The 144,179-nt window shown below is 41.2% G+C and overlaps 1 protein-coding gene across 1 annotated transcript; it reads right to left on the bottom strand.

The window, feature by feature from the left end:
• Positions 1-35,444: 35,444 nt before the first annotated feature.
• SLC13A1 (solute carrier family 13 member 1) lies at positions 35,445-114,602 on the bottom strand. The gene is made up of 16 exons (XM_075208939.1): positions 114,501-114,602; positions 105,801-105,929; positions 100,885-101,021; positions 98,788-98,975; positions 98,325-98,376; positions 98,186-98,231; positions 91,254-91,310; positions 65,613-65,767; positions 60,732-60,851; positions 55,486-55,584; positions 55,287-55,388; positions 52,888-52,991; positions 41,657-41,766; positions 40,908-41,069; positions 39,184-39,321; positions 35,445-36,982 (listed from the first exon to the last, which is right to left on the bottom strand). Exons 1-16 carry the CDS (start codon positions 114,600-114,602, stop codon positions 36,812-36,814), a joined length of 1,872 nt encoding a protein of 623 aa, XP_075065040.1. The 3' UTR covers positions 35,445-36,811.
• Between the last annotated feature and the right edge of the window lie 29,577 nt (positions 114,603-144,179).

Below are 144,179 nucleotides of genomic sequence, written 5' to 3'. Positions count from 1 at the left end.
GTGAAATGCCGGCAGAGCTTCCTCTCAATCTGGGAAAGTGCTAGAGACACATATTCATGGAGATCCTAAGTATCTCTTGAGGAGAAAGTAGTCAGCAACATTTTTGAAACTTCCCCTTCCCTTCTTCGATTGAACAAGATCACCTGTGCCAGGGTGATGTTAGCAAGTAGTGCCCAGTGGTTAGCCGTAGGCTCGGTGAATAGCCCACTTCGGTAGGCTTGCTGCTTCTCACCGAGATACAAATGCGTCTTTTTCACATGTTCCGTGAAAGAGCTGAGACATGTTTCACTTGGACTCCTTAAGAGTTTTCAAGGCAGCCGATGAGATTAACTCGTTCCATCTTGCCTCATATAGCTTCCTGAAATTTAATGAGTTTTCAACCGCAGCAGTGTAGCCCTCCATCATGGCTCGTTACTCCAAAATTCTCGCTATTTTTTGCAGTCCGTGACCGACCTTGAGTGCCAGCAAGGGCATCTTAAATGTACCTGTCTCCTCGTCATAGGTAGCTACCAGCTTCACAGCATCTACTACATGCAGAAAGTTTGATTGGGCGGTAAAGTCTTCCATCCTCTCCAAAGGGGTAACTCTTCTAGCTTGTATCATTAGCCTGCCCATTTCTCTAAGCTTCTGATGGATGTACTCGTGCCTCCCAACATCTGATCTGACCCGATTGAACAGATGTTGACCCATCTGCATGATGCATCGGTTATTTTTGACTGCTAGTAAGACTTCATCCTGGGCCATGTTACTCAAGAGCTTCCAAAAGCCACCACTGATGTCAGGTGGAACAGACTGAGTAAAGGCGCACAGTGACTGAACTCTGTTCTTGCCAAATGTGAGCTTGTTGCCTCTTCAGTTTAGCTTACATCTCTTCATGTGTCGCCACAGGTATTTCCTTGCAAACAAGCCCTGGCAGGCTACACAGTGCATGAAGCCTTCAGCATCCATTTCTTTGTCTGGAAAATTGCATGGGACCAGAACGCCATGGCCTGCCTTCATTGCCTTAGCGTTGTGTGCAAAGTTGCCCCTATTGCGAAGATGTGCCATTTGCATGGACCTTTCTTTTAAGCGCTTGGGGAATTTCAGAGCCCAGACTATTTCAGTCCTGTTGCGGTGAACATGCTCCATGTGACGGGCAATTTTTATGAGGGACTTCTCACACTACATTCTAGCAGAAGGTCGAGAATGGTTGTATACAGAACTCATCTCTGGGTACCTGCCCTCTGCTGCGCTGGTGGGCAACGTGGCATCACTGCTGATGTCTGAACCGCTCTCCTCCGAAGTGTCAGGGGTGTACTCATCTTCACCGCTCTCTGGGCTATAGTCGGATCTACCGGTGGGCTCTGTCATGCTTCACTGTCCCCGCTTTACCTTCAGCAGCAGACGGATTCGACTGTGTCTTTACCCGCTTGGTGTAAAAAGCGCCAGCAGGTTGCAGTCATTTTCTCTTCCTGCTCCTGCTAAACACTTGGACGGTACACTGTCCTCTAGTGGTGGGATGCACACACACTTTCTCCCCTCCACATTGGACACACACACTTTTGCTCCTACAAATGTGACATGCCAGATTTTTATGCTGAGCATATCAGCAAGGTCCCCTGCATTGATTAGCCTTGAGAAGCTTTGTGGGGACCTCAATTTTTTCCCCTGCTACGGCTCAGATTCCCACAGTGTTGGTGTCTAAACAGGTCAATGTCCCCACAAGCATATGAATGCAAGTACACACACACATAGTGAAAAATTAATGTCAATTTCATATAGTCAGAATATACATACAGAAACAATAAAACCACAAATACATATAGAAACATGCAAATATAAACAACAAGAACAAAGAAAATACTACTGGACTAAAGAAATCATAATAATTCCAATCATAAAAGACCCCAGAACTATATTTAATTTAAATTAACCCTAATGCATTTCATTGTGAAACTCACGACTTCTTGACAGGGAAAAATATTTCCCTCTGAAAAAGTTGTGAGTTTGACAATGAAACATGTCAGGGCTCATTTAAATTAGAGCCCAGTAGTCAATTGATTTTACATGATCTGAACCACATTTGCTCCTCTTGTTTCAGCTGTGCCCTCTTCCACTTAGAATGTAATCACTCTAATGAGCAGAGTCCTTCCTACACTTGTTTTCATGTCTGCATTTATTTTGTCTACCTTGTTTGTCCCTGTTTTATGTATGTCCTGTTTTCCCTACTGTACGTCGCTGCGGAGTACTGTAGCACCTTACAAATCTACTATAATAATAATAATAATAATAATAATAATAAAAATAAATGATCCTAGCACGTTTTGTCATGAAACTCATGACTTCTTCTTCAGAGGGAAAAGATTTGAAGGTGCTAAGATTAGGGGTATATTTACTAAACTGCAGGTTTGAAAAAGTGGAGATCTAGCCCCTGGTCTTTATTTAATAGAACAAGATAGAAAAAGATCAGTACTTTTATCTTGCTCTCAATATGGTCTGTTTGGTCTACTATTTAAATGATTTCTGATCTCAACTCATGTACAGTGAAGCAAATGTTCAAGTCAGATTTCAATGTGGATGGCATCTGTTGCAGAGGACCACTCTCAAATGTGGTGGCCCTCTGTTTAAAAAAATGTACTGGAGAATCAGTCTTGCTGGGGCTTTATGTTTTATGATTCCATTATTTGCCTTTGCAGTATAAATCAATATGCACCATGGCTGGTGGATGGTAGGTCTCAATATCTCAATATAGATCCATTTGTGCTGTTTCCATAACTTTTTAGAGACTGGCAGATTCGATAACTGGAGACTCTTTGAAGCCAGCAGAGGAGGTGCCTTCTAGTTGATGTCACTGTGGCTGGTCCTGATGGCCCATGCAGTGGTCTAAGGCCACAAAGATTTATAGACCTTTGATTGTATTACCCAAAATAGTATCCAGCAAGAGACAAAATTACAATGCAGTACCTAGGGGTAACCTATTAAGAGTTCACCCAAGTGTTGAAACTAAGAAACTTCCAATGCAAAAAATAAAAAAGCTCCCCCAGGGAGGTTGATGAGAGTGAGCTGAAACTGCCCTATGGATTTATAATAGACGTAGGCACTACCTATACCACTGCAGTTGGGTTTGATGGAAATCTTCTCCTTCACAGGAACTACTTGAGCAGTGGTTCCACACTAGGCTTGGTACCATGTGGTGCTGCTAAAAGAATGACAGGAGGGGGTGCCACAAATTAACTCTGGGGGTGCATTGAAGTCTGCAAACAGTTACGTTTGAGAGATCAGAAATATTTTTATGATTTGTTTAGTAGTTTATAACTACAGGGAGAAGCTGTATAGAAGCTGTCTGTCCAGCACTGCAGCCAGATTATATGAACATCATTCAGCCGCCTGTCCTGAGGCACCAGCTCCAGCCGCCTGTCCTGAGGTGCCAGCTCCAGCTGTCTCCTGTTGCGAGGTTCCAGCCTCTGTCTCCTGTTGCGAGGTCCCAGCCTCTGTCTCCTGTTGCGAGGTCCCAGCCTCTGTCTCCTGTTGCGAGGTCCCAGCCTCGGTCTCCTGTTGTGAGGTCCCAGCCTCGGTCTCGTGTTGCGAGGTCCCAGCCTCAGTCTCCTGTTGCGAGGTCCCAGCCTTGATCTCCTGTTGCGAGGTCTCAGCCTCAGTCTCCAGCTCTGAGGTCCCATCATCTGCTTCCAGCTTGGAGTCTGCTGCCACTGTGTCCAGTCCTGAGCCTGCTGCCACTGTGTCCGATCCTGAGCCTGCAGCCACGGTGTCCGGTCCTGAGCCTGCTGCCGCAGCCTCTGCACCCGAGTCTCCTGTTACCGTGCTATCCAGTGCCGAGTCTCCAGCCGCTGCCTCCAGTGCCGAGCCTCCAGCCGCTGCCTCCAGTGCCGAGTCTCCAGCCGCTGCCTCCAGTGCCGAGTCTCCAGCCGCTGCCTCCAGTGCCGAGTCTCCAACCACTGTCTCTATTCCAGAACAACAGTCCGTTCCAGAAACCTTGCCAGTCCATGCGGTCCAGCCCAAGTTGCCAGTCCATGCGGTCCAGCCCGAGTTGTCAGTTCATGCGGTCCAGCCCAAGTTGTCAGTTCATGCGGTCCAGCCCGAGTCCAGTTCATGTGGATCAGCCCGAGTTGCCAGTTCATGCAGTTCAGCCCGAGTTTCCAGTTCATGCGATTCAGCCCGAGTTACCACTTGGTGCTGTCTGCTCTGAGGCTTCTCAAAGTGCTGTCTGCCCCCAGGCTTCTCAAAGTGCTGTCTGCCCCCAGGCTTCTCAAAGTGCTGTCTGCCCCCAGGCTTCTCAAAGTGCTGTCTGCCCCCAGGCTTCTCAAAGTGCTGTCTGCCCCCAGGCTTCTCAAAGTGCTGTCTGCTCCCAGGCTTCTCAAAATGCTGTCCCTGCCGAGGCTTCTCACAGTGATGTCACTGCCAAGCCTGCCGCCCAGACTGGGCCTGCTGCCAAGCCTGCCGCCCAGTGTGAGCCTGCTGCCAAGCCTGCCGCCCAGCCTGAGCCTGCTGCCAAGCCTGCCGCCCAGCCAAGGTCTCCTGTCAAGCCTGCTGCCAAGCCTGCTGCCCAATCCGGGTCTCCTGTCAAGCCTGCTGCCAAGTCTGTCGCCCAGTCCATGCCTGCTGCCAAGTCCGAACCATCCATTGCCGAGGGTGCCAAGTCTGAGCTGTCACCTACCTTTGAGGGGCACCTTTCTCAATTTAGTGCTCTACTGAGGTTTTGTGCTTCTTATTTCCCCTCAGTACCTAGCCTTGTCAGTGACCCAAAGAGGCAAGTTTTGTTTTTGTTAGCACATTTTAGAGGAGAGGCTATGGAATGGGCAAACCCTTTGGTTGAGTCTAATCACCCTATCGTATCTGACTTACAACTATTTGTTGAGGCAGTGATCAACAAGTTTTCACCAACACCTCCCGCTATGCCATCTTGCGGGGCCGCTACATTATCACCAGTACCACCTATCTCACCTGGCCAAGAGATACCTTTGTGCTCCTCCCAGTTGGCGCAGGTCCCAACTCCGAGGAAGTCCCGTAAGAGAGGAGGACGTAAGAAGAGAGGTGGATCTGCAGTGCTTAAACTGGCAGCAGGCATGGTCTCATTTGCCTTTCCACCCATGGACGAGGACTTTTCTGCCGGGCCCCCTATTGTGGACTATGATTCCGATGAATTTAGACATTTTTGGTCATCAGATAATTTTTGGTCTGGAATCCGCCCTGGGGGTAGGGGGGGGGGGGGGTACTGTCAGGATCTGCCTGCAAGCTTAGACATTACATGCTGCTTTGCCTGGCAGCTCCTGCCTTTTGTCCTTATTATTGTATTGCAGCAGTACCTCTGATTACCAGAGGTGCTGCTATTGTGCCTTTCTTGTTTGCTTTAGGGGTTAATTTGTTCACTAATTATCCCATGCACCTGGGTGTGTTCTCATTTCCCCTATGAATACCTGTCTCCCCCAGCATTTATTGCTGGTTATTGATGTTACACTCTGTGGTCACTTCCTCCTGCTGTGCTCCTGGGTTTATGCTACTTGAGATCTCTACTTACATTCTGCTGACCAGTTTCATCAGTGAACCTGGTATTTACCTCTGCGTTTCCCTGTACTTGCTGCCTGGAATGTTTCCACACCTCCTATTTACCTGCAACTGCTGTATACCTGGTAATTACTGCAAGCTCATTATTACATCATCTGTACAGACTCTTCAGCAATAAACTTGAATGTTTTTTCAGCTTATTCGTGTCACAAACCGCGGCGGTGTTTACAGCCGCCGCGGCTCACTTCTTGTTTTGCCCTGCGTCCCGGCCGTCACCTTGACGACCGGGACGTCAATTCCGGGTCAGCCCCAACCGTTGCCAAGGCAACGGTCGGACGCTTCTGCCTCATCGCTGCATCCCGGTAATAAGAGGAAGCCGGGCGCATGCGCAAAACCTCCTCTAGCTAGCCTGTGGGATAATTAACAATTATTTAGGAATAGCTTATGGGCGGTGATTCTATCAGAACTGGACTCTGATTGGCCACATGAACTACTTAAGGCAGGGAGGACTTAGCCTCCCTGCCGGTTATAGCGTCTGTGTGGTGCACTAGTGCAGACCTGCTCTCTGTTCCTGCTGGATTGCTGTTTTTGACTATTTGCCTGTTTACAGGATTTTGCCTTCTTGCCTGTGTCCCTGACCTTTTGGCCTGTACTTCGGATTCTGCTGACCTGCTCGTGACCCTGACCCTTTGGCGTGTTTTTGACTATTCCTCTCTGCAAGTGACCTCTGACTTTGGCTCGTTTACCGGATTCGCTGTCTGCCATTACTCCTCATTCCTGGGTTCTCCGCAGCCAGTACCCATCTCACAACCCTCTGTTTTTCTGCAGTCAAGCCTATCCCCACCACTAGGGGCAACAGTGAAAACTAGACCTTCGGAGCAGACTCCGGGTTTTGTGGTATTGGCTGCTGGAGTTCCTAACAATTCATGGCTCCTTAGCTGTATTCCTGCATTGATTCATGACAGTAGTGAATTCTTTAAGAAACTCTGGTAAAAAAAGAAAGTATAGTGTATAGCAGTAGGTCACATATTTCAGAGGGAGAACAATAAGGTCCATCCTACCTAAATCACTGTGCCCTTTGATGCCTAGGAGTGTGTAGAGAATCTGCAACAACAGGTTATGAGGATTTGTCAAGACAATGAAATTGCTGGCCATTGTTTGGCTGCTGGCGTATTGTAGCACATTATTGTCTTCTTTTAGTTTCCATCTACCTAATCTGCATAAATATTCCAAAGCTTTTCACTAAATTAACTGTTGGATTTGTGGTAACGTTCCTTACCATTCTTAGTGAGGTACGACAATGATACCTGTTACAATCACTTGGACAGACTTTATGAACTCTTGAAGAGAAGAAACCCAACAGTTTTCAGCAACATAGGAGAAACAGCAGGTGGACTGGTAAATTAATCATGGGCTGCCAATGATTTTATCAAACTCATCTATGGAGTTGGTAAGACTATCAAGAAAGTTAAGTTACTGTCCCGTGTACCAGAAAAGGTTAGTGATGAAAAATATATAATTTTGGAAAGACATCAGAGCTCTGACCATGCAGAATAGAACAGCATTATAATTTATGCTGGGCCGCAAATTTGGGGGCAGAGCAACCTAAATTGTGTCTGTAATGGAATAATCTTAATAACTCAAAAGAGACATTAAGTCATGCTGAGAATATTATAATAGAAGTACAAAATTGTTTCAAGATGAATTATGGAATTTGGCTGGTTATGAGTTTTAGCTACACAAATATGTTATGAAATTTTGCTATTTGTATTGCTTTCTTAAATATTTGTTCATCATGTTTATCAAATGCTGCCTTACTCATATATACAGTTAAGTGACTGAATATTTGGTACCAATTCATTTTATCCAATAAAACTATGTCCCCTACTTTCTCAGTCCCCAGCACCGCAGCGACAGTGAGATCAGGCCATTCATCAGTGAGGTCAGACATTTTGACAGCAAATAAAGGTGAACAACCTGTACTCTGATTAACCGCCAGACTGACAATGTACTGCAGAGCTCTTAGTCTTGAGGTTCTGTATGAAAATATCTTCATCAATGGTCTCCATAATTATAATTTTATTTTTAAAATATTTATATTTATTTTAAGCTATTGATACCTATATACTATACAACATATGTACATGTCACTAATAGTATTTTTTTTATATAATTCCATTTGTGGTGTTGGTTTACAGTAGAGATGGGCGGGCTCGGTTCCCCGAGATCCGAACCCGCCTGATTTTTGCCTATCCGAGTACCGAGCCGAGCAGGCTCGGTACTCTCCCGCCCGTTTGGTATCGGAATCGAGGCAAAACGTCATTGTGACATCGTCGGATCTCGGGGCTCGGTTCTCGCGATATTTTAAATGCATAAATAGCCGCCTCCACAGCAATCCATCGTCATTTGACAGAGGGAGAGAGCAGGTTTAGGTCACAGGCAGCATTAGAGCAGGGACAGAGCAATTATTGTATACCTTATTCTTTCAATTATTATTAAAATTCTAGTACCAATTCTTCTAGCGATTGTTAGAGCAGGAAGAGAGGAGGATAGTGGAGGCATTTTTTGGAATATTTTGCACTACAAGTGCTTTGGGGTGTCCCATATTTCCCAGTGTGAAACAATAATTTTTATGGCTGTAAAAAGTCATATCTAGCAGCAGTATCTGTAGAATATTTTGCACTACAAGTGCTTTGGGGTGTCCCATATTCCCCAGTGTTAAACAATAATTTTTCTGGCTGCAAAAAGTCATATCTAGCAGCAGTATCCATAGAATATTTTGCACTACAGGTGTTTTGGGGTGTCCCATATTCCCCAGTGTGAAATAATAATTTTTCTGGCTGCAAAAAGTCATATCTAGCAGCAGTATCTATAGAATATTTTGCACTACAAGTGCTTTGGGGTGTCCCATATTCCCCAGTGTGAAATAATAATTTTTCTGGCATCCATCCTTTTCTCTCTCAGGATACCACCAAAACTATCATCCACGCACTCATCATCTCCCGCCTTGATTATTGTAACCTCCTCCTCACTGGCCTCCCCCACTCCCGTCTCTCCCCCTCTGCTCTATACTCAATGCGGCCGCAAGACTCATCTTCCTCTCACGCCGCTCCTCCTCTGCCTCCCCTCTCTGCCTTGCCTTACACTGGCTCCCCTTCCCCTACAGAATCCTTTTCAAACTCCTCACCACCACTTACAAGGCTCTCTCCAACTCTACTGCCCCTTATATCTCTAACCTCCTCTCCATTCACACTCCTGCCCGCTCCCTGCGCATGGCAAACGACCGCCGCCTCTCCTCCACCCTTATCACCTCTTCCCACTCCAGAATCCAAGACTTTTCCCGTGCAGCCCCCTTCTCTGGAACGACCTCCCTCGTTCCATCAGTCTCTCTCCTACTCTGTGCTCCTTCAAACGTGCACTCAAAACTCACCTCTTCCTCAAAGCCTACCAACCATCTACTTAACCCCCATCTCCTCCCTTTGCTCGTCCTCCCTTCTCTCCTCTTGCCTCAACTGGCCCCTCTTGTGCCTGGTCTGTTTACCCTCCCTTAGGATGTAAGTTCGTATGAGCAGGGCCCCCTCCCCTCCTGTCTCCATACCTGTTCTTCCGCTCCGTCTTTACTGCATATGACTAGCCGGAGTTTCTGAAGTATTGGTACTTTTTGTTCATTGTTCTGTATGGTTTCACCCTGTATAGTCTACTGTTAGTACTGTGTGCGGCGCTGCGGATACCTTGTGGCGCCTAACAAATAAATGATAATAATAATAATAATATTTTGCACTACAAGTGCTTTGGGCTCATTAAAATTGATTTAAATCAGTCCACATATGAGCAGGATCAACAAGCAGGTGCTGGCACCAGTCCTGATGGTAGTGTTCCCAGTACGTCATCTGGTAAAGCCTATGTAAAAGTACATAGTCTTTTTAAATCAGGTAAAAAAAAACACACACAAATTTTTTTTACCGTGTTGAAGTGAAAAAGAAGTGTAACTGAGGAAAAGTTAACTGCCTTCTTCTTGTACGGTCACTCGTGACCAAGCAAGACCAAGTAATTTGCAGTCCAAAAGTGGTGCACAACTACTGTTACGCGTGAAAGCCGAGCTGCAAGAAAACAGTAAGGCTTTAGAGGATAATGTTTGCTCTGAATCAGAAATGACACCAATCCCTGTGGAGAGTCCATCCACCATTGGTATATCTAATCGTGAGCATTCTGTTAGTGTACCCATAAAGAAGGGCCCTTTCAGCAGTTCTGCTGATGTGTGCCTGAACAGCCCGAGTGTAGCCGGTGATACACCAATTTAGGATGCCACTTTGGAATTAGAGGAGGTTGAGGGGGAGATTTGTGTAGGCGACGAGGACGCTAATGAGGATGTTGATGAGGATAGGTTGTTTGTGTAAGTCCTGCACCAGTGGCAGCAGTTCTGGCACGTGACAAGAAAAAGGCCATTGTCATACCTGGGCATAAAACAAAAAAATCCACTTCTTATGTGTGGAATTATTTCTACCCAAATCTTGACAACAGTTGTAAAGCCATTTGTAGTGTATGTCAAGCCACAGTCAGTCGAGGGAGGGATCTTAAACATCTTGGAACATCATCCATGTTACGCCATTTAACGAGAGTTCATGGCAAAGTGTTGGGAAAAGCTGACAGTTCTTCCAAAAAAATTACAAGCACACCATCATCAACTAGGGCTCTCCGGTCACCAACATCCCAGCGGCTACAAAATACACCCACAACACTATCCTCATCAATATCCTCAGTAGCGCTCGGAGTCATCCCCCTGCATCCCACTTAGTAAGGCAGGATGACTCCTGCACTATAATTGAATCCTCTGAAGAAAGCATTTGTCCCACTGCTACTGCTGTTGCTGCTGCTGTGGGTGAATCTTCACCCAGATGAAGGCCAAGAAAAACAGCAGTCCTACATTACAACAATTAACTGTGAAACAATCATTTGCTAGGGGAAGCAAATATGACACCCAGTCGCCAAGCGAAACACAGATGCCATGACTACCATGTTAGTGTTAGATCTGCGTCCAATATCCACAATAAACACAGCTGGTTTTTCACAGTTAATTGAGGTTTTGTGTCCGCGTTACAGAATTCCATCGCGACACCATTTTTCCCGTAATGCTATTCCACAACTATACCAAAAAGTGTGTAGAAATGTAGAGATTGCACTGTTCACTTAACCACAGATATGTGGACAAGTGGAAGTGGTCAAACCAAAGACTATATGACTGTGACAGCCCACTGGGTTGGTAATTCACCTTCACCAGCAGGAACAGCAGCAGCATGTACACCACTACATAACATTTGTCACAGGCAGGCCACTCTTTGTATCTTTGTATCACCGGCTTCACTAAGAGACATACAGCTGACAATTTGTTAAGAAAACTAAGAGATGTGATTGATACATGGCTTATACCACTTGGACTCTCCCCAGGATAAGTAATTTCTGATAATACTAACAATATAGTGGGAGCATTACAGCTGGGTTATTTCCATCCCATTCCCTGTTTTACTCACACCATCAACTTGGTGGTGCAGAGCTTCCTACGAAATAATCATGAGGTGCAGGAGATGCTTTCGGTGGCCCGTAAAATTTCAGGCCATTTCAGGCATTCTGCCACAGCATGTAGGAGATTACAGCAGCTCCAAGAACAGTTTAACTTGCCCTGCCACCAACTTAAGCAAGAGGTGTTAGCTAGGTGGAATTCCACCCTGTACATGCTTCAGAGGATGGAGGAACAGCGCAAAGTCATACAAGCAGATTGCACAAGCCATGACATTGGGAAAGGAGGGGGGATGTATTTCACTCTTGCACAGTGGGGAATCCTTTCAGTGCTGTGCAAGGTGCTGAAACCATTTGAAGTTGTGACGTGTGAAGTGAGTGCAGACTCTGCCAGCTTGAGCCAAGTCATTCCTTTAATTTGACTATTGGAAAGCAGCTTGAGAAACTGAAGGAGGAGATGAAATCAAGCAATTCCGCAAAGTATGTTGTCCTTGTAGATCAAGTACTTAATTCCCTACGCCAGGATCCAAGAGTTATTAAAATCTTGAACTCGGATCACTACGTTTTGGCCACTGTGCTTGATCCAAGGTTCAAGACCTACATTGAGTCTTTGCTTAAAAATGAGCGAGATGTGAACTTGCAAGGAGCTATTACTGAGCAAGTTGTCCGCTGAACTGGGCCTTGGCTTGACGACGTGTCCTCCTTCAGTTTCTCAAGCAGCTGCTGCTCGCAAAAAAAATTATTTTCAAAAGCTAAGCAGGGAAGACGCAGGAGACAGACCAAAACAGTTTAACATCTGGGCTGGTTTGAAAGAATTTTCAAAAAAATGTGTGACCTTGCCCATAACTCCATCCAATCTGAGTATTAACATGCAAAGGATGGTGGAGGATTATTTTCAAGAGGTAATTGATATGGAAATGTCAGACAGTCCCTTTCCTTACTGGGAAGAAAAGCAGGCCATTTGGAAACCCATGTACAAACTTGCTTTGCAATACCTAAGCTGCCCACCCTCCAGTGTGTACTCTGAACGAGTATTCAGCACAACCGGAAGCTAGTCAGTGATCGCCGCAGGAGGTTACTTCCCAAAAATGTGGAGAAAATGATGTTCATAAAAATGAACTACATCTTCCACGAGAAAGGCCTTCACCATCAAAGACATCCAAGCACTGACAGTTCTCTAATGGCGGATTCAATTGGCGATGAATTGATAGTCTGTGATGATGATGTACACACTAATGAGGGTGAGGATGATGCTGAAGATGATGACGATAACATCTTTTTAAAACTTTCTATATAAGTGGCATTCTACCCCCAAATAGGAAAGGGATTTGGGGCATTTCTATATCACGCACAGTCTTGAAAGGCTGCTGTTTTGGCAATTTCACAGTAAGGCTAGGGTGTCATACCCAGACTGACACCAAACTGGCTTTGTCCATTTAAATTTTTATTCTACAGTCTATAACGGCTGAATTTTTTACTCTTTTTTACAAGTGGAAGGGGGCCTATAGAGACTGCAACCAAACTGCCTTTGTCCATTTCAATTTATATTGTACAGTCTATACCGGCTGAATTTTTTAGTATTTTACTACAATTGGAGGGGGGCCTATAGAGACAGAAACCAAACTGCCTTTGTCCATTTCAATTTATATTGTACAGTCTATACCGGCTGAATTTTTTAGTATTTTACTACAAGTGGAGGGGGGCCTTTAGAGACAGAAACCAAATTGCCTTTGTCCATTTCAATTTATATTGTACAGTCTATACCGGCTGAATTTTTTCTATTTAACTACAAGTGGAGGGTGTAATATACAGACTGATACCAAACTGCTTTTGGCCATTTCTAATTTATTGTTCAGTCTATGCAGGCTGAATTTTTTCTATTTAACTACAAGTGGAGGGTGTAATAAACAGACTTATACCAAACTGGCTTTGTCCATTTCTTTTTATATTGTTCAGTCTGTGCAGGCTGCTTTTTTTCTATTTAACTACAAGTGGAGGGGGCGGGGCTATAGAGACTGACACCAAACTGCCTTTGTCCATTTCTATTTATATTCTACCGTCTATAACAGCTGATTAGTTTTCTATTTTACTACTAGTGGAGAGGGGGTCTTATGCAGAAAGAAACCAAACTGCCTTTGTCCATTTCTATTTAAAGTACAGTCAATGCAGGCTGATTTTTTTCTATTTAACTACAAGTGGAGGGTGTAATATACACCCAAAGACGATGGCTACATTGCCAATAGTCAAAGAGGGAGGGAGAAGACAACCAGGTTTGTCTGTATAATTTGCAGGCAAGTGTTAGAATTAAGGATGGCCTACCAGGGATTAAACTGTTTTTTTCATAATTTATTAGCTTTAGAATTACCTCACTTATCCAAGAAACTGGTGGAGCACTAAATTAGGTTATTTTAGACCAAAAAATGGTATTTCTTAAAAAAATAGCAAAACAAAACCAAAGAAAACCAAAACACGCAAGGGCGGTTTTGCCAAAACCAAAACCAAAACCAAAACACGAAGGTAATCCAGATCCAAAACCAAAATCAAAACACGGGGGTCAGTGACCATCTCTAGTTTACAGATCCTTTACGTCCTTTCAATAAGGAGTGATAGTAGCAGTATGAATTTTATTTGAAAGGGAATGTACAGGTGGTAGGCATATGATGAAAATGTGTTTGTATGTGTGAGCATATAACAGCAATAGAATGTAGGTAGGGGCAGACTGGCTTGGGGGCAGGGGGGCATCTGCCCCCCAGGCGGTCCCATAGTTGGCTACCTTGGGCCAGGTTATTGGGCCACCTGCATTTTTTTTTTCATTTAAAAAAGGCTGCTGAGTTGAGTCTTGCCCCCGGGCTAAAATTTGCCAGCCCTCCCCTGAATGTAGGCAGGTATTGTATGTTCCAGCATTTTGTCAACCACAGTCTCTATCCATGACTGAGAGAGTCAATAAACCAAAGGAATCCAGCTCAAATACAGAAAGCAATTGGGTGACCTTCTGATAACTCCCTGAACACATAGACTAAGTAATGGCTAAGGAATCGAACTGTGCTGTGCCACAGAATATACCTCTGGGAATTCTCTAAAATTAGTTATGGCTGTGAGCAGGGCCCGTGCAAGGTTTCTGGGCACCATAGGCAAGGCTTCAGCCTGTTGCCCCTGCCCCCCCAAAACCCTCGATACATACTCATAAACTCATCAAGAAGAGAACTGAAGGCTTCAAGTCAGATTAAAGGGAATTTAAAATGCAATTATTTTACTAGTAAACGAACATTCACATTTACAGCTATTAAAAAATAAAGAGAACTTATATTCCCTATATCATAAAATTAAGTAAATGATAAGTGACGTATAATTACCACACAATTATTGAAATAAATGTAACGACTGCGGGGAACAGGACAGACGCACACAGAAGAACTTACTTTACAAACGATGGTCACCTCCTCTCCACTTCCGATGCACCCCAGCCGCAGTCCGATCTCAGCAGATCAGCAAACGACCTTCTGCTACCTCCAACCACTTCTCTCTACGGAAAGAACAGGAATAACGGCTGTGCCTACCAGGAAAGGGCTGTCCGAGACCATGGCAATGAGCGAAGACACTCTTAGTCAAGCTCACTTGCTGCCACCTCGCTTTACTCTTGCCAAGGCGCGGGAGACTACAGGCACTTGAGACCAGGGACAGTCCCGCCTCAAGTACCTCGCACACCTCTCGGTGAGAGCCTAACCGAAATAGGGAATTGAGCGTTATACTCACCGGGACACTCCCACTTCTGGTCCTGTTCTCCTGCTCCTTCCCAACACCTGTGGATGACAAAGAACACACAGCCTCCCTCTGCGCTTTTAGTGAGGCTAAGGTGTACACCTACAACACTAAACTTACTACAACAAGCGACCCGACCCTAACAACTCTCTAATGGCCGGCAACGCAACTAGAATATACAACTATAACACTAACTGGGTGTGGTGTACTAACGGGAACTACTCACTATACTCTACGGGGAACACCAGCCGGTGTTCACGGACTACTCCGGAGGGCGGTTCCTAACCCCCTGACCCAGGTCGTACCAAGAAGACTGTCTTCTTGCTATGGGGTTACCCACGGAATCCTAAGGACCGGCTGCACAAGGCCCGAAAGAGGCTGACTGGAACAGCACACCAACCTGCGCACAGACTGCCGCACGGAACAGGCGATCGTCACCACGTTGAACCGCCCGACTGCCTCCACCCCAGATCGGAACATGTGTCCCTTCCCTGGAACCGCCATAGAGCCTGCACGGAACAGGCTCGGGACACTCAACCAGAACCACGGGCCGCCCTTGCAACTGAATCAAGCTGTGCCGCACAGCCAGTGACTTACTCAATCACCCCCTCTGGAAACCAGCATAACCCCAGGGACCTATGAGACGGGAAAACTACGTATGTTCTTCCCTGGCTATGTGTAAGCTGGTAACTACACTTGTCCCCACAGTACAGGTTAGTTCAGGAAAACAGCAGGAAACAAGAGCCTACCTTTAAGGGGGCTTGACGTCTTGCACCTGGAAACAAATATGTAGCACACCAAAAATACAGTATACAAGCAATACTCGCCGCACAGACAGAATAAAACAATATACAGTATATGGCAAGCTACTCAAAAAAGTACACGGCTGCTAGCCAACCAGCCGGTTGCTAGAGCACCAACAGGAGCTTTCCACTCTAATGTTACCTTACCTCTCTCAGTGTACTCACCTCACTCTCACGGGACCGCACCCTACACTCAGTGGGCTAACACGCCTCTGATTACACCAAGGCCTTATGCCCTACACCATGGGCCTCTCTGCCCAGCTGCCTCTGGCTATGGTCCTTAGCCCCCTATCTACTTTGGGCTCTGAGCCCACTCACTAGGGCCTGGTGCCCTCCTGCTTCTCGGCTTCTAGCCCCTAACTAGGGCCTTGTGCCCTCCCTGATGGCCTTCCTCACTATGGCCTCTGGGCCACTAACTTACTATAATGGCCTTGTGCCCTTATACACCTTGGGCTATCAGCCCACTACCGAACTAACTATACTAGGGCCTTGTGCCCTTACAACACTATTGGGCTACAGCCCCTAACTTCTTACTAGGGCCTTGTGCCCTTTTATCCCTGGGCCTTGTGCCCCTAATTGATGCCCATGGGCCATGTGCCCGACCATGGCCACGGACCTAGTGCCCGACCTGACGCTGAGTATACTTACCTGCTCTGCGCAGGATACTCAACTTGCCACGCCGTCTTCTTTTCCGGGTCTTCCAGACCCTCCAGCCGGCAGCGCCTCTTCTCCTGTTTTCGCTCTCTGGGCGGGGGCGCTCTTAGCCATTACAAGGGCTCCCCGCCGACATCTCCGCCGCGGCTGCCTTCCTTCCTTCTTCTTGGTGGTGAATGACAGTGGCAGGGTCGCCCTTAGCCCTTACAGGGGGTCCCTGCCACTTCAGATTTTCTGTTGCTTGCAGATCTCTTCTTCCGCCATTCCGGACGTTGCTCGACATCCTCACTCTTCTCCGCCGACAGATTTCTGGTAAAATGGCGCTGGTCGGCGGTTTATATACTCGCCAATCTTTCAAACGGCCGGAGGTGAGCCACAATTGGCTCACCTAGCCGGCCGCCAGTGGAGAAATGTGAGCCCTGATTGGCTCATCATTCCTCCGCTGCCCAGATCTGGAAGAAAGAAGCCATACTCACCGCTGGAATGCTGGATCGGTGAGTAGAATTTTTTCCTCTCTTTCTTTGCCCTCTTCATGGGCACAGGAACCAGGGAACTCTTCAGCCCCTCCAGGGGCTCAGCGGCGGCCTCCGGATCCGTCTTCACCCTCTTCACGAGCACCGGATCGGGAGACAGGGGGGGGGGGGGGGGCAGCTCTCTACATATTATGCACAAATATTGAACATGAGGTAGAGAAGCAATATACCCAGAACCTGATTTTAATCAATTGTATCATATCATTTTTAATATTTTGCTATTTAGCGTGTTTATGTTTTTGGAAATATAATAAAAGTTATTGTTTGAGTGTGAACTCATTGGGAGTATAACACCCTTCTAGATCATTTCTACATTTCTGATGAGAATAAGTGGACTTTTATTGGTTATTGTTTATGGTTTATGGTTGTTTATTTAAAAACTAAAGTCACTATCTAACATAAAAAATAATGTATACTGCCTTTCAGGCTGTCACAAAGCTGGTGGCTCAGCTGCTGCTGCTGTTTTTCAAGAGCTAAGTTGGACAGGCACCATCAAAACTGACTTAAGTCTATAGGGAGCCCAGAGAACACTCAGACAGGGTGAGGGTCCCTATTGTCTAGTCAGAGTTGTACACATTCAAAGGGGGAGGGCACAGGCACACATGGGCAGGGGGACACATGGTCAGGGGGGACACAGGCACATATATGTGCAGGGGGGACTGGTGATAATCGCTTCAACGATTACGATAACACCGACACAGAGGACCATGTGTCCCTGGTTTAAATTTAAAGGCATGAAGGGGGCACTGACATCACACAGTGCTGCCGGAGACCTGGACTGTCGGAAGGAAGTGCTGTCATACTTCTGTTGGCATCGGAGTTCTGCAGATTTCAGGTAAGTCTGTCATTGTACCTGTCATTATTTTACTTAAATCGTTCTTTTATTGGAGGTGTCCTCTGTGTCGGTGTGACCATCATCAGCGAGAGGTACCCCACCTGGGGGGACACATGGTCAAAGGAACACAGGCACACATGGGCAGGGGAACACAAGCACACATGGACGGGGGGGACAGGCACATATGGACAGGAGGACACAGGCACACATGGGCAGAGGGACACAAACACACATGGGCAGAGGGACACATGGGCAGGGGGACACCGGCACACATGGGCAGAGGGACACATTGGCAGGGGGACACAGGCACACATGGGCAGAAGGACACATGGGCAGGGGGACACAGGCACACATGGCCAGAGGGACACATGGGCAGGGGAACACAGACACACATGGGCAGGGGGACACAAGCACACATGGACGGGGGGACAGGCACATATGGACGGGGGGGGGACACACGTAGGCAAAGGGACATATGCACACATGAGCAGGTAGACACAGGCCACATGGGCAGGGGGACATGGGCACACATGGGCAGGGGGGCATGGGCACACATTGGGAGGGGGACACAGGAATGTGGGTGTCATGGTGTTGTCATTCTGCATTGCTGTCAATGGATCACATAGACAACTCCAAAGTTTCTTCAGTTGCTTAGTCCAGGGGGCTGAACAACGCTACTCTTTTTTCACAGCAATTCTAAGAAGTGCTGCCACCACAGCAAATCCCCTGCTGAAGTCTCAGCTCTCTGGGCTGCATCTGAATGTACCAAACCTGGGAATTAATGGGGTGCACTGGCTACATAGACAAGCTTCCGCTGAAATCTGCTTCTGCAGCCTCTAACATTGCAGAATCCCCTTTCATAGATCAATAGGCGAGGAGTCGGCAGTGGCACCCCTGCAGCCATTAACACCCGGAGCACTGCATTTCACCCTGGCTGTGACCGGTGAGTAGCTATCTGGGGGTGAGTGAGGATCTGGGTGCCATTGCTCCTTCAGGAGCTCCTCTCTGGGCAGGGAATAGCTGTGCAGGGGTGAAGGGGAGGGCGCCTTGCTGCACAGCTGTGCAATGAGTCACTGAATAACTCCATTGCAGATCCTGGTTAGTTCATAAGATGATTGGCTGCTAATGGCTATGTAGGTCAGCTTAATCATGCCTGTGGTTGCTGCTAGCTTTAAGAGACAATATAAAATATTATACATGGCTTCAGTGGCACCCCCCAGAGCATGGTGCCCTGGGCAGCTGCCTAAAGCTGCCAATGGTAGCGCCGACCTTGCTGTGAAAGTTCACCTGCTGGAGGAAGGAATTATGGGTTCCTGCAGTACCTTTAGTGTTAGAATGTGCTCTAATATAGGCTTTAATGTCATTGTTGTAGCATATTAATATATAATATTGTAATAAAGTGCAAATAAAGAAATAGTTTTTCCTATATAAATGAAACATTAATAAAGAAAAGTAAAAAGAAGCACTATACACATAGAATTTTTTTTTTTAAGACCTACCCTTGCAGACCAAACCATACCTTCAAACATTTTACAAAAGCAAAGTCAGGTCAATCAAGCCATAAATCACCCAAATACCATGCAGATCTGCTTCAAAGTCTTGTCACGTGACTCCCAAAAAAGGGAGAGTTGTGAGATATTAGTCAAATCTTTAGCGAAGTACACATATTAGCTATCCCTATAAACGTTAGAAGACACAGAATGAAACGTGGGGTATATTTTGTGTGTCTAATTGATGGGGCAAAGTTAGCTATGTAAATTATCACAGGATGGTCGGGTATATGGGGTGCATGTGTATCCAATGTCTAATTGGAGCAGTTGGACTGTCACAAAGCTTACCTGTTCCACTCTCTTGTGCTGCTGATTTCCTCTGCTTCTTTGTAGAGGTCGGCACTTTCCGGTTTGGGCAGTCACATGATCATGGCTGAGAGGCGACATATTCAAACCTGCAGAGTATATAAAGCTCACTCTGACGTGACGGCTGTGTCAGAGCAACAAGTATTCATACCCAGACTGAATCCCTAATTAGCTGTATTGCTGCTGACCTTGGATTCCCTAGTGGTCCCTTCTTGGATAGGGCTTCTGCCTGTTAACCCCTCGTGTACCAGTCCTTGGTTGTTTTAACCACTTTCTCTCAGGTCCTGATTTTGTACTGCACTATTGCTTGTGTACCAGATCCCGGCCTGTTATTGGACTTCCCTTCTGCATACTGATTTTGTGCTTCGCTATCGCCAGTGTACCAGTCCTCAGCTAGTTGACCTGCTTTCAGATTTGTTACGCCTGCTGATCAGAGGGCCAGACCTGCTTGTTTCTTGGTGAAGACCGGGGAACCTGGTAGACTCTGTGCCTCTGATTGGCAAGTGCTAAACCAGGTTAACACATGTATTCATCACCCCAGGGCTCTCATTCCTGAGACAATTGTTACATGGACACATTGTACATTCCTTGAGGAGTGTGGTTCAGGCACATGCACCTACATTCAAAAGTGAGATTTTGTTTTGCAGGATAACAATATTTAAAACAGTTCATGAGGTGAAATCGGCACATTTTAGGGTTAATCCCTTCTTGTCTAAAGGAGCATAGTTTTTTTCTCAGTGTAAAAGGACTTGATTTTTCTACCATTTGTAATGTGGCGAAGATTGGGCCTTGTCCTATTCTTTTAATGGAGCATATTTTTAGTCCCAATTCCAACAATGTAATATAACCATTCAAACTCACTCATAAAAATGCAGCATATTTATTGTATTTAATAAAGACACTGTAGCAGTCTAAGCTTAGAAGGGACCCAAATAACTGCACTTGCACATATAAAGAGGCACGGTGCTTCTGCATTTTTTTGCAGTTCATAAACGAGCCTTATTATCATCAAAGGCCAGCAGCAATAATGAGAATATTTTCCAATATATCCCAGCTTTAAAGTGCAAACCAAACTTTTCTGAGAATTCAGGCTACACAAATATAAAAATAAGACACAATATGCACATTAATCCAATCATATTAGTATTTCCAGTATTTTATTTATTTTTAAAAAAAATACCCGTAGATGGTTCAAGGCAGTGCAAGGATTTTATGTAAAATTGAACTGTCATTGATATTTCTCATTTGAGGTGTCATAGCTGAAAAATAGAGCTATCCCTTTTAATGCCTACATAATGTATTCAGAATTTCAGTGTGCTATATGAAAGTGTCAGGCTAAATGATCGGATAAAAAGTGTATAGTTAGAGTAACACTGAAAACCTATTTAATAACACCGACCATTTAAGATGACACTTTAATACTTTCATAATTCAAGAGTTTCTCATGAAAATGTATTTGCAAAGAGGTATAATAATTAATGGGTAGAGCAAATATGAGGTATGTGTGATTGAAAGGTAATTTAATGTATTATATAGGAATATGGTCAATATGCAAATTACAGAAATTGACTCATATTTCTCCTGACATGGTGATAGATGAAGGATGAAGTGAAATGGTGATATGTTTACATATGACTTGACATGCAATGTGATTTATTAGTAAGGAACAATGAAGTTAAAAACCTTAGGCCGATAGCTCAGGATCAGTAATAATAGTTTTTTTCCTATTTTGCAGCAGCAATAATACCTTTCTGTATTCCTTCACTTGTATAGTTAGCAAGAAAATGCATCCTGCACATGGACCTGATCACATCTACAATATTCTCTTTCAATGCTTTACAAAATGTCTTACAGATACAAGACAACTGATGTAATGAGCATTGCAATACAAAACTATAAATAAAGAAAAAGTTATTGTTTTTACTCTGGGTGTTTGTTGCAAAGTTGGCAATACATGGTCCTGTGATCCAGAGTCAAATTGACTCAATATCACACCCGTTCAAATAATAATAAAATTAATAATAAATAATATAACAATTATAATTGTTCTCAAAGTTATCAGGCATGAGGAAGAGAGTAGGAAGAGAACCTGTCTTGTAACAACATACAAATTCAAATACGATATCAAATATTTAAATTCAACAACTATGAGGCTCATTTACAAACCAAGTGCCCCTTAGCACATTTTATTTAGTGCATGTCCACATATTTATCTACCATACACATACTGTTATGTTCATTTTATCACTGAAAATAAACATTGTCCAATGAAATTATTGTGGTTCCAACACACAAAGATATTTAATTGCAAAATATAGCAGGATTTACAGCAAGCCATTATGACGCATAAAAGGTATAACAATAAAACAGGAAAGTATAAAAACCGAATACATTACATTTTCGCTAGTGCTTCACCTGGGCCCAGGTCCATGTAGTTTGCAGTCAGGAAGAAAAAGACTTTAACAATGGCCTAAGAGCTTGCTTATATGCAGTTTCAGTTAACAAAAAAAACACTGATGATGTCACTATGTACACAGATAACACTTAGAGAGGTCTTCATTGGTCCAGGGTTAATGATGTTTCAGTTGTCTGCTGGTCATAAGTCAGTTCATTTGATCTTCTCCAAGAGTGGGGCGCAACTTTCCCCAACTGTTGCTTACATATCTTCCTGTCAAATAACCAGTTCAAACTGACCCATGAACAAAGTACTTTTGACTATTAATCTCATATTACTCATAACTTGTGACCACCAGATGCAATTGCTACTCTGTTGAAACCAGGTTACTGCTGGTGAAATAAGATATAATATGAGACCAAACTCTTTACCTTTTAGATGACCTGAACTATAAATACCTCTACTATAGTTTTATATATGTATAATAACATCTAATATTTTTTACTACTAAATAAACGTGGATTGGAAATGTGTACTATTTACAAGTGTAAGTGCGAATGCGTGTTATTAATCCGTGCTATTGCGCCTTTATATGTGGCGTACTAATCGCAATCGTACAGTAAAACAATATTAATCAATTTAGCTTATTTCATCCAATTATTTGACTTTCACAATACTTAGGTCCACCCCCATATTATGGTCTTGAGAGCTGCCCCCTCAAAATAACTGTACTTTTTGGGTTCTTGGTCCATCCAAAAATGTGCATGATGGAAATAGCATATGCTTCACTTGAAATGCAAGCCTACCATCACTTTAGGACCACAGCTTCATTAGTTTCAAACCTTTGCCTCTTTATCATATAAAATACTGCTTGGTTAAGTATTATTTATCTGTTAATGATGAGGGTTAGGTAATATTGAGAGGTCTTTGTTACAAATCAATGATAATAGTAATAATAGTGATATGTCAGCAGTGAACATTAGAATGTTTTATTACTTTAGTAGAAATGTGCCTAAAAATGGGCTTTTCAAAATAAAGAACATTTGAAGGCTGTATTTCCATTAAGAATAGGCTAGGGCAGGGTTTCCCAAACCCAGTCCTCAGGGCTCCCTAACAGTGCAGGTTTTCCATATCTCCTTGCTGAAGCACATGTGTATTCATTACTGACTGACACATTGTAACAGATCCACAGGTGGTCCTAATTATGTCACATGTGATCCGGAAAACCTGCACTGTTGGGGAGCCCTGAGGACTGGATTTGGGAAACCCTGGGCTAGGGCCTGATATCAGCCACCTTTAAGGACATGAAAAATCCAAACCTTTTGCGGGGAGGAGGAGGGGTGGTTTTGCAATCTCCTGTTAACCAAGGAACATTGCCGCAAATGTGCTCTCTCCAAGTCTTAAATCTCACTTATATATCACGCCCTAAAAAACAATAACTTGTTCTTGATGTGCGTACAATGCAGGAGAACGTAACCTTGCAAATAGAACAAGTAAATTGTGCACATGTAAAATACACAATGGACCGCATCCATATGTCACCTAGCAAAAGTATGCATTTTGTGCATGTGCATTCCCCAAAATCAAGCCTAAGAAAGGGCACACAGCTTTTTTGCCAGTCATAAACAGCGCCTACTATTTGAGATAAAAATGACTAAGCTGGTTCACTATATCTAACATACATATTGCTTGGATGTAAGGGGAGTGTGAAGACTCTGGTGACAACATCACTAACCACAAGGGCTCTATATGACTTAATACTTGCTATAATTGACAAAGTCAATAAGGGGCGAAACGCGTTGATGATTGAGGATTAACAGCATCTAAACTGGCCACCAATGCTTTTTGGACTATTTCATGACTGATTCAGACAAGGACCTAAGGATAAATTCCCCTGGTGTTCAAGGTCTAAATCAGAATGACCATATACACAGATAAGCCTTTTTACATCATTTGTTTGTGAGTGTATAGTATTTTATGAGTATCTATTATATATTGTGTTTTACATTTTACACCATATGGTTCCTATTTTCTATTTGGAGCTATACAGCTGTGGATTGTGACTACCAGTGCTGTACAGGGTCATACAGATAAGCCTCTTTATTTTTTTTTCTGTGGCACGTATATAAACTATTGGGATTTCAATATTACCTAATCTACCACAAATTACTACACTATTTCTGCTTTCTCTATTTTCTTTGTTCTTTGTTTTAGTACCTGTGTATAGGCAATTCCTAGGGGTAAAAGTTATGAAACTGCAGATTTGAAAAAGTGGAGATGTTGCCTATAGCAACCAATCAGATCCTAGTTATCATTTATCTAGTGCATTCTACAAAATAACAGCTAGAATCTGATTGGTTGCTGTAGACAACATCTCCAATTTTTCAAACCCGCAGCTTGATAAATTTACCCCCGTGTCAGCAGTGCTGGTGTTGTGGTGACAAGAAATTCACACTTTGATGTGCTCATCTTTCACATACTCCAGGTACACAGAATACTTATTACTATTTCCTATTGATTTTAATTTCCAATAATATTACACGATTAGGTGTCTCCACCTCTTCTTCCTTTCAGATTATTCCTAGCGGATTTACCACCTGATTATTTGGAAGTAGAATGCCACCTTTTAAATAAGGTAGTGTGAAGTGTTTTTGGTTCTAATATTTATTTAGGACCACCATTCTGCTGTTTGCATGAGACATTCTCACTATACTTGTGTCATGATACTTACCCTTCCATGTTCCCCCGCCGCTCCGTCGGACCCAGAAGCCGCACTTCCGGGTTCGGCGGTCACGTGACTGCTACCTAGGGCGGTCACATGATCGCTACCAGGGCGGGGAATTCAAATGAGACACTGCATAAATACATAGCAAGTGTCAGAGCAACTTACCAGTTCCTGGCTCCTGATTTCTGTGTCCTCCCTTGTTCTTGCTTTCTGTGTGTTGACTCCCAGTGTACCGACCCGGCTTGTTTACTCTCCTGGATTCCGTTGTCCTCCGTGTACCGACCCGGCTTTCTGACCTTCCTTATTGCCTGTGCTCCTGACCCGGATTGCCTCACGCTCCTTCCTCAATTCGTTTATCTGGCTTCCTGTGTACCGACCTGGCTAGCTGACCACGCTTCTGTTCTGGTGACCCGTGTACCGACCCGCGTTGATTGACTCCGAGACCGCTTCCTGATTCTGTCTGCATTGCCTGCCTGTGTACCGACCCGGCCTGTCCGACTACTCTCATCTTGCTCCTACTCTGCTGTACTACATCTTGGGGCAAACTTGAGGCCTGCGACCTGCGACTCCTGGCAGCAAAGTCCATCCCGCCTTGCGGCGGTTCTTGGTGAATACCGGGGAGATCGTTAGACTCCGCACCTCAGGTAAGCCAGCGTTAATCAAGATTGGTAGTGAATCCAGTAAATCCGTTACAACTTGTATCCATCAGTATCCTTCAAATTGTCTCTATAGCAGATGATACACACAGGAGAGGGCACCAGGGCAAATATTATAAATTTCCCACACCATCCCTATAGTGCTCACAATAACCAGACTGCATATGTAAATATAATATATAATAAAACGTAACACTAAAGCAAAAGCAAAAAATGGTAATGTATACTAATGGCCTGACTTAGAGTTCCTCTTTGTATATGTGCAAAGATGCATTTTAAGATATGTGAAACCTTGAATCTAGCATATAGATGCACCCACTTCAAAGTTGCAATAATCATCATGAACTTTGAATCTCTGATACTTTGTCTTGTAGCATATGTATTCCCTGATCCGTGTAACTCAAAATAGGACATATCTCAAAGGGTTATTCTTAACTTGTGTCTGCACAAAATTAGTGTACTGGACTTGCTTGTTAATGCCCCTGAATTTGTTAACTGTACTGTGCTGTTTTACCTTGTTCTGTCCTATTGTTTGTCTCTATACGCTGCTATGGACACTTTGTGGCACCCTATAAATAAAAATGAATGATAATAATTAATATTAATGAGCCTCTTCAAATACAAGAGGATGTGCTAGATCTGTGTAATTTTAAATCTGGACACAAGTTGTGTGCATGCATAGTACGTCAATTTTCCACCAAGGCACATCTTTACTTCGCACAAATGCACTTATGCGCAGCTCAAAATCAAACAATAAGTGGCTCATGCTGAGTAGGGAGTACCTCTCTTTTCTTAGAGTAAAATGGAAAAATTTGTACTGTGCATGTCCACAAAGAAAGGCATGTGCCAATGTCCCACAAAAGAATTAAGATTACTGATACAACACTCAGGGACACTCAATCAAAAAAAACCACATTCTGTGCACGGACATGCGCCTGCTTCCGCATGCAGATTTGGAACTCCTTGAAGAGGTGAACAGAGGAATGGGAAAAGGTGTGTGCAAATATGCGATCATGCCCCTAATGTACTCAGTCTTTAATAATGTAAACTGAGGTAGACCCCTACACAAATGCAGATATACCTATCAGTAGCCATATGATTTGCTGCTGCAAATACACAATGATTATGATGATGGTTGCTAGCACTAGGTAGCCACTTCTAGTGCCTATTTCATATGGATTTGTGGGCATATTTTATATAAATTTTTTTGCTACTTTTACTAGTACACAAGAAGGAAAATTATATACTTTTATTTAAATCAGACCTCATAGGGAATGTGATTTACACTCTCAAAACAAATGTTAAAACACTTTACTTGTGCTTATGACCTGGTTGGGCGTAATGACAAATGAGGCTGAATAGGACGAATGCACTTAAAGGGCGACAGGGTTTGTAGTAAGCTGAACACTTACCTGAAGGGGTTAACATGGGTTGGCCCGACCAATGTGTACTCCAGTGGGAGGGACCTTGATTGATATAAGAGGCTGCACTTCCTGTTCTGCCTCATTCCACAGCACGAGATACAGAAGGAGGACCTGCAGCAGAGAATCGGATAAAACCTGCGGTCACGAACCAGGAGATGAGGGTTGCCGGTGGAGGTCGTTCCGGGTCCGAGTCACAAGACCAGAGGTCGGCAGGGATTCGTATGGAATCAATCCCGGGATCACCAGATGCCCAGACGGTGTCAGCCAGGGATGGAGAGGCGTCAGTCGGTGCCGGGAATCCTGCTCCTCATGGTGAGTCAGTTTCTGGTACCACACACGATGTACAGTTTTTAGGGTCACCAGTTCTTTCCACGAGCAGTGGTTCCTCAGATTCGGGCGATAGGCCCAGAAAACTCATCAAGCTATTGGAAACAAAATTACTAGGCAAACGCAGCAAGCAGGCACCGCAGACAGGGGGCGAGGAACGGACGGTGGCTAGGAGTGACTTAGGGCAGGTCGAAACCCTAGAGATAACCCACGGTATTAGGCCTAGTGTACGGGATAGAATTAGGCGTGGAAAGTACGGGGACATGTTCGCCCTGACAGGTGAGGGAAAAAAGGCGCTGGCCATGGCTTGTGAAAGGTCCGGCATGGGGGAAGATAGGTTCAGATCGTTCACTAGATGGTCGAATTCCTTCTCTATTTTTGCTACCATTTATCTAGAGACTAGGCCCGGCGAGCAGGATGAGGTGTGGAAATATATGCACCTTTGTAGCGGGATGGCAGTAAAAGATGGCCCCTCAATCTGGAGAGCGAGAAGCTCCCGCTGGGGTCAAAAGACATCGACACCTGGCTGGAACTCATGAGACCGAGCAGTCAAGGGGCCGAGGTTTACACGGGCAGGAGGTTTCAAGGGCCGCGGAGGGTACAAGCAACCCTCCCCACAAAAGGAAGATGCTTTGATTTCAACGCAGGCGCTTGCCAGCGAGGAACATCATGCCGATTTAAACACAATTGCACGGCATGCGGAGGTCAGCATCCAGCCACCGAATGTGCAAAGGCCCGACGGAGTGGGGGTAGCGGAAGAAGTGCAAACCCAGCTGTGCTGAGTCAAGGGTCCATCGCCAATTAATTTGGCTGAACTGGACAAATGGCTCGCTTGGTTCCCAGATAGAGACACCGCTGCCCTCATACACGACGGTTTTCATATAGGTTTTAAACTACCAGTGCAGAGCAGCATTTCTACGGCGGCGCTGATCAATTTGAATTTGGCGCTCGCTCTCCCAAAAGTCCTAGACGAAAAATTTGCGAAGGAAGTTGGTCTGGGTCGCATGGTGGGCCCTTTCACGCTTCCTCCCATATAAAATCTTATTTTGTCCCCGGTAGGGGTAGTACCCAAAAAGGCAGCGGGAAAATTCAGATTGATACAGCACTTGTCGTACCCGGCTGGTCTGTCCGTGAACGACGCTATAGACTCCACCCTAAGTTCCGTAAATTATCAATCGTTTGAATCTGCACTAGCACTGGTGCAGGAATGTGGGAGGGGTTCCCTGTTAGCTAAGATCGACATTGAGTCGGCTTTTAGGTTACTGCCCCTTCACCCGGAGTCGTATCAATTCATGGGTTTTCGGCATCGTGGTGGATACTATATCGATCGCTGTCTGCCCATGGGTTGTTCGATATCTCTACCTTTCTCAACTCAACTCAACCCTCAACTCTACCTTTCCTCTCCTGATCTCTCTCCCTCCCTTCTCTCCAGGGTATCCGCATGCCTCTCTGCCATCTCCTCCTGGATGTCCTCTAGATTTCTTAAACTCAATCTTGCTAAAACTGAACTCATTGTCTTTCCTCCCTCTCGTACCTCCTTTCCCTCTGACCTCTCTATCAATGTTGACAACTCATCTATCTCCCCTGTTCCCCAACTCCGCTGCCTAGGTGTCATCCTCGACTCCTCTCTCCTTTGCCCCTCACATTCACTCTCTCGCCAAATCCTGCCGTTTCCAGCTTCGCAACATTGCCCGCATTCGGCCCTTTCTCTCCCAGGATGCCACCAAATCTCTTGTCCACTCTCTGATCATCTCCCGTTTGGACTACTGCAACCTTCTCCTTATCGGCCTCCCCTCTCTAATCTCGCTCCCCTTAGATCTGTACTTAACGCCGCTGCTAGGCTTATTTTCCTCTCTCGCCGTTCCACCTCTGTCTCCCCACTCTACCAAGCCCTTCACTGGCTCCCCTTCCCCTACAGAATCCTTTTCAAGCTCCTCACTCTGACTTACAAGTCCCTCGCCAACTCCACTGCTCCCTACATCTCTAACCTTATCTCTATTTACACTCCCTCCCGCCCACTGCGATCGTCCAATGATCGTCGCCTCTCTTCCCCTCTGATTACCTCCTCTCACGCACGTATCCAAGACTTCTCCCGCGCCGCTCCCCTCCATTGGAACAAGCTCCCCCGCTCCATCAGAACTTCCCCTAATCTGTCCTCTTTCAAACGAACATTAAAAACCCACCTTTTCCTTAAAGCCTTCCAGTCTCATGCCTAAACTCCAACCAGTCGGCTACCTCTCTTTCTCATCCCTTCTTCCCTTCTCCCCCTTCCTCGACCCCGTCTCCATTTCTCCCGTCTCTCCGTCTCATCCATGTGTCTGTCTGTCTTCCCCTCCCATTAGATTGTTCGCTCCTTTGAGCAGGGCTCTCCTACCTCCTCTTTCCATCACTTTTAACTGCGCTCTCCAGCAACTCTGCTCACGTCCTCTCGGTCCCTCTGCCCTCTGTCTCCTCTCGCTTCTCTCCGCTCCCGTCAGTGACTCTCAACCTGTCATCTGTGCCCACCCTCTTGGGCCATAGTTACCTGCCTATACTGACTTTTCCCCTCCCTCCCTCTCTTTCATGCTGTGCCTGAGCCCCCAGAGTTATAGTGCTTACTGTTACTTGTACTGTGCTGTTTCACCTTGTACTGTGCCATTGTTTGTCCCTGTACGGCGCTACGGATACTTTGTGGCGCCCTATAAATAAAAATTAATAATAATAATAATAATAATATCCTGTGTGCTATTTGAGAAGTTCAGTGGCTTCTTGCATTGGTGCATTCAGGCGGGAACGGGGTGTCGGTGGATCGCACACTATCTTGACGACTTCTTGGTTATCGGGCCACCTGATTCCACTTGTTGTCGGGATAAGCTGTTTTCCACTAAGGCTCTCTTTAGGGTGCTAGGCGTTCCCATTGCCTCGGATAAAACGGAGGGTCCAGCCACGTGTCTCTCGTTCCTTGGAATTGAGATCGACACGGTGGCCGGGATCTGCAGGCTCCCAACTGATAAGGTGTCCAAGATGTGCGAGGCTATTGCAGAAGCACTGGGATCCAGCTCCAGTCCACTCAGACAGGTTCAGTCCCTGTTAGGGAGGTTCAACTTTGCCTGCCGTGTGATTCCCATGGGTAGAGTTTTCTGTAGAAAGCTACAGAGAGCCACTGCGGGTAGGAGTAGGCCGCATGCGGCTGTGCGTCTATCCAGGGTTATCAAGGAAGATTTGCAAATTTGGCTCACCTTCCTCAGGGATTTCAATGGGACTCGAATCTGGCCTTCACCACCCGTAACAAACGCTAATATCGACCTGTTCACGGATGCTTCCGGAGCATGCGGCTTCGGTGCTTACCTGGACGGTCATTGGTGCGCGGAAAGCTGGCCTGATGAGTGGCATAGGTTAGGAATTACCAAGAACTTGTTGGTCCTGGAACTATTTCCGATTGTCGTGGCAATTGAACTGTGGGCGCCCGCGTTGCGGGGGAAGCACATAGTTTTCTGGTGCGACAATTTGGGGTGGTCCAGTCGATCAATAAACAAAGCGCATCCTCCCATCATGCAATATCTCTGCTGCATCACCTAGTGTTGCGCTGCCTGCAGTACGATATTTCTTTCAGGGCTAGACACGTTCCGGGGGTGCAAAATAGTTTGGCCGATGCTTTGTCCCGAGGCCAGTGGAGCAAGTTTCGTAGTATGGCTCCCCAGGCGGACGATGTTGGTATTCCGTGTCCCTCTTGTGTTTGGCAGATCATCAAGCCGGCATAAGGGGGCTCGTAGAACAGGCGGTAGCCCCTTCCACCCTGAGGATGTATCAGGCATCATGGAGACGGTGGTCACTATTCAGCGGGCAAAAAAGATCAATCTGAGGCAGGTCAGCGTGACGCTATGTTAGCATTTATGTGGGAGAGCTACTCCAAAGGGGAATCTAGAGCCTCTATGGCATCTACTCTGGTGGGGATATCTTTCATGGCCAGGCTTCAAGGTTACACGGATGTCACAAAAGGGTTCATGATCAGTAAGGCCCTAAAGGGGTGGGCTAGGGCTCGACCCTCTCAGGCAGATGCGCGCTTACCAATCACCAACAATATTCTGGACCAGTTGATAGGGACTCTGGGCGGGATCGCAGTTGATGAATATGAGAAGATCTTATTTAGCGCTGCGTTCTCCATGGCCTTTTTCAGAGCTTTTCGGGTTTCTGAACTGGTGGCTAGATCCAGGGAGCATCAAGAGTCAGGTTTGAAGGCGGAGCATGTCAGCTTATGCGGAGGGGTTGTTGCCTGTAAAATAATTAGTTCTAAGACTGATCAGAGTGGCAGGGGAGCATGGGTGCAGCTAACTAGGCAGCCTAATAGTAACATCTGCCCAGTTAATTTAGTGTCACGGTTTATGAATATGAGACCTCAGGCTCGTTTGTTTTTATGTCACCATAACGGCATGCCCATGACGAAATATCAATTTTTGGCCATTATGAAGAAGACCCTACAGTCATTAAATCTAGACAGTACTATGTACGGAACTCATTCGTTCAGGATCGGGGCGGCCACATCTGCTGCTTTGGCGGGATCCTCTACTGAGACCATAAAAGCGCTGGGCCGCTGGAAATCCACGGCCTATAAATCTTATGTCAGGATTGACAATGTTGATGTTTGAATTTTAATCCACTAATCAAAATGTTGCTTTGCAGTTTTTCTTTTTCTGAATTTTCACTCTCTTATTGTTACCCAAACCACCCCCACTGCCCTCCCCTACCCCATCTTCTTCCTCCATTTGGTGGGCTACCCTGGGCTTTTCCGCTCATCGCTTTGAAGCAGGGGCGTGAAGGGATTTTCACCCGGGTTTCCCTGGGTGTAAGTCCTGATTAGTGGTGTGCTGCCGGGGTTTTTCCGGGTGTTGTTTACCTTCGCCTGGGTGGCCTGCTCCCCATTTATGTCCCTCCTCCCTGATCCCCCTCTGTTGTACAGTTATTTCCTCTATACTATCCTTCTCGTGCTTTTATGCGAAGCCTGGCCTGTCTTCATTATTATGGTGGCATGGTTGTAACAATGTTTTTCTGCTTCCAGGTGATGGTGTTCCAAATAGGATGGTGTGGATCATTGGTCATTCTTTTGGGTTCTGGGCCGCTGGCCACCCCAGGTCTAATGTTATACCGAGTCACGAAGGCACCGTTATAAGATGGTTGGGCAGAAGGGGATTAGGTTGGCCTGATATTGTTCCATGGTTGGTGAGGCTCATTAAACAGCATGCCCCGCCAGATGTCTTAGTAGTACATGCGGGAGGCAATGACCTGGGGAAAGGAAAGTCACTTGAGCTCATTATTTCGATTCGGGAAGACCTTAGGCAAATTCAGTGTCGGACTGGGGCATGAAGGGCCCACCGGGGGACTGCAAAGCTAGGGGCCCACCAGAGGGGGTGTGGCCAGCATCATAGAGGCGGGGCCTGACACTAGAGGGGGGATGGTCAGCCCATGAAGGACAGCTAGCATCATAGTGTAGTATATAAAGAATGCAGTGTGTATATAAAGAGTACACAGTCTTGACCTCCCCCTTAGATTGGGTAGAACAGTCACCAAAAATCAGGATTGTCCCACTAGAATCAGAACATTTGACAGACTGTCCTACCTGTTCTTGTCACCACCTGTGGCTGCTGGTTTCTTAAGTTGCGACTTGTCTGGATCCCGGAATGTTGGGTGCCCTATTTTGAAAAAAAATGGGTACATTTAGAAAATTCCATCTAGCCCCGGCGTAAAATCTATAGCACCCACAATTAATACTTAGGCCTTACTCCAGCCCCAACATTAAAGATATAGTATTCTCACTTAATAAATAAACCTATTTCCCTCCCTCCAAACAGCCCCAGCAATAAATGAATATCATTTACGTATAATAAATATACCTATTTCCCACAACAGTCACTGCCATTAAATAATTCATATTCACATTTAATAAATAGACCTCGTGCTCCTCAAACTCAGCCCCACATTCAATTAATAGCACCTAAACCACCCCAGGATAAAATTAAAGGTCCTGTCACCCCATCTTAATTTAATAGGCCCCACTCTGAAATTAAATAGCCCACCAATAAATTAAATTGCCCCACCATCACCCCACAAATAAAATAGCACCCATTAAATAATTAGCCCCCACCTAAACTCCACCATTAAATTAATAGCCTATCTCCTACCCATGTACTATTAAGGCAACCCCACTCCTTTCCCTCATATCACACATTATATTAAAAAAAAACATTCCCTCATTATAGCAGCCCACACTCCTTTCATTCACACAATATAGTGGCCCCCCCTCCCATTTCATTCACACACTATAGCAGGCCCCTGTCACTCACACAGTATAGCAGCCCCCCCTCCCCTGTCTCTCACACAGTATAGCAGGCCCCCCCTCCCCTGTCACTCACACAAATAGCAGGCCCCCCCTCCCCTGTCTCTCACACAGTATAGCAGGGCCCCCCTCCCCTGTCACTCACACAAATAGCAGGCCCCCTCCCCTGTCACTAACACAAATAGCAGGCCCCCCCTCCCCTGTCTCTCACACAAATAGCAGGCCCCCCTCCCCTGTCTCTCACACAAATAGCAGGCCCCCCTCCCCTGTCTCTCACACAGTATAGCAGGCCCCCCTCCTCTGTTTCTCACACAAATAGCAGGCCCCCCTCCCCTGTTTCTCACACAAATAGCAGGCCCCCCCTCCCCTGCTTCTCACACAAATAGCAGGGCCATCTTTCATTCACACTTACCTTATTGCTGCAGCTCACATGCTTGCTGTGCGATCAAAAGCAAAACAGGAAGTAACGTGCGTTCCACGGTGGAACGCACGCTACTTCCTGTTTCCTGTTTAGCGAAAGTGACTGGTCCCTGAGGAGGGGCCAGCCACCCACGGCACCTGGCTCCCACCAACCCCCGAGGACACAGGAATCATTTTTTTAGCCCCGCCCCACCACGGAGGAGGGCGGAGCTATCTGCCATCAGGGCCTACCGGTGGAGTCCGACGCTGGGCGAATTCACGAGGCATGGCCATATATCATCATTGGTTGGTCGGCATTAATCCCCGGCTGGCTTGGAGAATGACTATCCCCTTAAAAAAGATGACAGTTATGGCCAGGAAGCTTAATAGCGCCATTAGGAAAGTGGTGCGGTCCCTGGGAGGTTTAGTTATCAATCATCCGGGATTAGGGGTAGAGTCACCTCAATTTTTTAGACGTGATGGCGTACATCTAATTTTTAGGGCTTATTTTTTTCTTCATATGTGTCTAACTCAGCATGAGCCCCTAAATGTTAAAATATCATACTGCCCACAATGCAACTTCAGAATAAATTTGAACTAGGGAGAAAACTTGTCACCAAGACTAGTGAACCTTTTGATACAGTTGTTTCATTTGTGCTTGAAACAAGGTACTAGTATGGGGACCAATATGGTGCTGTGTTATGTGAATATTTTCAAGTACAATATGTAGTAGTCCTTGTTTATAGAAGATAAATTATATATCCAGTATATTACATACTGGCATTTGATTGTGATTTTTATGGAATTCCCAACCACACCCAATCAGGCTTTTCCACAGTCTTCAAATCTTTAGACGCTCTCTGAAAGCCTATCTCTTTTTTTTAGCAATTTTCCCTTATCCCCAATGATACTACTCACACTAATGCACCTTTACAACTGTCCCAATTTTCAGTCTGAGCCACACTCGCTTCTCTTGTTTCAGCTATGCCCTCTTCTAATTAGAATGTAAGCTCTCTTATGAGCAAGGTCCTCCCTACCCATTGTTCCTGTCTGCATTTATTCAGTCTACCTTGTATATCCGTTTTTTGTATGTCCTGTTTTCCCTACTATATAGTGCTGCGGAGCACTGTGGCACCTTGTACATTTACTATAATAATAATAATAATATAATATAATAATAATAATAATAATAATAATAATAATAATAAAAAAATACAGTATATTGCAAGTCTTGTCCAAGCCTAGCTCTGTTGTAATTATTCTGTACCCTGAATATGTGCCCTCTGGATAACCCAAGTCTATTAAAGTAAAATTACATTATTATTATTGTTATTATTATTTATATATTCATTTGATGTATACAAATATTGCATGCAGAGGCAATTAAAACAGACGTTTTAAAATAGTTGAATATTTCATTTTATTTTGGGGATTTCATTTTATTAAATGTTCCCGTGTATTTTACATTACCAACATTAAAGTAAAATACAACAAAATGACATCACATTTATAAATTGACATTTTTTGCACACACATAAGCCCTTCTTAGATTGAAAAGAGAGAAATAAACATAATGATAAACAAAACAAAAAACATACATTGCTAAGTTATATTATTATTATATTATAAGTTACTATTTTACAATAATATCTATAATAGTCAAAATAAGATTAAACAATTTATAGTTTAAATATAAAAGTCTTTTGTGGTTTTAGTTCTGCTGTATTTCCATTTATAGAAATTAGTAGTTGCATATGTTTGTTCAAAGTTTTAGTATAAACTCCTAAACATTTAATATACTATTTTATTACAAAAAGACATCTGTATAAATGAAAACAATGTTACAATTTTTTTTAGATATGTAGCTGCTGTTTGCTTTGTATGATTTTATTTATACGCCAATGAGGCTTAATTGGGCACAGTTTAGTTTATTAATTTATAAGCCGTAAGTTATTATAGGGTTGCATTACCCAGTATGCACTGAAACAAAAATGCAATTCTGGTAAAAAAAAGTTCAACAAATTGTCAAAAAGTAAAAATACATCACTAGTAGTGTTTGCTACCTTGGATATAACATAAAATATATAATATTTACATTTTATTTTAAAAGAAATTCAAAGCACATCTCTACATACAATAAGTATATACTTCACATGTTGGCAATCATGGTAAAGGGTTATTTGAATGTTAACATGGTTAAAAAGATCCAAAACAGGATTGTACTTAGTTGTATACTAGAAATGTTTTCAAACTGTCATAGAATAAAGATTTACTTTTGCCATGCAAATTTATGTAAATTAATGTACTGTACAGGCAATTTACTAGTGTGTATTTACTCTGCATAGTAATCCTCCAAATAACAGGAATATAAAAATATGTTTTGAAACTTAACTATTTGAAAACATGGCCATTCATTTAAATTGTACAAGTACAACCATTAAAAACTTCAATCTATCTTTGAACACAGAGGGATGTAAAATGGTACACAGAAGGATGCAAATGGTGAGTATTATTATTATTATTATTATTTAAATAGTGAAAATGCCCAGTTTCATGTGACATTTATTTTGGTTTGATAGCGCCAATCAAGAAATGCCCAGATTGACATAATTTATTTATAAAGAATGTGTAGGAAAGATAAAATAGCAAATTTCTTTAATTGACCTCTCAAGCTCTGCAATATAGATATAGATAGATATGATATAGATAGATTTGAGATAGATAGATAGATAAGAGAGATACATTTGAGATAGATAGACAGACAGATAGATATGCCACTGTAATAGTGCAGCTTGTTTTGAATGATAGGAAGATAAATAAAGAATATATTTCTTGAGGTAGACTTAAAAAATCATGGAAAGCACAAAAGTATTTGATGCTTATGTATCTATTACAGACCTAGGAATCAGACCATACAGTTGCATACTGTACCATACACTGTACTGTTTACATTTAAATACATGGTTATTAGTAAGACCACATTAAGCAGACAATTGATCCTTCAAAGCTGTGAGTCAGCATTTGGACAAATATGAGTGACCATTAGTACCAACAGTATTATATTTTAATGGGATTAATGAGAGGTCAGTTCTTTTTCTGTTCTAAATGTGTTGATGTGTGTTTCATAGTCCTGTAGTGAAATTTGTTGTAAATGGTATTGTGCTGTTCGTTGGAGTAATAATAGGAGCCCAGTGTGGATACGTATGAAGATTAAACATTGGTATTGCCCACGTTGATATACAAAGCATTACCACAAGAACTCCTAGTATATTAATACCCAAACCGGCTTTTACCTGGGAAAAAAAACAGAAGAATTACAATATATCATGAAACCACAGATAAAGTCGAGAAAACACATTTCAAAAGACAATTAAGATAGCAAACGTGCAAGTTACTACATATAGTAGACCATGAAGGAAGAGAATGCTTACAATGGTCACAGTTGTATATATTAACAAAAAACGATTCTAGGCGCCAAATGTAATTGAATAAATATTTTCCATAAGGGAATTTATACTTATATAAAAAATTATCAAAGAAAGTCGGCTCCTTAAGAGAGATGTGCCATCTCCTCTAACATCCAAACTATACGAAAAAACTAAGGAGCACCAATCTAATATGGTTCTAAATCACGGTAACTTAAATATGATACCTTAATAATTAGATTAACGAACAATAAACATGGCAGAAAGAGATCATAGGCTCATATAAAGTATGTTATATCAAATCTTAAATAGAACATAAAGCTCCTTAGTGGTAGGAGCTATAACAACATTATTATATATTTGAAAAAAACGGATAAACAAGAAATGCTGGGTGGCCAGCCCAACTAGCTCCGTATCTTCAAAAGATCCAAATAACAATAATGGGGATGGAGCATAGTGGAAGAAATGGTGTGTGTGTGTGGGGGGGGGGGGGGGGACTACAAAAAATGTAGAGTGGGGGCTAGTGAAAATTAGGGGAAAGGTGGCATTACGCTGGTTATTTATCAAAATCTTGTGGGCAAGTGGACATGTGAGAAAAAAACTATTTGGTGGGGGGGCATGTGTGAGAAAAGCTGGTGGGCAGGGGGGCCATTTGAGAGAACAGCTGTTGGGGAGGGAGTCATGTGCGAAAAAAGCTGATGGGCTGGGAGACATGTGTGAAAAGTTGGCTAGGGCGCCTATGTCAGGGGTGCATATGAGAGAAAAGTTAATGGGCAGGGGGACATGTGAGAAAAGCTGGTGGACTGGATGTGGCATGTGTGACAAATGCTGATGGGTACAGATAGCATGTATAAGAATAGCTGGTGGACAGAGGGCGTGTGTGTGTGTAACACTGTCAGTATGTGACAGGCAGGGGCAGGCTGGGCTGGATGGCAGGTGCCCCCCGGGCCGGTCCCATAGTGGGCTATCTTTGGCTGGCTCACTGGGTCACCTGCATTTTTTCTTCCTTTAAAATGTTCCTAATAGGCTGCTGAGTCAAGTCTTGTCCCTCAGGCTAAAATTTGCCAGCCCTCCCCTGGTGGTGACAGGTGAGAGATGTCAAGTTTTCTTAGCTTTGTCCTGAAATGTAACATTTGGACCCCCCCCTCCCCCTCTAGAAATCCTGCATCTGCTCCTGGGCAACAGTGAAGCCTGGACAGCATTCTGCATCAGACATCAGTGCATCTGGATTGCAGCCTTACTAGTCAACCAGGGGGAGGTAAGAGTTTTTTTATTTTAGAAATGTCAATTGTGTGAGGGGATAGGAAGTGGGAATGGGGGAGAGGAGGGGCTGTAGGCTGAAACTTTGCCTAGCATGCACAAGGAACCTTTCGTCAGTCGTGAAGACAAGATATGTATTTTTGTAGTGTGTGTGATGGTCTAGCAAGGATGTCATGGTGTCATTATATAATGATGAGGGCCATTCACCAGTTTACATTTTTTGTGCTTTTAGGCCTCCATCTGGCAGGGGTAAGGAACTCCCCCTGACTGCAAACCCCTTATGGGGGGTATTGGGAGACTACCTCAGGACAGAGAGACAAAAAGGTGGATATGACTTTAAAAGATATTCAGTTTCAAAATGTGTGAACATTTCATTTATGGTAGGTGGTCATATGTTCTTGTGAGATTTCCTGAATCATGAAGTTTGCTCACTCCATAGTTGCCACAATCAGCAGCATAGATACTATATAAGAAATCATTCCCACTAATTCTAGGCTAGTTAAAGATTTCCAAAGACAATAAATAGAACCTGGCTATGGAAAAAATTGGGACACATATGTACATTAGGGAATCAGCAAAGGTTTGGAGTGCAGTTAAGTAAATCCAGTATTTTCCTCATTTTCCTGAATTGCTACCCAAATTATTTCTCACATTGAGACATTTATATCAACATTACCAGTTTCTAAGTTTCTACTTTACTATTCATTTTGTGCTTCTGCATGCCTGCTGTAAATCACTATTGTATATGACTTCCACAAACAAAATATGCCATTAAAAAGGTAAAATACAGCATTGTAATATCTACTTACCATGTCTATGACTTGTAGGTGCCCATAGGAGAAGACAATAGCATTTGGCGGATTTGCAACAGGAAGAAGGAAGGCGAAAGAGGTACATAGGGTTGTAGGGATAAGTATGTAAAGTGGATTCACAGATATTGCTTCAGCCTGTGTAAAATAGGAGAAAAAAAAGCATTTATATTGTCAGTAACATAGCCTAAACTCCATGGACTGAAAACAATCTTTAATAGGTGGTTGCTAATTAGAGAAGTTTATCTTCAACAAAAAGACATATTCAAATATTACATGATGAAATAGACTGTCTAACATGTAGCCAACTTCTACATACTCGTACTCCACATAATAACAGAGGCGACTTATGGTATAAATCAGAGTCATAGCTACAAATTTTAACGCTAGGGGCACAAAGAAAAATGATGTCAACGGGTGGACATCCTCATGCGATGACAGAGGCCGGCCACATCATCGGTGGGGGCGTGGTAAACACCATGGTGCAATAACCTCTGGACCATGCCTACTATCTGACATGAATCTGTGTATATGATTGGCTCTGACTGATTCTGTGTAATAACTGCACCCACAACTTCGGGTACGTGAACTGTCAGAATTATTTTATTCTTGCTAAGTGAGTGCTGGAAGAGACTGGTGCATTCCATGTATATATACACATTGTAACAGTTATGATTATTGTGCTGGAGGAAGAGGAGTAAGTTGGGCAGCATGATGGCTCAGTGGTTAGCATTTCTGTCTCACAGCACTGGGGTCATGAGTTTGATTCCTGACCATGGCCTTTTCTGTGTGGAGTTTGTATGTTTGTATATATGTTTGTATATGGGGAGAACACACACAGGTGTTTGTTTGTTCTCCCCATGTTTGCATGGGTTTCCTTCTGGAGCTCCAGTTTCCTACTACAATCCAAAAATAAAAACATACCAGTAGGTTAATTGGCTGCTATTGAAATTGACCTTAGTCTCTCTTGGTCAGTGTGAGTGTATGTTAAGGAATTTAAACTGTAAGTTCCAATGGGGCATGGAGTGATGTGAGTGAGTTCTCTGTACAGCGCTGCGGTATATAAACAAGTAAATGATGATGATGATAAAGTTTAATCTTATTTTGAACGGAGATGACCTGCTCCAAATATTTATCTATATTTGCAATGCATCCCCACCAGTGGCCATGCCACGGTACCTCTGATTTAAATCAGTGAGTATTCAGGGGACCCCCTGGTGGTAGATGCCATACCCACGCCATAGCCAGAGCAGTAGAGGAGGACAACAGCAAGTGGGATACCAAGTAAGATCAGGATACCCCAAGTAAGTGTGCACACATCACAACACCTGTACCAGTGGGGTTTCACACACAGCCCTAGTTACCGTCCTGCTATAAATAGATCTGTCCACCTAGGTTTGGTTAGATAATGAACCATGCTAAGGCAGTTATCTGAGGCAGCAAAAGGTTTTCAAATGTAAAAAAATAAGAAAATGAGAATGCATTTTCTTGATGTCATTTTCAGAATAAAAACATTTGTTGAATTGAGTGACAATGTTTTTTTTTTTTTACGAAAAATAAGTGTTTCCTATCTCAACTATCAAGGTATAAACACTTTTACATATATAGTATAGTTGTGAATAGTATCTCTTCTATATAAGCAAATATTTAGATATTTTGACATATAAATCAATGTAAGATTGCATTTTTTCCAATCATTACAACATATGTTTGTTTGTACTCACCAGTGGTGCTAATATAGGTAAGAAAATTGTGATTGTTGCAGGATTGCTGGCAACTTCAGTCACTGAGGTTACAATTATACATGCAATGAGAACCACTACCACTATAGGCAGCGAGCCAAGTGGAGTCATCTTGTTCCCTATCCACTGAGACAGTCCAGAAACCTGTAAAGAAAACAGAAGCAGCAAAATTTCTGTAAAACTATATAAGTGGTTGAGTAGTTGATGAGAAGCAGAATGTTGCTGCATAATTGTAAATTAATTGTATTCAGTGTTTCTGGTGTTTTCTCTTTTGACTATATATATACACACATATATATATATATATATAGTCCTGTAAATGCTCCGTATAAATGGTGATAACTTTAATTTACAATAGGCTAAATTCATACCTCCCAACTGTCCTGATGTAGACAGGAGTGTCCCATTTTGAGGACTCTATCGTGCAGTCCCACCTGTCGACACCTTTTTTGTCCAGTGGATTGGAAAGGTTTGGAGCTATGCCCCATTCATGAATGAGGGACATGCTCACTGGACACTGATGCACATGGCAAAAAAAATGTGTTTTTAGGGGAGGGTGGCTTTCAGAAGTGCTAGGCATGCCCCCAGGGGGTGTGACCACACTCTGATCATAACATGGCCATGCCCCCAGGGTGACATGGCCACTCCCCTTTTCAGAGTCTGTCCCGATTTGAAAGCTCCAAAGTTGGGAGGTATGTAAATCATGCCCTGTAATGTATTGTTGTCATTACCTCACAACCTTCTGCCAATGCAAATCCGCCGCCAACAAGAATACCAATATCCCAAGGCATGCAGGCCTGAAATTCCTTCCATGTAATTAGTGGTTCATAATCAAAAGAATCTATGAAAAAAAAAAAGTTAATTTTAAATATGCTGTAAAATCCAATGTATTTTAAATTAATTTTCAAACTTTTATTTTAGGCAAAAAATATTTTTGCGTAGGTGAACAAAAAAAATCAGTTTAGTTAAAAATGTAAATCAATGTATAACTACTAGAGATGAGCGCACTCGGATTTATGAAATCCGAGCCCACCCGAACGTTGCCGATCCGAGTCGGATCCGAGACAGATTCGGGTATCGGCGCCAAATTCAAATCTGAAACTGAGGCTCTGACTAATAATCCCGTTGTCGGATCTCGCAATACTCGGATCCTATAAATTCCCCGCTAGTTGCCGCCATCTTCACTCGGGCATTGATCAGGGTAGAGGGAGGGTGTGTTAGGTGGTCCTCTGTCCTGCTATATCTCGTGCTGTTCAGTTAAGTTCTGTGCTGTGCTGTGCTGTGCTGTGCTCAGTCCAGTGGTGCTGTGTCCTGTGCTCTGTCCTGCTGAGGTCAGTGGTGCTGCTGGGTCCTGTGCTGTGTCCTGTTCAGTCCAGTGGTGCTGTGTCCTGTGCTCTGTGCTTCTAAGGGCATAGTTATTTCCCCAATATTCCCAAGTGTTTAAAAAAATAAAAAAAAGTTATTTAAAAAAAATACAAAAAACTAATTACATTTTTTTTTTAATTACAACAAAATTTGCACAACCAATCCTGCAGTATAAGCCCATTGGTACTGCAATATTACCAAGTTCACACATTCAGCAGTAAAAGTCCAGTGGTGCTGTGTCCTGTGCTGTGTCCTGCTGAGTTCAGTAGTGCTGCTGGGTCCTGTGCTGTGTCCTGTTCAGTCCAGTGGTGCTGTGTCCTGTGCTCTGTGCTTCTAAGGGCATAGTTATTTCCCCATTATTCCCAAGTTTTTAAAAAATAAAAAAAAAAGTTATAAAAAAAATTAAAATAAAAATAAAATAAAATAAATAATTATAACCAAATTTGCAAAACCAATCCAGCAGTATATAAGCCCATTGGTACTGCAATATTACCAAGTTCACACATTCAGCAGTAAAAGTCCAGTGGTACTGCTATTACAAAGTTCACTGATTCAGCAGTGTATAAGTCCAGTGGTACTGCTATTACAAAGTTCACTGATTCAGCAGTATAAGTCCAGTGGTACTGCTATTACAGAGTTCACTGATTCAGCAGTGTATAAGTCCAGTGGTACTGCTATTACAAAGTTCACTGATTCAGCAGTGTATAAGTCCAGTGGTACTGCTATTACAAAGTTCTTTGATTCAGCAGTATAAGTCCAGTGGTACTGCTATTACAAAGTTCACTGATTCAGCAGTATAAGTCCAGTGGTACTGCTATTACAGAGTTCACTGATTCAGCAGTGTATAAGTCCAGTGGTACTGCTATTACAAAGTTCACTGATTCAGCAGTGTATAAGTCCAGTGGTACTGCTATTACAAAGTTCTTTGATTCAGCAGTATAAGTCCAGTGGTACTGCTATTACAAAGTTCACTGATTCAGCAGTATAAGTCCAGTGGTACTGCTATTACAAAGTTCACTGATTCAGCAGTATAAGTCCAGTGTTACTCTCCTGTGCCGCATATAATTTTTAAAGGCTTTGCCGAGTGTGTGTGGCTTAGGGGTACGCTCTCTTGTGCTACATGTAATGGAAAACCAAAATTTGGAGGATAAAGTAGGGAAAGATCAAGACCCACTTCCTCCTAATGCTGAAGCTGCTGCCACTAGTCATGACATAGACGATGAAATGCCATCAACGTCGTCTGGCAAGCCCGATGCCCAATCTCCTAGTACAGGGCATGTAAAATCCAAAAAGCCCAAGTTCTCAAAAAATAGCAAAAAGAGAAACTTAAAATCATCTGAGGAGAAACGTAAAGTTGGCAATATGCCATTTACGACACGTAGTGGCAAGGAAAGGCTTAGGCCCTGGCCCGTGTTCATGACTAGTGGTCCAGCTTCACCCAAGGATCTAAGCCCTCCTCCTCCTCCCCCCTACAAAAAATTTAAGAGAGTTATGCTGTCAGCAACAACAACAAAACAGCAAAGAATTCTGCCTTCTAAACAGATGACATCACAAATCCCCAAGGCGAGTCCAAGGGTGTTGTTGGTTGTGAACCCTGACCTTCCCATCACTGTACGGGAAGAGGTGACTCCATCCAGCATTTGCAGCGCGCCCTCTGCATATGCTGGAAGGATCACCCACAGTCCAGTTACAGATTTGGCTAATGAAGGTGTGAATGTTGTACACCGGGAGGAGGATATTGATGTAGCTGGCGCTGAGGAGGATGTTGATGATTATGATGCAGACAGATACCAAATTGCCTTTCTCAATTTCTATTTATATTCTAGATTATATAACGGCTGAAAAGTTTTCTGTTTTACTCCTAGTGGAGAGGGGATCTGATGCATAGATTGCAACCAAAGTAACATGGTCCATTTAATTTTAATTTCACTTTCTAGCTCCACAGTCTGTGCAGCCTGCTTTTTTTTATCTTCAAAGTATTTATATTTACAAGCCTTGCAATCTAAATTAACTAGAGGTAGTAATGTGGTAGAACTCCAAAAGGCAGTTTGGAAGCCCCTGTACAAACTGGCTCTATTTTTTAACTGTGTTGTCCCCCCTCCAGTGTGTACTCGGAAAGAGTTTTTAGTGGAGCGGGGAACCTGGTCAGTGAGCGGCGAAGGAGGTTGCTTCCTCACAACGTTGAAAAAATTATGTTTATAAAAATGAATAATCAATTCCTCAATGAAGTACAGCACTGCCCTCCAGACAGTACAGAGGGACCTGTGGTTGTGGAGTCCAGCGGGGACGAATTGATAATGTGTGAGGAGGAGGAAGTACACACTGTAGGGGGAGAGGAATCAGAGGTTGAGGATGAGGACGACATCTTTCCTCAGTAGAGCCTGTTTAGTTTGTACAGGGAGAGATGAATTGTTTTATTGGTGTGGGGGCCCAAACAAACCAATCATTTCAGCCACAGTTGTTTGGTAGGCCCTGTCGCTGAAATGATTGGTTTGTTAAAGTGTGCATGTCCTATTTCAACAACATAAGGGTGGGTGGGAGGGCCCAAGGACAATTCCATCTTGCAACTATTTTTTTGGCATTATGTGACCATTCAACAGTCGTTTGCCATGTTCAAAAAGTAAAAGAAAATGCCAACAAATTCAATAAATTAAATCAAAAGTTAAATGCCCTGTCATTATTTAAAACAAGAGGTTTTGACGTGCTAGAATTAGTGTAGTGTTAAGATGTTATAAACACTACACTTGGAACTTGGAGGAGGTATTGTGGCCCCGTTATAAAATTGGGTACCGGGGCCACCCCACTACGCAGTCCAGATACTTGTTTGGTGGAATTCAGACCAGTTGAGGGTGTATTTATTTTATTGTGGTCCCGGTATCAAATTGGGTACCGGGGCCTTCCCACTACGCAGTCCAGATACTTGTTTGGTGGAATTCAGACCAGTTGATGGTGTATTTATTTTATTGTGGCCACGGTATCAAATTGGGTACCGGGGCCACCCCACTACGCAGTCCAGATACTTGTTTGGTGGAATTCAGACCAGTTGAGGGTGTATTTATTTTATTGTGGCCCCGGTATCAAATTGGGTACCGGGGCCACCCCACTACGCAGTCCAGATACTTGTTTGGTGGAATTCAGACCAGTTGAGGGTTTTATTATTATATTGTGGGGACCACTCTATACCACTCTATTTAATACTTTAATTCTATTTAATACTTTAATTCTATTACTAATTCCCATAAAGAGGAACTGCTACTTCTATTTAATACTTTAATTCTATTAGTAGTTACCATAAAGAGGAACAAAATAAACAAATTTTACCAAAAGTATAATATGACTTACAAACACTACACTTGAAAGATGGTGCCTTTAAATGAAAAAGTCATTCTTCATTGCACGACTATGTGCAACAGGGACAGTTTTTTGGTTTACAAAGTCAACCAATAACACTTCGACCCTGTCTGTCTTTAACATACTTGATGGGATCTCAATGACGAATGGTCTGTACCATGGTTGGAGGAGGTATTGTGGCCCCGGTACCAAATTGGGTACCGGGGCCACTCCACTATGCAGTCCAGATAGAGGTGTATCAGATATTAAACAACGTTGGCTGTTGCTGCAAACTTTTTAAATAATATTGTGGGGAACACTACACTACGTGGTCCATAAACTTTTTGGGTGGAATTCAGACCCGTGTAGGGTTTTTTAATAATATTGTGGTGACCCACTCCTCTACGCAGTCCAGGCAGGGCCGGATTTCCCGCTAGGCATCCTAGGCAACTGCCTAGGGCCCAGCGGTACCCAGGGGGCCCTGCCAGAGCCATCAGTGAGCGGGGTAGGCAAGGCAGAGGGGCGCTCCCCTCCGCCTGCCATCCCCCTCTGGCCGCAGGCACAATAGAGGCTTCAAATGGATGCAACATCAAAGAAAAAAAAAAATTCAGCTGACCGCGCGTCGGGTCCCGGCAGTCTCCTCTCGTCTCCCACTGAAAATGACGGCGGGCGTGATGACATCATCACGCCCACCGTCATTTTCAGTGAGAATTCGGCGAGGAGCACAGCCGGACCAGAGGAGGAGGAGCAGCGGCAGCGCGCCATCGAAAAAAGAAGAAAACAAGAACAGAACAGGCAATTAAAAGGTAAGTTAACTAACTGAGGGCCCATGCTTGTTCAGTGAGGGGCACGAGAAATGTGGAACAGCCAGGCATTAAGGACACAGAGGGGCATGTTGACAGCTATGTAAAAGGGGCATGTTGACAGCTATGTAAAAGGGGCATGTTGACAGCTATGTAAAAGGGGCATGTTGACAGCTATGTAAAAGGGGCATGATGACAGCTATGTAAAAGGGGCATGATGACAGCTATGTAAAAGGGGCATGTTGACAGCTATGTAAAAGGGGCATGATGACAGCTATGTAAAAGGGGCATTTTGATAGCTATGTAAAAGGGGCATGTTGACAGCTATGTAAAAGGGGCATGTTGACAGCTATGTAAAAGGGGCATGATGACAAATGTAAAAGGGGCATGTTGACAGCTATGTAAAAGGGGCATGTTGACAGCTATGTAAAAGGGGCATGATGACAGCTATGTAAAAGGGGCATGATGACAGCTATGTAAAAGGGGCATGTTGATGGCTATGTAAAAGGGGCATGATGACAGCTATGTAAAAGGGGCATTTTGACAGCTATGTAAAAGGGGCATGTTGACAGCTATGTAAAAGGGGCATGTTGACAGCTATGTAAAAGGGGCATGTTGACAGCTATGTAAAAGGGGCATGTTGACAGCTATGTAAAAGGGGCATGATGACAGCTATGTAAAAGGGGCATGATGACAAATGTAAAAGGGGCATGATGACAAATGTAAAAGGGGCATGATGACAGCTATGTAAAAGGGGCATGTTGACAGCTATGTAAAAGGGGCATGTTGACAGCTATGTAAAAGGGGCATGATGACAGCTATGTAAAAGGGGCATGATGACAAATGTAAAAGGGGCATGATGACAGCTATGTAAAAGGGGCATGATGACAAATGTAAAAGCGGCATGATGACAGCTATGTAAAAGGGGCATGATGACAGCTATGTAAAAGGGGCATGATGATAAATGTGTAAAAGGGGCATGATGACAAATGTGTAAAAGGGGCATGATGACAAATGTGTAAAAGGGCTATGATGACAAATGTGTAAAATGGCTATGATGACAAATGTGTAAAAGGGGCATGATGACAAATATGGAACAGAGTTGCATGATGACAAATATGGAATAGGCATTAAGGGCAGAGAGGGGCATGATGACAGAAATGTGGAACAGGCAGTGTGAAGTGAAATAAACAAGGGGTGCAAAAATATGGAGGGCACAGTGTGATGGTGAAGGGTGCACAGTGTGATGATAAAAGGGCAAAAGCATGATGGAGGGCACAGTGTGATGATGAAGGGAGTACAGTGTACTAAAGGGGAAACAGTGTGAAGGAGGAGCAAAAGTGATGTGTTGGGGATATTTTTTTCTCTTCTGTACTTCAACTTATTTGCCCAAATACATTTTTTGTAGGAGGGAGCTGTGAGAGCTTACACAGGCTCAGTGTGCTTGGACTGGGCGTGCAGGGACTGAAGTGACATCATACAGAGGATCAAGGTACAGTGCGCAGAGTTGGACCAATAATATCAACCTGCAGGGACTGAAATAACCTTTCTTTTCATCAGCAAATGTGAGTAATGAAAAGTAATCATTATAAATGCTGTAATTATCTCTATTGTAATAATGTCCACTCTTCAGTCTGTGACAGAAGCTCTGGGCAAATGGTAAATGGCAGGTACATAAGTCCCAGGTTCCTGTCGTTTGTAATTTTAATCAGACTGATCAAGAGATGCACCTGGGAGGTGCCTGTGAAAAGGGAGCTGGGATATGCAACCAGTGTCTCAGACCTGGGGAGGAGATGAGTTGCCTCCTCAGACACTCTGCTGTAGTGAGCAATAATATGTTGTAGCTCTGAGAGAGGGTCTTGCTAAATGTATTATCTAGTAGCCAGATGGCTAGGATATTGTATATATTTTGTTTTGTTTACAAGCTGGTGAATAAACTGGCTGTGGTTGTTATCCTGCAATGTCTGGACTTGAGTGGTTACTGCTGCTGTTGACCAAGGAGATAGTACCTGTTCCCCTGATTACATTACAAGTCTTTATATAGTGCAAAATCATAGGGGGAGCATGTCTTCTCTGGGAGTGTGTGTTACACACAGTAGTAAATTATATTTACAATCACATGCAAATGATTTGGTTAAGTGTGTATAAGGTTGCTGACCTCTGCATGTGATATGATCACTGACTTTACACCTACTGGGTTAAATCTTGTATAAATATCACATGCAAATGGATAAAATTCTACCATACATTAAAGTATTGACACGTGACATGATGGATACTACAAGAATATGCAAACACAAATGGGAGGTTCAAACATGTCCATATGCTTATTGCTTTTTCTGCATGGGAAAGACAGTAGGTTATAAATAGACCTATGTGGCAGAGCTTCCTTCAGTTTGGATATGGTTCATAGTCCTTTTTTACGATTATATGTATTTCTGTATCTGTAGAGAAATCTGTATGTGAAAGAACAAATAATGTATTTATGTTTCAAGGTGGTGATTGGTCTTTTTTAGGGGCTTGTAGTTAGTCAACAGCTGCAGTCAGCTGGTAGAGAAAGTGCAGAACTGATTTTGGAAATGATAATATGTTTAACATAGTTGATTAGTGTTGTCCAAAAACCTTCAGTATGTAATTTCTTGTATATTTAGGAATGAATGTTGCCATGCCAATTTTATTTGGGGGCAATTGTGTAGGATTATTGACTTTTCTGTTTTTGTTTGGATGTAGCTTAATACACAATGATGACATTTTCAGCAGGAAAATAGAATGTAAGGTATCGTATAGGTAATACAATTGCTATTAACTTTTCTTATTCTGTAGAAAAACGACAAAATTTGAATAGAAGATTGTTTGCATTGTGTTTTATGTCAAGTGTATAGTTACAAAAAAAGCTTGGGGTAAGAATTCTTAGCATTTAAAGCTATATACAACATTATTTGCACTCTGTTTTATGTAAGGATTTAATTAAAAGCTATTATTTATTGGTATAACATTGTCTGCACTATCTTTTTTAGTACCTATTAAAAGTTAATATTGTTTCACGGAGGGGGGCACTAAACCAGTATCTTGCCTAGGGCCCTATGAGGTCTAAATCCGGCTCTGAGTCCAGGTACATTATTCGGTGCGATTCATACCAGTTGATGGTTTTCTTATTATATATATTGTGGTGACCCACTCCTCTACGCAGTCCAGGTACATTATTGGTGCGAATCATACAAGTTCAGGGTTTTTAATTTATATTGTGGTGACCCACTCCTCTACGCAGTCCAGGTACATTATTCGGTGCGATTCATACCAGTTGATGGTTTTCTTATTATATATATTGTGGTGACCCACTCCTCTACGCAGTCCAGGTACATTATTGGTGCGAATCATACAAGTTCAGGGTTTTTAATTTATATTGTGGTGACCCAATCCTCTACGCAGTCCAGGTACATTATTCGGTGCGATTTATACCAGTTGATGGTTTTCTTATTATATATATTGTGGTGACCCACTCCTCTACGCAGTCCAGGTACATTATTGGTGCGAATCATACAAGTTCAGGGTTTTTAATTTATATTGTGGTGACCCACTCCTCTACGCAGTCCAGGTACATGTTTTGGTGCGATTAAGACCAGTTGATGGTTTTCTTATTATATTGTGGGGACCACTCCACTACGCAGTCCTGAAAGATACCTCGTTGCAACATTTTGGACTAATAACTATATTGTGAGGTGTTCAGAATACACGGTAAATTAGTGGAAATGCTTGTTATTGAATGTTATTGAGGTCAATAATAGCGTAGGAGTGAAAATAAGCCCAAAAACTTGATTTTTTAACTTTTTATGCTTTTTTAAAAAAAAAATCAGAATCCAAAACCTTAAATCCGAACCAAAACCTTTCGGCAGGTGTTTTGCGAAACAAATCCGAACCCAAAACATCGAGAAAATCCGGATCCAAAACACAAAACACGAGACCTCAAAAGTCGCCGGTGCACATCCCTAATAACTACCATGACAGAAAACAATACCCAACAGAAAATATGCATAAAAAAATATTTGCTTTGTACTATGATACTATAGTGATCAGAAATAGTAACTTAACCTGCTCCCTAAAGTTATTTGAGTGCTTCTAATATTTGTAAGGATGCCAATTAAACTTTATTGGTGACTTATGGAATAATTTAGCATTGGACATAAGGCATTTATTTCTTGAAAGATATCCCTTTCTATATTACGAATTTGCACAAAAAATGTGCACGCGTATGCCTTTATGTAGATATTTGTATATCTTTGACTTGCGTTCGCTTATGTCTGGAGAGGCAGTATACAATATGAATGGTGATTACGAGAAGCGTCGTCAAGCTACTTCTGACAAACTGAGTTCACACTGGCCCCTCCAATTGATAGTGCTTAAATCATTATGATTGCGGCTTTATTATATCAAGTCGTAGCCATCTATTCGCATTACTTAATTGTGATTTCCATTCCATACTAGATAGCTTATTTGTACACTGAAATTTAAAGTTGATATTTGTGTGCTACATGAAAAAACAGTCAGTATTTAACTTATGTGCAAAACAGAAAACTAATTTTCACCCCTTACATTGTAACATGGTTTTGTCCAGGAGACTTAAATAATACATTTTTAGACTGAGAGTATGCTGGACTATGGTTTATATAACTGTCACGAGCCGCGGCGGTACTCACAGCTGCCGCGGCTCGCTTCCTGCCCGCTCTGGAGTCCCGGCCGTCACCATGACGACCGGGACATCATTTCCCCTCAACCCCCGACCGTTGCCAGGGCAACGGTCGGACGCCTCTTCAGCGCTGCGTCCCGGCGGTGTTGGTAGCCGGGCGCATGCGCGCAACAGATAGCCGGTAGGCTGATCTAGTGAGGAGGGCTGGATTTGCGGGCATTGGCCTGCAGCTGTGTGTTTCGGGGTCAGGCCCTGATTGGCCCTGTTCTGTCTGAGCAATAAGCCTGCAGGAGTGTGTCAACTCCTGATTGGTTTGTGTGAGTATTTAAGGGAATGAGGTCTGCTGCCTCATTGCCGGTTATAGCGTCCAGTCTGTCTGTCAGCTAACCTGCTCCTGCTCCTGTTTAGTATTGGTGAAAACCTGTTTGGACTGATTACCTGTGTATGACCCCTTGCCTGGATTTTGACCCTGTCTGTGTATCCTGTGACCCTGACCTTCTTGCCTGTATCTGGACCTTGCTACCGTACTTGTGACCCTTGACCCTGGATCGTGTATTGGATTCCCTGTCTGCTGCCGGCCCTTGACCCTTGCCTGGACTTCACTCCGCTTACCTGGGTTTCCCCTAGTCGGTACGCACTTCACGACCCTCTGCTAGTCTGCGGCCAAGTCTGTCCCCACCACTAGGGGCTCCAGTGAACACCTGACTGGCAGAGCAGACTCCGGGTTGTGCTGTACCGGCTAGAGGGGTTCCTAACAATAACCTAGCAGTGGTAGGAAACCAAATCTGAACATAAAAACACAGACTCAGAAAAAAAGCTCAAGTTATAAGCTAAATGCTGCATAATGGTACATACAAGCCAAAAAGTAGTCAAATGAAAGTGGAAATTATCTTTAAACAGAACCTGTAACATTTGTAGTAAAACATGTTTGACGTAATGCCTTCTGCATTAATTGTATGTAAAAAAAGATAAATCAAAGTTTAGTACTTGTTAATTATACTGGCGCCATCTGAAATGTGGACCACCCACCTGTCCATTCAGGGACTCGGTAATCTTGAGTATGTGGGGAGCTGGTTCAAGATAATTGAATCCTAACTCTTTCTCTACCCCACCCTTGGAGCCCTGTCAATGCACATCAGCTCTACATAGGCAGATATGTTTCTTATATGGATTAATAGTCAATAGTCAAGCAGTCAGTTCAGCATGGTTGGCATCCAGGGTAAAAGTACTCTCGTACCTAAGAGCAACAGGGTTTTGGAGGACAGTGGCTGGGAAAAGGCAGAGAACTGACAGACAGGTGGAGTCCACGTTCCAAGTGACGCACATAACAACAAGAACCAAAAGGTTTTTCTATGCTTTCTCCACCCAGTAGACAGCATAGAAAAAAACAATGCTAGCTGCATGCAAATGCTGTGATTTGGCATGAAAGTCCGCATGCGTAATAATCACTCCACGGTAGCCTACAAAATGCACTGTAAAAAAAGTGACATATCCTGATGAAGTTATATGCAAATAGAAATACTGGTCTAAGTTTGTACAAACTTGTTCCAACAACTATATTTAACAGTGAAATTGTTGTTAGAAATGACATTAACAAACATGCCGTTACAGCAGACAATCACCACCTTTTCTTCTTGATTCCCTTTGGAAACTGGTACAAAAGATCTCATTGTAAAGAATACACATGCTGTGTATAATGGTGTAACAGTAGCACATATATTCACAGACATTCATTTCCTCTAAATATGTTTACCGAGAACCTTCATAGAGAATACTCAACTGATTTTGCCAGCAGTTTTTTTCTTCCAGGGTTTTGCAGGGATGATAAAGAAAAGAAGCCCCAACAGAAGAGCAGCTGTGGAATCGGTAGCATAGCCACGGCATCTACAAATTCAGATCATTAACAAATTACAGGTGGCCAGCACTGAAAACCTATCTGACACTAAACTCGAAAAGACGATCACTTTACATTGGCCCATGTCTCATTGGTGAAATCACATATGCCCATGAATTATTTTAATACTATTTTTCAATATTAACAGTTACTTTTGTGAATCACTAGACCTGAACAAACTATTGCAATTCAAACTATGTATAATCACAACTTTAAATGTAAACAATAATTAGCTTTATCCTATCTAGTGCATAGTTGGCAGTTGGCCTCAATCATTAGGTACAGTTCAAGGGTTTAAAGGTTGGTCCCTGAAATTTATGACTTTTGGAAATGTCCCCATATTTCATGTTGACTAACAAAACAATAAAGCGTATTTTCTTCTGTATGTCAGATGCAAATTTTACCGACTTCTGTGGACTTATATTTATAGAAGAGGCATATTTGAAAAGCAAAACATCATCATCATCATCAGCAGCAGCATCATTATTTATATAGCACCAGCAAATTCCGTAGCGCTTTACAATTGGGAACAAACATTAATAAAACAATACTGGGTAATACATACAGACGGAGAGATAAGAGAACCCTGCTCGCAAGCTTACAATCTATGGGACAATGGGAGTTTGAAACACAAGGGCGTGGGCATATTGCACACTGGACCAGCTAGAATGCAAAGGTAAAAGTATTGAGTGGGCTGTGTGTGTGTGTGTAAGCAAAATATATGTTATGATCAAATCAAGTAATCTTGACATGATGGGTGTTGCAGTACATTAATCAGGGGTGTACCTAGAACTTTGACAGCAAAATTTTGAAGGGGTCCTCCTCACCTATTTTAATGAGACGGCCAACTACATCCTCTGACCCTTACATTACAGCTACTGTACACTTCCCTCCCTGCTCTGAGAGGAAGGGAACAGCGGAGCTCCTTTACCCCGAGAAGGAATAATCCTTTGTGGTGTCAGTGGTCACAAAGCAGAGACCTCATTAAGCTCCCTGCTGAGCACTGAGTTTTGGGACAATTGCTGTGCAGCAAATAAAAAATAGCAAAATGTATTTAGAAAATGTAGACCCGCAACACAAATGCTCTTTTGTGATGTTACACACCTACATTTGCAAAAATGCACCCGGTTTTATGTGTAATTGCATAGATTTGTGCAGTCTTCTGGGGTGGAAAAGCTTACTCCATATGATGAGAGGGGATTTATTTTTTGTAGCAGGATGACATTATAAACTCAAAATAGCAGGTTAGAGAGGGGACATTCATGAGGGAGATCCTTGCTTTGCCGGAAGATGCACTGCCCTTTTCTCTGTGCAAAAGGACTTGATTTTATCTCTACCTCTTAGTTGGAGGGGATTGGTTCTAATACTATACTTTTATTGGGAAGCATTTTGCATCTTCCAGATGTACTTCTGCAGAAAAGAGACACTTTAAACAATGTAATAAACAAACAAAACTTACAAATATGGCCTAAATCATGTTCCGACATTTGTCCATTTGCATCTTGCATCAAAAAGCTCTGAACATGCTCAGAAACGGACCTTAGAGCAATGAATGAAATTACATGCAATTCATGACCAAACGCAAATGACACTTGCCTACAGCTTGATGGGCAGAACGGGTGTGGGAAGGGGTGGACCAATGCAGACAATGTACAGTAAGGCGGACAGAGGGCGTTCCGACACAGATATGGTCAATTCAAGTCCTGAGTTTATAATAAGTACATTAGGCTTCAGCCGTATCATTTTCTTCAGCTAGAGGGCAGGTGCAAGTGTTGACTGATAGTGAGGACTGACATGTTATAGACTTTGTTTTAAAAACGATATGTGTGCGTGCTACTAGCTAGCACAGAATATGTGTAGTCAAGTAATATATAAACTATAAAAATGTATTGTATGTACAGTACGCATTGAAGGCATCTTGGTTTATGTATTGAGTGCAAACCAATTTAAAATATAGTCTTTTTTTGAAAATCCATATTTATATTCATGATTATACTGTTAAGCGTTATTCATTTATTTTATAATAGAATATTTTTTGTATGCGCTCTGATAGGACCTTATATTGCACTTATACTTGTGTCTGTACTGCAGTCTGTTCTCTCTATCTATGTTTGGCAAGTACTTACACCCAGATTCAAATAGAATTGTATCTTGAAATTCGCTTCAATATGAATACGGTCAGAACTATGCTCAAGTTCTGTGCTCTTTTATAAAACACAACTTGCGTGCACGTTTGTAATTTTTTTTTAAATGTTCTGTAGCATGCAAAAAAGAATAATACTTACTGTGGGAATAGTGAAGACCACCCAGGGATAAATCCTGGATCCCTTGTAAACCACAGTAGAGCCATCAGAAGAAACAGAATGAAGGTCATGATCTCTTGATAGCTACGACAGAACATTTACATTGTGACCAGACAATCAGTGCTTTTGATATGCTTCTTCTTTTACAAACAGTTTATTTTTATTTCTAGTGGATATTTACCTTACAGAACCAAGTTGTTTGTATTCATCCATGATGACTTTAGCTGAGGCTTTTTCTCGTTCTGTTTTTTCTTTGCCACATTTAAACATTTCTTTAACACTTAAATGAAAAATTAACATATTTTAAGAAGTCTGAATTGTTTTCAACTAGGGGACTAAGGCATATTAAGCTAGAAATATAATGAACTATATTATCTGGAACTTTAAGGTCCTGAATGGTACAAGTAAATAATGCAATTGGTTTAGGAACTGTAAGAAAAATGATATCCTTGTACATTGAATAATATATTATTTCAACAATTTGTAATCCTCCAAATAGGGCCAGGCTGGGCAGGGGAGCACCTAGGCATCTGCCCCCTGGGTATGATGGTTTCTGTCATACCTAATAGCTGTGTGGGTGGATGGCACTGACTGGAACTATACACCAATCAGAGTGCTGGGATCTGTGTAGAACAAATCCCAGCACAGGCAAATCCTATCTTAACTAGAGACAGGTTCTATATTTTCTTTTCTTTTGCATTATAAAGCATCTGCGGTCTGTGTATACATACTTGAAGTATGTATAGTAAAGCCACCATAGATCGGAGTTCTGTATAGTTAAGCCACCAGAGATTTAGGAGAGCTACATTGTAAAGCCACCAGACATTTGTGGAACCTGAAATGCAAAACCGGCAAAGATTTGGGGGTCTGCATATTATGGTGGCCTCCAGGACAGGGTGCCAGACGCTGCCCCCAGAGTTCCACCGCTGCCGGGTACAGTCACCTGACCTCTTCCGGCTGCAAGCTTTCCATTGCAATGGAGATGCTCCCCTGCATCTTCGGCAGTCAGTGACATCTTCTTATCAGGGATCCTCTCCTATCTCTTCCTGCTCCAATAAGGTGTTCCCTACCTCTATTTAAACCTGTCTTTGACACCATTAAGATGCCAGAATATTAGGCTCGCACCTGACTCCAGCGTACCTGGTTCCACTTATCTGCTCCATTGTGTTCCTTGTTTTTACTCAGCTTGTTCCTAGACCTCCCTTTGGATCCTGATTTTGCATCGTATCACTCTTCTGGCATTACCTTGGCTTTCATGACTACACTTTTGTCTCCTGATTTGCTACCGCATTGTATCGCTGGTTTCGACCCTGGCCTGTCTGACTACCTGCTGTTCACTCCTATCTCGTCGTTACGGTCTTGGAGAAACACGACCTGTGCATCTCTTACGGCCAAGTCCATACTCCCTTGCGGGGGTCCTTGGTGAAAACCAAGGGTGCGTTACATTCCACGCCTTCCTGTACAGTAGTGTTAATATGGACAGATAATCTCCATCTCCTATTTGTTGTGACACATAAATAGCATTCGATAGTAGTTCACTAGTATGCATTGTGTTTTGTTTACTGGTCATAATAATGATCTCTATTGTATAGAGGTTAATAGAATGTTATGTGTATTGCATATTGTTAAAAATGCCCTGTGTTATTTATTGGTAAATAAACTGCTCTCTGAATTGTATAGAGATCAATAGAATTATTTATTTTTGCATAGAGAGCACTAGGAGGATCTCTGTAGTGTATAAGGGATTCAATAGAGGTCACTAGAATGCTGTTTTTCTTGAATAGATGTCGCTAGAATGACTTCTGTGTTGTATAGAGGTAACTAGAATGTTCTCTGTATTGTATATTGTTTGTTAAGATGCTTCCTATATTGTCAATCAATAGTTAATGTGTTCTCTGTATTGTATATTGCTCACTAGAATGCTCTCTTTATTGTATATACATAACTATAATACTTTCCGTATTGTATATAGATCACTAGAACGCTCTCTTTATTGTATATACATAACTATAATACTTTCTGTATTGTATATAGATCACTAGAATGCTCTCTTTATTGTATATACATAACTATAATACTTTCCGTATTGTATATAGATCACTAGAATGCTCTCTTTATTGTATATACATAACTATAATACTTTCTGTATTGTATATAGATCACTAGAATGGGTTCTGTATTGTGTAGAAGTCACCAGGATGTTCTCTGTATTGTATATTGTTTATTAAGATGTTTTCTGTATTGTATATCAGTCATTAGGATGCTCTCAGTCCTATATATTGGTCTCTAGAGTGCTCTCTGCATTGTATAGAGGTCACTAGAATATTCTCTTTATTGTATGGAGATCACTACCATGCACTTGGTATTACATATGTATCACTATATAGGTCACTACAATAATCTGAATACTAGTGAACCTGTTTTGCATTTTATGATCGTTCTTCAAAATAACATTTTTAATACTTCTTGCCACATACACACACGTGCACAGTTTTTGTCACGTCATTTTTCTGTTGCAATCTCTAGCATGTTTTTTGCTACCCTACGTTAATATCACTATATACAACACTGCTAAATAACTAATTGGCCCATATGTACAATTTAGCTTTAACCACTATATTTACAGTGGGATCAGTTATTTACATTAATATTGTTGTTGTTATACATTTATATATGATAAATGTGAATGCATTTTTACTTCTTGATTGATGTCCTTTAACTAGGCTATAACTTGCACAACCACTACTACTATAAAAATCCAAAAATATCTACTATGTTTCAGTTCTCGCTTACATCACCTGTACTAGCAACATAAATCTCAAGTTACTTTATGTATTATGCAGTGGGAAATGATTAATGCAAAGCAGAAGGTTTGCAGTTTAATTGTAGGTGCAACATACCATGTAATATGTAATGGAATGGCTTGTATTTTTCCACAATGGATGATTAAAATGGATTAGCTTGTAAATGTGAAAGGTCGTTATTATATGGTAATTAAAATACGTAGGTATTACAGAAATTAAGTATGTGAATATTGCATTTTCATGTACTGTGTATTTATACAATAATGTGCTCCAGGCAAATTATGACGTAAAAGAATGTCTTAAATTTAAATCACTGGTCTTTAAGCACTAACGCCAATAGCAATTATAATGCTACTTCAGTGTCCAAAATAAGAAAATTTAATAATGCCCAATTGTCAAGATACATTTGGAGCATAATATATTTTTAACTAATAAACATTTCCGGGGTAATGGGTGATGTAATTAACTAGGCTGAAGTCTGTGAACAATTTCGGCCATTAATCATACGCATCCATATTTAGATTTTGCATATCATACTTGTGGCCTCTTACATCTAGAAGTGGAACAGTGAAGGGAAAGCGTAAGTTAAATACATTAAGAGCATGTACACATAAGTGTAGCATGACCCCTGGAGATGCAGTCTAACTGGACTGGATGCAACTCTAGATGCGCTTATAGAATGTGCAGATTGATACATTTACCCACTGGTGTTATTGATAATGACACCAGCATCACAATCTAGTTGCTTCGATTTGGCTGTTTGCGCATAGAGACCTTGAGCTATATTCATTTATTAGCGATACAGTTATATTATATCAAATTGCGTCTGTCTATTTGGATTTCTTATTTGTCATTTACATTTTGGACTACTGTAGGAAGAAAGTTTCCCATTGGATTTATAAAGTGGTAAATAACTGATGTAGTAGTGTTTGTATGTAATTACATTTTATATGCAGGCGCCGCACCCAGGGGGGTCTCTGGAAACCCCTGTCCTGCCTGGGGTGCTGTATGCTTGCAGTGGCCATACCATGTTCAAAAATCATTCCTGCAGTTTATTTACTTGCAAACAAAAACACTGATTTCCCAGATATGTGCAGTTTACATGTTTATGTTCATGGAGATAGAATTTTAAAACTATACAATAGTGTCATTAATAGTTGTGTGCTTTGCTAAATAAAATAAAATGTTTTTACACTGCTTTTATTTTATTCCTGTGTATTTTGCAACTATATAATATTTCCTAGCCAAAGTGCATAACCAGTAAATTAATTTCTTAGATCAGCAAGTATTATTATATATGCTTTAATTTAGAAGTTCAAGTAGTTCCAGTGTAAATATATCTTGCAGCATTTGGATCCTTTATTAAAATGGAGCCTGGCTTGGAGGGGCTTTTAATGTACATGTGGGGAAAAAAGTGGTTTTAGTGCAGAGGGTGTCTCTTAATGTAATGTGGGTGGGGTGTAAGATATTAATTTTATAGTAGAGTGAGAGTGGAGGCTAATCATTTAATGGTGGGAGGGAGACTTTGAATTTATTGGAGGAGGGATATTTATTTGATAGTGGGGACTATTTAATTTAATAGTGGGGTTGGTGCGGACTTATTAATTTAGGGTGGGATGATTAATTTAATGTTCGTGGGGTTTGGGCGCTCTTAATTGAATGTGTGGCTGAGTTTGGGAAGAAGGATTGCTATTTCTTAATAGTGAATGCTAATTATTTAATGTTTGGAAGGAAATAGGTTTATTTATTATATGTGATTACTATTAATTTAATGTTGGGGTTGTTTGGGGGAAATATGTATTTTATTAAAGATGAATTCCATTAATTTACTGTCAGGGTGGTTGCAGGGAGGGAAGACTAATAATAAAATGTGAGTGCTTTTGATTTAATGTCGGGCTGCTTAGGGGGAGGGAGGCTTACAGTGTTCACTCATTGCTAGCCTTTCTATAGCTCCTATACCTGTCCTTGTTCCAACAGGAACCCAGCATTCCAGGATCCAGGCAAGCAGCAGCTTAGGACATGAGCAGCAGCAACAAGTAGCGAAATAACCAAGAACAGGTAGGAGAGAGCAGGACAGTTTGCCAACTGTCCTGATTCTGGCAAGGGCAGTCCTGAGTTTGGAGACTGACGCACTCATTCAGGACATTGTCCCGACTACAGAGACAATTTGGAGGTATGTCCAACTTCACACTACTCTGCTTATGAAGGGATGCTGCGTGCACCTGACAGTAATGCACACAGTATTGCCTGTGTATTTGAAGGGATTGGAAGAGTTGGAGAGCAGCCTAGCACTGTCTAAAACTATAGCCATGCCCCCACGCATGCTGTTCACACCCACTGGTGACGTGGTGTATAAACCCCTCTCCTCAAATCCTGCGTTTGTCCCTGATATGGAAGATGTGGCTTTCACATTTATTAATAACACTTTCACTATTCTCTCTTGAATATATAACTACATTATATTATATTGCGTATGAGTCAGGAATCTGGCTTTCTCATTTAAAACTAACACTGTCAAGCCATGTCTCTATGCTATATTAGGGCACAAGTATACATAGTTATACGTCTGACGTAGAAATACAGTTTTGAGTTTGGCTTAAAGTGATGGAAATGATGCACTTACTTGAAGCCTAAGAACAGCCACTGTAGCCATATCCATGAAAGCAGCATCAGAATGATGGCAATTGGAATGCAGAGAAGAAACCATGTTCCAAAATTAATCTCTGTGCTCTTAGGGTATCTCCTAAAAATAAATAGAATATACAATTCATAAAGCTGCATTCTGATTAACAAAACAGCTGATTAGCAGTATTAAGCATGTGTAGATGACACAAATGGAGATATTGGTCACTATTAGAAAATTATTGTTTCTCATTGCTCTTGATTAACAATGTATTATCATAAAATTAAACATATGACTTATAATGTACAGCACATAAGATTTATAGACTCTGGTTATGGGAAAAATTAACCAATGAATAAGGCACCTAGATCTATATCACCCCCAGACATTCACTATGTCACCTCCTAACCCTTTGTCTTTGTGCTCCATGGCACCAATCCGCCAGTTTTTTTTTCATCTTAATAAATGCAATTTATTTAATTAAACTGTAGTGAAAACATGAAACATTACTCACTAAAGCAGTAGGTATATTAAGGTATATTACATCTCAGCAAATAGAAATGATGATCATCAGTTAATATTACATAGGGGGGAAATAGAATCCCAACATCTCTGCTGCCCCCGAAGTAGCTTTAATTTTATTACTTTACTTTTCTATTCTATTGTATTTGAATTTATTTGAACTTGTTTTATTTATTCCTTCTGTTTATTCTATCATTATTCCTTATCTTACCAAACAATATATCCCATTATATTTATCACTATATCCCAGACTATCCTCAATATCTGTCTCAATTTGTTTGCCAACTCCTCATAATAGTAACTTAGTCCTCTCACTTAATAATATGCACTTCTCTCCCACCTGTGGCTCCATTTTTATATTATCCATTATACCCTCTTCTCCACCCATACACCTCCTCTGTCCCATCCCCTCTCCTGACAATTCCAACATCCACACCACACTCTCATCCATCTGTATATAGTTCAAGCAGGAAATTAAACTTCCACCAACATTGAACTAAAATTCAGACAGACACTCACTTCACAAATCTACCACAAGCTACAAACACCCAGAACTTTAAATATCGAGAGCTTTTTTAACAATTGAGCCTTATTATAATTCTATAAACAAGACTAACTACTAATATTGCCAGAAGTACACAGCAAGCACTAACACACCTAACACAGCACATACACTGAGATGTAGTCGAAATGTCAACATTCATAATGTCTGCACCATAATGTCAACATTTAGAATGTCTGCACCATAATGTCAACATTCAGAATGTCTACATGTTGACATGTAAAAATTGTACATGGTTGTAATGTCAATCAGGGAGATAAAAAGCCTGGACTCCCACCAATTTTACTATTACTAGCACTAGGCTTTGCAAGCCAGGGCTGGTGGCACTATAGCAGGGAACCCTGGTGTGTGGGGTCCCCCTGCTATAATCCCAAACCAGTCCCATGCTAGTCAGCATGGGTCTGGATTGCCTAGGGAGATCAGGTCCAGAAAAAAAATTGCAGACTCCACCCTATAGGTTTAATCAGCCCTGTGCTGATAGCATTAGGGCTCTTCCCACACCCATGGGGCAGTGGATCTAGGGTAAAATTAATTGTTTAAGTGTAGAAATCCATTTTGTCCCTGATGCACTACAGGTCCTAGCATTCCCAGGCTGCCAATAAGTGTAGTACTAATTGTAAAACTACAAGCACCAGCATACCCATGGCTGCCAGAGAATACTGGCACTTGGGGAACCACAAGTACTAACATGCCCTAGCACCCCAGGCTGACTGGGATCTGTAGTGCACCAAAGAAAAATACACAGACACAAATGTAAAAATAATTTTATTTTTAAATAAAAATACCCCTACGCTCCCCTTACCTAGATCTCCACTCTTCGTCTGTAATAAATCCATGGCTTGGCAAAATAGAAAACCTTTATATGCGAAACAATACCAGCTCTTAAGAGCTCCCGGCGCAAATGAGCTCTTAGCGACAGTAGTCATATGAATAACATGGGGATTTCCCACAGCTTGAAATCATGGTTTGAGTTTAAGCTGTGGGAAATCCTCATTTCGTAATCCAACCCCATACACCACAAGCATTAACATTGCAAGCTATAAACACACAGAGCCATAGATATTTTACAAGAGGGCCACATACAATAAGAGCTATAGACATTTGACAGTTACTCACATTTAGCTATAAACAGGGTGCGCAATACACCACACGCAAATATCTATACAACTGGACAACAGATTATAAAGCACAAACCCTCAGACTTTAAAAAGGTGAGTCTCTCTCCAGGGCCTGATTAAGGGTTCTGGCCGCCCTAGGCTAACACGGCCGCAGCGCCCCCCCCCCCCCCCCTCCTCCGAATATATTTAGGTGTATAGGAACACTCCTGAATATGAATGTTCAGGTGTATTCTCCAGCATTCAACTTTAGACAGATTGTGCCATTGTCTCTTACCTGTTCTTGCTCTTCTCTCTTGCAGCTTTGTTATCCTCTCGCTGGCTTCTGCAAAGTTGGCGTCCTGTTTTGAAAATGCAAAAATGTATTATAATGCAAACCCTGAATGATTAGGCCCTTTAGTTAAAACAAAACACTCCATTATGGCCAGCTAAAAGTACCCCATTGGACAGGCATATATAAGCAATATCTGAATATTTGTTTTCAATCAAATACAAACCTTTACCAGTCCTATCTCACTAATATTTAGTATTCTAGTGATTGCTGAGACCACCCATGTGACCACCACACAATCAGGAGATACTGCCCCCCAAAGCTGCTCTATTTTTTAAATACCCCCTGCAGCCATTTTCCTTAACCACAACCCCCCCCCACAGCCATTTTCCTTAACCCCTGCTGCAGCCATTTTCTTTACCTCCCACCCTGCATCCATCCCCCTTGCAGCTATTTTCCTTACCTCCACTCTGTAGCTATCCCCCCTCCGTCACATCAAAACTCCCCCAGTCACATATATCAGCCCCCCTCCTTCATACATATCAACCTCTCTCCCTCCCTATAGATTTTCATGACAGTCCCCCTCTCCCTCCCTATACATATGCATGACAGTCCCCCCTCTCCCTCCCTATAGATATGCAGGGTAGTCCCCCCCCTCCCTATAGATATGCAGGGTAGTTCCCCCCCTCCCTATAGATATGCAGGGCAGTTCCCCCCCTCCTTATAGATATGCAGGGAAGTTCCCCCCCCCCTCCCTATAGATATGCAGAGCAGTTCCCCCCTCCCTATAGATATGCAGGGCAGTTCCCCCCCTCCCTATAGATATGCAGGGCAGTTCCCCCCCTCCCTATAGATATGCAGGGCAGTTCCCCCTCTCCCTATAGATATGCAGGGCAGTTCCCCCCCTCCCTATAGATATGCAAGGCAGTTCCCCCCCTCCCTATAGATATGCAGGGCAGTTCCCCCCCTCCCTATAGATATGCAGGGCAGTCCCCCCCCCTCCCTATAGATATGCACGGCAGTTCCCCCCCTCCCTATAGATATGCAGGGCAGTTCCCCCCCTCCCTATAGATATGCAGGGCAGTTCCCCCCCCTCCCTATAGATATGCAGGGCAGTTCCCCCCCTCCCTATAGATATGCAGGGCAGTTCCCCCCCTAACTATAGATATGCAGGGCAGTTCCCCCCCTCCCTATAGATATGCAGGGCAGTTCCCCCCCTCCCTATAGATATGCAGGACAGTTCCCCCCCCTCCCTATAGATATGCAGGGCAGTTCCCCCCTTCACTTACCTGTAGTTGTGCCAGCATCGCTCCTCTCCTCAGATCAGCAGATAGGAAGTGAAGACGTCCTGCTGCACAGCAACAGGCAGCCTGGTGATTGGCTGTGTGTTGCAAACCACTGACCACCAATGCTTTTGATCGTCGAGCCCTCCATCCCCCCCCCCCCGCGGCGACCCCCCCGTTGCGACTCCCCCACCCCGAAAAAAAAAATGAATGAATGAAGAAAAAAAAAAAAGAATGAAAAAAATAAATAAATACCCGCAGCGCCGGCCCCCCCGGGACCCAGCGCCCCAGGCTGCAGCCTGGTCAGCCTAGTGGTTGATCAGGCCCTGTCTTTCTCCCTCCCATCTCTCCACAGAACTCAACAGCATACAACACTGGGATAAGCACACACCATTATCACCACTTCTTTATCAGCTATAGGTACATAACACTGAGGCCTCCTCAATCACTGTACCATGGGAACCTCTAACAAATCTTAACTCACAGGACCAGAACCCCTGTACCCTCCGTCAGGCAGCAACCACCACTGCAGACTCTTCACCCACATGCACAGATGTTCGGAAAAAACCTCTCTCCCACAAATTCAGTTCAGTTCTGCCTATTTGTGAGCCAACTATGGATCCTCTGGTTTCCTCTAATGCTAGTATAAGTTTCACTGAAGCTTCTGTGGAAAAATATAAGCTCAAATATCCCTTTTCCACAGTATCCTTAGATAGTTATGGAGACTATAGAATATACAGCATAGTATACTATATACAGTCTACGTATAGTTATGACAGCTATAGTTATACAATATACAAGGAAGTGTTTTCCAGCATTTGCATAAGTATACAATAATGGTGTGGCAAAATTAAGATATCTACATGGAAGATGTGACATCATGCAAACTTTGCCTTGCTGCTTTGGTGTTTCAGCCAAAGGTTACTTCCCAAGTACTCACTACTTCAAGCATGGTTATCTAGTGTAGCCCAAAATCAGATGATAATTGAGTGCTACTGATATAATGTCATGTCTCACTTTCCTTTCCTGGATTTGCATTCATTTAAATAACACATAACTTTATGTTTTACCCAAATATTGTTTAGTTGAATTCAACCAAGAAATGGAAGCAATGGAAATTGTGCTCACGTTTGAAAGTGTTCAGTAAAAATCAAGTTAGTTGATGTTCCAGTTATGGTAGTCAGTCCTCCGATTGTAGATGAATAAGCAATACACAAACACATTGCTTTGCACATCATGTGGTCCTTTTTATTTCTGTATCTCTTTTCTGAAACTGGTTGAGTCTGCAACAAAAAAACAAAAACAAAATTTAATGCAGTTAAGTCTGATTAATGTACAATATATACTCCCTAGTACACCACTGCTCACATACAGTGTGTACGTGCATATTGAAAATCATCATCATTGGCTATTTATATAGCGCCACTAATTCCACAGCGCTGTATAGAGAATTCACTCATATCAATCTCTGACCCATTGGAGCTTAAAGTCTAAATTCCCTAACACACACAGAGACAGGCTGTTTGCCTATAAATGGCAACATGACAGTCACCTGATTCATTCAAGAGTGACACAAACAAATTTGTTGATTTTATGTTCAAACATGTTCATTCAATCTAAATGGAATTTTTGGAGTATTAGTATTCTACAAAGAAATACCATTTTAACAATAATTTTGACAACAACAGTATCTTGTGAAGTAAGCTCTCTTGAGCTTTAAAGATAGGATGCTGAGTTGGTTGCATCTCAAGATGCATCCAGGTCTGAATTGTTGGTACACATGCTTAGTCTAGGCAGAAACATATGTAGGTTTAGTTGACAATGTTAGTATCAAATGCATTAGCATATTTGTACACGGTACCAAAATTGTACACAAAATAATACTCAAACATAGTATATAGAATTTTATATAACCAGTGAAATGTGAATCTTCTTTCCTGCAGTGGTTACAATGCAAACAATAATTAAGTAATGCGATAAGGTTTCATATAATATAGCAGCCACAGAAATGTTTTGGATTAAATCAGTGGTTGAGGTAAAGACTCCTGCAGCCAATCAGACGCGGTAGCCGACCTTCATCATTATCGGTTTGTATCTTACACCAGGGTTAGAGCATCAGTTTCCTGAAAGGCGTATCTGCCTTCGCATCCAAGTGCCTAGCAGTCACATTTACTTGAACTCGCACTTCCTGCAATTGGCTTATTTTTGTCCACCCTTTGTTTCTCCTGATCCCCTTGTATAAGTGGAAAGAGTCATATATGCAAGATAGGTCTAATTCACGGACGCAAGCAGTGGCGCACGCAGGGGGGGTTTCTGAGTCTCCAGAAACCCCCCCCCTGCGCTAACTAAATAACACTATAGCGGCACTGTCTTATGCAGCAGCCGCAGCGCTGTCAAAGACGCGTCCGCGGCGGTGCTGTAGTGTATACAGCACCGCCACGGACGCTTCTTTGACAGCGCCGCGGCTGCTGTATAGGACAGCGCTGCCTAAATGGAGCTGCTGCGCATGCGCAGTAGCTCTCGTGCGGGTTGGGGTTTTTTTGGGGGGGTCGGGGGAACACCCCCCCGACAATTCTTTGTGCGCCCCTGGCAAGGTTCTCTTTTGTGCGTATGCACAGTAGTGAAATACATATTATATATTGGGCAAATGGACTTACATTCATCTCTACATAAGGCCCAGTGTGAGAAGTTCTTTCAGCTCAATACTGTATAGATTAGAGTTTTGAGCAGTAGTACAAATATTTTTATATTATATGAATCAATATTTATTTTTTACATATATAAAGCATAAGTCAAGAAAAATCTGGAGAGGATTGTTAGATCACCTCAGAGGTTAATTGTTATGATAGTAATGCCCTGGTGACCTTAGACCAGACTGTCTTTCTGTGTTTCAGACCCCAAAACAGCATTGAAAGTTAACCTGGGCAGTAAACTATTCATGATTAATTCTGTGCACAGCTCTTGATACCTTGATGACTTAAATAGACAGGAAACAGTCTGTAGACAGTTGTAATGGATTGCAGGTAATTGTAACTTCAACATAGCCGAGCAAGCAAATGACTTAGTCCTCCACTGCATCCAGCCCTGCAATAGGCATGTCAGTCTATGCAACCATATTATACTGTCCCCACTAACTGTTAGCATAGCTTTAAAAAGCAACTGGGAGCAGTGCCAGACTAATCACTTCCTTCCTAGTTCAGTGCCTAGGACCCAGCAGGTATGTCGGGCAAGCAGCCTTAAACAAATCCCCAGAGCTAAAACCTAACAGCTGTGAACAAAAACTATAATGAACATTATATTATTTCACCATAAGAAACAGCTACATTGCTATTTTATGAACAACCGTCACTTAATTATCCACACACAAAAGAAAACATTATAAGTATTAATGTTACTGTTATTATTATTAAACTTGAGCTGCCTATTACTAACAACCAAAAGAGAGAGGGCAGACATATAAATTTCTTTGTTATTTTAAATAAATGAGTTCTGTGTTTTACAACAGATCATACTTGCCAACTCTCCCTGAACGTCAGGGAGACTCCCTGAAATAGGGGTGAACTTCCTCACTCCCTGAAGAGTCTGGCATTCTCCCTGATGCTGATCCAGTACAAGAAGTGGTTGACTCCGCCATCTGTGGCAGGATGACACAATTCAGAAATTGTGTCCCATGTCCATGTATTGATGCAGATGGAGGTGGCCATTTTCATGGAGACCAAGATTTAATCAAAGACTGACAGGAAAGGCAACATGACTTCATTAATGGAGACAGAAATGTAAAAGACACTTCAGTCTCTAGAAATTCATTAGCCGATTTTCTTTAACGAATAGTTGCCTACTCCGGGAGACTCACGCATTTCTGGGAGACCTCCCAGGCTCCTGGGAGAGCAGGGCAACCTCCTAGTTCTTGCCTCGCAATAGATAGGGTGTGGGCTTAATGATGCAAATATTGCGTCATCTTAGCCCCACCCCCTGTTGTAATTGGCCAAAATTGTGCCAAAATGATGCGATTCATCAAGCCCCACCACCACACACACACCTCCCCCAGGATCTCCCTGAAGCCAACAAGGAAAAGTTGGCAAGTATGTAACAGATAAATATATATAATGCTTCCATTAGTAAACTGATCAGTGGCTGGATCTACCATCACAGAACACAATGGGAAGGTAATCTAGGGGTAAATGTATGAATCTCCGGATTCTTCATCTCCGGCATGTTCAGCCTCTTCAGCGCTTAAATTTAAAGCGGCGCTGCATTGTAAAGGGAAGTTTCCCTTTACAATGCAGCGCCGCTTTAAATTTAAGCGCTGAAGAGGCTGAACATGCCGGAGATGAATAATCTGGAGATTCATACATTTACCCCCTAGTCTCAATATAAAGGGTGTTTGTTTGAATAGTGATCTATTTTTTAGAAAATATTTTTCTGCTGATAAGTGGTATAAAGTATTTTATTTGGCTACAAGTGTTTATTTAATCAGATAACATCATTGGATTATTTGTCAACTTTGTTCCAGGATAATCAAGAGTGCTAAAGGGCAAAGCATACCATTAGGCAGACACATGTGAAATGGGACATATTCATAGAAGCAGGTACCAAGAAGAAATAGTATAGTCAGAATACTTCTGAAAAACAAATATTTATATAAATGTTCTATAAATGAGTCACACTACATCCTATAAACCCTCCTGTGTCTTACTGTAGCCGGAAAGGCTGTCATGTACCTTTAATAATGTATCAGTGGTGCAAACATATTTTTGCTTGGTTACCATTTCCATGGCTGATGTTCTCTCTCCCCTTCTAACTGCAGAAGCCAAAAGTGTTCTTTTATTTGGAAAATGCCAGGATTAATCTGCAACAATGTTGCTCTGTTATGTAGCCCACAGTGCTTTTCTTAAATTTGCCATATTACAAAATTTTAGCATCAAAATATAAACTTTGAACATATAGATATTCTAATTTAGAGCTGATGTTTTATTTAAAATAAAAACACACAGTGAAGTCACATACCACAGAGGGAATGCATATAAGTTCACTAGTGTCTGGTTATCAAAATAATTTGAAAAAAAGGATCACCGACGTGACGTGGCGGGTGGCTTATCATGCGTTTGCACACGTGTGTAGTGAAGAATTCTGCATTTTTATGTACAAGTAGAAAAACTAGCTTTGTTACTGGTTAAAGCACCGTGCTGGGGGATTTTTCTCTGTATTTGCTCCTTTCAGGATTACCCCGCTCTTTCAAGCACCTGCTGTTAACCTATAAATTGATTGAGCAACTTTCCTTTCTGTTTTATAATAAAAAAAAAAAGTCAGATGGCCACTCCTAGCTCTAGATCCCAGCCTGTGTGGGCTTTGCACAAGTCCAGACCTGCATGTTTATCCTGGCAGCTGAGGAAAAAACTGCAAATCTTAAACTTTTCTTCTCTAAAGCAAAACTCATAGCAGCCGGAAGGTAGTTAAACAGATTGCTGACACTTGGACTGAGTAAATTCTAACAACATTTTTTTATAATAAAATCTCAGACACAATATTTGTATGTAGCTATAGTGTTCAGTGACTACCAAGATTTGGCAACATGATATCAATGCAAAATTAACATTCAGCTAGCATATTGTCACAATAGCCATGATGATAGCTTAAAAAAAAAAAAATCACAGCTTTCTAAAATAATGTTATAAAGTTGTCTTTTGTACAGTAGTAAAATGGGAGGTAAAGCACATAAATAATAATTTACTAACACATTTAAGTGCGCAATTTGCACAATCCCTGTCACAGCCTATGGGTTGTGTTGCTGGCTGTGGGTATGGAGCCTACACAAACTGCTAGCAGTTGAAGCTGATTCAGTTGAATCAGGGAGTCTAATGGGTGTTATCCACAACATGGAAGACAGGTGGTGGCTTTTTTGCCAAGGCACAAACATTTCACAGCCGGCGCATGATGGACGTGAAGACTGAGGACGAGTCATACCAGGGTTTCAGGATGTGTTGCAGACAAGGATAGATGGTCAAAGACATGTCAGGTGGGTTATAGAAAATCAGACATGCAATAAGGTGGGGGATAAATGGATAATCAGGATCAATCCAGAATATGTAGATACCAGAGCACTGAAGCACAGAATACATGTTGCAAAGGCACCGCATTGTGTATTGATCTATCTTTTTAAATGAGGCAGCAGGTACTTTCCTGGTATGCAGTCACAAGTTTTAGTACAGGATAGAGGAGACAAGTTGCAGAACCACACCTGTACAGCAGTGGTGTAAGTAATGCTGCTGAGAGTAGCATGTTACTAATCTATAGCAACCAATAAGACTTTTGCTTTCTTTATCTAATTCACAACAGTAAATAAAAGCAATTTAGTTGCTGTGATTCAGTTCAAATTTAGCACCTAAATGCAGTGTTAGTAATTGAGCCCTGGAGAGTAGATTAATTTCCATGTGATATACAGGTAATTTGAGAGACTGAGCATTACAAAAGAATTATATTACTTTAATCCCATAACTGCAAAGTAAATATGACTTACTTAGTAAGTAATCATATGATTTATTTTAAGGATAGCTACTGCAGTGTTACTTCCGGTAAGCAGGTAGCCTTATGGTCTCCAAATTGCCTCTTTGTTTGCCATAATTATAGGACAGTATAATACATTAATACCATTCCCTACGCACTCATAATTCATTATCTAATAATGAATGTCTGGATCTGGTCCAGATTACACCTTTTTTTTCAGGGGTATATTCAGAGTCTGATTTTTCATGGAAGAGATTCTAAGGTGAAGATTTATCAATGGGTGATTTTATTCAAAAGTTAAAATTGCTTACATAAATCGCTAATTTGTTCCCCTAATGCTCCACTCTATTAAACATTTGGGACAATTGTCATTATTTCACTGGCTAAGCAGGTATTGACCTTTAGCCCTTAATGAAAATAATGGCATTAGCAGCATTATTGCAACATATACATAGTAATCTGATCAAACTCAATACTGTCTTTTTGAAGCACTTCTAATATTTCTGTTATAGGTAAATCATCTTTATCCAACACAACGGGGTTCCCTTTGTCCCTTTGTCTCTCATTTTCTTAAGACATTTATAAGCAAAGTATTTTTTACGAAACATCTATCTATTATATAAATATTGAGTTCTACAAATAACTGAAATAGATTCGATTTCAGCACGGGTGCAAAATTGAGACCATGATTTTGTACTTGGTCCACCTCCCTCTCAGCACCCATGGGTGTAGCATAATATTAGAAGGGATCTTAAATGACTAGAATCGCTATAGAAGCCCCCTTTCCATGGAACATTATATTTTCAACAGTACTCGACTAGTTTACGAAACACAATACTGATGATAGTTTGGAAAGGATAGCAAACATCCGTGAGGGTAGCAGAAAAGTCCAAAATACAGTCCAAAGTTCAGGGCAGACTGACTTCAATAGACTAAATCCGTAGTACAGGTTAAGGTCAGGGTTGGCAGAAATCAATGCAAAAATCCAGTTAACAGGCCAAGGTTAGGACATTAAGAGGTTCATAGCAAACCCAGAAATAAGCAATCCTCAGGGGCAGGAAAAAAATAGAAAAATCCAATAAACAATCCGGACCACAACAAGGAGTGAAATCAGGTCAGAATTCCAAACAGCACACTAGTTCATGCAGAAACTGTCACCAGCACAGGTGACTTCCAGGAAGGAGTTTTTATTTCCAGAGCTGCCAATGAGGATAGACCAGCCTAATTAGCTGCACTTAGTGCAGCAGATTATAATGAACTATTTGCTAGACAGCTGCTACTGCTTAATAACTGGCTAGATGCCGAAAATGCAAAAAAATTAATATGGTTGTCGTTACCTGGCTACCACCTGTATTTGAGAGGCACCTGTTCAGTCCTATCGATAATAGGACTCAGGTTGACATTGCCAGGCAACCGGCTCGGCAGAGGACTGCCCGGCCGCAAGTATTAACAATAAACCCCTGTCTTAGAGTGATGCTTTACCAGATCATTGACATTTGTGTCTATGTTACAGCATCACATCAGTCTGTTACATAGGATTCAACAATAAACTTATAAGACTCTTTTACTACAGACTGTATGAACTTTTTAATACCAGCATAAGCAGATAGACATACACTGATCGTTCACAACATTAAAACTACCTGCCTAACATTGTTTAGGTCCCACTTGTACCGCCAAGACAACTCTGTCCCGTTGAGGCATGGACTTCTGAAGACCTTTGAAGGTGTCCTGTGGTATCTGGCACCAAGCAATTAGCAGCAGTTCCATCAAGTCCAGTAAGTTATGAGGTGGGGCCTCCATGGCTGAGACTTTCCCAGCACATCCACACATGCTCGATCGGATTGAGATCTGGGGAATTTGGAGGCCAAAGCTGCACCTTGAACTCTGAGTCATGTTCCTCCGGCAACAATGTTTAGTTAGGTGGTGCATGTCAAAGTAACATCCACATGAATGACAGGATGCAAGGTTCCCCAGCAGAACATTGCCCAGAGCACCACACTGCCTCCGCCAGCTAGCCTTCTTCCCATAGAGTATCCTGGTGCCATCTCTTCCCCAGGTAAATGATGCATACACACACCAGGCCGTCCATATGATGTAAAATAAAATGTGATTCATCAGACCAGGCCACCTTCCTCTATTGCTCCATGGTCCAATTCTGGCAGTCACGTGCCCATTGTAAGCTCTTTCAGCTGTGAGCAGGGGTCAGCATGGGCCCTCTGACCGGTCTGCGGCTACGGAGCCCCATATGCAGCCTCATACGCTGCAAACTGTGATGCACTGGGTCTTCTGACACCTTTCTATCATAGCCAGCATAAACTTTATAAGCAATTTGTGCTACAGTAGCTTTTCTATGGTATTTGACCAGACAGTCTAGCCTTTGCTCCCCATGCGTATCAATGAGCCTTGGGTGCCCATGCCCCTGTCCCTGGTTCACCTATTGTCCTTACTTGGACCACGTTTGGTAGGTACTAACCACTCCATATCAGGAATACCCCACAAGACCTGCCATTTTGGAGATGCTCTGACCCAGTTGTCTAGTCATCTCAATTTGGCGCTTGGCAAAGTCGCTCACATCGTTATGCTTGCCCATTTATCCTATCTCCAACACATCAAACAAGGTAATCAATGTTATTCACTTAACTTGCCAGTGGTTGAAATGTTGTGGTTGCTTGATATATATCTGTAGTTATTTAATGTGCTTACATTCATATATATTTAAGATTTTTATAGTTATTGTTTTTAGCTGAAAATAATAAAGTTGTTTTTCCTATATATATGCTTTTTAACAAATTATATTTTTTTACAATATATAGAGATTGTTATAAAGTAATACTAATTCAAGTGGTGCAAGTTTTCTTCCTTTTTCTTTCTTTTATTAGGGTGCAGATTTGCACCTGGATGATTTTTTGTTGATTATAAATTTGTTTACAGGTTTGTTTACAGCCTGTTCTTCTAAGGCAGCATTTAGATATAGGAGAGCATGAGCTAAAAGTGATGAATTGGAGGAACGGGTAATAACAAACAATAGGGGGCAAAGGAGAGGATAGAAAATACAATTGCAAAAGACAGCAATAAGTGAGGGATCAGTCAGTAAGGAGAGATAACTAGGTTGAAGAGACATCAGAAGGATAATAAGAGAAAAATGTTAAGTACTACTGTAGAATGTATCCAACCTATAATATGAAGTATATCTGTTAAACCAGTAAAAGTACCCCTTAATCCTCTCCTCTTTTTCAATTTTCAGTACCTCCCTCTCATCTTTTTACATTTTTTAAACTCTCAAACGTCAAATAAAAATAATATATAGTATTAAAAGAAAGGACTAATAAATGGGACAACAGAGGGAGAGATAGTGAGGGTCAGAGAGAACAATAGCAGTAAAAAAATAAAGTAAAGGCAGACTAACGGGGAGACAGAGTGCAGTGTAACAGTCTGCATATGAATGCAAGTATTTAATTACATAGCTGGTGAAATTAAATGGTCTATCAGGCAATCCTACTAAAAATGTATTTTTTATTTGAAAGTCTTGCCGGGTTACATGTAGGAAAAAGAAAAATACAATACGCTTTATTGCATTGCTCTATAATTCCCCCTGTTATCATAAGTGATAGGGTCCCCATGCTTCTGCATTTGAGACCTTATTATCTATCAAGCAGTGCAGCAGTAAAATCATTGCTGCGTTCCTTGGTTATTGACGGCATTGCCATAACATTTGAAGCATTAAAAAAAAAATCTTCCCTTCAGCCTTGCTACACTTAAGGCCCTTAGGTGGCGCTAGATATGCCCATGAGTGAAGCTAGACAGACCCCTTTGGCAAAGCAGCATACACCCCTTTCAACGGTTTGCAGTACTGCATACAGTGCCTAAGTTTTACTTGGAGAATCTCCCTGAAATTACTTTTAAAAAGTTAGCAAGTATGCTTTTCTTCCTCCCTGCCATCATGTGACAGATTAGCCAGAAGCCCACCATGTCACTGCCAGATTATATTTTAAGATGCCATCTCAGCACCTTTTCTATTTGGCTAATTAGAATGATCAACCTTATTGCTGCAAAGTCTAACTTAACTACTTACAGGGCCGATGCTAGGGTCCACGGCGCCCTAGGCATTTTTAAAAAAGTGGCGGGCCCCCCCCTGCATAAATCGCCGCCCCCCACCGCAAAAATCGCCGCCCTCCTCCCTCCTCCCTCCTCCCTCCTCTCCTTACCTTGTCTCACCACCACCGCCTCTCTGCTCCGTCTCCTCCCCTCCACTCACTGACACTAGTAAGTGGAGGGGAGGAGACGGAGCAGAGAGGCGGCGGTGGTGACAAAATAGCCTCTTCCCCCCCCCCTCCCCGTGCATCTGATGCTGTGCGGCGGCCGTGACAGGTATGGTCAGCGGTCGCCGCACAGTTTTAAAGTATTTTAGAATTATGTGGCGCCCTCCAGGCGCCCTCCAGAGCCCGGCGCCCTAGGCAAGTGCCTAACCTTGCCTAATGGGAGCGCCGGGCCTGACTACTTAACATCTGTCTAGCTGGACAGCGGGGTTGCATTTACAGACAGTGCTGGACATTTGCCGTGCCAATCTAGACTGAGTATGTGTAGTGACAACACTGACTGCTAAAAAGTTAATCATTTGTGTCCATGGAAAACCTAAAAAACATGTCATTCATACATTAATATTATATAGAAATATTTTTATGCTATTGAAGTAAATATTTTAGAAATGTATAGAAAATTAGGAGTATGAATTAGGTGTATTTATTGCTCTCTCAGTCTAGCTACATTTTATATTTTATGTCAAAATGCCCAATATTGTATAGTATATTAAATTAACATAATAATAACGTAATGTGAAATCACTCATGTCAATGACACCTGTGTCAGTTTAGCAAATGGTCAAAGTTGAGGGCAGATTACATGAATACAATGTATCAATATCATAAAGAATATCTAAACACTATTTGTGTCAGAGTCATGCTGGGGCAATGAACTTCTTTCTAGGGCACATAATCAAAGTTATGTGAAAGAGGAAAGTCAACATGGTTGTTGGTAAGTCTTAGTTATCAGGAGTTAACCTTAATCATAAAATCATTAAGAAACAGTCAATGCTGGCACTATTAGAGGATCATAAATCTGAACCAATGAAAAGGGCTGACATATTTAATGACTTGTCTTAGTGCTGGGTTAAAGGTGGCTGAGCATGAGGGGGTTGGCTGTGTTTAGCGATGGGTGGACTACTTGCATTTATTTTTCTTTTATAAATGTTTCTAATAGACTGCTAAGATGAGTCCCGCCCCTCCCCCGAAGGCTACAATTTTCCAGCCTGCCCCTGCTTGTCTCATGACTGCAAACTATTTTGTGTAACCCTTATAACGGAACTGTAGTGAAAAATTGCATAGTGCCAACTAATTACTTAATGATTTATCATGTTAATGTTATTTTGTATGTGTACCTAATTCCATACTAATTATATCTTAATAAACAAATATTATTAACTTGTAGCCATCTGTAATTAAATGGAAATATATTACTAATTATAATTTTAACCATGAGTCCTGTTCACAATCCTGGTTACACATGATGTGCCATTGCAGCTGACAATGGGCAGTTTGCCTGCTATCACAGTATGTGTGACTATTAATCAACCGTGATGCCCAAATATAATTTGTTCAGAATTGTCTAGTTCATTCCCGGGCATGTTAGTAAATGAGGAAGATTACTACTATCGGCATTGATCCAGTCTCTCTAATCAACCTGTATATGGCCATTCACGTTCTCAGCCCACATCTAAAGTTAATATAGGTTGAGGGAAAAGCAAAATTACATAAAAATGAACTTGTATGAGTTCATTAATGTCAATGACACATGAATGGAATTTGTTAGGATAAGTTATATCTAATCGTTATTATTAAACAAATGACATGCAATTGAGCCTATCTTATCAATTAAAAAACATTCAAAAGAATAATTTAAGCCACAATGATTATATATATATATATATATATATATATATATATATATATATATATATATATATATATATATATGTTCAAGAGATAATCAAACAGATTAAATGTTATTGAATGTGTGTTATTAATAATTATAATAATGTAGAATCATTTAACAATTAGCGCAGTAAATGAAGATTGCTGTACCTATTTTTCCTGGAAGATCATGCAATACAGCAGTAATAGAGTAAAGATATACAAACTTCTACCATGGAGTGTTATCTTTTTTTGATAGAATATAACAGGTTTAATTAATTATGTGAAATTGCCAGTTGAGCTCTTATTGCACAAACATTGCACAAGGCATAAATAAGAGATGTGACATAAAATATAACTTTCATTTGTTTCATTTAAAATGCAATAGCCATTGGAAGTTACAAAATACAAAATGGAGCTCATGAAGCAAAAATGAAGGTAATTGAAATAGCATTGGCTGTTTTTTTACATATATATTTGTTTAGTAACATAAACAAAGTGTACTGCGAAACCAAACTATAGGTAACCTACAATTCAATAAGAAGACTATTCCTTACAATATTTGCAATGGACATACATCAATCTAGGGGATATATAGGAGATAGGATAATGAGCCAAAAGAATAATAATAATAATAATAATAATAATAATAATAATAATATTTGAATTAAAATTATTATCAGTTTATTTTCATTTTACTCTACTTATTGTGAGTGTGTTTTAGTATGAATATGACTGTTTTAGAGGGCATACTGCAAGAATTCTGCTAGTTTTAGTTTAAGATGCTTAATGGCAGAGCTGTGATGATTTAATATTGGCGTTATTAGCATTTATTTACTTCCATATGGTTTATAAAACCTCATCTTCAATTGTCAGAGCTATTTCTAAATATAAGATTAACTATAGCTTCAGTTCTAGTGCCAGAGTTCCTCAGAATAAATACTACAAAGGTGATTATTTAGTATCTCACTAGGTATCAGCGCATGTTTTTACTGGGGTCATAGGTGTCATTTTAAATATCAATACACCATATAGATTTATACTGCTTTGTTTACACATATTGCTTCAAGATAGTATGCCCTTTACAAAGATATTACGTTTAGCAATGGTATAGTACTCTTTGAATTTATTTCAAATTACTTTACTGTTCATCTGCTGCACATATAGTTAGTTATTAAGGAGAGCAAAGCATAAAAAAGGAGTAACTTTGCACTTTGGCAAAACCATGTTGCATTGGAGGGGGAGGTAAATTTGAAATGTGGGGACAGATTTATATTTGGGGTACAACATGTCCTAGATCAACTTTAAATTTCAGTGTAAAAATAAAACTATCAAGTATGTGTGTGCTACATGAGTAAACAGTCAGTATTTAACTTATGTGCAAAATAATAAACTAATTTGCACCCCTCGTAGTGTAACATGGTTTGTCCTGGAGAACATTTAGGGCTAGATTTACTAAGCTGCGGGTTTGAAAAAGTGGGGATGTTGCCTATAGCAACCAATCAGATTCTTGCTTTCATTTATTTAGTACATTCTACAAAATGACAGCTAGAATCTGATTGGTTGCTATAGGCAACACCCCCACTTTTTCAAACCCGCAGCTTAGTAAATCTAGCCCTTACTCTTTTTTTTTGGCTTTACTTTCCTTAATGACTCAGGCCCATAGTCTTTCATTTAATTGACATTAGCCTCTCGTTTGTGGTTACTTACAAATAGAATACTAGTATCTACGGTCTGTCTTGTAATATTGTTTAATATTGTTACTTTACAAATAAGATAATTGCTTTATTCAGAAAATCAGGTTTTATTGTTCATGTCTTTTCTATGTATCATATTTACGTTTCTCAGTATTTATTTTTTTCATGACACACCAATTTTAAATTATTACGACAAGAAAAGTGAATACATACATGTATGTTTAAAAAACATTTTTCACACCATATTTGCTATTTACAGTAAAATATAGTTAATATATAATCACCATTGCATGTATTTAAGAATTTTAAGAGCTTGTTCCCATTATTCTGAACTCTTGTGACACATCCAGACTGGTTGGGAATGACTGAATTAGGTAGCTGCACAAGGCTAATGGAGCAAGGATTACCGGTACTTTAGTAACACTAAGTAGAGGGCAATACTCCATATTTAAAAAATAAATAACTTTTTTTCCTTGATGGTTTCCATTTAATCTAGCATCGATAATTACCTCATCACTTTACATGTTTGTTTTTCATGAATAGATAATATTAAATCCCTTCTACAAATGTCACTAATAGCTACTAAGTATTTCAAAGAGATAATTGTATTGTAGAATTTATTTTTGAAAATATTTAGTGTAAAAACTTATAACATGGCCCACTATCATTTAAAGTTTTAAATATCAGACCATTTCATATTGTGTTTTAGGCTACATGCATACTGTCATTAAAATTCAGCACTTAATACTAATTAAAACTCATTACACCAAATGAGACCATACATATTGGCACTTTTTACAATTGTTTAACTTGCGTTGCCCTGCAGTTCATTATTTTGAACAATTATTGTTCCATTTCAGTGCCTTTGTCAGCGACAACACAGTTGGAATCCTACATTCATCTCAATAGCAGTGCTTAGTAAATGCAATGCGACATGGTAAAGGAACATTTACATATGATTTTCCACGTGAGTTTGACCTAGGTTTCCACCATAATCTTTGTGGGCAAAGACTATAATTTTGTTACTGCAGCTTTAAAAACCTGTGTCTTGGCATAGACTTAATTGCAATATTGGATGAACCATATTTTGACCACGGTGAGCTATGGTAGTTGTGCTGTGCAAGTTATGAGCCATTCTTATATACTTAAGGTATATGTATGATATCTGCATTGAACACATAACCAGATAACCTTTAAAAGCTTTTTTACATAAATGTATGCATATTAATTATTTTGGGCATTGAGTCTCCTAAATAGTAATACACCGTTGCACTTTTACATTTTTATACAATCTATCAGGTGGATCTTTATTGTGGTTGTCATGGTTGTGGATCCTGGTTAAAGCCATATTAATAAGTTGTGTTGCAGGAGGTATTGTTATGTGTGTGAGTGTTTGTGTGTGTATGCATATGAAGATGATGTGTAGCTTTGAAAAAAACATTCTAAAAAAGGCCTGCACCACTTAATACAACACCTAGAAATGTTCTATAATAGTGGGGATCTTACAGTTCTCTGGAGTTTTCTATCAGTCAGTATTATCGCTGGCCTTCCTAAGGCGCAGATTCTAATGAATATCCCCGGTCTTCACCAAGAACTGCCGCAAGGCAGGATGGATTTTGCTGCCGGAGGTCCGCAGGTGGCGGCCTTTAGGTTAGCCCACTGATGTGATAGGTGACAGACTGTTGGTAAGGAGCATAGACTCTGTAGAGGTAGTGTAGTACGGCACAGAGGAGCAGGATCAGTAGCTGAAGAAACACAGCCCATACAGAAGAATCTGAGCCGTATACAGTGGGTTGGATACACTGAGCACACACTCAGGAGAGTCGCCGGGTCGGATACGTAGGGGAATAGGCAGCAGCATAGTCAATAAGGATAGCCAGGTCGGATACACAGATACACAGGCAGCAGCGGATCCAGAAGCAGAGATTAAACAGGCCAAAGGTCATACACAGGGAAACACCAGAGCCAGCACAGGATACACAGGGAGAGCCAGACACAAAGTGGTAACTTGTATCTCTGACAAGGCTGCAGTGTCCAGGTGAGCTTTATATAGTCTGCAGATTGTATATGCTGCCTCCCAGCTACAATCATGTGGCCGCCCAACCAGGAAGTGGTGAGCTGTACACAGAGACAGGGAAATCAGCAGCACAGGAGCAAGTAAGTTTGTGACAGGGGAAAGGCAAAGCATTGGGTCATGAAAATACACAAGGGAAAATTACAGAATGAGGACATACCTCACTTTGAGTTATACTTTGCCGCAACAGAGTATTTTGTGTTGTCTGTGCAGGATGAAGGATTTTCAGCAATTAATCAAATGTCATGACAGACATCCAAGGCAACTGAAATGTATTTCCACAGATCAAAATCCAGAAGGTTGAAATGGCATTTACTCAGTCGATGAGAAAGCAAGGGATATACCCAGGGCTGCCAAGAGGAATTCAGGGTCCCGGTACAACAAATTGATGGGGCCCCCCCCCTTATAGTTGAGTAAGCAAAAAAAAATTGCCCCGCCTCCCAGCGGCGCAAAATTTTTCAGTGGTGTGGTCACACAATTGGGGGCGTGGCAATGTGCCATTGGGGCGTGGCTAGCACAACAAAATCACTAGGTCCTGAATTCCCCGGAGCGTGACATTTGTCCAAGCACTCCTGACTTTCAAGACATCTAGCACCCTTGTGTAGTATAGAAAGAATGCAGTGTGTACACAAAGAGTTTAGTCTTGGCCTGCGCCCACTGGGCTCACCAAACACTCACCAAACATTGGCATTGTCCCTACTAGAATCACAACATTTCACACACTATGCTGCTCTGTCCTACCTGTTCTTCTCACTTTTACCACATGTGGCTGCTGGTTTCTTTAGTTGCGGCTTGTCTGGATCCTGGAATGTTGGAGGACCTATTTGGAAAAAAAAATGGCTACATTTAGAAAATTACAGCCAGTCCCACCGTTAAATCAATAGCATCCATGATTAATAATTAGGCCTTCCTCACGCCCCAACATTAAAATAGTATTCCCATTACCCCGCAAACAAAATAGCAGCCATTGATTAGCCACCATCTACCTCACACACACTACATTGCCAAAAGCTCCGTGACATCACACACACATTACTGTGCCCCTTTATCATCACCACACTATGCCCCCTTATGATCACACTGCGCCCTCCATGCTGCTTGTCCCTCATTTCTTTAACCACCTGTGTCATGCTGCTTGTCCCTCTTTACTTTAACCCCCTGTGCCATGCTGCTTGTCCCTCTTTTCTTTAACCCCCTGTGCCATGCTGCTTATCCCTCTTTTCTTTAACCCCCTGTGCCATGCTGCTTGTCCCTCTTTTCTTTAACCCCCTGTGCCATGCTGCTTGTTAACCCCTCTGAGCCCCCCTCGTTTTTTAACCCATCAGAGCCCCCCCTCGTTTTTTAACCCATCTGCGCCCCCCCTCGTTTTTTAACTCGTCTGAGCCCCCCCTCGTTTTTTAACCCATCTGAGCCCCCCTCATTTTTTAACCCATCAGAGCCCCCACTTGTTTTTTAACCCATCAGAGCCCCCCTCGTTTTTTAACCCATCAGAGCCCCCCCTCGTTTTTTAACCCATCTGAGCCCCCCTCATTTTTTAACCCATCAGAGCCCCCACTTGTTTTTTTAACCCATCAGAGCCCCCCTCGTTTTTTAACCCATCAGAGCCCCCCTCATTTTTAACCCCTCTGTCCCCCCCTCGTTTTCCTCCCTGCACTTACCTTTTGTTCTCTCTTCTTTCTTGGTCTTCTCTGCTCCTCTGTGCTCCATTGCTCCAGACTGACTGAATGCTGGGTGTGACATGATGACGTCACACCCGGCATTCAGTCCGTCTGGAGCAATGGAGTACAGAGGAGCAGAGAGGAGTGAGGCCGGCGCCGCGATCACGTGAGTATGTTTTTTTTTTATTTTAACTACCCTGCTCCCCCCACCAACGACTGAGCCCCCCCCCCCAAAAAAAAAAAAGAAACAAAAAATTCGTTTTTTACATTTTTTAAAAAAAAAAAAAAATCGTCAACGCTAGGGCCCGGGCCGGGCCCCCTGACATGCCCGGGCCCGGGTAATTAGTACCCCCCCCTCTCGGCGGCCCTGGATATACCCAATACCCCTTTCTCCTCTGCCTGCTGACCAAAACTCTTCTGTGATTAAGCAAAACTGACACAGTTATCACTTGAAGTATCAACTTGTTGAAGATCACATTTTCTTCCATTTAGTGAAGTGACAGGATATTAAATTGTGTGCCAAATTTAGGATGAGTTAGTACTAGTGTATGCTTAAAACTCACTTTAGGGCACATTCAGTTGGCCACGATAATCCTGAGAACACCGCGGCCCGTATTATTATTTATATGGTAATCGCTTACTATTGCTCGCACCATTATGGGGCGCAAGTAAACGTGAGCTGTACTTTCACTAAAAAATTGCCACGTAGTGTCTTGCGCCCGTTCCGGGACACTACAAGGCCATGTTTTTTAGAATTGAATCTGCCCGTTTGCATGCATTTATACAAGCATCTAAACACATATTGAACTCCTATGAATGCATAATAAATGCATATTAAATGCGTAAATAATTGCAATAGGACCAATTAGACGGGCAATTTACATTTGATCACTTGGTCAAGAATGAAGCATGTATCCTCAATTTTCCACAATGATAAGTTTCCTGTAAAGTTTGATACAACAAGTAAAACAACCATAGATGGAACAGCAATGGTGTGCAGGCAATTGTTAGTTGGTGCTGTATGCCAATATTTTCTTAAGAATTCAGCTAAAGTCCCGTTGTCGTATTCTCCGCCATTTTCAGATCTCAAGGTTTTTAGTTTCAGACCCATTTGTGTCTCTAGAAGGCTCTTGTATTCCGCAATTTTCTCTATGACTTCACTCATAGCTTTTATGAAATAGACATGTGTCATCCTAGTTGCGTCATCAATGAGTGTCAGAAAATATCTGTAGCCACTGACTGATTTTACCTTCACCGGACCACACGCATCAGTATGCACTAGAGCATGGTTGTCCAACCCGCGGCCCGCGGGCCGCATGCGGCCCAGCATGCCTGTAAATGTGGCCCAGCAGGAGTTTTGGTTGTGGCAAGGGGGCAGCACTGAAAAAAAAAAAAAAGAAAATACTTACCTTGCGGTCCCGTCAGCTGGCGCTCCGGCTCCCTCCCTGGTCAGCTCCTCCGTGTGGTGCTCGCAGTGAATGTCGGGGGTGACATCATCACCCCCGACATCCATTGCGTAGCACAGCCCAGGGGAGTCACCCGCGCGAACTATCAGCAGCAGTGAAAGATATTCCAGTATCTTATTGTTGTTACTCTGAATTTGGACTTTCTGCACCATGCAATTATGAACTAGCTGTGTTCTCTGTATGTATCTAATATAAATATTAACAGATGATCATATTTTTAATATTTTAAACCATTTTAAATGTGCAGTGCTGAGTAGGGTGAAAATATCACCCACTGTTACCCTCATCGGAGGCTGCTCCATGAGCCATTTTTTCCACCACCCTATCTTTAAATCTCTGTAGATTTCTATTAGTCCTCCTGATGCTACCTATATCGGTGACCATTTCAAACTGGTCAATAAAAAAAATGATTCATGGGTGCAGAAAGAGAGGAAAAAAAAGTTTTTGGCATTTAATTCCCCGAACCCCATTAAGGGACAGATGCAGGTAAGTAAAATTGTAGCTGGTAATGGGACTACTGCTTTAATCATGATTCTGCAACAGGTTTCCTAACTCTTACTAACTTCATTTCCAAGTAAGTTTAATATGTTAACTATGTTTTCTATGGTTTTTTTCGATGATCAGCTATCGTTAGGGTTAGTGTATTTTATGTGCGGCCCAAACCAACTCGTCATCTTCCAATGTGGCCCAGGGAAGCTAAAAGGTTGGACACCCCTGCACTAGAGCTAGGGGTGCTTCAGCTCTAGTTGATGACTAGGGTAAGGGGCAACTAGTTTACTTACCCTTTATACAGCTCTTGCATGTCGGTCTCTCCAAACTGCTCACAGTGATACCTGTCACCATCCCATCAGCGAGTTTCTGGACGTTGTCATATCCCAGATCACCCATTCTCCTATGCCACAGCTCCATTGATTAATTGGTGTCTGAAGCTGCCATCGTATGACATTCTTTGATGTCTAGGACATAAAGTTGGTTACAACGGGTTGCTGTTGCAATTACAGTACCTCTCTGGTTTTGAACCACACATTTGCCCTCTGCGAATTTGACCTTGTACCCTTTTCTCTCAAGGATGCTTATAGCTATAAGGTTGGTTCTCAAATCTGGTACACACAGGATGTCTTAGATGTCTGTAGTGATAATTTCACTTTTTATTCTTAGGTGAACTGTGATTGTCCGGACATTCGATGCAATAAGAACTTTATCTCTGATTTCTTTTACTGAAATAGAATCACATGGTTTCAACGAACTGAACCATTCCTGATTGCAGCTAAAATGTCTTGTGGCCCCTCAGTCCATATACCAGCACTCATTAGTTTTTTCATGCTTCTTCTGTTTCGCACCACTTGAAACTTTCAGCCTACATTCAGATGCCTTGTTCCGCATCTTATGACATTTAAAGCCTTTGTACTTGGGCTTCTTGGACTTCGAGCCTTTTGTGAGTAGAGTGGTACTCTCAGCGTTTGCTTTGACAGGAATTCTCTGCTTGAATTGCAGTAGCTTAGCTCACACGATTTCTGTTGTTAACTTGGTATCATTAGACTCCAAAAGCTATTACAAGGAAATCAAATGATATCAGCTTCCTTTTATTCTCTTGTAATTCTGCTATCGTTCTTTACATTTAAGCGTTAACTTTAACAGACGGTGCTGCGCCCATAAGCTGTTGGTTATACCTTCTGATCAGGGCTCTGGAGGGCGCCACAGAATTAAAATTATTTTAAAACTGTGCGGCGACCGCTGACCATACCTTCCACGGCCGCCGCACAGCTTCCGATAAATCCACGGGGAGGGGGAAGGGGCTATGGATCACCACCGCCGCCTCTCTGCTCCGTCTCCTCCCCTCCACTCACTGACTGTCGGGCATGACATCATCATCATGGCCCGACAGTGTCAGTGAGTGGAGGGGAGGAGACGGAGCAGAGAGGAGCAGCTTTATGGTGGCAAGTAAAGGTAAGGAAAGACGTGGGGAGGAGGGGCACGGATTGTGAAAGTGCGTCAGGGGGGGGTGCGAATTGTGAAAGTGTGCCTGGGGGGAAGGCACGGTTTGTGAAAGTGTGCCTGGGGAGGAGGGGCGCAGATGTGAAAGTGAAGTGTGCCTGGGGGGGGGGGGCGGGGATGTGAAAGTGTGCCTGGGGAGGAGGGGCGCAGATGTGAAAGTGAAGTGTGCCTGGGGGGGGGGCGGGGATGTGAAAGTGTGCCTAGGGCGCTTAGGACCCTAGCACTGGCCCTGCTTCTGATGTTACTAAAGGCGTTCAGTGGTGTTCATGTGGATGTTACACCACAATACTTTTGTTTCTTAAAGAGGTTGTTGTTAAAGATGATAACAACAGGAGAATGCAGGTACTCACAGAAGCTGACCTTTTAGTACAGTTGCAGTCAGGCAGTACACACTTGTGTGCAGGTATACAGTAGATATCAGCAATATACACTCTTAGAACACTGCACGTCCGTGCAGGTACTTATGGACATAGACTGGCTCTCCTATTATTACTGGTAGCCTCCGGTTCACAGCAGAATGGTATGGGAGTTATATATATGAGCAACAGTAGGCAGCTCTAGAGAGTGCGTCGGTCTCGCAAAGTGCCGATGGAAGTCTCGGCGCGAAAAAGCTGAATTTCCGGTTTACAGGGCTCTAGGCAGTAGTTCAAATCAGACGTTCACAGCTTCGCCCCACTTCCTGCTAGACCCCCAGTGATTCGGCTGCAGTTAAGAAAACGGAGCAAAGCGCTACCTATACTAACATTTTTACCATTTCCTTTCACATTTTCCCTGTTTTATTGTCATTAATGATGATATACATTACCTTTTTTTGAGAAAAGGATAAGACATAACATCTTTAACTGAGCACACAACCTGACATATCTGGTAATGCTAATGACATTGCATTTTGTATTTCAATCATGACTAAAACAGTGAGTTAAGAAAAATGCAGAGAGCAGCCCTACCGCAAACACTGAATATAGGTTACAGACAATTAGGTTCTTTGCACCCTTGAAGATATGCTTGATGAGAATAAAGATTATTAGTACAACAGGGTCTGTGTGCACTGGTGTTTTTTCTCATGCAACAATAAAATAAAAAGAACCGGAAAAGAATTGATAAAATTGGCCATTTGTTTTATTTCAGTGCTTTCGTCATTGGGAAAGACAGCCACACTAGTAGTCCTGCAGAAGATAAGAGTGAGTCTCCTATGGATTTATTTTCTGGACCATTACCAATATTGGACTCATTTTTGGGAAACTAATTCATGAAAACCTTTTAAGTTCCTTAAAATATATATTATGATTGTTTATTATCGTTTTATTTTTTTTATTGCATGTGAAATTAAAAATTTGTCCTTAATTTTAATGTTTTAATTAATTCCCAAATCGATAAAATCAATTTGTAGAAATTTGAATCAGGATAACTCAATTTTAACAACAATGCTTTATAATCATCATCATTTATTTATATAGCGCCACTAATTCCGCAGCGCTGTACAGAGAACTCACTCACATCAGTCCCTGCCCCATTGGGGCTTACAGTCTAAATTCCCTAACACACACACAGACAGACAGACACAGACTAGGGTCAATTTCTTAGCAGCCAATTAACCTACCAGTATGTTTTTGGGAGTGTGGGAGGAAACCGGAGCACCCGGAGAAAAACCACGCAAACACGGGGAGAACATACAAACTCCACACAGATAAGACAAATGTACCGGTTTTGTGGTCTGGTATCCACAATTATTTACAGCTGTGGCATTAAAAATATCTGCTTCCCTAAATGGCTTGTGATTAACTGGGATACATCCCTATAAAGTAAATGACCTTGCAGTGCATTGAGTTTTCTACATAATCACTGGCTCGTATTTATAATTAGCTACTAGAAAGATACATGCCATAGATGTACACACCAAGGGTCATTTGCAGAGCTTCTGCTGACTTCTGAGTATCACCATTAATATAGTGCAGTAAAACAATAAAGACTCATGATGACACGACTAACACGTACAACAGTTATGTCAATAAAGTATGATTGAACTTGTACTTGACATAAACTCCTTACAGAATGCTGAATGACTGACTCAGAGCACTGTAAAGGCAGGCAAGTCAGGATTATTCACTGCTGTCAAATGTGAAACTGCAAAAGTTGTCAATTAACATTCACAACTTGACTGTAGGACAATTAATAGACTCTGTATTAAAACTATAATTTACTGATGACTAATCATTAATAACATACTAAGTAATTAAAACTCACTTAGAAAGTCAACTGAATGTATGTACTGGCCAGTCATGTGTCTTACTTTGACACAGGCCGAGGTTTATATAATATGTCATGATTACAGGGACAAAGAAACCTTAATGTCACAGTAATTCAGTACGAAAATATAGCTTGTAGCGTTTCCATATGTGGAAATTGTACCATACAAATAATAACGTTAGTTATCTGACATTTCATATGTATTTTCTGAGTAGCTGATTGCAAGCTAGAGTGCTCTGTTTACAGATGTTTTAAAGAACTGGCTGTCACTAGGTTTACAGACAGTAAGCACAGTGTGCATAGGAGAAATTATTTCCTGTCACTATTAAGGTTAGTTGGACAAAAAGAAAACAAAGATTTTGTTGTGGGGGCCAGGGCTGCCAAGAGGAATTCAGGGTCCTGGTACAACAAATTCATGGGGCCCCCCTTATAGTCGAGTATGCTAAAAAAAATTGTGCCTCCTTACAGCGGCGCAAAATTTTTCGGAAGTGTGGTCATGCATTTGGGGGCGTGGCAAATGTGCCATTGGGGCGTGGCTAACACATCAAAATCACTAGGCTCTCAATTCGCCGGAGCGTCACACATGTCCAAGCACCCCTGACTTTCAGGACATCTAGCACCACAGTGTAGTATAGAAAGAATGCAGTGTGTACACAAAGAGTTCAGTTCCCCACACAAACTGGGGAACAGAAATAAAGTCAGTATTCATTTGCGTACTTATGATCCGTGTGCATGGTTGTTGCTTATTAGCATTTATTATGGCTATGTTTTGAAAAATATTATTTTTGACTGTAACGAGCAAGATTGTTATAGTGTTGTAATGTTAAAATAGTGTGAAATTGTACTATACACTCTACACACACAATAGACCCTGTTTATTATGTTCTAGGTATATTCACTAATTATGATTACTCATGAAGATACATAATTCTATCAATATCAACTAATAATTCTCACTACTACAATTTGTTTTGGTCACCCTAGATAACTATTATCAATTATAAAAATGTATCAAGTAGTTATAGCCAAAGTCTGAGGGCTGATCTGATTCTCTACAAAATATTGTTTCTTTTTATTGCTATACATTCATAGATCTCCACAAGTACCAAGGAACACCAACATTAGCAGTTTGTCTAATCCTATAAACCTTACTCAATATAACACATAACTTACAGTCCCAAGGGGCAGCCAACAAACCAAATGATTCGTCATGCCATATTCTCTCTACATATTTGAACCATTTTTACAGCCAATGATTTGTAATATGTCAAGTTTCTTGAAAGATAACTAGAGTTAAGTTCAGGTTGTATGTGAACTTCCTCTTCTTTACCTTCTGGTCCCCTGTTTTTTAACCCCTCCGTGGCCCCCCCCCCCCCACACCCATTTTCCTCCCTTCACTTACCTTTTCTTCTCTCTTCTTTTTGGTCTTCTCTGCTCCTCTGTGCTCCATTGCTCCAGACTGACTAAATGCTGGGCGTGACATGATGACGTCACACCCGGCATTCAGTCAGTCTGGAGCAATGGAGCACAGAGCAGCAGAGAGGAGGGGGGCCGGCGCCGCGATCACGTGAGTATGTTTTTGGTTTTTTTTTAACTACCCTGCTCCCCCCACCAACGACCGATTCTCTGTACTGACCCAACTTGTTTTTATTATGTTTCTTTGCCTATGACCATGACCTCTGCCTTGTTTTCCATATATAAATATGTGCTGTCCATTCTTGATTTTTGGTGTTTTAAATTGACATGGACCCTCTGCTTCCAGACCTGATTTTGACCTGTTCACTGATTTCTCTCATGTTAGGCAACACCTGCCTAGTAAGACTAGCCTGAGGGCCACAAACTGTGGGTTGCTATGGCGATGCCTCTCAGTCCCTTGTTGCATCCCAGGTCAGCTAGCATCAATCACTAGCAGCATAGCGGGTCCACATCTCTGTTAAACTTTACCTGGATCACATAAAATCTTGAGCAATGGGTCACTGTCCCTATCTGCCCTAATATAATCTACTAATATAATCTACCAATACTCAGGCTTTAAAGGTCAAATGTCCTTTGGTGCACTCAACCCCAAGTAATTGTCTTTGTGTGTGCTAATGTTGTTATTTCTGATTCTGTATGTTTCCTATTTGACATGTGATACAGTCTGTGCCTCACTGATTTATCAGTTTGAGTCAGGAAGTTGGTAATTGGACTACTGTCTGAAGTCCTATGTTCTCATTTCTCTGTTGATAGTGGTTGCTGGTGAATTTAGATATTGTCACTTTCTAGTGAAAATTATTAGATAATGGCTTGAATGGCTTACATAGCAAAGACAATTGCCTGTGATTTAATAAAAGTCCACTCGAGTATTTACCTTTTTATAAACATGGTGTTTAGCAAACATTTACTTTCGTATTAATCTACACTGTGCCTTTGACAAAAAAGTGGATAATATATGATGTAAGCTTTAATATATTTCTTCCAGATCATTATTTATACCTTAAATTGCATTTTCTGTAGTAATTGTCCATGTTTTAACAGCTACAACTAACTCTGTCTTGCTTATATTGTTTTCTACTGGAAACCATGTCCCTTGGCTAAGCAGAAGAGACAAACAGTTTCACCATTACTAGTTCATTAAGATAATAGCAGCATAATTCTAAGTCCCAGACAAGGCAGACAAGGCAAGCTATGTGTAATGGGACTAGACCACTAGAGATTTCCCCTGAATTTGGATAAATTAAACACTGGAGTTGGTGAGTATTTGCCTCTTCTGCTTTGCCAATTAAAGCATAGAGCTGGCAAAATGTATAATAATGGGAGTCACATTCAAGGTGCCTTACCATCTATTACTAATATGCCCCTTTCCCTCCCTGGAGCCAATGCAGCCATTTTCACAGGGCTCAGTGGGCCATTTCTCAGTTCGTAAACCAGGTCTGTGTGATACTGCGGAGGAGATGCAAGGGCTGTTAGCAGAAGGACAAATCGGAAGCTTCAATCACAGAGACTGCAGCTTCTGATTGGCTTTCTCGCTCACATTGCCGTTTGAAGGTGTTCTGTTAGTCAGGTAAGTTACTATTCTGTATTGTGCCACAGTATATTGGGTACATGTTGGACATTAATATATTGTATATATATTTCATTTTTTGATAGTAAACACATAATTCTAGATTTAGATATTACCTCGTGCACGTCTTTCTCTTGTTGATTACAGGTTGCACATTCCGAATCTTCATTAACCTGATTTGAAAACAAATATAATGAGAATAAAATGTATTTATATCATAGTGGATACCACATTTTAAATTGTTTAGATATTACATAATGTCCTGAAACTAGTTTGGTGGTCTATAGGAATGTTTGAGGTACATTTTGAAAGCTTACCTCATTAAGTGTGTCTTTGTCAGAATTAATTCATATGGTTTATTTGTCCTTACACAAAACAAACAAGTCATCATTATCATCAGCTATTTATATAGTGTGTCTAGTTCTGCAGCATTGTACAGAGAACTCATTCACATCAGTCCCTGCCCCATTGGAGCTTACAGGGGAGGGAGGGAGAGAAAGAGAGAGAGAGAGAGAGAGAGAGAGAGAGAGACACTAGGGTCAATTTAATAGTCAATTAACCTACCAGTATGTTTTTAGAGTTTTCTTATTGGGATCGATTCCTAATCTAACATAATTCTACTCACTTTTAGATTGTCCAGCATTGATTAACTCAACCACAGGAAACACCAGTCTTTTAAAACTTAAGCTCCTTCCCAGCCCTATCCTGACTTACATATGTCAAGTCCATGTCTTCCTCTCACTGACAGTGACATCTCCCATTTCCCCTAGATAAGGATGATTAGAACAGGTACTCTATTTGGCCTGTTTGCAAGACTTCAATATAGCCACACTTTGGGGAGAAGACACTCTGCTAAATGCACTTGTTAAGTCACTCACTTTACCATATATTCCTCTCCCTAGTTGAACCAAATCAAGATGACAGTCCCAAAATAGCAGCACTTCTTGCCTTGTAAAGTGTCTCTTCCTTAGATGAACCCCAAATCATTCTCTCAGATCAACTATATGACATTAGAGACAGCGAAACATTTTCAGTATGCGAACTGTGTCTCTTCATGTGCTTATGCCAACACTGCATAAACACACACTGGATACTTAAAAAGTTTGTCATGTGTACATCTGTAACACCACTGATCACAATTACCATTTCATGACCCGGGCACTTATAAGATCATTCATTCAGTAGTGTAACTATTCATTTAACAATCAAGGAATGAACATCTTTGACAATTACATTGCACAAACTAGGAAGTCTTTATACCTTCCTTTTTCAATTTTGCTGTTTTTTGGTGATTCATGTTTCCAACCACTTTTCCAGTTTTAATATCAGAAAGCAACCCTTCATCTTTTGCCTGTTGTTGTGGCATTTCCTTTAGGGTATCTCGCACTGAAAGTGAACTGTTCGCCCCCGGACAGTGCCCTTCTCTCGTTGCTTCTCCTTAAGGGTTTTCTGTGTTTTATTCAGAATTTCTACAAGTTTAGTGTCCCAAATAAGTAGTTCCTTTATGACAGCTTCACCTTCTGTCACTTAGGATCTGCCTGTAGGCGCTCCACAAAGTGTGGAAAGTCTCTTCCTAAAATAAAGGAGTACAGCTACTTTGGGACTATGGTGGCTGCTACAGTAATCATCTGACACATACACGGCAACAGGGTTTTGTTGTAGGTTTTAGGGGTTTCATGTACATCGAGAACCTGAACAATGGATAGTTGGATAGACCAGGGTAATTTCACTCCCTATGTGGACTAAAGCATGTACTACTGATTACATGGAGGGCCCGACGATCAAAAGCATTGGTGGTCAGTGTTTAGCAACACACAGCCAATCGCCAGGCTGCCTGTTGCTGTGCAGCAGACAGGAAGCAGGACGTTCCATTACAGCCACCTGGTATATTTGAGGCTTTCATTAAAACAAGTACATAGCACAGTAGGAAGGGAAAACTGGGGCAGCATAGGACAGTCTACAGTCTATTGGCTCCTGTAACACTGGACATTGGGTCCATAGGTGACCCACACTTGCGCATTCAGAGCATACCTGGCTACATATATTCCATGTTGAATCCATCTCTGTCCAGGCACTCTCAGCAGTAGGGGCATTTGGGACATTTACACACCCTTTTGGATGTGGTGTCAACTAAAACAGGGATGCCAGTGGTTGTGTCACCCACTGCTTAGTGTAGACTCTCTCCACATATGTGGCTAGCTCATCAAAAACTAGTTTCAGTTTGGAGCCATTTCTTAAAAAGTTTAGTTAAACCACATAATTTCTCCCTAACTAGTTTCTCTCTCTCAAACTGCCAGTCATGACATTGGTGAGATCTACCAGCGAACATGACTCCAATTCAAATCAGAATCACTCATTTGGAGCCAGGAATTAGCACAGTGTCTGTAATTACCAACTGCCCAGAGCAAGGAATTAGTGCAGTGTGTGTAATTACCAACCACATAGAGCCAGAAAATAGCACAATGCCTGTAATTATCAACCACCCAGAGCCAGGAACTAGTACAATGTCTGTAATTACCAACCGCCCAGAGCCAGGAACTAGCACAATGCCTGTAATTACCAACCACCCAGAGCCAGGAACTAGTACAATGTCTGTAATTACCAACCGCCCAGAGCCAGGAACTAGCACAATGCCTGTAATTACCAACCACCCAGAGCCAGGAACTAGTACAATGTCTGTAATTACCAACCGCCCAGAGCCAGGAACTAGCACAATGCCTGTAATTACCAACCACCCAGAGCCAGGAACTAGTACAATGTCTGTAATTACCAACCACCCAGAGCCACGAACTAGCACAATGCCTGTAATTACCAACCACCCAGAGCCAGGAACTAGTACAATGTCTGTAATTACCAACCGCCCAGAGCCAGGAACTAGCACAATGCCTGTAATTACCAACCACCCAGAGCCAGGAACTAGTACAATGTCTGTAATTACCAACCGCCCAGAGCCAGGAACTAGCACAATGCCTGTAATTACCAACCGCCCAGAGCCAGGAACTAGTACAATGTCTGTAATTACCAACCACCCAGAGCCAGGAACTAGTACAATGTCTGTAATTACCAACCGCCCAGAGCCAGGAACTAGCACAATGCCTGTAATTACCAACCACCCAGAGCCAGGAACTAGTACAATGTCTGTAATTACCAACCACCCAGAGCCACGAACTAGCACAATGCCTGTAATTACCAACCACCCAGAGCCAGGAACTAGTACAATGTCTGTAATTACCAACCGCCCAGAGCCAGGAACTAGCACAATGCCTGTAATTACCAACCACCCAGAGCCAGGAACTAGTACAATGTCTGTAATTACCAACCGCCCAGAGCCAGGAACTAGCACAATGCCTGTAATTACCAACCACCCAGAGCCAGGAACTAGTACAATGTCTGTAATTACCAACCACCCAGAGCCACGAACTAGCACAATGCCTGTAATTACCAACCACCCAGAGCCAGGAACTAGTACAATGTCTGTAATTACCAACCGCCCAGAGCCAGGAACTAGCACAATGCCTGTAATTGCCAAACACCCAGAGACAAGAACTAGCATAATGCCTGTAATTACCAACCACCCAAAGCCAGGAACTAGCACAATGCCTGTAATTGCCAAACACCCAGAGACAAGAACTAGCACAGTGCCTGTAATTACCAACCACCCAGAGACAGGAACTAGCACAATGCCTGTTATTACCATACTGTTTTTTTGTGAATGCGATAAAATGTTATCAAAAGTTAATTGCCACTTTCATGCCATCATCTAGAAGTTATTTTCCATTGTTTCCATTAGTAATACAATGACACAAGAATAGGGTGGCAGTTTGGAAAGATATTGCAGTTGTTCCAGAATTAAGGCTATAAAATAATTGGGTATTAAAAATGAGATTCCCCAAGAAATATATCAATACTAGTACAAAAAAGAAGAGTGGATGTTCTGCAAATGCAGAACAATGAGGCATTGGATGATATTCTCTCCACTGCTTAGTGTCATTTGTTATTATGATGATAATTTGAACGACAGAGGAGCAGATAGGTTCCCTGTTTAAAGTCATGCAAATTTAATTCTTTCTTAGTATGATCAGTGGTCGAATTGGGCTGGTATATGGTGGTACTCCCACTGTCTTCATTGTAAAACTATCAAATTCCATTCACTTACATTTTCCATACCGCCACTTCTAAATTTCCACTTCATAAAAACATATCTGGACACATATATTAAGATAGATTTAAATATAGCACACAGATGCAACCAGAGCACAGATGTGACTTCATCAACAGATAAACTTGCACCATGCCTGTAGAACGCAAAAGCTACTCTTCCTAAAAGGCATTATATTAAAAATACATGTAAGACAAAATGGATTTATCACAAACAGGGAATAGTTTACTTATGTCTGGATGCCTTTAGCTTACTCCACTTACACATGAGGACCCCCTCCAAGCAAAAGGGGCTACAAACACAAGATACACTCAATGGAAATCATTGTCTTCCCCCTTCCAAGGTCCTCTCACACCCCCCCCCCCCCCTCTCCCTTTCTATTGACAATACCACCTTCTTCTCTGTCCCTCAAGTCTGTAGCCTGGATGTCATCCGTCATCCGTGATGGATGACAGATCCCTTTTCTTCAACCCCCACATTCAGTACCTCTCGGAATCCTGCCTCTTCCACCTCCGTAAAATCTCAGTTCGTTTTGTAATTTTGTTGTTTTTATATCTTTTAATTTTGTTGATTGCTATGTACAGGGCTGTAGGCCCGTTGTGGCACATTATAAAAAAAAAAGATGATAACTCAAATTATGGGGACAATTTGTTTGCATAGGAAATGATATAGAATTGAAATAAGACATCTTTTTGCATAAAATGGACTTACATCCAGCTCCTACATCACGAGCTAACGGTCTTTCCATGAGTTTTGGTGAAAAGTTTACTATAAAACTGCAGATGAATGAATAATGCAGTTTATGTTTAATACTGCCTCTGATTGATGGTGGTTTAATCTTTGAACTGCTCTTTGTACTTTAAGGGCTAGATTTACTAAACTGTGGGTTTGAAAAAGTGGATATGTTGCCTATAGCAACCAATCAGATTCTTGCTATCATTAAGTGCATTCTACAAAATGACAGCTAGAATCAGATTTTTTGCTATAGGCAACATCTCCACTTTTAAAATCCGCAGTTTAGTAAATATACCCCTAAGTTTGTTTCAATATAACCTTGTATACTTTCATTTAGCGTAATGATGTACACTGAAATATTACTAGATTTACTGAGAAAGAAGAGAACCCAAGAAGATGTTTGAATATATATATACTTTATTCTATATTTTACTAACCAGGCTCATCTATATGTAAGTTGTTGTCTTCTCACTTACTGGTTGTCTTGCTTTCAGTACTCTTTCAGATAAGTAAAGGATACTGGAAAATTGGCTATATTGCAGACCGAAACATAATCTAAAGCTTGAGAACATACGATTTGTCTTCTTGATCAGCTTTCATACCCACTACAGCAATGAATCACTTCACATGCAGATCATATTTGAATTAATACCTGACTTAAATTTACAGTGACAACACTATAATACGCTGGGTACGCTATACATCATAGTATACCAAGCACAGTATAAACAAACCAATGTATTACATTGTTATCTTCCAGTTTATAAACATCCACTTTGCAACAATGACATGGCTTCCCAGTGGAAAATACAAGGACAGCCACTTGCACAAAAACACAATAATACATTCTTCCATGTATTCACACATACATACATCCTCAATTATTTTCAAATAAACAGAAACACACCTGAACACAGACACACAATTGTGTAATATATGACAGCAATAGAAAACACATCACAGCACATTAGTAGTAACTCACTCAACAATACATTCAGGACCTCATATAGAGTGGGACACAAAGTCCATCTAAGAAGTGTAGGAGTGGGTGTCAGGCGCCGTCCGCACGGCCGCCTGACTGTCTGATCGCGCGTCTGGTTGCTAGGCAACCAGACGCGTCACTTCCGGATTCCCCCTGCCATCCATTCCCTAGCAGTATGACGCGCCCCGTTGCTAGGCAACGGGACGCTATGTGATTCCCGGCGGCAGGCATGACAGCGCTGCAGCGCTGATGCTGATTGGATCCCCACATTATTTAAACCCCTTCCTGTCCTCTAGTCAGTGCCAGAGTATCAGGTCTTCCTGCCTCCAGCGTTTGTGTGTACCAGTTGCTATATTGTTCCTGACATTCCTCGTGCTGCTTGTGACCCTTTTGACCCGGACCGTTTGACCACCCCTATCTGGATTCTGCCTGTGTACTGCGCTCCCTGAAGGTTACCGACTCGGCTTGCCTCACCATTCTTCTGGATTTCCCTTTTGTACCTCCTCTACCTGAACGTTGCTGAACCGGCCTGTCTGACACCCCCTTGTATCTCGCTGTGGACTCTAGGAAGGACCGCGACCTGCGTGTCCCTGCAGCGGAGTCCATACTTCCTTGCGGGGGTTCCTGGTGAATACCAGGGGCACGTTAGACTCCGCGCCTTCCTCTGAGTTGCGCCAACAACAGCAGGTACCTTCTACCAGTCATACACCCACTATCAGTCGTGACAGTGGGACTGCGCCGCAGCTTGGTAGGGTATTACGAGTAGCAAGCAACCCCAGTTGCGTTCCACTTGTAATACCCTACTGAGCTGCGAGCAGTTCCTGCAGCTAGCTAACCGCTTGCGCCACCTAATTCCTGCCGCACAGTTTTACCCCTTTTTTGACGTGTGTTGCGTCTGTGCCTCACTGCGTCTAGGATTTACTTACATGGTCCCGCCTTCACAATTCCACGTTCTGCCCTTTCTCTCGTAGTGAGTCGCAAGCTCTCGCAAGTGTAAATTGCGTCCAAGATGCAGGCGGATATGGTGCTTACTTCACATGCGTGATAGTGTTTTTTTGTTCAATGCGCCTAAAACGGACTTTGCATCCGACTCTAAATGAGGTCCTCAATGTAGGCAATGGTCAGTTCAGTTAGCATTGTATGGTAATATTGGTAGAAAAATAAAAACCTACTGTGCATTGTTTATCGTTCGCCTTAGTCACTGCTCCATTACTGTACCTGCAAGAAATAAATTACTGTAAATATAAGTTGTATTAGGGGAAATAAAAGGTGACTGACAGGTATTTAAATCTGTGAAATTCTGACCCTTACCCATTAATATGTTTCTCTGGATCACATTTTGTACCCATTTCAGTGCTTGGTTCTGTAAGTCATTAACACAAAGGATAACATTGTGAATTCCATAGCAAGTGTTGTTACTCTACTTAGCAAGTGCTGTTACTTGACAATGTTAATATGCATGTAGCTAAAAGTGAGCAAAATATTATAGTTGCCATAATAGAGGTATTATTTATCAATGGTCTTTCTAGAACGCCGTCCACTGGAGAATTCTGTAACGATCAAACGTCTGCATGTAATACATTTTAGTAATTTCATTAAATGTATCACACAAGTTGTTGCCATTACATTGAGATTTAAAAGCTATACAATGAAAGAGTTGAAAATCCTTCAGCAGAGATCAGTGTACAGAGGAAGTAATAAATAGACTGATTAACATGCAAAATAATGGCAAGAAATGCAGACTGGTTTTAGTTAAGTAGGAAATTTTATGTACCGTCAAGTTCAAATACTTCATTGTGAATGCCGTCTGATGAATTAATTTGCATGGCATCAACTTCTGCCTCGGCATTAATGATTTGCTGAGCTACAGCTTCCACTATTGGCATCACCATGGCAGCTGTGGAGGTGTTGCTGAGCCACATGGACAGGAAGCCAGTACTGAACATAAATCCAAGCATAAGCCTGTAAAAGAGTACATGAATAAGAAATATATATTTAGCAAATAAACCGCATAGTTAACAACAAAAATCCTAACTGATAAGAACCAAATGCACTAGTTGGTTAAGTTAATAGATTCTAAATTGTCTTATTTTATTACATTGTAAATCCCCATTAAGACTTAGGTCATATCTGCGTGGTAAAAAACAATTATGATTTATGTGCTAAAAAAAATTACTTTTATGCTTTAAGTAATAATTATATACCTGTATATAATTGTGCTGTAACTCATACCAACCAAACTGTTTCTCAATGTCTTGTAATAGAGTTTAGGAAATGGATCAAATTGGTCATAGCACCTTATTTTCTATGCACCAGCTTTTAAAAATATTTGGGTTTAAAACACATTAACAACCTGAATAGAACAAAATGTTTAAATGAAGACTGTCAATGCTTTAATTACTCTGTGGAAAATAATCTGCATCAATATAATACAGGACTGGACATATTACAGTCACTAGGACACAGCAACTGAAAAATGTGACCTTGCCACTCCACACCTCCTTGCAATGCATCTGCCATGGAACCATTGGAAAGATTTATAATAAATATAGCATTTGTTGGAAACCCCAGTGCCATTATGATAAGTGTTTAATGATAGAAAAATACATCTTTGAACGTTGCAATAGCACAGTTTATTTATATGCTCTGTATCAGAGCTATAATCATTAAGAGCATATTCTTATAGTTCCCTACACATATATTGGAGAGAGAGAAGAAATCAAAGGTCACTTGTGGGCTGCAGACAGCTGGTGCAATATGATGGGGGCAAGAGCAGATGCAGTGGTTGGTACAGTGTGATAGTGGTTTAGGAGGATGGTGCAGTATGATATTAGCACAGGCTGATAAAGAGTGATAGAGGCACATGAGGTTGCCAAAGGGTGATGAAAGCATAGGTTGGTGCTATGGCATAGACAGTGTGATGGGGTATAGACAATTATAACATGCTGGTCATTGGGACAGTATGATTATAGCATATTGGTAGATAATATGATGGCCATTATTAGATATGATGCTATGTGATATGCATCGCCATACCCCTACAAAGCTTAGTTTGGCTGGAAAATTGGTTGCAATAAATTTGCTGGCCCATTTGCCCTGGCTTCAAATTTAGTTAACTATGTCAAGGCTTAATATAGTAGGGGTGGAAGGATGAAGATAATTTGTCAATTCATAATTAGTCTGGTTTTATATTAGCATTTTGGGATTACACCTAAATAGAACAAACTTATTAGGCCTGCAAAATATAGTCTGACATGATTAATTTATTGCATAAATATGGGTGCTCTAGAAATGTTTTGGATTCACAAAAGAGAGAAGAATCTAGTTTATTTGGCAAAAAGTCTAAGACATGTAATGAACTACCTACAAATAATGCTTATAATGTAGTTAGAATAGAGCTATGAAGGCTTTGTAGGTAAATTATATGATATTCACTAAGTAATTTTGAAGGGTACGAGAAAATAAAATAGGGATCGGCAGAGCAGTGAAATGAATGTGTAATGACAATAGGTGTTAATGAGTTATTGGGCAAGATGAACTATATAAAATCATAGCGGGTCACATGAGGCAAAAGAATACAAAATAATGGGTGGTTTCACATACATACACCCAAAGCAATGCCTGCAGCATAATGTTATATATTATTCCTTATATGATATGACATGTTGTAGGATGTCTTTTTTTATTGTACTACATAAGACTACTCATGAAAATAGTAAATATTAGCAATCCTTACAACTCACTCATATACTGTGTGTTTGTATCAAAGGTAGATACTTATTATGTGATAATGTAGTTTTATATATCATTGTAAATAATAAATATATTTTATAAATGTGTTTATTGCTATAGTACACATGTAAAAACATACCATGCAGGATTCACTCCCACCAACATCACCATCTTTAAGGCAATTCTTTTGTGCAAGTTCCATTTTTCTATTGAGGTTGCCAAGCAAATCACCCCCGTCAGTAAAAGATGAAAATCTTTGAAATAAGTGGATGCAATCTGAAAACAAAATACATATAAGATCAGCCTGATATAGCCATGGCTAAACATAGAATATTTTTCTTAAGCAATGAACACAAGCAAAGTAGGTCTGAACTTTTTAGGAAGTTTCTTTAAGTGCTTTTACAATCATTAAGTTCCCAAAACATCTGTTCCTCTATATCCAGAATTATTAGCTATAAAGTCATATGTGTTTCCATAATGAGCACTTTGAAATGTCAATATTTGGTTTTAGAAGCATCTTTAGTTGAAATATGCTCGATAAAACCAGTATAGAAATATAGAAACGTAGACTATTGGTGGCAGATAAAGAATAACTACTTCATTCAGTCTGCCCATGTTATGTATTATTGTTTTAGTCTCATAACAGAGCTTTATTTATCCCAAACATATTTTTGCTTAAAAAAATTATTAATAAAACATATAAACAGAATTCACACATCGAGTAGAACAATGCTCCACCATATGACAAACTATTTTATTATATAAAGAGCATGTATAGTTGTCACATTGTTGTTAACAGTCCTTCTTCAATTCCATTTCTATAGGTAGAGCTATGAATGTATAGAGCAATAACTGTATTTCCCCATAGTCTGTGTTTAGCAACAATGAAACCCATTTCTTTGATTTTATCCCAGATTGATTTGAAAAATAGTTGAGGGTGATCTCTTCTCTGCTATTGTTGATCCATGTCACGGCGGTTACCTGTGTCATCGCCGCTCCTCCGTTCCGTACTGCCGCACTTCCGGGTAGCTCCCGGCGGCAGGTCAGCTGATCTGGGCGGGGAATTCAAACTCCTACTTCAGGCCTGCTCTGACACACTGTAGGTGTCAGAGCAACGTGTTACCTGTATCTGGCTGCACTTCCTGTGCTTTGGCTTCCCTGGTATTCTCCCTCGTGACTTCTGATCTCCGTGTACCGAACCAGCTATCCTTCAGACCATTCTACTGCCTAATCCCTGGTACTGCATAACGGACAGATCTCTGTGTACCGAACCGGCTATTCTCCAGACTACTCTTCTGCCTTATCCCTGGTACTGCAAAACGGACAGATCTCTGTGTACCAAACAGGCTATCCTCCAGACTACTCTTCTGCCTTATCCCTGATACTGCATAACGGACAGATCTCTGTGTACCAAACAGGCTATCCTCCAGACTACTCTTCTGCCTTATCCCTGGTACTGCATAACGGACAGATCTCTGTGTACCGAACCGGCAATCCTCCAGACTATTCTTCTGCCTTATCCCTGATACTGCATAAACGGACGGATCTCTGTGTACCGAACTGGCTATTCTGGACTACGCTTCTGCTCCTGGGGCTGTACCGCGGATTGACTCCTGCATTCCACCAGTCTCAACTCCAGACTACTACCTTCTGAATATACGGTTAGTAATTTCAGTTATCTATCCTTCTGTGGATCTGACCGTGCCTCTACATGTCCATCTCATAGAATTCTTTCCTTACGTCAGTAGGCTAACCTGGGGGCCGCGACCTGCGGTTCTCCGGCAGCAAAACCCACCCTGCCTTGCGGCGGTTCTTGGAGAAGACCGGGAGGGCCGTTAGATTCCACGCCCTAGGAAGGCCGGCGTAAATACTGACTAAGGTAACCTTGAAACCTAACAATCCATTGGAGATAGAGGGGAAAAAAACACCATGTCATCTGGGTATAGAGGAGGATTGTCTCCTGACACCTTTAATATATATATTTTTTGTTTGCAAAATACCTTAGAACTGTTTTATTTCACTTACTCAATGAACTATCAAAACATTCTTAAAGTAGGAAACATTTTTCCACCATGTGTAATTTTGCCTCTATGAAGTCCATGTGGAATACGTAGTATATTTTTCTTTTAACATATCTCAAAGTGGGATTTGAAGGGTGTATCCATGTTAGTAATATTGCTGTTTCTCACCATCTCAGATAAGATTGACAGCATTTTTTTTTTCTTCTAATATGTGGACAGCTCCAAAAACAATGATAAAGATGCACCTGGAGCTGATTGAATTTTGGACATGAGTGGGATTCTGATAGCCCTGGAAATGTAATGACGCTCTTCTTCATAATAGCGTTCTATTCTTTAAATCTTTTTGGAAGATGTTTTATAATATGGGTCTGCAGCCTCGGCATTCTATACCTACGCCAAAGGTCCCATTTTGCTGTGCAGTAGGTGGTTCAGTTCCGCATTCTCATCTCAGATCTACAGTCCAACAATGATGCACTGGTGATCACTTTCTTAGAAGGGCTTTCTTAGTAAATTTAAGATGAACTCGGCTCCCGTGAATTACACTCCTCTATTGATGACTTGATGTACATGTGTAATAGAATTGACATATAGTTCTGAGAGCATTCTCAAAAGAAGGAGCAGACTCGTGATGAGTCTCCCTGACACAGGTTCCATTCTAAGGAACAATTTTTTTTATCTCAGGGACCGTTAAGTATCCTTATGGTTTTATTCCTTATTGGTACTGTTAGAATCTGCTGCTCCAGGGAACTTTATTGCCCATGATGTGGTTTCCAAATTAACGCTCCCTATGCATCCAGTAAAACCTCTGATTTTTTTTCAACTCTGATTGAGGAAAAAGCTTTCCTGGTGCTATTATAAGTTTCCACATGGTCCCACTGACCATCCATGTGGGGTCAAAGCACATGGAGACCATTTCATTTCTTATTATTCCATTGTATCTTCCCCTATTATCGTGGGATTTCCCTGGCTTCAACTTAATTTTCCCACACAGGACTGGGGGTCAGCACAAATCCTTTTGTGGGTTCCAATTGTTGAGACACTTGTCTAAGAAGAGTTATCCCTTGTGGCTTTTTCTCTCCAAAATATCCTCCAGCACAAAAAATTAATCCATTGGTGACATAGTATTGTTAACTATGAAATTGTTTTTTGAAGAATGGAGGCATCTTCTGGAGTGCTCAAAGTTCCCAGTAACCATTTACACTGATCACAAAAATCTGCTATCTCTGCAAATGCTTAGATACCTGTCAAGCTAGATGGTCCTAGTTCTTTACTCAATTCGATTTAGGCCCATACCTCTCGCTTTGCCGGCCATGCTGGAGTTAAGAAGACACTAGGTCTTATTTACTGAAGTCTTGGTGGCCTACCCTTCAGCAATATGTTATGGAATTAATCACCACTTTCCTGTTTTTGGGCACAACATTAAACTCCCCAGCATGCCTCTTACAGTCCACTATTTCAATTACCTCGCATGATAGACCTTGCTCCCATATCACCATGGACATTATAATGGATATCTCTAAACTATTGGGGCTTTAACACCCTCTTGGTGGTGGTGGATTAGTTTTCCAAGGCCGCTCACTTCATTCCATTAAAACGTCTTACCATTGCTAGCCAAGCTATATGTGAAAGACGTATTTCATTTACTTAGCTGTCCATGGAAAACATTTTCAGGCAGAGGCATATAATTTGTCTCAAAATTCTATAGATCCTTGTGTAAATGTCTTGATTCTGAATAAAATTTCTCCGCAGCTGATCTTCCTAAATTCAACATCCAATTTGAGAGTGTGAATCAGGATTTGGAAACCTTGATAAGAATTTATTCTTCTGCCAATCAATTCAATTGGGTAGACCTCTTACTTTGGGCTGAGTTTGCTCACAGTAATCATTATCACAAAGCTTCTTGATTCTTCTTCCTATGCATTTCTCATTTTGTATGGGTGTTATCTCCCAAATTTGGTCATCAGTCAAAAAAAATCTTCCAAAGTCTTCTTGGCGTTTTTTTTGCATATAAGACATGACATCTAGTACCCTTTTACAACCTGGAAATAACGTATGACTTTTAAACTGAAATTTCCATCTACATCTTCCTAGAATTAAATTTCCCCCAGGGTACATGGGCCATTCAGTATTTTACAAGTCATTAATTCAGTGGTTTTCAAATTGAAACAACTTTGCACTTTACAGATTCCAACTGTGTTTATTATTTTCCTTTTGAAGCCACTTATTGTTAACTCTTTCCTAGTTCTCCTCCAGCTATTGCTGCACATGATTCTGATGAATTGAGGTAAGGCAAATTTTAGACTCATCTCTAAGTGGAAGCTTCAGTTTCCTGTTGATTGGAAAGGCTATGGCCCGAAGGAACGTTGTTGGATAAAATCTGAAGACATTTATGCTGTACATTGTCTCCAATAATTTTACTGTAAATTGCCTTATAAACCCTTTGTGAGGTGTCCTGAGACCAACTCTAGAAGAGGGGTTAATGTCACTGGAATTACCGAGGTGGCACACTTTTTATTTTGTTCCTTGCGATGGGTCTCCTTCTCCCTGGTGGGGAACACTCTTGGCCGTCATCTTGGACAAGTGATCTTTATTAGCATGGAAAGGATGGATTTTTTTTAGGAATTGCTCTGTTTCTGGCCATGGCACATCTCTAGTTCTGTCAGGCGAGGGAGGAACAGTTAATTCTTTTAAACAAAAAAAAACCTAATATCGCTATGTTAACATTATAGATGATTCCACATTGTGTGACAATAGCACTTACACAAGAGTGGTGATGTGATGTATTAGTTTCCATAGAGTTGCATTTATATTTTTGTCACCTATTGTTTTTAGCGATATGAATTATTATTAGAAAAGGCTGTCATTATGTGAACTTTTGTTAATTCCATGCTGTACATAAAAAGCAGGCGAGTTGTAATGTATTACAAATGTTTTGCTGCATTGTTGAAGAACTTTTATAAATCATAAATTACATCATTATAAATTACAGTATGAAACACAGACAGCATAATCAATGAGAAAAATCTGCACTTACTGTTTTAGATGGTAAGATCCCAAATAATGGAAACATAAGAGCTGGGATAAAAGCAGTCACTGACAGGGGCAAAGCTTCAGACAGCCAGAACACAGCAACTACAAACAGCACATAGGCACATTCTGCTTCCTGCAACCAGAGAAAAATAGGATGATGGTTAAACATACAGAATGTATCTATGGCTGACATTTTTAGCCTGCAAATCACTATGATCCTGTCCGGTAACTTTACATGTCCTACTTTTTTTGTTTTGTGCAGTTTGTCTAATATTGTGTTCAACTACTCAACTCATTTGTAGCCATATTGCAATAAATAAATTTGCAGAAATATCTATCTTCCTAATAACTAGTTAGTCCTACTGCACAGATCAAAAAATATCCTCAATCTTCAATAATATTTACATATTCCTTGTAGATTGTCACCAAAAAAAATTACAGTTATTCAATGTAGTAAGCATTGAATTTGAAGAATAATATTACAGTGATTTAAAAGTACTAAAAACTATTTATAAAACTTAAAGCAGTGGTGGGCAATAGGCAACCGGTAAGTCTTTGTCTGTGGCCCCCAGCCTTGTGATTTGCTGTGACTTTTCTCTGCCTTCTTATAAAGCAAAGAATAAGACTGAAAAGGAGCAGATGGATTCCATGTCACGTGGCTTCCTCCGCAGACTGCAAGGAGGTCACGCAGTACATCAGAGGGGGAGAAGGAGGGAGTGCAGTGTAATATGCACCACATGCATATTAAGCATAGTAAGCACGTTTTCTAAAGGTTACTAGTATAGCCAGTGAATGGGGCTTTTTGGGGAAGTTTGAGTAGTATTTGGGAAGGTCTAACTGGCATGTGGGTGGCCTGAGGAGATAACTGGGTGGCATGTGTGTGGTGTAAGGGAGGTCTCAGTGGAATGTGGACAGGTCTAAGTGAATGTGGAGGAGGTCTCAGTGTGGGCAGGTCTAAGGGGCATGTGAGATGCACATGGGGGAGATTTGGAGTAATGTGATTTTATGTTAACATTCTCATACAGTTTAGTTTCAAATGGGTTAACTAATGGTACAGTTCACTCAATAATTTAGCACCACTAATATTTACTTGGATACTTAATTGTAGCTTAAACCTTATATGTTATTTTGTATATTATGTATAGGTATATTAATCTAAATGTAAAGCAAAAATGATAAGCGAAAACACAACAACTATGTGAAATACTTGGAATAAAATAATTAGCACACACATGGTTGGAATCAGGGTATTAGACCTGGGATCCTCAGATTGTAGGTCAGCTTTACTTTGGTACCACATTTCTTTCTGTCTGCTATACAGGAGCCACTAGAAATTGGAGGTCACTATGCACTAGCCACCAGAGATTAGTAGTCTGCTATATGCTACCCATCAAAGATTGGAGGCCTGCTGTATAGTAGCTACCAGAGATTGTAGATTTGTAATACACTAACTTTCAGATATTGGATGTCTACTGCTACATATTGTCCACCAGAGATTGGACGTCTGCTGTACATAAGACACCAGAGATTGGTGATCTGCTATATGCTAGCCATGAGGATGTGGAAGTCTTCTATACACCAGCCTACAAAGCTTGGAATTCTAATATATAGTAGACAACAGTTTGTTGGTCTTCTTTGGATATTAGTCATCAAAATGGGATCTGCTTTGTACACTAGCCACCACTATGGGCCCTGCATTGTACAATTGGCACCCCAATGAATTTTGCTTTGTATGCTATTTACCATAAAGAGCTCTGTTTTACTAGCCAAAAGATTTTGTTTAATTTTGCATAGTTGTCACCAGAATTGTCCTCTGTTTAATTTAACAACCACCAGAGAGTACTAATTGATGATGACCTCTGTTCTGCCAATGAACACCAACTCACTACTTCACTGATCACCTCTTCCCATTCCCGCCGGCAGAACTTTGCCTAGGCTGCTACCCAGCTGTGGAGCGATCTCCCACGTTCCATCAAGTTAGCCTTTACTCTGAAAAAGGCTTCAAGCGTGCCCGTAAGAATCATTTCTTTATTCAAACCTATCAGCTTTCATCCTAACTCCATTGTCCTGATTTTCACCCCCACTCCCCCAGTCGGTCGCACTCTATATGTGTCTCCCCCTTTTCTTTAGGATGTAAGCTATCACGAACAGGGCCCTCTTTCCATGTGTTCTCCTTCTAATATTTCAACACCCTGTGTACCTCTTGGCCTGTTTCCCTAGCCCTGTTTTCTTAAGCTTAGTCCTACTTCTCACTGATTACTATCATCACTCTCAATCACTGTCCCATAAATAATTTGCAATACCATGTTACTTGTATTTTTTATTAATTCAGTATGTCTGGTTTTTGTATGTTACTCTTCATGTATTATGTTATGTGTTATGGATAACTGCTTTCTGTATATGTCATGTACAGTGCTGAGGCCCTTTGTGGCGCCTTATAAATAGAAGATAATAATAATAAGGATGCCCCTCAGTGTGTGTGTGTATATATATATATATATATATATATATATATATATATATATATATATATATATAGTGGCAAGAGCCGCTACTGCTGAAGCACACGCAAACAACTTCTTCCTTTTATGCAGTTTTATTGTCAGGATGGTAAATGTTTTGACACCAGACGAATTTCACACAGATTCTGGAGACCCTAAACGCTAGCTAGACAAAGACCAGCTCTCTGAAGACCAGCCAGCTTCCCCAGCATTGCTCTCCCTGAACAATGAAACAAACAAGGTTTTATACATGACACTCCTCACACAGCCCTAGCAGGAAGCTCCCATCAATGGTTCTATTTGCACTGACACAGACATACCATGTCTGGTTGCTGAGAGGAAGGACATTTCAAACCAAGTAAGGTAACCAAACTTTAAACTATTGTTTGTCACACATAAGTCTGGTTATCATCACTCTAGGTGCATAACTGCACCAATGTTTTGCTCTGTTTGCATGCTTTCTCTGCATATTGTCAACTAAATGCCTCCCTTTGTTAATATATATATATATATATATATATATATATATATATATATATATATATATACATATATATATATATGGGTGTGTGTGTGATGGAACCGGGCCACACTGCTAAGATAACATCTCTCACCGGCCCGTCAATCTGCAGCGATTACATGGACTGTCACCCTGGGACCAGTTCTTAAATTGCGCCTGGCGGACAGGGGGGAAACTTTTTGCAGCGGTGGTAATCGTCTTAACGATGATGAGAACCCCGACACTACAAAAAAAATCCAGATTTCGGCAATGTCTGGACCACGCAGGTTAAGTGCTTAAAGACTAAGCCTGCGGGGTCCACACATAGCCGCTTTAAATTAACATTAATGTAGGGCGCACTGACATGAAACTGAACTGCCCGACAGCTGGATCTTCGGAATGATTGGCTGTCAGCATGCCGCTGCCATCGGAAATGTGGATCTTCGGTTTGAAGGTAAGTCTGTTTATATTGTATTCGTTTTTTGGTCAAATTGGAATTTATGTGTAGGTGTCAAGCGTGTCGGGGTTCTCGTCACCGTTAAGACTTACCCAACCTTTTGCAGAAATATGGGGAGTAAGAAGGAAGGGACAGGAAGCGAGGAACGGCTAGAAGTCGTGACACATAACAAAATCGAAGACGTTAATTTCAGGAAGCACTCTGTGTTATCCAAGATCTGGAGGTGGGAAAAGATAAGTATTACCCATTGTCTTCCACAGGATTGGCCCAGACATTATGGCAGGGACACAGCAGGGGAGCCACTGTAGAAGGCCAGCTCATCTCCACTCCCACCTCATCTCCTTTGCCCAGCTCCCACCAATGTTTAAGAAGGAGAGACCCAAGAAATTGCCCATGGAGGGGAAAACACAGTGGGAATCTGTATATATAAGGAGCCACTCCAGGCAGGAGGGAGTATTCATTCTGAGGATTGATTCCTGGAAGGTGTAGGGCTGTCTGGTGTTGAGTTTCTGTTCTCTACCAGGAGACCATCATCGCTGTCCTGTTCCTGGGGAAGCAGGCTGTTTATCCATCTTGGGACCTGTCATCACCTCACTCCATTGGGAGATACTCGCCAAGCTTTGGACAAATTGGTGCGCCCACAGGAGTGGGTAAATTGATACCCAAAGCCACACCATGCTGGTGGAGAGTTGGCGAACCGACCAGCTATATATTATAATGTGGAATCGCGCTCTCCTACCAAGGTTTGTGAGAGCTGCACCTGCTAAGGGTATCCCTCCCTTTAGAAAAAATCCAAATTATTTTAAATGCTGGGCGCTCATCAATTGATTTATCAAAAGTGCAGATCTAATATTCTATTGATGTCATAAGGTCAATAGTTAATTTCAAACATTTATTAAAATACAGTAAAATACAATAAAATTAAAATCACAATGGAAGTATGATATAACCGACCAGCTATTGCAAGATACCAGGACTTACTGGTCCTTCTGTTGACAGACACTTTTGCCTGTGGAAGTTTTGCGTGGCTACGGTGGGTAGGGAACATTGCTGAGACTCCTATTGACACTGGTGATCTGCTGACCTATTGTTTAAAATGTGCAGTTTTAGAGCTTGTTGTTTTACTGTATGAAAAATTAAAGATAGTGTTGTATCTTTTGTTCTCCTTGTCTGGTATGGGGGTATGGAGGAGCGGCGCATGCACTGTGAGGCTCCAAAGTCGCTTCATGGTGCCTGCGCCAACTCTTTGCAGGGGGTTCCCGGAGATCCCAGCACTGGCCCTGTGGCTCAGCAAATATGTTTGTATGTTCAAATATAAAGAGTATTCTTAAATTTATCCTATATCACTCAGCTTAAAAATGTGCTAAATGATAGTAATTATAGCTTACTCAGTAAAGACAATGCATACTTCATTCTTAAAGCTACACTACCACTTAGGCAAAATATTTTTTTATGGTGCAACTCACTGTAACCTGAGCCCTGGGTCTCCTATATGCAGCTGTTTTTACCGGAGCTCTGATAGTTTTGTAATACAGAACTGACAAATCAATTAAGCTTAACGTCTTTAAATGCTAGCAGAGGGGAGGGTATCAGTGTTAGGATCAGTCACATCTGTTGATTGCAGCTTGTGATTGGTAAGAGACACAGAGGAGCTCAGGGAAAAATGACTGCATGGAGCAGCCCCAGTATTTTACTTGGTAGTAGTGCAGGTTTAAGGTCAACTTGTTTTAGATTTAAAACTTGTTGGAGATTAATAAATTAACATATTCATTCACATATGTGGCTACACAGTTATACTACAACTTTTGTCATATATCTATATAAATATATATATATACATACAAGTTAACCTGTGCATGATACTCATGCATTCTAGTCAAATCAAGCTACTTAAGGTCTTAAAAAGGTTCTTGTCATGCATTTGGACCTAGCCCAGGCCTCCTCAGGGGAAGAGCGTTAGTTCCCGACGCAAGCAGCCTTTTTAATGTGTGTTCATGAGGTAAAATTACCTCACGAAAATGAGTTTGAGCCCTCAACTCGTAAATTTAGCCTTTACTACCCCTCCCACGGGGGGAAGGGGGGATGATGGAAGTTAACTGACTTGACTATTCTAATTTTTTTGTCTAATAATGTCAGTATACCAAATTTCAGATCAATTGGATGAGCCCTTTCTGAGAAAATAGTTTTTTCCACACACACACACACACACACACACACACACACACACTAACGCACGCCTCTACACATGTGTGTTCATGAGGTAAAATTACCTCACGAAAATGAGTTTGAGCCCTAACAAATTTCAGCCCTTTTTGAATTTTTTTCCCACACACACTAAGAATTTAGTAGATCAGTGTATAACTCTGCCCAGCAGGTGGCGCTGCAACTTGGTTTTTTTTCCCCACACACACACAGACGCCGCTAAGCATTTATATATATAAAATACAAAAAGACAGGGGGCGCCACACTGTCTTTTTGTATTTTATCTCTTAGGTCTAACACTTGCAGACAGGTGTTGATTGACTGGGGAGCTGCCTATTACATTGAGTATAAATTTTCTATATGATTCACTGTGGTCACTTTTATTAAGCGCTGGTTAGCTTAAAGAACTTTTTGGGTGTCACATATATATATATATATATATATATATATATATATATATTACATCAGATGAGAGGTTTTTGAAAGTGTTATCATATTAAACATGTGTTTATATATTAGTGATATTTTGTAGGGCATAAGTGTGTAATAATTGTATGTACAATATGTGCCTACAGACCACCATCTACCGCTATCCAGCACTACATGGAGAATGGTAGAAATAAATGTTCATGGGCTACATTGCATTCCATTCAGCACTGCGCAGACCAGAATGTAGCTCAGATCAAACTATAAAAAGGTGTCATACATCATTCTCTACAGTGTGATTATCAAAAGGGCCATTCCAATGACCAACACGGGGTGAATGCTTGACGCTGCTTGCAGTATTTTGTTTTTCCATCTCTGCTGTATAGAGCGTTCATCCTGCATTGCCCCAAGTATATATGTGAATGGTCCATGTGATTACCACAGTGATCCCCTTTTAAAGTTCTGTTTGAGCTACAGTGAAGGGGCAACTCTAGCTAAATGCCTGAGTGCATGAACCCATAGTGATTTACCAGCACTTGTCATGTCTTGGTTAATTTATTAATAAAATTGTTTAATGTTTTGTTTCCATTTGTCATGGAGTTGCCATTAAGTAACAGGAATTAACCTTTGATCGCTGAAAAGAAGTTTCAGGTGTAGTACAAAGTTTATTTTTTTTACTTTAGGTTGCAACAAAGATAAGGATTGTTCAATAATCAATGCAGTTCTTTGTTTAAAACATTAAAATGCTATAGTATTCCAGTATATTCAATAAATTAGTATTATCATAGTATAGCAATGTTGTAGAATATAATATTATTATAGTAATAAAATTATAGTACTGTTATAGTAATATTATACAGGGTGATTCAAAAGTCGCAGTACACCCTTTTATTTCAAAAACTCTACAGGAAATTGGGAAACCTGAATACTCCAGTAAGGTATGGGTGACGTGGTCTATCTTTTACGGTATATACCAAACATGGGCGCCATCTTGAAATCGGGCCAATCGGCCCAATTCCTGTAGAGTTTTTGAAATAAAAGGGTGTACTGTGACTTTTGAATCACCCTGTATTACAGTAACCAAGCACTTAAGTGATAGCTAGGGAACATCAAACATTAAAGTCCTCTCTTTAAATGAGTTAAAATTGGCCATCAAAATGATTATATGTGTGTGTGTGTGTGTGTGTGTGTGTGTGTGTGTGTGTGTGTGTGTGTGTGTGTGTGTGTGTGTGTTTGTGTGTAGAGATAGCTGCACAAAAATATAAAATAGTTATAAATGTGTGAAGGCTGTGATAAATTACAGAGTAGTGTGAGTAGTATCATTACAGCAAAAATGGGGTTGTTTTGTAGATCTACTGGAATGCCATCTTAGTTCAGCTGCTGGACCCAGTGGGGTATATTTACTAAACTGTGGGTTTGAAAAAAGTGGAGATGTTGCCTATAGCAACCAATCAGATTCTAGCTATCATTTATTTAGTACATCCCACAAAATGACAGCTAGAATCTGATTGCTGCTCTTTCAAACCAGCAGTTTAGTAAATATACCCCAGTGAGTTTAGCCGTCTTTGCTGTTGCCATCCCTGTTCCTCCTTTGATGATCTCCGTGGTCTTTTTATTTAAACAGAAGAACTTGAAAAGCCTTGAGCATAATAACAAACAAATAAAGTGGGCACACAGCTACACCTAGCTGATAGATAGCCACAAGAGTGCCCACGCAGCATAAAAGTGAAAGCCTTCTCCAGAACCAGAAGAGGAAGGAGTTTCAAAAAAATGTAAAGAGTGAAGGATGGTATTGGTTCCCCGCAGCTGACAGTCTAATAATTTTTACAATGACTAGCTCATTCCACTGTCTCATCTCATTCCAAACATGCCACACTACCTGTGGCTGCACAAAACTGCCAGTCACCAATGGCTGCTTTAATATTGGTGGCTGTTAATGCTTCTGACTAGTTATAGCCACACTTACTTTCCCCGGCAGCGTCTACAATTGTTATTCTGATTCTTTAGGAATCAATGTTTCCCAACAACTAAGATTGCTCATTTAGGTTGGGCATATTTATCTTCTGTTTCAAGCCATTGTATGTAATTTATATTATATCCCCTCTATGTATAACACTGCATATTATGTCAGTGCTTTAAAAATCAAGGATAAAAATAACATATATGCATTTAATCCATCTCCACAGCTATCCGCACACGTGAGTAAATACAGAGGCCACATGAAATTGATGTTTACTGCATCACTGTGCAACTAAAGTAACCTCGCGAAACAGATACAGTACAAAATATAGTAATTAAAAGAATAAATCTTAACAACTTTTCACAAAGAAATATTAAGCATTTAATTCCAATACCAACATTCATCAATCTGATGTACACAATGGACTACACCAATTCCAAAAATGGTCTTGTCAGACTCTCAAGACCATTTATAGGTTTCCCCCCATTTAGGATGTTACCTATTTTAACATAGTTGTGCTGTGTGGTTAAAACTGGAGGCACTGTTTTTTTTATAGGAAAGTGTTTCCAAATATTGCTGTGTTTTCCTTAAAGCTGCAGCTTCATTGCTGTTTAAATCCTGAAAAGTGGTAATGACTTTAGTTAGAAAGTACTACTTACTTTTTCTTTGATGATAAGAGGCAATGGCAGTAGAATCAGTGGGGTTATGACAATCAGTAAAAGTCTCCGGTACATCCATATGTAACTGAGAAAAAGACGCATTGCAATGATGAGGAGGTGCTGCTTACCTGTAAGAGCACAAGAAAACTAAGACGACCGTTAAATAGACAACCTTGATTAATGTTTCTCTACAGAATCAACTTTAACCACTCACAGGCACAGACCTAGTTAACAATAAAGTTTTATTGTTTTACTACAAGAATTTCAGTATTGATTTAAAAATAATTTTAAATAATACTGTAGTCTTTTATGACAGTCAGCTCTGTTTAATAGAGACACTATCACTAGTCAATCTAAATATGTTAGTAAACTAGTTAAAAACTAGTTATATAGCTACACATTTTCTTTTTAAATGCAGCTTGAATACTACGTAGCAAAAGTAACCATATAAAAGTATTAATTGTGGATGACTCATTTCACTGTAAATAGGTTAGAAACAATTTTTTTTCTCTTTCATTTTTATTAAACTCAAATAACAATATAAAAAGTACAATTTAGAGTAATATCCAATAACAATCATATAAATAACAAATCTCAATATCACAATACATTAATAATAATGATAAATCAGTTCTTCCAAGTACATACTATTTATCTAAACTTAAATCTTAATAAACCACAGGGATACAATTTAACTAATAGCTTCCAATACTCCAGTGTGGTTTCCATAGAGACATAGTCATACATTTGTATCACCAAGTAACTTTTCGATAGGAGAGTCTTCCATCAAAATTCGATATTTTGTCAATTTAAAACATTGGTGGATTTAATGTTTGATGTCTTGCAATAATGAGTTTATATAACTTTCCCATACATCAAATAACTTCCTCACATTGTTTCTTCTCATAAATAGAGGCTTCTATCCAACCCATTCTAAACATATAATCCAGTTTTTCTATAAATAACATTACATAAGGAGGTTAAAGTTGTATCCAAAATTGTAAAATACATTTTTAGATACTGCTGAGATAATAATAAGCAATTGTTGGCTACCTTTAGTGCTTTTAAACATTTTATTTAACATCATCATCATCATCATTTATTTATATAGCGCCAAAATATTCCGGAGCACTTTGCAATTGGGGACAAACATAGTAAACTAATAAACAAACTGGGTTAAACAGACAAAGAGGTGAGAAGGCCCTGCTCGCAAGCTTACAATCTATGGGACAATGGGAGTTTGACACATGAGGTTAAGTCTACAATTGCAGTCTGGCTGGGCCGACTGCAAAGTTAAAGTGACTCATAAGCTAAATGATCCTGCCACACAACAATGTTGGATAAGGGGTAGTTGAATAACGGGTGGTGATAGGGTAATGTAGTGATGTTAAGAGGGTGGTTGAGGAGTATTAAACGCTTGTCTGAAGAGTTGGGTTTTCAGAGAACGCTTGAAAGTTTGTAGACCAGAGCAGAATCTTATTGTGCGAGGTAGAGAATTCCATAGAGTGGGTGCAGCCCAATAAAAGTCCTGTAACCGGTAATGGGAGGATGTAATGAGTGTGGAAGAGAGACGCAGATCCTGTGCAGAACGGAGTTGCCGAGTTGGGAGATATTTTGAGACAAGAGAGGAGATATATGTTGGTGCAGCTTTGTTGATGGCCTTGTAGGTTAGTAAAAGTATGTTGCCCATTCAGATGATAATGGGGCAAAATTTACCAATTTATCCATAACATATCCTTTAACTTGAATCCAAACTGTTTTGCTGTATGAACAATCCCATAGACAATGGTACAATGATGCCTCAGGGTGTTTACACATTGGGCAATGAGAGACCTAGAATATGGGACTTAGAGGGTGACCAATAACCTCTATAAAGGAGTTTAAAAAACATTTAATATATTCACAGTTAAAGTACGAGTAGAACACAAACATTTTCTTCATAGATGAAAGTTGAACGTGTGGGAAATGTAACAACCATTGGGACATCCCTGTATTTCTATTAGGAGTATAATGAGGTATGCATAAGATTTTTAAAGCTTGGATAAGGTTTTCTAAATTAATCTAATATTTGCCAGGATGGATTCATGAGAATTATCCCAATCTGTTGAGGAAAGATCAGACACAACAGAGGCCACATAATGTTGTGCTTGTAAAACTGCTAACGAAGGAAGCTGTATGAATTAGAACATATTTCCAAAAAATATAGGATAATTTGGGTTGGTATGATCTCTAACGGAGTTAATACCTAATTGTGCCCATAGGCAAAATAGGTTAGAAGCCATACCCATTTGAAAATTAAAATTGCCCAAAAAGGGTAATAATAGACAGTATTTATGCTGAAGAATCTATTTAAGTCTAATCTTATGCCAGGCTTTCCAGAATGTAATCAATAGAATAATATTAAAAGTCTCCAAAAGGTATATCTGATCGATGTTGATGTAACAATTATCGAATATCCAAAAGTGGAATAAGTTGTTGTTCCAATATGACATATTTGTAAAATGGTTTTGTTGCTTAACCCAATCTCCTATATACATACAGACAGCAGCCTGATTATATAAGGCAATATTTGGGAAATTTCCTTCCTCTATAGATTTTTACAGAATGAGCACTTACTTTAGCTTTTTTTTATTCCAGATCAATTGACAAAATGTATAATTCAAAAAATGTTCAGTAGTGCTGAGACTGGGAAAGGGTATAGTAACATAGTAACATAGTAACATAGTTGATGAGGTTGAAAAAAGACACCAGTCCATCAAGTTCAACCTATTTTGGATCTCCTGCAATCCTGCACTTATATTTGAAATTAATCCAGAGTAGGCAACCGCCCATCTGTTTCAATTTTGAAAATCCCCCCAGACTCAATATTGCAATCCAATTTTTACCCTATATCCACTACTATCCTTTATTTTAAATTAACGGTCGTATCCCTGGATACACCTTTCCGCTAAAAATTTGTCTAACCCTTTCTTAAACATATCTATTGAATCTGCAATCACAACCTTCCCTGGCAATGAATTCCATATCTTGACTGCCCTTACTGTAAAGAACCCCTTCCTTTGCTGGTTGTGAAATTTCCTCTCCTCTAACCTTAGGGGATGACCGCGTGTCCTGTGTATGGTCCTTGGGGTAAAAAGTTCCCATGAAAGCTCTCTGTATTGACCCCTAATGTATTTGTACATAGTAATCATATCTCCCCTTAGACGCCTCTTTTCTAAAGTAAACATGCCTAAACTGGCTAACCTTTCCTCATAACTTATAGTATTTTAGGGAAAATGATTATTGTGATCAAATATACCCTGCCCACAAAGAAAATATGTAGATGTTACCATGATCTCATTTCATAGATGGCTCAACAAATTATATGATCAATGATACAGTTATATAAATTAGTTATATTTTTAGATTTTTCTGGATACCAATATATTTTATATAGCTATTACCCCATTTCAAAGGAGTGTTCCTACTCCACAAAGGTTGCTTATATGGATCTAAGGACATTGCCACAGATTTTTCTATATTAATTGTAAACCCAGAAACCAAACCAAATTGGTCAATTTTGTCAAGAATTATCTGAAGACACTATCCAGGATTAGAAATATAGGGTAGCAGGTTGTCTGCAAATGCCGTAAGTTTAATAGTGGCATTTCCAATTTGTATACCTTGAAAAATATTACATTTTTGAAGAAAACGGATAAGGAATCAATAGCTAAATTAAAGACTAAAGGTTATAAAGGGCATCTTTGTCTCGTACCCCTAGTTATGTGTACCAAATCACCTTTTTTATTATTAATACTATTATCTGTCCAGGGATTATCCTATAAATACTGTATGAAAACAGATTGGAAAAAAAAATGTGATGAAAGAGTTCCAAATGCCTGAATCTCAAAAATCCGACTTCGAAAAGACCACAAAACTTTATCGAAAGCCTTTTCTTCATTGTGACCCAAGACAATATTTTGTGTATTTTTAATTGTCACAGATGATATTACAGCGGCAATAACTGTTCTTATACCTTTAACTGTCTATCTACCATGAATAAAACCGAACTGATGTTCTGTTATTAGGTGGGGCTGTTAGTGGTCGCGGCGGCTCCGGGCACCGCCGCGACTCTATTGCTGTTCCTGGTGACGCCCCGGCCGTTGCTACAGCAACCAGGGCGTCACTTCCGGTTTCTGTGTCCCGGTTGCCTGGGCAACAACCGGGACGCTTTGGTCTTCCTGACGCCGCGCCCGGCCAGCTGTCAAACAGTCGGGCGCGTGCGCACAGGATTAGGTAGGGCCAGCCATGCAAGGCTGTGTAGGATCCGCTAATCAGGCTGATTACAGATTAGGTTACTGCTGGCACTCTGCCTATTCCATTGGCTGCAGGCTCTGCATCTCTATCATACTGCAGCTGAGGACATATTCTGGACTGTGTCCTGATTGGCCATCTGTACTATTTAAGGCAGTGAGGACTGAGCCTCACTGCCGGTTATAGCGTTCTGTCCTCAGTCCTGCTGCCTGCTTGTACTATCCATTTAGGTTCCTATTACCTTAGATTTGACCACCCGTGTTTGACCCCTGCTTGTTATTGGACCTGTGACCCTTCTCTTCTGACCTTGACCTTTTGCCTGGAATTTGGATTTTGCTTCTCTGCCTGTGAGTTTGACCCTTTGCTTGCCCTTGGATATTGCTTCTGTGCCTGTGACCTTTTGACCTTGGATTGCTCTCATACAATCACTCATTTGCTCTCATACAATGTCCACCAATCACTCCACTTCTGGGAAACTCCTTTAAGTCAGTATACGCTACTCGACCCTCGGCCGGCCCGCAGCCCAGTCTGTCCCCACCACTAGGGGCTCCAGCGAACACCTGGCCTTCTGAGTAGTTCCTGAGTTTCACTGTACTGACTTGGGAGTTCCTAACAGGGGCATAATCTATTTGCCATTACTTTGGGCAAAAGTTTGAAATCCTGTTTGAGGAGTGTGATCGGTCTATAAAAAGGAAACAAATTCCGGATCTTTATCTGGATTAGGTAGTAGAATAGTTTATGCTTCATTCAAATTTGGCACTGAGATCTGATGTCTGTGAATTTGTTGAAAAAGATTACTGAAAATTGGTCTAAAATTTAATTTTTATAATAATCTCCAGTACAGTCATCAGGGCATGGTGTCAGATATAGCAAGTTGGACCTCCGTGTAGGTAATATCACTATTTAGTGATTCTCACTGAAAAGTGGTCAATTTAGGAAGTTTGTTATCCGTGAGTAATTTTTGAATAAGTTCATGATCAAAAGGAGGTGCCGTGTATAAATCAGTGTAATACTTGTAAAGTATTGCTTATCAAACTGTAAAGTAATATCTTAGGGGCAGCAAGGTGGCGTAGTGGTTAGCACTTCTGCCTTACAGCACTGGGGTCATGAGTTCAATTCCCGACCATGGTGTTAGGGAATTTAGATTGTAAGCCCCAATGGGGCAGAGACTGATGTGAGTCAGTTCTCTGTACAGTGCGTCTAAATTCCCTACAGAATATTTTCTATACTAGTGTGGGAGATTTGTGAGAATATGGCATTGAAATTTAAAATATAATCAATGCGCGAGAGTGTGTTTTAGAGTGACAAGTATAAGATCTATCAGAACTATTCTGTAATCACCAAGGATCAAGCAAATCATGCTGGGATTTCAATATATGGATACCCTCCAATTGCTTGTATGGATTTAATACAGGTTTAGTAGATTTATCTAAGTCTGGATTGTCTGTGATGTTTAAAGCTTCACCAATAATCATGTTATGAGTTCTATGTTGCATCAAAATTTGAGAAAGTTTATAATAATCACGATTGGGAGTATTTGGTGCACAGATGTTAAAAAAAAGTAATTTTTTCCCCATTTATAACAATGTCCACTAAACTACACCTACCATCCAGATCTCAAACAACATCCCCATTAGTATAATGTATATTTTTTACATTTTATACATTCATATATCCAATTACTTTTCAAAGAAGATTTTTGTCAATTACACCAGTGAATCACTTGTAAGAATACTATATCTGGATGAAAAGTCTTAAGAAGTGTAAGTATCCTTTTTCTTTTTGTGGGCGAATTAAGCCCGGCTACATTCCAGGATAAAATCCTGATATATGAGAGGATGTGACTACAGGAGCAGTGAGGTAAATTTGAAGTAGTCATCCTATGCCAATTCAAGCTGATGATGAAGCATGTAAGTACCTATAATTAAAATAGGAGAACTTCTCCCAGCCTTTCAACGTCTCTGTTTGAGACTTATACAACCAAATAAGGACACCACACTGGAGGCTAAGAACAAGATTGTCAGATTTGCCAAGAACAGCCTAAATACATAATAATAATAATAATAATAATAATAATAATAATATTATTATTATTATCTTTGACTTATAAGGCGCCACAAAGGGTCCGCAGCGCCGTACATTACATATACAGAAAACAGAACCAAGACACAACATGATACACAAATATATACAAACACAGGTGACAGGGTAAAGCAAATCAGATTATATCTGACAGATAGAGAAAGGGATAGTAGAAATCAGCAAGAAGAAGGCCGAAGATTAATAAAACAGGGAAAACAGGGCTAGCGAAGCAGGCCAAGAGGTACAGAGGGTGAAGGAACAGTAGAAGGAACACACAAGGAAAGAGGGCCCTGCTCATGAGAGCTAACAACCTAAAGGGAAGGGGGAGACACATAAATGGGGGTACTAACTAGGGGAGAGAGCCAGGACAAGAAAGTTAGGAGGACTGATAGACTTGAATAAAGAAATGAGTCTTAAGGGCAAGCTTGAAGCCTTTGAGAGTAGATGCTAACCTGATGGAACATGGAAGATCGTTCCACAACAGGGGAGAAGCCCGGACAAAGTCCTGAAGATGAGAGTGAGAGGAGGTGATCAGTGAAGTAGTGAGGCGGCGGTCAGAGGCAGAGCGGAGGGGGTGGGTAGGAGTGTAGGTAGAGATGAGAATGGAGATGTAGGGAGGGGAAGATTGACTAAGAGCTTTAAAGGTGAGGGTGAGGAGTTTAAATTTAATTCTGTAGGGTATGGGGAGCCAATGTAGTGACTGTTGGGAGAGACCGCAGAGATAGAGCAGCGGGAGAGAAAAATGAGGCGGGCAGCAGCATTGAGGATAGACTTAAGAGGGTCAAGGCGAGAATCAGGTAGGCCAGAGAGAAGAAGGTTACAGTAGTCAAGGCGAGAGATAATAAGCGAGTGAACAAGGGTTTTTCGTGGCTTCCGTGGTGAGAAAGGGATGTATCTTGGATATATTCCAAAGGTGGAAGTAACAGGATTTAGAGAGGGACAAAATGTGAAGCTTAAATGAGAGGGAGGAATCAAGGATGACCTCAAGGCATCGGACTTGGGGGACAGAAATGAGGGTAGTGTTATTAACAGAAATAGAGAGGGAGGGAGGTAGGAGAGTCCTGGCAGGGGGGAAGACTATAAGCTCGGTCTTGGAAATATGGAGTTTAAGGAAGCGTTGGGACATCCAAGATGAGATGGCCGAGAGACAGGAGGAGACAAGACAGAAGGGAAGGGGAGAAGTCAGGGGATGAAAGATAGATTTGGGTATCATCAGCATAGAGGTGGTACTGGAGGCCAAAGGAGTGGATGAGGACACCAAGGGAGGAGGTGTAGAGGGACAAAAGCAGGGGGCCAAGAACAGAGCCTTGAGGAACGCCAACGGGTAGGGGGTGATGTAGAATCATAAGTAGAGACTGAGAAGGAGCGGTTGGTGAGGTAAGAGGAAAACCAGGAGAGGACAGTGTTACATAGGCCTAAAGATTTAAGCGTTTGCAAAAGGAGTGCGTGGTCAACGGTATCGAAGGCAGCAGAGAGGTCAAGAAGGATAAGAAGGGAGTAGTGTCTATTGGATTTAGCGATTTGTGTGACCTTAGTGAGGGCAGTTTCAGTGGAGTGGAGGGGGTGAAAACCAGATTGGAGCGGGTCAAGTAGTGAGTGAGAGGAAAGAAAGGAGGCGAGACGGTTGTAGACAACCTGTTCAAGGAGTTTGGAGGCAAAAGGAAGAAGCGAAATAGGGCGGTAATTAGAGAGAGAGGCGGGATCAAGGGACGGTTTCTTGAGTATGGGGGAGACAAGAGCATGTTTAAAAGAGGAAGGGAAGATTCCAGAGGAGAGAGAGGTTGAGGAGGTGTGCAATGTGGGTGCAGGCTTTGGGAGAGAGGGAGCGGAGGAGGTGGGAAGGGATTGGGTCCTGTGTGCAAGTGGAGGGGGGAAAGTAAGAGGGAAGGGTATGGACTTCATCTGCAGATACCGGAGTGAAGGAAGAGAAGGAGGGTAAGCTAGCTGGAGGGGAGGGGAGAAAGGAGATAGCAGCAGCAGAGGAGGGTGAGAAGGGGGACAGAATGGGCATGGAGGGGGAGAGGGGGGTAAAAAGCGACTGCTGGGAGATGTCATGACGTATATAGACTCAATCTTGGAGGTGAAGTGGGTAGCAAAGTCGACAACACAGAGCGTGGTGGGGAGTGGGAGAGGGGGAGGGGAGAGGAGGGAGTTAAAGGTGGCAAAAAGCCGACGGGGTTGGAGGATTGTGAAGAAATGAGAGCTTTGAAGAAAGATTGTTTAGAGAGGGAAAGGGCCGAACTATAAGAGGCAAGCATGAACTTGAAGTGGAGGAAGTCAGCATGAGTGCGTGACTTTCTCCAAAGCCGTTCTGCACTGCGGGAGCATTTTTGAAGATAGCGGGTAAGTTTAGTGTGCCACGGTTGTGGCTGGGACCGACGACTCTTGACTGTGACAGCCAGGGTGACAGAGTCAAGTGCAGCGGTAAGAGTGCGATTGTAGAAGGATACAGCCTTATCGGGGGAAGAAAGAGTGGTGATGGGGGAGAGGAGCGAGCCCAGGGAGGAGGAGAAAGTGGTAGGATCAACTGTGTCAAGATTACACCTGGTGAGAGTAACCTTGGGGGCCGGGGACGATGAGAGGGGTGGAGAGATGCTAAAAGTGAGGAGATGGTGGTCCTAGAGAGGAAAAGGTGAATTAATGAGGTCAGAGACAGTACCGATGTGTGAAAAAAACAGATCTAGGGAGTGGCCACTGCGGTGGGAGGGAGAGGAGGTCCATTGAGAGAGACCAAGGGAGGAGGAGAGGGAGAGAAGTTTGGAGGCAGCAGGGTTCCCCAAGATCAGGGAGGGAAGGTCAGAGGAGAGATATACAAGAGATAACATAACAAATCATAAATATAAATCAAAACAGTAGTTGAGTGTGACAATTTTCATCATTTTTTCTTCCATATAGACAAATGTAAAGGGCCACTGCTAATATGCAGTGCCAAAAACATGAAAAAAGAAACATTTAAATCATTACTGTACTGGTGACTTATGAGTTGTTTACCCAATTAGGTTGATAATTTTAAGGTATGCTCTTGCCAACTCAGGGTCTTGAAATACATATACTCTCAATTTGCCAGATATAATAATGCAAATTTTCTATTATACATAACTTTACATATTGATGTAAAATCCCTCCTTTTATGAGAAACTCTGGTAGAATAATCCTGCAAGATGTGTTTTATCGCCATCAGATGATACATTCATGTGCTTAAGTTCATCTGCTCATCGGCGCATATCCGACATCAAGACTGCCCCGCCACTTGCAGTCATCTGAAGCAGCACCCCCCAGAGGCTAGACCTCCTCCACATAGCGGCACATAGGGTGTCCAGGGCCCAACACGGAATCTGGTATCCTAGGTGTGCGAAAGTGTCTAATGGATTACTGACAGGTTAGGGATTAGATGGCACTCTGACCAAATATCCTGAGGCTGTATCTTGAAATAGAGAAGCCAATTTTCACACCGTCTGATGACGCAGTCGGTCCTGTAGGCCCTAAACAAAAGGAGGCCAACTCCAGTGGAATAAATGTTGCTCCCCACACTATAAATATCCAGCGGTACTTCAAACATATTTGGAGATGCACCGACTTTAAGTACCATAAACAAGAAAATTATTCTACCTGATGTGGAAGAATAAAATGTGGCCTTACATGAAGCGCCGCCAACCATAAGTCAAAAACTACTTTAACTTATGTTTATTTCACTAAACTAATGCAGCAGAAAAATCTATACATTAGGTTTAAAGTGTAAATAATATGAGTTGTGGAGAAGAATTTTATTTTAAATTTGAAGTCACTTTCATTTTAACATATCAGGAAGCTTTCATTGTGGGTCTTGGGGAGCAATAAAATAACACCTACAATAAGTTACAGGTTTGTTCCCTGATTACACGAATGTCAAAATAACTCATTTTTAAACCCGTTAGAAAGAGTAATATTTTTTTTTCTGCCATCTTTTCCTGTGTTTTAAGCCAATGGCTCAACCCTTGGTGCAACACCTCTATATAGAGCACATGTTTTTAGCCAAACTTTGCACACTGTTTCCCAGATGCATAGGCCGTTGAGCCATGACAGCTTGCAGTTATTTGGTTTATTTGTTTCTGACACACAATTTACTGTAATATAATATCCTGCATTAATAGGTAGTGTTGTAACTAATTAATAAATTGCATAGTTTACAGCAATAGCGCCTGGGTCAAGAAGATCCTCCCTTAAATGCTGAAAGGGTTGAAATCAGTAAGATGCAATCTCGACACTCCAGCATTAATTAGGAACACATGTATTTTTAGTAATTATTTGCACACATTGTATAATGTTAAAAACAGAAAGGGAATTATCATGTGAGTAACATACAAAAAGACTCCAATTTCTCACTAAAGAAACAATAGTTTAAGGAAAAGCTATACTTTGCACATCATTACACAACTCCTACAGAATACCCCCCACTCAGAAAGAAGTTGGTCTTATTACCGCCTGATGCTTCTACAGCACCCTAAAAACAGTTGCATTTCCCCACAAGAAGACTACTTGCCTAGTCTGCTGCTGTAATCTTTTGCAACTTCACCTACAGTATATCTATCTATTTGCACTACCCCACAACATCAGGTTTGGGATACTGGAAAGCAGGCCAGTCATTGTGAATCCTCTCCTTACAGGAGGTCCCTTCTTGAGGTCACAAAACATGAAAATGGCAGCATCTTCAGAATGGTAAGTGATATATATACTCTACTACAGCGTGAATATATAACAAATTGTTATTGGAAGAATAGAGCTTCTATTTTTCAAATGTAACCCCTAAAGAAACTCCACTCCAGTGGTGTTATCTGTTATATATTGTGCTTATCATAGCCATACATACCTAAATGTAGTGCAATGAGAAACTGAAACAATAATAATGCAACTAACATTTACTGAAATGTATATACTACACACTACAGTCATCATCGGTGTATATCTTTAGTTATTACCTGCTCTAGTTTTCATGAATCTGTCTTGTGAATTAAGATAAATCAGACTGGATTTTTAAATGTAATGTAGCCTTAAACATAATATAAAATCCTGAAAGCATAACACACAACGACTTCTTGATCTGTAACCACATCTAGTACAACAGGGTATCACTTCCAATTTAGTGTCTGTGCACACTGATGCACAATTGCAAAGCAGCAAATCCAAACTAAGATAAATATACAAATTAACCTGTGACTTTTTATTTTTAATACTACACTTTATAACTCCGTCATGAATTAAAAGTAACTTACTTGTAATGCTTCTCGAGGCAGGAATGAATGTGAAGCCACTGAGGGACATGAGGCTTAAAAAAAAGTGAGTTGGGGTACAGAGGGATATTTTAATTGTATTTAATTTACCTATGGTCTGAGTGATTACACTTTGAATCTAAGCTTGATACCCCATTGATTGTCAGCTATTCCAGTAATGCTAAGTGAACCTAACTGCTGTTTGGGTCCAGGTTCAGCCTAGGTGAGTGCAGCTCTAACAAATGCTGTTAAGTCTCGAGTATGCCTCGATTCCAAAAGGGAGAGTTCAGAATGCAAGGAAAGACCGATGATGCTGTAAAGTGTTGGGAGTGTTAAGACCGAGGGCCTGATTCAAGTTGTGCGCCCATTTGTGTAGCATACCTTGCGTGATTTCCCACTGCACCTGCCCAGAAACCAAACTTACATAACTGCATGCAATTGTGTGGAATTCATTTCCGGAGGCATCTGACACTTATAACCCCTTATGACTTGAGAGGCGGAACAGAAGGGGGAAGGAGTGGATTAACATAGGCCTTGTACAGTAAGGGCGTGTTCACGCAGATGCGGAAAATCCGCTTACGGAAAGTACACACTGTTTCTACAGAAAGTATTTCCACCCTTACATCTTAAGAAACGTTTGGATTTGAATACGGGCGGAACTATGTAAAAGTATTCTTTTTAAACATGGACATTATGTTCAGCTTGCATTCCGCCTTGAATCAGGCCCTGAGTGTGTAACTAGGGAGGATACTGCTGATTTATCCTGAATGTGGGTCCCGGGGTGTGAGCATGGATGCTTGCTCTGAGAATCACTCAAGAGGTTTAAGATTGCATTTGATAGTACTCCGTGTAGCCATGAGGAGAAGCCCGTATTTGGAGATTTGCTAACAGTAGTGCCTCATATAAATAATACCAGTAGGTTCCTATATTGATAATACCCATAATGCCGTATACTGATAATAATAGCCCTCATGCTAACTATAAAAGCACCCCTCCCCTACATTTATTACACCAGCAGTGCTCACAGTATTATTATAGAGTTTCCAAGGTTGTTTTTATGGCACTACTTAATGGTACTTTTGTTAGCTTTTTGTCCACTAAAATGTTTGTACTATGCAATGATACAGTGTATAAGGCACTGCTATTACGCGTTCTGCCCCTCTGTGCATTGAATTAACTTCTTATTCGCTGGAGAAAAATATATATCACATTGTACAAATTTATACAATTCTATTTGCAGATAAAAAATTCCAAATTTTCTAGTTATATAAAAAACAAGACTTGTTGCTGTAACAAACAATCAGAATACATTTCAATGTTGAAAATGGAAAAAAGTAAAAAGATCTAGACAAGAAAGCATTTTGTTTTACACATTTCCCTTGATAAAGATTGTACTTACTCAGGAAGATGAAAATGACGCAGTGCAGGAATAATGTTCCACTCATTTATAGTAACTCACACCATACAAATTACCAGGAAACTGGCAACCATACTTTGTATTAATTGCATCTGGGTGTGTCTAGATTGTTACTAATAAAAAGAATGCAAGTGTTTTACTAAAGTGTTATGTTTATACTGGATAAGGAAATCACATTATGCAAATGTCTTATAATCCATACAAATATAGCACCATTGTATTAATATGAATGTACAGTGTATGCCATATTTTCTCATTTTAGAATTCCATACCAAACAGGGATCATATACTGCACAATCCTCTTTCACACCTGATAGTGCCAGAAATACAAGAGACACCATCTCTGTGAGAGCTGAACATTGGTTAGACAATGGCTTTCAATACTAAATTTACAATATGCAAAACACAATTGCTCTAAAAAGATAAACAAGGTATTGTAGCCCACAGTTAAATAAGATAATGGTAATGTAAAATGGATTTGTTTCTATAGGAAACAGTGAAGATATCACACCAAGTGAACTGTACTTACCTGGAGCCATAAGATATAGAGTATTGAAAAGGCAGCTGTGTTCTTTTAAACCATAAATTTATTCTTAAGTACCTCTGATACTTTGTTTTGAGATTTAAGCCTTAAATTCCCTCCCTATAATCTTTCAACAATGAATGCATTCATGCAGACAAATATTCCAGGTACTAAAAGCAACATTTAAAATAAACATTGTCATGTTGGTGTAATTTTCATTTCCAGATCTTTTGCATTAGGAATTTCAGCAATCTTGGGTATTATCATTTAGGTTGTGAGGATACAGCCCTTAGCTGGGATGGCAGTTACCCTCTGTGGGATTCAACTCACTCGGGTAGACCAGAATATATCCAAAATAAGACTTTATTATGACAGCAAAACACCACAAGACGTTCACAAGTTACAGGGTAAATGGTAGCATGTATCCTCCAGCAGCCTCTTGCAGTCAGCACTTCAAAGTAATAATCTCTGTCTCTTTCAGGGTCTTATCCTCCCGCAATATTACCACTACCGATTAGCAAAAGTGTTAGGGTGTCCCCCAGCCTGGGATACTGGCTCACACCACTCCTGTCCTGGTAGGGTTTCCACCAGTGGCACCATGATGGCCCAGAGTCCTTTTTACTGATGTCTTGTACACCAGGATCCTCCAAACTAGAATAGCTCCCCTGGCATTCTCCTCTCCCTATATTATTTTCTGTATACACAGGAAGTAGGGTCAAATGTCTCAAACCTCCCCTTTACAGAAGGGGTCTCCCAGTCAACAATTTAGCTGCTAGACATACTGTCCCTGTTATCTTGATTATACAATAGAATGGCTTAACTCAATTAGCTGTTTTGGCTGGATACACCACACATGGGGTTACAATAGTACATCAAGGAATGACACTGCTCGCTTACATGGAACAATAAGACTTTTGACACATTATATCAGCAGTGTTACACAATATAAGTCTGTGATACCTTTTGATACAATAACATTTATATTGATACATATTGATACATTTCCCCATGCTATTTCAATCAATATATTACTGTGGAGGCACATTGCATATCATTTAGAAGTTCTAACCTCATTACCTCTCAGGTTACCTGTTGACCTAGCTAATTAACATGGGCTGCCAACTAGTTAACTCAGACATTGTTCTGATTACAAACCAAATCTCAGCTGCCCCTCTTAACAATGGACATTGGAGACAAATGGTAATTACATTAGCTAACACAAGCCAAATGACTGCTGCTGTTCTGTTATTTTCACACAATATGGCAATATTCTTTATATTTATACTACATACAATATTGCAGGTAATAGCAAGGGCAAAATGTACCTAATAACATGAAATAATAATACACATAATACACCGATGCTCGGACTGGGCGGCAGACTTGGCAGCAGGCCCGCCCTGGGCGGCAGACTTGGCAGCAGGCCCGGACTGGGCGGCAGACTTGACAGCAGACCCGGACTGGGCGGCAGTTTTGGCAGCAGGCCCGGACTGGGCGGCAGACTTGGCAGCAGGCCCGGACTGGGCGGCAGACTTGGCAACAGGCTTGGCAGGAGAACCGGACTGGGCGGCAGGCTTGGCAGGGACAGCACTTTGAGAAGCCTGGGGCAGACAGCACTTTGAGAAGCCTGGGGGCAGACAGCACTTTGAGAAGCCTGGGGGCAGACAGCACTTTGAGAAGCCTGGGGGCAGACAGCACTTTGAGAAGCCTGGGGGCAGACAGCACTTTGAGAAGCCTGGGGGCAGACAGCACTTTGAGAAGCCTGGGGGCAGACAGCACTTTGAGAAGCCTGGGGGCAGACAGCACTTTGAGAAGCCTGAGGGCAGACAGCACTTTAAGAAGCCTGAGGGCAGACAGGACTTTGAGAAGCCTGAGGGCAAAAAGCACTTTGAGAAGCCTGAGGGCAGACAGCACTAAGTGGTAACTAGGGCTGAACCGCATGAACTGGCAACTTGGGCTGAACCGCATGAACTGGCAACTCGGGCTGGACCGCATGAACTGTCAACTCGGGCTGGACCGCATGAACTGGCAACTCGGGCTGGACCGCATGGACTGGCAACTCGGGCTGGACCTCATGGACTGGCAACTCGGACTGGACTGCATGGACTGGCAACTCGGGCTGGACCGCATGGACTGGCAACTCGAGCTGGACCGCATGGACTGGCAACTCGGGCTGGACCGCATGGACTGGCAAGTTTTCTGGAACGGACTGTAGTTCTGGAATAGAGACAGCAGCTGGAGACTCGGCACTGGAGGCAGCGGCTGGAGACTCGGCACTGGAGGCAGCGGCTGGAGACTCGGCACTGGAGGCAGCGGCTGAGAACTCGGCACTGGAGGCAGCGGCTGGAGACTCGGCACTGGAGGCAGCGGCTCGAGACTCGGCACTGGAGGCAGCGGCTGGAGACTCGGCACTGGAGGCAGTGGCTGGAGACTCGGCACTGGATAGCACGGTAACAGGAGACTCGGGTGCAGAAGCTGCGGCAGCAGGCTCAGGACCGGACACAGTGGCAGCAGGCTCAGGACCGGACACGTTGTCAGCAGGCTCAGGACCGGACACAGTGGCAGCAGGCTCCAAGCTGGAAGCAGATGATGGGACCTCAGAGCTGGAGACAGAGGCTGGGACCTCGCAACAGGAGACAGAGGCTGGGACCTCAAAACAGGAGACAGAGGCTGCTGGCGCCTCAGGACAGGCGGCTGGAGCTGGCGCCTCAGGACAGGCGGCTGGCGCCTCAGGACAGGCGGCTGGAGCTGGCACATCAGGACAGGCGGCTGGAGCTGGCGCCCCAGGATAGGCGGCTGGAGCTGGTGCCTCAGGACAGGCGGCTGAAGCTGGCAGATTGGGTCTCATCCCAGAGAACAGAAATGGTGGAGCATAAACAAATTTGGAATGCAGAGAGGAAACAACAGTGGATGGACCAGTAGGCTGACGTGGTCTACGGATAGGACAGTCCTGTAAGAAGTGTTCATTGCTGGCACAGTACAGACACAATTTGTTATTCTGTGCTGCCGCTCCTCTTCGGAGAGATGGGGGTGTGGACCACCTGTGAACTGGGAATTAGTTAAACCATAGTTCTTAGTAAACGGCAAATTTGTAGGAGAAAAAATTAAGAGGTGCTGCTTGCACAGATTCCACAGCAGAAAAGGTTGGTGAAGACAAATCACCTGCTTCTGTATTAGGAGAGACAGAGTCTGACAGCCTCCTGAGTGGGTCCATAAGCAAGGTAGAAAATTTAGCCAGCTGGGAGCGTAGCAGGATTATATCCATCTGTAAAGCCTGTAGTTGTGGCAATTCAGAGGCTGATAACGCAGACATGTTCCAAAAATATGAAAATGAATTGCAGAACAAAAGGTCCCAGAATAAAAAAAACTTTCACCTGACTCCTAAGCTGTTTGTGGGCTGGTTATACTGTCACGGATCAGTGTAGGAATACAGCCAAGGAGCCATGGATAAGGGGAAAAAACATACAATGTTTATTGCTGGAGAGTATGAACAGATGATGTAATAATGAGCTTGCAGAAATTACCAGATATACAGATATACAGCAGTTGCAGGTAAATGGGAGGTGAGGAAAGATTCCAGGCAGCAAGTACAGGGAAATGCACAGGTAAGTCCCAGGTTCACAGATGAAACAGGTCAGCAGAATGTATGTTGAGATAGATCTCCACAGCATAAATCCAGGAGCACAACAGGAGGAAGTGACCACAGAGTGTAACATCAATAACCAGCAATGAATGCTGGGAGAGACAGGTATACATAGGGGAAATGAGAACACACCCAGGTGCATGGGATAATTGGTGAACAGGTTAACCCCTAAAGCAAACAAGAAAGGCACGATAGCAGCACCTCTGGTGATCAGAGGTACTGCTGGAAATACACACTAATAAAGTATAAAAGTCCAGCTGCCAAGCAAAGCATTATGCACTGCAAGGGGCTTGCAGGCAGATCCTGTCACTAAGGCAAATATGGACAAAAGAGGGTCACATTTCTACCCTTCCTTCATATAGAACTACTTTCCAATGCTTTGGGGAGAGTGCCTAGATGAGGATCTGAGACAGAGCTGCAGTGCACATACATGGCAATGAGATTAATCACTACCATGCGGTGTGTGCAACACTCCCTTCTCTTTGCGCCTAACCGTGTACTTTAACGTGTAATAATTCAATGTGAGGCATAAGAAACGCTAGCAACCTAGATCCAGATCTGTGGCTCACACCTTAATGGGTTGTCCATGCTTTATGCTGGTTAGAGACTGATATTTGCAACATCTAAACATTATTGGGATGTTGGTTGAGCTCAATAATTCAATAAGACCAAATTTGTGTGGTGTTCTTCTTTTAAAAGGTTCATAGAAAATGCATATTGTATACACAGTATCTATGTTATTAACAATAGTACAAAGGTGTTCAGCTGTAACTATATTTTATAATAGAGGTGTAATAGAGAGAATTATCATGAATCCCTTTAAAAATAAAAAGTTTGTGGACACCCTCTGAAAATGAAGAAGATTGATAATAGCATCTCATGCTTTACCTTAGTCCAGCAACAAGATTGAATGAACCTATCCAGATTGAAGATACCCATACACAAGCAGATCTGTCTGCAATCAGGCTTAAAAATCAATTTGAATGATAACCACATCAGACTGTGTGGTCCCCATACCAGTGTGCAGGATTTGCTGCATTAAGATGTGGCCAGATCTATGTGCGATTTGTCTACATGTGTGACCACATCTGAATGTGCACAGTTGTGTGGTGACCACACACAGTCTGATGCGGTTATCATCCAAACTGATTCATTTTTGGAGCAGAGCTTATGGACCACATTTAAAGTCAGACGCAAAGTCCGTTTAAGAAGTGTAGGAGTGGGAGTGTGCCGCAGCTTGGTAGGGTATTATGAGTGGCAAGCAACCCCAGTTGCTTCCCACTCTTAATACCCTATGGAGCTGTGAGCAGTTCCTGCAGCTAGCTAACGCTTGTGCCACCTAATTCCTGCTGCACAGCTTTAGCCCTGTTTTGACGTGTGTTGCGTCAGCGCCTCACTGCGACTAGGATTTATTTACATGGTCACGCCTTCACAATTCCGCGTTCCTCCCATTCTCTCGTAGTGAGTCGCAAGTGTTAATTGCGTCCAAGATGCAGGCGGATTTGGTGCTTTCTGCACATGCATGGTAGTGTTTTTTTGTTGGATGCTCCTAAAATGGACTTTGCGTCCGACTCTAAATAAGGTACTATATGTATATAGGAAGTCCTATGAATGGCCCCGCTCTGCTCCAAAAATGGAGTACTGAGGCAACTTCTGCTCTAGTACTTAGAGCCATTCTAATCAGATTCACATTGAGAAATATTTTCTTATTTAATGGCAATGGCTTTTTAGCATAAAAGAACAGGATAGAAAGTAATTTTTGTTTTCATTTTTCATTGATACTTGTCAACTAACCTGTGACAGGAGTGATTTAATTAATGTGAGATTAAGCTTATATTTGTGACTCAGTAAAAGTGATATTAAGCTTACGTTAGTACCACAAGGATGTATTTATAATGCTTTACCTAACCAGTACAGGTATTATTATAATGAAAGCACATGTATCAATCCTTGTATTGTTAAAACTCTGCAACTAAGACATCAAAGAGACAGAATCCGTTAATGGTTGCAAATTCTTAGAGGATTCCTTACTAGACATAGATTAAATGAGACATGTGAGAATAAATTGTTAGACTGTGTATTGAACCTTGTTTTGCTAGAATATATAAGCAATATATCTTTATATTGTAAGCCGTAGATGTAGTGCTAATTCCACCTACTGCTAAATATAAAATCACACATTTTACACATATATAGAATCCTACTACTATCTACTGTCTAACCTTAATATTGGATCACAAATATTTGTGTGATACTGGAGAAAGGTATGTAAAAAGTTGCAGGGTGAGGAGATTTTTTGGTGAACTAATAAACAGTATGCCCCAATTTCCTCAATGTGAAGACTGATTTGGAAATAAAACAATTTTCAACTTTGGCCAGGATATTGTATGGGATTCATGCTCTGATTTTGACATCGGTGGTTGTGTGACATGTTAACCATATTATCAAAGATAATTAAATAATTGACTACATCTTCAGTGTCGGTTGTCATTCATGATTGTAATGTTGATAAACTGGTACACAACCAAACACAATAGCAACCGGAATAAAAGTAGGACGGACAACAAGACCAATGTAAAATCACTTGACGTCTACCAAAAGTGAAGTAGGTGAGCTGAAAAAAGTGAAAGAATGCATAATCCACAGTTGTAGTAATATTCCTTTAGCATAATGTTATCAACTGTACTAAGCTGCCCATATACACTGTTGTCTGAATTTGTCTGACAGTACACTGAAAAATCAATTTGGATGATAACCACATGAAACTTTGTGTACGTTCACCGTACAACTCTGCCACTGTATAAGCAGTGTGCTGCAGGGATTTTCTATGAAAGAAAAGAAAAAGACCACACATATTAAGTCCTAGACCTTGGCCAACATCCCAATAGTGTTTAGAGGTTGTAGTTATCATGAAGTCCTTATTTAGCCTAAAACCAGAAAAACCCATTAAGGTGGCAGTCACAAATCTGGGCCTAGGTTACTAGCGTTCCTTACGCTTCACATTGAATTCCTACATGTTATAGCACAATTTTGTTAAAGCTACTGAAATTAACATAGCAACTTGTAATCATAACACCACACACAAGAGTTGCTTTTACTATATAGACATACAGCATGTGTGTGTGTGAAACACTGAACTTGCAATGAAGCCATGTAGCAGATGTATTTCATATGTGTCCACATTTACATGGATGATCTATCTATATAATATATCTGTAAATGGCTGTAACTGCATTATGTAAACAGTAAGTCAGAGCCATGGATTGCCAGACATAGAGTTAAAATCTTCATGAGCAAGCAGAAAGCTGATGATTTTTTTGATTATCACTAGCTATCCATCAATTCTGCCAAAATCACGGAGGAGGAAGTATGACAACAACAGAGTTCACGCAATTAGCAAATTAGGTCATATTTATTTATGGCGCTTACCCATGGCCTTACAAACACAAAACGCAGTCCTGTTCATATTATGTCACACACTAATTACTGATGCACAACGCACTCTTACAGTGAGTACCACTTATGACACAATATCATTTAACTAGCTAATTAGCCCTCTCTGCTGAGGCATGACTCCTGTGTTCCTCACGCCATTAGTCTTCCCGCTTTCAGCATGTGATGTCACCATGCGCCCTGCCTGAGAAAAGGTTCTGTGAGACCTTGTCCAGTTATTGATTTTTCTATTGTAGTTTTCTATTTATAATTGACTGGTGTGCAGTGGATCGTATGCTTTGACTGTTACTGTGCATGAATAAAGTAAAATGAGGACTAAAGCAATAGGATGTCCTGCATAGAAAAAAAGGCATTATAATGAAATTCTCAAAGGACAGGGTGAATTTGTGATAAAATAAAATAGGACCTTAAATTAATAAATAATCATAAAACATCATTTTGAATGGCATTATCGCATTATGAGAATTTTTTGTAGACTGCTGTTGCATAGTTAACCCTACATTACTCCCTTGTAAATAACTTTTGTTGTGAGTTTGTTATCTTACCAAACTGCTGTTATTTCTGTTTATAAAACCCGAAATGAATTCCTAATACCTAATGGGTGTCGTAGTTGAGCAAATAAGTGTAACAAGCTGTTTAGAATTTGACTCTTTGAATTATACATTACAATTACATAAATTAATGCAATTGTGTGAATTGTACAATTGCTGAGGACACCACATGAATAATAGGGGTAAGTGCTTGCTATGGAGGATATAGAAGACATATAGGGAAATAAACGTACAGAAGCTGCATATGTCTTCATATACTGTACAAAAGCAAAAAGCCAAGACAGTCTAAGCCAGCTAATATATTAACTGAAACAATAGATACAAGAACTAATTTGTTAGGATAGAGAGAGAAATTATCAAATAGCTGATCATCCATTACTACAACAGAGTTTGGACTTAAAACTGGGCTACAGCACAAATACAATTTAAGTAGTTGATTGAGAACTGTGTTTGTGTTTATTATAGAAAAAAATAACTAATTTAAAACATATTAGTCTCAAGACTGATGCTGTCTAAAAGCTAGCAATCTTAGTGTAATCATCTTTAAAAATGCTGATTTCATTGCAGGAATCAGTATGGACTTTTACATAGCCTAGAAAGTAAGTTGTTCACATTTTCTGGCGACAGTAAGTTATGTAGGGTTATTAACATGGAGCAGAATAGTAACTTGCAACTGAAAGATTGTTATAATGGCAAATTGGTCTGTGACGTGGCAGATGAAATGTAATGTAAAAAAATGTAGGAGTATTAATGTAGGCCATGCTACTTACTATGCTACTTACACATTTAATCAAATACAAGTGAGGAAAACTGAGATGGAAAAGAATTTAGGAAGCAGCTACTATGGCAAATAAAATCCTGGATTGTATAGAAGGTGGGTAAATGTACATGATGGAAAGTTAGTACTAACATTGTACAAGTCAATAATTAGACCACATCTTAAAATTGGGTTACACTTTTGGTCATATCACTATAAGAAGGACATAAGGATAGAGAGGCGGGCATCCTCACTAATAACGGGAATGGAAGGGTTAAATTATAAAAGGTCAAAAAAAGTGAAGTTTGTTTATTTTGAAAGGTACCTTACAAATTACTTTTTTAATATATAGTATAAATTTATCAGAGGTCAACAAAAAGATTTTTTTAAAATGAAATCTTTTTTCCAAGAACCATAGAAAAGAAAAGGGATCATCAGTTGTGAATGGAAGGAAGGCGGTTTTACTATCAGTTACAGGAACCGGTTCTTTACTGAAAGGATGGTTAAGCTGTAGCATGCCTCACTGGATGAGCTGGCACCTTTACAAATTGATGCCTTTGTTACAAGAAATCGTATCTCTAGTTATAATACTGTAGAGAATGTTATGGAGGTGATTGTTCCAAAAAATGTATTTGCCATATTTGGTTTAAGGAAGGAATTCTTTCACCCCTGTGAGGTTAAATTCTTAATCATTACACTGGGGGTTGTGTTTTGTCTTTCTCTGGATCAACATAATAAGAATTTGTGCAAGGTTGACCTAGATGAACCTGTGTATTTTTTCAATCTTACTATGTACAGTAAATGAATAGGGAAAGTCTTCTATGAGGAAGTACTTTCAGGACACTTTTTACTGTTGCTGGCAAGCACATTTCTCTTATGGATCACAAGAGCACAAAATAATATGTGATGTATCTGCAAATGCATACATAGAAATGTGTAATGGTGGCTTCTTCTAATGTATATCCAGAGTGAACAAATTGGTTAATTTACACATAAAATATGTTTTGCTCCCACTGATGTTTTACAGTTCATAAATTACCCTCCATCAGTGACTTTTGGGTAAGCTATGGCAGTATACAATATATTAAATAGTACACCAGTACTTTTGTGCACAGTGTACACTTCACCCAGTTAGTGCAGTGTGTACATCATTCCTTTTGATGACATTACTCCCAACCTGACTCAGTACCCAAAGAGAAGTAGCTGATGTCTATGGCTGCAACCTGGATTTATAATGTCATCCAACATGAAGCCTGTGAGCGAAGGTGAGTTCATTTCTAATGATGAAGAGGATAGATTGCTATTAGACAATATGTGACTGCTTTGCAGATGACCGAACCATGTGATTTGTTTATTAAAATGTATAAGTTATGTTCCTCGGTGGACAAAGATATATGCTTGGGGGCCGAGCAGGGCCGGCTCTACCATAAAGCAAAACTAGGCAGTTGCGTAGGGTTCCAGTAGTTAGGGGGCACCCAAAACACTAAATGAAGTAACTTTTTTACTTTTGCTGGTGAGCACTCACCCGTCTGAGACAGCAATTCCGCAAATGGTCCTGCAGAGGCACCCCCCAAAAGCCAAAGGAGGGACCTCGCCTATGTATGTGCAAGCCTTTGAAATAGGCACATTTGCAAAAAAAAATTATTACTGATCATTTTCAGTTAGTAAGTATCAGACGCTGTCCCCGCGCCTCCTCGCTAAGGAGGGACGGACGTCTGCTTCCGTCTGAGCGCCCCGTTGCTAAGCAATGGGGACTCTTCTTCCGGCAGCGTGGTGCGCATGCGCGCCTGGTGCCATAGCAACGGGACGCGCTGTTGAGCTTCTTGTCGGCGGTCAGCGCGTCTGACCGCCGAATCACTGCCCACCAATGAGGGATGGCCACTTCCTATAAATATCCTGCTCTGACACCACTAGGGTGCCAGAGCAACTAGTTATCTAGCCTCCAGCGTTACCTGTTATATACATATATTCTGTCTGATTCCTGTTACCGACCCGGCTCTCTCTGACCTCGCTCTTGGATCTCCCTTCTGTCCAGCATTGTATTCTCCGGTTTGACCTCGGCCTGTTGACTATTCTTCGCTTCCTGATTCGGTACCTTATCTGCCCGCTTGGTTCCTGACTCAGCCTGTATGACCACGAATATCTCCGCCATCTCGCAAAGTAGCTACCTGGGAGGGCCACGACCTGCACGTCGTTCGCCGTGAAGTCCAAACCTCCTTGAGGGGGTCCCTGGTGGAAACCGGTGACGTGTTAGACTCTGCGCCTCTTTGTGTAGTTGTGCCAATACTTGCAGGTACTGATACCTCCTTTGTGACAGTAAGCTGTCCTTATTGTGTGTAATTGGAAAGTTCATCTAGTCTTAGAGGTGTGTCTTACATGTATTAACTTGCATTATGACAGTCAATGAGTTGAGTAGAGTCCTAGGAAATCACATGTGCTTTTTCTGTTTTTGAATGTATTGTGTGTACAAAGATTATAAATATTTAATTGTATATTCATTCAATCAAGGAAATAGTATTTCCTTGATTAAGACACATTGATGAGAAATATAATTACTGTATATCATTCATGATGAAAAATACTAGTTTTTACCAGAAAAACTGGGGCTTATTTATAGGTGGACGCCTTTGCGATCTGAACATATTAATGGAAAAGTGCAAAAAAAAGTGTATATGGATGTATCTCCAGATGCATCCTGCGCAGAAACAAAAGTATCAGGCATAAAAGTGCGTATACTTACAGCCAGAGCCGTAACTTAGAATTCTAGTGCCCTGGGCGAGAAAGACAAATGCCGCCCCCCTAGCCCTCAATTTTAACCAAATTAACCTAAAATATTCCTAAATTGCGCCCCCCTTCAGCGATGCGCCCTGGGCGGTCGCCCCTATGGCACAGCCCTAGTTACGGCCCTGCTTACAGCGCCACAATATTGTGAGAACTATAGCTCTGCATGTTATACTCTCAGTGATGGAACAGAAGGAACACACAGCTCGGTCATAGAGACTGCCCCCTTTGACTGGACAGCAAAATGAGGCAGTACCACAACCTCCACTGACGGGTGAAAAACATATATCCAATAGGAAAAAATTAAATGTTAAGAAAAAAATACAAAATACTTGAAGCAGACTCCAGAGCAGGCCCAGACCCCCCAGATATGTCCAAGCCTCATTACTTAGTGTCCGTCTAACCCCTCCTCTGGACACTGCTGTGTAATAAAGTATCATGTACACAATAGATAATATTGTCTTGACAGCTATTAATAAATGCGCAAGTCGTATTTTCATTATAAAATTGAATTAAACACAAACACATCCATGTTTTTTGCTTTCCCCTTTTAAATTCCAATGGAAATGTCAAGTAGTGTGACCAGATGGCAGCGACTTGGTATAATATAGTACAAATTAATTATGTACTATCAGCTGGAGGGGTCAATATGTAATCAGTCAATCAGAAGCAAAACAATCTAAGTGAATAATATTTAGATGAAAAATGTGTCTGTCTTACACAGTTCGAATAAACATTTGTTATAACTTGAAGTAATGTATACTGTACACAGTAGGTAGACTTCTGTATCCAACGTCTATAACTCGCAATCATAGGCCCCGATCGTGCTAATGCACATGTACTGTCCTCTTTTCAGTATACTGCAATGAATATAGCAATATGTCAATTGTTCATCGTTTCTCTTCTAGTAAAACCAATTTGTGGGGTACTTCAGTATAAATCAATTTAATTCCGGTTAAGTTCATGCAAAAGGGGATCTAATCTACAACACATTAGTGCACATATACTCTGTTTTTAAATAACCCCTACAGCATCCTATGCGGAGTCATACTATGCAGATGAACCTGTAACTATCACCTATACTTAATGCAATGATATAACCATCTGCTATCATCCCATATACAAACTATTATAAATATTTGTATGAGTTGTGTGCACTGTAAAAGTGAATTATTGTTCTGTTTAAGCATTATTATACCTACCAACAATGTACATGCCACTAATTTATACATATATATTTATATATATATATATATATATATATATATATATATATATATATATATATATATATATATATATATATATATATATATATATATATAAATTAGTGGCATTTACATTGTTGTTATATGGTATTTACATTGTTGTTATATATTTTGAATCAAGATAATAGATAATGTTTTCATTAATTACCCTATCTTTTTGCTCCTTAAAATTCTTAAAATTGCCTTGTTATAGTCACACCCCAGTTTGGGGCACACCCATTCTTCAGACAGCCTCCTGTGAACCATGGGGTGTGGGGGGCTAACATTATCTGTTAATGAGATGTGAATTATGGTGACTTCCTCTAAATTACAGAACATCTCCTAATTTGCATAATAATATAAATATTATTTATTAGTGTAGGTGAAATGATCAGTTTCAGGTGATTCATTCATACTTGAGTGGAACACTATGGCAATTGCTCTCATTACACACATCTACATGAATCAACCCAAGTAAATGCAGACATGTCTGAGTTAAAATTATTTTATATTCTGCTATGTCTACACAAAAAGCTTCTACCTAGTGGTAGAGGCTTTTACTCAAGCTGAAATTGAAATAGAAAAAAAATAATATCCAAAACATATAAAAAACATGTGGAAAACAAACTGAAGCAGCACGTTTAGTGTCAGTCAGTTCATACTGTATCTCATGTTTTCTTTTCATGTTCATTAGCTTTTTCCCAGCTAATTGGAGAATGTTGGCGTATGTAATGACAATATGTAAGAACATTCTATTAGTTTCTGTAGCAACCTACTACTGGCTGACATCAAGTAATGACAGGTAGAGCCAAAGTTTAATTTGTTACTACAAGCAGCACATGTTTTTGATGGTCAGATGTTCAAAACCCCTATTTAATATATCCAAGACATTAACTGCTTTAACCAAATGCTCATACCGTAAACTAGTGTATGATTAGCACTTTCTGCGTACCTGGCAGCATACATTCTTGGTAATGTTTAGCCAAATAAACGCAGATAGTCTAAAGTAATAAAAAAAATTGGTTTGGTTTAACCCTTGGCTACTGCACTTTGTATAACCCTAAATTATATTAGGTATGTTACAAACATTTGCATTGGTAGCATGATTTAAATATTTTTTTTTTCATTGAAAGACACCTGTTTCTTTACCATTTGCATGCAGGGTTTGATTGCAAGACGAGGTTAATTGGTAGTTTGTAATAAATCTATGTGTCCTTATTGTGGCACAGTCCATAACAGTGGCTGGGCAAAATCAGGAAGCGGAAACGGAAGATTTAGGGGTATATTTACTAAACTGCGGGTTTCAAAAAGTGGACATGTTGCCTATAGCAACCAATCAGATACTAGCTAGGATTTATTTAGTACATTGTACAAAATGACAGCTAGATTCTGTTTGGTTACTATAGGCAACATCTACACTTTTTCAAACTCGCAGTTTAGTAAATTTACCCCTTAGTCTCTTCTATTTCTTCACTAATTGAAAATGTATGAAATATAACTCATTTATAAAACATATTACAGTATACTTGGTTTGCATATGTTTTTGGTTATTTTTCAAGCAACTTGAGGGCAATTATTTAGATATTACTAAAGTTTTTTTCATGTAATATATAATAATGTACAATGTTTGAAGCACATATTTTTGTTTAGGCTTTCTCCCTGGGTTATGCTCATACAAAGCAACTATATACTGTATGAGCTAGTAAATTGTTTCCTACATGTGTCAAAGAACAGCAATTGATAAAGAACCTGCAACTTTGGAAAACAGATGAAGTGTAGAAGTTTCATACACAACAGGCTTGTCTTATGACAAATCCAATGTATACTAATAATACAGGCACAATTTGCTTAAATAATTAAAAAAAAATGATGCATATTGTAGAGATGAGCGCACTCGGATTTCGTGAATCCGAGCCCACCCGAACGTTGCCGATCCGAGTTGGATCCGAGACAGATCCGGGTATTGGCGCCAAATGAAAACCTGAAACCAAGGCTCGGAGTCATAATCCCGCTGTCGGATCTCGCGATACTCGGATCCTAAATTCCCCGCTAGTCGCCACCATCTTTACTCGGGCATTGATCAGGGTAGAGGGAGGGTGTGTTAGGTGGTCCTCTGTCCTGGTAGATCTCGTGCTGTGCTGTTTAGTTCTGTGCTGTGCTGTGCTGTGTTCTGCAGTATCAGTCCAGTGGTGCTGTGTGCTGTGCTCTGTCAATTTTGAGTTCAGTGGTGCTGCTGGGTCCTGTGCTGTGTCCTGTTCAGTCCAGTGGTGCTGTGTCCTGTGCTCTGTCCTTCTAAGGGCATTGTTATTTCCCCATTATTCCCAAATTATAAAAAATTTCAAAAAAAAGAAATTATAAAAAAAAAAAATATATATATATCCGAAAACAATCCTGCAGTATAAGTCCAGTGGTACTGCTATATTACAAAGTTCACTGATTCTGCAGTATAAGTCCAGTGGTACTGCTATATTACAAAGTTCACTGATTCAGCAGTATAAGTCCAGTGGTACTGATATATTACAAAGTTCACTGATTCAGCAGTATAAGTCCAGTGGTACTGCTATTACAAAGTTCACTGATTCAGCAGTATAAATCCAGTGGTATTGATATATTACAAAGTTCACTGATTCAGCAGTATAAGTCCAATGGTACTGATATACAAAGTTCACTGATTCAGCAGTATAAGTCCAGTGGTACTCTCCTGTGCCGCATATAATTTTTAAAGGCTTTGTCGAGTCTGTGTGGCTTAGGGGTACGCTCTCTTGTGCTACATATAATGGAAAACCAAAATTTGGAGGATAAAGTAGGGAAAGATCAAGACCCACTTCCTTCTAATGCTGAAGCTGCTGCCACTAGTCATGACATAGACAATGAAATGCCATCAACGTCGTCTGGCAAGCCCGATGCCCAATCTCCTAGTACAGGGCATGTAAAATCCAAAGTTCTCAAAAAATAGCAAAAAGTGAAGCTTAAAATCATCTGAGGAGAAATACAAAGTTGGCAATATGCCATTTACGACACGTAGTGGCAAGGAACGGCTTAGGCCCTGGCCCGTGTTCATGACTAGTGGTCCAGCTTCACCCAAGGATCTAAGCCCTCCTCCTCCCCCCCTACCAAAAATTTAAGAGAGTTATGCTGTCAGCAACAACAACAAAACAGCAAAGAACTCTGCCTTCTAAACAGATGACATCACAAATCCCCAAGGCGAGTCCAAGGGTGTTGGTGGTTGTGAAGCCTGACCTTCCCATCACTGTACGGGAAGAGGTGACTCCATCCAGCATTTGCAGCATGCCCTCTGCATATGCTGGAAGGATCACCCACAGTCCATTTACAGATTTGGCTAATGAAGGTGTGAATGTTGTACACCGGGAGGAGGATATTGATGTAGCTGGCGCTGAGGAGGATGTTGATGATTATGATGCAGACAGATACCAAATTGCCTTTCTCAATTTCTATTTATATTCTAGATTATATAACGGCTGAATAGTTTTCTATTTTACTCCTAGTGGAGAGAGGATCTGATGCAGACAGATATAAAACTGCCTTTGTCCATTTCTTTGTATATTTGAATTTCTAGTTCTACAGTCTATGCAGGCTGCTTTTTTTATATTCAACTACAAGTGTAGGGCGGGGGGGGGGGGGGGCATAGATAGCCACCAAAGTAACGTGGTCCATTTAATTTCACT

This window comes from Mixophyes fleayi, chromosome 4, assembly GCF_038048845.1.
Source record: "Mixophyes fleayi isolate aMixFle1 chromosome 4, aMixFle1.hap1, whole genome shotgun sequence".
NCBI lineage: Eukaryota > Metazoa > Chordata > Amphibia > Anura > Limnodynastidae > Mixophyes > Mixophyes fleayi.
This window is presented reverse-complemented; position numbering and strand designations above follow the sequence as displayed.

Coding starts and splice junctions, on each gene's coding strand:
- SLC13A1 (XM_075208939.1), bottom strand. CDS start 114,602: ATGCGTCTTTTTCTCAGTTACATATGGATGTACCGGAGACTTTTACTG. Junction 98,976..100,884: donor GTGGGAGTGAATCCTGCATG/GTATGTTTTTAC, acceptor ACTCTTTTACAG/GCTTATGCTTGGATTTATGT. Junction 55,585..60,731: donor TGGCTGTTCTTAGGCTTCAA/GTAAGTGCATCA, acceptor TTTTCATTTAAG/TGTTAAAGAAATGTTTAAAT.